Source organism: Staurois parvus, unplaced genomic scaffold (assembly GCF_062004578.1).
Source record: "Staurois parvus isolate SC_StPar_1 unplaced genomic scaffold, SC_StPar_1.0 ptg000077l, whole genome shotgun sequence".
In the NCBI taxonomy this organism is placed as follows: domain Eukaryota; kingdom Metazoa; phylum Chordata; class Amphibia; order Anura; family Ranidae; genus Staurois; species Staurois parvus.
Window position 1 is genome coordinate 3,214,163 of NW_028317873.1, and position 121,896 is coordinate 3,336,058.

The window sequence follows — 121,896 nt, forward strand, 5'->3', positions numbered from 1 at the left end:
TAAAGGGTTTAGATCAAGAAGGATGTAACAGGAGCAGACACGTAGGGGGAGATTTACTAAAACTGGTGTACTCAGCATCTGGTGCAGCTTTACATGGTAGCCACTCAGCTCCTAACTTCAGCTCGTTCAATTAAGCTTTGGCAATAAAACCTGGAAGCTAATTTCTATGCAGAGCTGCACCAGTTTTAGTAAATAACCCCCATAGTTATATCATATTCCTCCCATGTTCTCCCAAAACCTTAGCTCCGAACCACTGCAGCTGTATTCCTTAACCAAGGTCAGTACACTGTGCCTACCACCTCTCGAGACAATCTGCCTATTCATCCCTCTGTACACTAGGCTTGTGTACTGCAGCAAATTGTAGACAAGGGTATGCAGATAATGGGTAACACATCTTACCATGAGGCTAGTCAATGATTTCCCACCAAGTACACTTTTCCACAGCTACCACGCAACGCAGCAATCAACTCTGCCAGTGGCAGATGTCAACACCTTTGCACTGCCAAAACTCCCAAATTATTCAATATCAATGCATCAGCCAATATACTGTAACTAACATTGTTTTGCATGCAACTATGCATCCAAAGTCTAAATACACATACATGTCACAGTTTGTTAAGTACATGCTTTGCAAAGAGCTCACCAAGACAGGTTTCAAATGTTCCACTGTTTCATTGAGAAGACATCAGAAACGTCCTCAGGTTCTGATGGTATCCCAACAATGATGTCAGGAATGAAGTCATAGACTACCACGTGAAGGTGCATATTTTTGGTAACAGCCCTTTTCCTGCTGTAGCAATTTATGGGCTGAGAAGAACTGCTGAAGAAGGTGAAAAACAATTTAGATCTGATGCACGTGAATTTGTGAAAATAAATTTCTATGTAGACGACGGGTTCAAATCTCTGCCTACAGAAGAAGAAGCAATATGCTTGCCACTGCCAACCTTAGGCTTCACAAAAGTATCTTTAACATTGATAATGTAACTTTCCCTTTGGTGACTATGCTGTTAGTGTAAAGGGATTTGAGCTAGGAACAGATCTTCCCCTTACATAATGTACCCTTGGATTGCTTTGGGATGTCAAACAAGATATGTTCACATTTAAAGTATCAACTTGCCGGTCACAAAAAGATTTGTGTTTGCTGTGAACAGCATCTATGATCCTCTGGGTTTCCTAGCACCCTTTACCCTGCTGGGTAAGATACTTATAAGACAACTTACTTCTGAAAACACAGATTGGGACACCCCTTTACCCAGTGATAGAAACAACAAATATGGGAATCATGAAGAGTAGAACAATTTTAGATACCACTCTTTTACATTTTTAAGGACAAGCTGACCCCCAAACGAGCATATACCTTTCTAGGGCTTCAACTCTGTGCAGCCAAGTTAGTTGTTGAAATTGCTGACCTTAAAAAATGTGAAAGAGACTTTGAAATAGACTCTTTTCACTTTTATAGTCACAAAGATAGTGCTACAGGGCGGCACGGGTGTGCAAAATCACTTACTGTATATTCAGGTATATATACGTGATTCATGCTCCTGCGGTTTTTGCGGGCTGGTGGTATGATTTGATCTCCAAGGGATCAATCATCTGATTTAGACCAGTGATGCTCGGCCTAAATTGGATGAACGATACCTGTCCTATCAGGGATCTTCTTGTACCTGTGTTTACAATTACACAGGTACAGGAAGTGATGAAATCTCTCTCTGGGCACATCCCGTCACAGTGAGTACAAGCAGCACACTTACACAGTTAGAACATATTTTAGGACACATTTAAGCCCTTGATCGCCCCCAGTTAACCCCTTCACTGCCCTGTCACCAGTGTCAGAGATTTTTTTGCTGTTGACTGTATTAGTGTCGCCGGCGACTTCAGATAGTGTTAGCGCCCCTCCCAGATAGCATCAGATTGTCCATCAGTACACCAGTAATCACATTTAACCTTTTGATTGCCGGGAACACGCTCACATACACAATATACCTCCATTGCTAGTATAGTGTCTGAATGGATCAATATCCTTAATCAGATCAGCAGTATACCAGCGTTCACATTAGTATAGTGTCCCCAAAAATGCAGCGTTCGAGGGATCAGCCCCGGAACCTGCCAGCACCTGTGTTTAGCCCCTAGGCTTCCCGCCCCCTCCCCCAGCACGTGCAGTGTCAGTAGATCACTGTCACTTGATACATTACACACAAAACTGCAGTGTTCGCAGAATCAGGTCTGATCTCTTAGCAGTTGCTACTTTTTTTTTGTAACGGTTCAAGCAGTCCCTGACAGCCAGGTGCTCTTTTTCACATCCTACTAGGTACCTATAAATTTAGTGGCTAAAATGTCAATGGAAAGGTACTCTAGTGAAGAGGCCTACAGGATTCTGAGCATGTCAGATGAGAGTGAAGGGGTAGACTCACTGACATAATGAGCCTCAGAATATGAACCTGTAGACAGCAGCGGCACCCTGACAGATAGCTCAGATGATGGAGAAGAGGTCAGATCAGGCGTACCCGACCCCGTTCCCAGGTTGCTGAGATGTTACAAACGCATGATGATTCTCATATGCAGTGGTCCCTGTTAAGATCAGGTGTACCAGACTCCATGAAGCTGAAGTGCTAGGAAAGCATGACCATGTCTCATATGCAGCAGAGTGCCAGTACTAGTGCCGCACTACCTTTTGTTGGACTGGCGAGCACCAGCGTCCTAGTACATCTTGATCTTTCACATACCAGCACTGCAGTATCACTTGGTGACGTGTCGAGTCCCATAAGTGCAGTACAAGCTGGTGCAGTGGCGAGCACAAGTAGTGTCCCGCAGCGATGAAGAATTTGCACACAGGCCTGTAGAGCCCCCAGTATCCTTCCGGATGTGCTTGCAAATCCCAATTGGCAGCCCACAAATTCTGCAGCACCCGTACTTCCCCCATTCACTGCCCAACCCGGAATTCAGGTGGAAAAAGCATATTTAAATACTCTCCTTGATTTCTTGGAACTGTTTTTCACAGAAGATCTGTATGCATTGATTGTGGATCAAAGCAATTTATATGCACAACAGTTTGTCACTGCCAAACCAAATTCAAACCTTGCCAGACCATTCGCATGGAAACCCATTACGATTTCTGAATTTAAAATTTTTTTGGGCCTAACCCTCAACATTGAATTTCAGTTGTATTGATCCACAGACCCGATTCATCAAATGCCCGTGTTCTCTGCTGCCATGGCCAGGCATAGATATGAGAGTATAATGCGTTCTATGCATTTCAGTGACAACATACTCTGTTGTCCTTGGGGTGACCCTGAATTTTACCGGCTCCACAAAATTTCTCTGGCTGCTTTGCATTCAAACAATTTATCCCAAGCAAGCGTGCCAGATATGGGGTAAAGATGTAGAACACCTGTGAGAGGGCAACAGGCTATACATATAAGTTTCGAATTTACGAGGGAAAAGATAGTCACGTGGAGCCCCCCAGATGCCCAGACTACATGGGGAGCAGTGGCAAGATATTTTGGGACTTGGTGTCATCCTTTTTCCATATGGCGTACCACTTATACGTGGACAATTTTTATTCAAGCATGCCATTATTTAGACATTTGTACAATCTTGGAATTGGTGCATGTGGCAACATGCGACCTAATTGCCTGGGCTTTCCCCAATGGCTTGTAAATACCCGTCTTAGGGGGAAAAAGCCTGCTTGAGAAATGAGAAATTGCTTGCAGTGATGTGGAAGGACAAATGGGAAGTTTTCATCCTGTTTTCCATTCACTCAGACACGACTATCCAAATTGCAACGACAGCTGGTGTTGTTGAGAAGCCCCACTGTGTCCAAGACTATAACCTTAACATGGGAGGGGTGGACTTCAACCACCAGATGATGAAGCCGTACTTCGTTTCTCGAAAAGCCTAACGTCTGGTTGTTTATTTCAACTGGCTCTATATAATGCTTTTGTGCTTACAAAGCAACTGGACGAAGTGGATCCTTCCTAAAATTCCAAGAAGAGATCATCACAGCCTTTTTGTATCCAGAAGGTGCTGTGGCCCAAACCCCTAACAAAGATGCAGTTAGCCGGCTGCATGAGAGGCATTTTCCTGATGCCAGTCCTGGTACCCCAACCCAAAGGACACACCAAAAAAGACGTGTCTGTAGCAGACATGGTATTAGGTGTGACACCCGCTGTTTTTGTCCCTCCTGTCCTGGCCAACTTGGTCTCTGCCTCAAGGACTGCTTTCGTTGCTACCACACACTAGTGGAGTATTTGTATAGGGTACAGCACGGCACAGTTCAGAGCACATATTTACGCAGGGTCTTAAAAAAGTTTAGGTAGTCAGGAAACTGGCATTTTTGAGAGACCCTACAAACTGTTTTAAAAAGTTAAAGTTTAAAAAAAAAGTAAAAAAATAAAAAGTACAAGCCCCCCCCAAAAATAAAACATTTTAAAAAGCAAGTTGTCATTGTTGTTACTTGTTCTACTGTTATGATTTTACTGTTTTATTGTCAAACATTGTTGTTTTCTTTTCAGGAATGCCATTCAGCTGCAGCAACGAACTGTTTATTCTGACAGCAACAGAAACTTGCTTTCAGAATATACATATGTCAGTGTGGGTGGTGCTGTTGGATGAGATTTTTCATGCGCAGTTAAAAAGCATATATGCCAAAGCATGGGGGCCCTGGGTGGCCAGTGGGTGGATGGCCCCAACCTGGTCTCTGCATCAAGGACTGCTTCTGTCGCTACCATACATTTAGTGGAGTATTAGTATAAGGTACAGCACGGCACAGTTCAGAGTACATATTTACACAGGGTCTCGAAAGATGTTAGGTAGTCAGGCAACTGGCTATCGCATTTGGAGAGACCTTACAATCTGTTTTTAAAATGTTAAAGTTTAAAAAAAATTAAAGTACAAAACCCCCCAAAAAATTTAAAAAAATAAAGTTTTTTTTGTTGTCATTTTTTTGTTCTACTGTTACACTTTTACTGTTTTATTGTTACTGTTTGATTTTTAACCATTGCTGATTTCTTTGCAGGAATGCTTTCAGCTGCAGCACTGACCTGTTTATTCTGACAGCAACAGGAACTTGCTCTCAGAATATACATAAGTCAGTGTGGGCTGCGCTGTTGGATGAGATTTTTCGTCCGCAGTTAAAAAAGAGCATATATGCCAAAGCATGGGGGCCTGGGGTGGCCAGTGGGTGGATGGCCCCTATGCTACGACATACATATTTTATAATATTTTTTGGCACATTTCATGTGTGCCCACTATTACAAGTGGGTGGATGCAGGGCGGTATATTCTAATGGTGGGCATACCACACACTTCTTCTGGCAGAGATTTCTTCCCTTTTTTTCATTCAGCCCACAGGTTGCATAAAAAAAAAAATAACATAGCATATACTGCACACCCAACAAGGACCAGCGATGTACTGGAACATCACTGGACTTTGAGTGGTTATACCAGGATGATGCGTGCAGCTGCAGACATCATCATGGTATAGTTTTTTTCAGCCGGCGATCGACTTTCATGTAAAAGCAATTCTAGTGGCTAATTAGCTGCAGGATTGCTTTCACAATCAATGGGAGAAAATGCTTCCCCTCCCCCGCTGCCTTCCACGGCCTTCTCGGGCAGTCCCGTGCCATTGGGGGAACCTGATAATGCAGCCAGTGTTTCTGCCAGCTGACCATAGAGCTGACTGGGGACCGGAATGGTGTCAATCATCTCTATAGTCTAAGAAATCGGAAGTTACAAACATTTCATCACTTCAGTTTCGCAGGATATACAGTAAACAGTACCATTTGTACATTGGGAAAGCATCTGATAACTCCGATCTTGGTGAGATTAGATAATGTAAGGGCAGAGGAGATATCCAGAGTCTGATAGACCCCAGATTTAAAAAAAAGAATATATGATAATGCCCAGTGAGGTTATAGGGGATATTTGCATTCCCTGTGATGACATTAAATGTGACAAAAAAAAAAAAAGGAAAGGGACAGTGTAAAAATAATAAAAAAAAAAATAAAACTTAAAAAAAAAAAAAAAAAAAAGCACCCTCGCCCTCCTGCATGCACAAGTGTTGACCTCGTGCCAGTATGTAAACAAAGGTTGCACCATGCATGTGAGGTATCACCGCGAATGTCAGATCAAGTAATTTTAGCACTAAACCTCCTGTGTAAATCTAAAATGGTAACTTGTAAAGGCTTTTAAAGTGTTGCCTATGGATATTAAAAATGTGTGCAGTTTGTTGCCATTGCATGGGCATGCACAGTTTTAAAATAGGTCATGTTTGGTATCTATTTACTCGGCATACCATAATTTTTTATAACTTCTAAGTAATTGGCCAATATATTGTGTTTTTGTGCATTAAAAGTAAAAAAAGTGTATTTTTTTCAAAAAATTCGTGTTTGAAAAATCGCTGCACGAGTATTATGTGACATATAAAATTCCAGCACCCCCCTCTTTTTAAATTCCTAGGGGTGTCTACTTTCCAAAAAGAGGTCATTTGAGGGGGTTTGGTGCTATCCTGGCATTTCAGGGCCTCCGAAACTGTGATAAGAAATGAAATGAAGGAATTTACGCACCTTCAGGCTTTCAAGGTGGTCATTGGATTTCAGGCTCCTGTATGTGGCTACGCTCCCAAAAAGTCAAACATTGGTGGTATTCCCATACTCGGTAGAAGTAGCAGAATGTATTTTGGGGTGTAATTCCACATATACCCATGGCTTGTATAAAAACAAAATTGTTTGTCATTTTCCAAAAACGTTGAAAAAAATAAATCTTCCATGGACTCCGTATACCTCTCAGCAGATAGCTTAGGGTGTCTACTTTCCGAAAAGGGGTCATTTGGGGGTGATTGTACTGTCCTGGTATTTTAGCACCTCAAGAAATGTGATAGGCAGTCAGAAAGTAAAAGCTGTGTAAATTCCATTATCTATACCATAGTTTGTAGACGCTATAACTTTCACACAAGAAATCAATATACAGTACACTTATTGGGATTTTTTACCAAAAACGTAGCAGAATACATTTTGGCCTAAATTTATGACTAACTTTGAGTTTACTATATATTTTTTATAGCCGAAAGTAAAAAATATTGTGTTTTTTTTTCTTCAAATTTTTCGGTCTTTTTTTGTTTATAGTGCGAAAAATAAAATGCTCACAGGTGATCAAATACCACCGAAAGAAAGCTCTACTTGTGTGAAAAAAGGACATAAATTTAGTTTGGGTACAGCATTGCAAGACTGCCCAATTACCAGTGGAAATAGTGCAGCGCCAAATAGCAAAAAGAAAAGGCTTGGTCGGAAGGGGGGAAAATCCTCAGGAGGGCAAGTGGTTACCAGAGCACAATACATCTGAAGGTTCTCCAAGTCTGATCAACTGCAATACCAGCCAATGCATTTCTAGACATTTTATGGTCATCTCCACCCAAATGTTTGAATAATGACCTCATCACAATCCTATTTGAACTGGTTGATCCTTAGTCTGACAAGGATATCAGAGCTAATACTGTTACAAGCAACACCTCTAAAGTCAAAGATAAGGCGAGTTCTCACTGTTTTGAACGCTTTTAGAAGTGGTTCTGCTGTTTGTGCCATCACACACCTTATCCATGTTGTCCCCTCTGAAGAACTTGAATCAAAGGGAGGTAAGAGGGACTGTTGCATGTTGCTGCCTTCCCCTCTGAAGATAAGATTCATGGACTGTCTTTTGTGCCATCTTACATGCACCAGTAATTAGTTTACATGTTTTACAGTATGTTAACATTTGTATTATTCTTTCATGTTCTCCTCCTTTATTCTTTTTCAGGTGTTCCTGGAGTATAGTTTTCACTGGATTAAATATTTCAAACATCTGCAAGATGTCATTTGCTTTGGGTCACTGTTTGCCAAACTACTGAGACTTAAAGTGGTTGTAAACACTAACATACAGTGGGGAAAATAATTATTTGATCCCCTGTAGATTTTGTAAGTTTGCCCACTTACAAAGAAATGAAGGGTCTATAATTTTTATCATAGGTGTATTTTAAATGATGGAGATAGAATATCAACCAAAAATCTAGAATAAACGCATGATACAAATGTAATAAATTGAGTTGCAGTTCAGTGAGTAAAATAAGTATTTGATCCCCTACCAACCAACAATAATTCTGGCTCTCGCAGACTGGCAATGTGCTCCTGTGGTACACAAATTAGTCCTGTCAATTTAAGAATGTGCTCCTAACGACAACTCCTTATGTGTATGAAAGATACCTGTCCGCAGAATCTCTTTGTTCCATTCAAACTTCATCACTATGGGTAAGAGCTGTCAAAGGATGTCAAGGACAAGACTGTAGACCTGCACAAGGCTGGAATAGGCTACAAGACCATCAGCAAGATGCTTGGTGAGAAGGAGACAACTGTTGGAGTGATTATTCACAAATGGAAGAAATACAAAATAACATCAATCACCCACGGTGTGGAGTTCCATGCAAGATTTCGCCTCATGGGGTAAGGATGATCATGAGAAAAGTGAGGGAGAAGCCCAGAACTACACAGGAGTGCCTGTGAATGATCTCAAGGCAGTTGGAACCACAGTCACCAAACAAACCATTGATAACAATACGCTACTATGGATTCAAATCCTGCAGCGCCTGCAAGGTCCCCCTCCTCAAAAAGGCACATGTACTGGCCCATCTGAAGTTTGCCAATGAACATCTAAATGATTCAGAGAAGGATTGGGAGAAAGTGGTGTGATCAGATGCGACCAAAATTGAGCTCTTTGGCATTAACTCGACTCTCAGTGTTTGGAGGAAGAAAAATGCTGACTATGACCCCAAGAACACCATCCCTACAGTCAAGCATGGAGGTGGAAACATTATGCTTTGGTGCTGTTTTTCTGCTAAAGGTATAAGCCAACTTTGCTGCATTGAGGGGCCATGTATTGTAAAATCTTGGATGAGAACCTTCTTCCCTCAGCCAGAACAATGAAGATGGGTTGTGGATTGGTCTTCCAGAATGACAATGACCCAAAACATACCACCAAAGTGGCTCGGAAAGAAGCACATTAAGGTCATAGAGTGGCCTAACCAGTCTCCAGACCTTAATCCTATAGAAATTTTATGGAGTGAGCTGAAATTTCGAATTGACAAGCGACAGCCAAGAAACCTTAAGGATTTAGAGAAGATCTGTAAGGAAGAGTTGACCAAAATCCCTCCTGAGATGTGTGCAAATCTGGTAACCAACTGCAAGAAACGTCTTACCTTTATGCTTGTTAACAAGAGTTTCTCCACCAAGTACTAAGTCATGTTTTGCTTGTGAATCAAATATTTATTTTACTCACTGAACTGCAACTCAATTTATAACATTTATTATCATGTGTTTTTCTGGAGTATTGGTTGATATTCTGTCTCTATCAATTAAAATACACTGATAAAAATTATAGACCTTTCATTTCTTTGTAAGTGGGGAAACTTACAAAATCTGCAGGGGATCAAATAATAATTTTCCCCAATGCATACCCAGTGAAATAACTGTGAAGTAACTGGCCCCAGGTAATACACAGAGATTAAGCAGATTCTCCTACATACGTACCTGTTTATCTGCAGTCTTTTCTCCTCTACATCCATTCAAAGTGCAGGATTTATACAGCTTGTCTGAGATTTTAGAAAGTGGGCGAGGGGTGAAGTTACACTTTTCAGAGTTCAGTGGGGAGAACTGAGAGCTAATTGGAGGGAAATGGCACACCTACCTTCACACACCACACAGGAACAGAGCTGAAGCGGTCAATCACATGCTGTGCACTGGAGCACCCTTTCCTGTCACCTTTCTACCTCTTGGTGTCAGAAGTGACTCACACAGATAGCAGAGGAATGAGGCAACAGACAGAAATTACACTGTGGGGTTGATTTACTAAAACGAGAGTGCAAAATCTGATGTAGCTGTGCATGGTAACCAATCAGCTTCTAACTTCAGCTTGTTCAATTAACCACGTGCCCTCTAGAGGATTTACCCCCTTCCTGACCAGGCCATTTTTTGCGATATGGCGCTGTGTTACTTTAACTGACAATTACGAGGTCATGCAATGCTGTAGATAAATTAAATTTATGTCCTTTTCCCACAAATAGTGCTTTCTTTCGGTGGTATTTGATCACCTATGTGGTTTTTATTTTTTGTGCTATAAACAAAAAAAGAATTTTGAAAAAAAAGATATTTTTGACTTCTTGCTATAAAACATCCAATAACAAATTTAAAATAAATCTAATTTCATCATAAATTTAGGCCAAAATGTGTTCTGCTACGTCTTTGGTAAAGAAGATATCCAAATACGTGTAAATTAATTGGTTTACGTGAAAGTTATAGCATCTAGAAATGTCAGTATATATACCAAATTTTTATTTTTTTTATGCAAGTAATGGCGGCGATCAGCAATTTATAGCGGGACTGCGGTGGGCATTCTGACACTGGCTGGGAACTGACTGCCACTTATATCCCCAGTGACACTAATACAGTGATCGGTGCTAATAAAAGGTACTGACAATGTACTGATGACACTGGGCAGGAAGGGGTTAACATCTGGGGTGATCAAATGGTTAACTGTGTGCTGTTTTACTACAGAGACATGCTGCTTTGTATTTCCCTGCTGTGCGCCCCCTACCCCAAAAGCGTGACAGCTCGAGAGGAGAGAAAATGCCAATAACCGGCATTTCCGTGTTTACATGTGATCAGCTGTGATTGGACACAGCTGATCACATGACCGAGCCGACATCTTCGGCTCTTTCTGTGATCCGCTGTGTCCGAGGGACACAGCGCATCGGCGATCGCCGCGCTGCGCGCTCCCTGAGCCGCGCATGTGCAGTGAGAATGGTAGGACGTCATATGACATCCTATCAGAACAAGAGAACCACCTTGCGTCCATCATTGTACTATAGGGCGAGCGGAAGGTGGTTAAAGGCTCAGGAAACCTTTACAGGTGTTTTGAATTAATTAGCAGATTAGAGTGTGACACCACGGGGTTTATTTACTAAAGCTGGAGAGTCCAAAATCAGACTTCCTTCTGCATAGAAACCAATCAGCTTCTAACCTCAGCTTGTTCAATGAAGCTTTGGCAATGAAACCTGGAAGCTGATTGGTTTCTATGCAGAAGTGAGTCTGATTTTGGACTCTCCAGCTTTAGTAAATAAACCCCCACGAGTCTACAATGAACTGAACTTATTCACAATATTCACATTTTCTGAGATACTGGACTTTGGGTTTTCACTAACTGTAAGCCATAATCATCAAAATTAAAAGAAAGAAATGCTTGAAATATATCCCTCTGTGTGTAATGAATTTATGCAATATATGACTTACACTTTTTTAATTGAATTACTGAAATAAATTAACTTTTTTAAGATGTTCTAATTTATTGAGATGCACCTGTAGATTTTCATGTGAAAATGTTTGTATTAAGAACATTTGTTCAATTTTCTAATTGTTAGTGGGTCAAATTGATGTTCGCTTTCAACCTCAGCGACAAGAAAATTCAAAGGTACAAGATGGAAAATTTTTGTACACTGTATGTGGGTTTCGTTCACAAAATACATTCATTCTGAAATCAAATGTTCAATTTTCGCACGACATTCATCCACTCACCGAATGTACAAAGAATTTTTAAAGGAATGTTTGTATGAATATTCTGATCTCAAAATCTACTAATGTGAGTGGGCAGCACAATCTGAGAGGTTAGCACTTCTGACAAGCAGCACTAGGGTTGTTGATTTGAATACCAACCAAGCCACTACCTGCATGGGGTTTGCTTGTTCTCCCTGTGTCTGCGTGGGTTTCCTCTGGGTACTCCGGTTTCCTTCCACATTCCAAAGGACATGCTAGTAGATTAATTGGCTCCTGTCTGAACTGGCCCTAGTATGTGTATGTACGAGTGTGAGTTAGCAACCTTGGATTGTGCTCTCCTTGAGGGCAGGGACTGATGTGAATGTACAATATATATGTACAGTGCTGAATAAATAGATGGCGCTGTATAAGTACCTGAAATAAATAAATATTATGGCAAGCATAAGTTGGACCTGATTATCACTAAAGGATTTAAAGGATGAGTTCACCTGTGATTATGTTACACCCGTATTTAGGGTGTATCATGTTACTAACTGAGCGGCCCTCCGCGAGTCCACGTTGTGACAGGGGGCTAAGGATCGTCTCCCTGCATCCAGTGTTATACTTTTTTAACCACCTCCCGCCCGCCATATAGTCCAATGATGGACGCAAGGTGGTTCTCTCATTCTGATAGTCCTGCCATTCTCACCGCGCATGCACGGCTCAGGGAGCGTGCAGCACGGCGATCTGCGGTGCGCTGTGTCCTTCGGACACGGGATCACCAATCATGGAAAGAGCCGAAGATGTCGGCTCGGTCATGTGATCAGCTGTGTCTAATCACAGCTGATCACATGTAAACAGGGAAATGCCGGTTATCGGCATTTCTCTCCTCTCGAGCTGTCACGCTGACAGCTTGAGAGGAGAGGAGAGCCGGTAATCGGCTTTCCGAGGAGGGGACATGTACACTGATCATCAGGGCACCCTGATGATCAGTGTGGCCCCAGAAGTGCCACCTGTCAGAGTCCATCAGTGCCAGCTGAACAGTGCCATATGCCAGTGCCCATCAATGTCACATATCAGTGCATACCAGTGCACATCAATGCCACAAATCAGTGCCCATCTGAGCTGTCCTTCAGTGTCACCCATCAGTGCCACTTATCAGTGCCAGTCAGTGCCGCCTATCAGTGCCATATATCAGTGCTGCCTTTCAGTGCCCATCAGTGATGCCTGTCAATGCCCACCAGTGCCACCTATCAGTGTCCATCAGTGCAGCCTATCAGTGCCCATCACTACAGCCTCATTAGCGTACATCAGTGAAGGAGAAAAATCACTTATTTACAAAATTTTATAACAAAAATTAAGAACAAACTTTTTTTTTTCAAAATTTTCAGTGGTTTTTGGTTTGTTGAAGAAAAAATAAAAAACCCAGAGGTGATTAAATACCACCAAAAGAAAGCTCTGTAAGAACAAATGATAAAAATTTCATATACGTATAGTGTTGCATGACCGCGCAATTGTCATTCAAAGTGTGACAGGGCTGAAAGCTGGAAATTGGCCTGGGCAGGAAGGGGGTATAAGTGCCCTGTAGGCTAGTGGTTAAGAATGTAACCGTGCGGGTTGCGTCATTTATTACGGTTCCGTTCACACTAATGCATTTTTTAGTGCTTTGGCAGACATGCACTACGGTCCATTTAACGTGGAAACATGTTCACTTCACATCTATGCTTTTTTGATCTGCTGTGTTTTTGGAAAGGGTCAGGGACTTTAAGTTTCCGGGTAGGCCTCGGCTGTCAATCACCGGGTCCAGGCCGGTGACTACTCACTGGCACCTGGTGATCGAGGAGCATTACCGTGGGAGGGAGAGAACTGTAAGTAAACAATACAGTTCTCTCCCCTGTAAGCTCCTGGACATTGCTATGCATGGCTTTGCATAGCAGAGCCATGCAAAGCAGTGTGCTTACAGTGAAGCAAACACAGCACACAGTTAACCCTCTGATTGACCCACATGTTAACCCCTTCCTGCCCTGTGCCATTAGTACAGAGTCAGTGCTTTTTATTAGCACTGATCACTGTATTGGTGTCACTGGGGATGTCAGTGAAACCAAGCCAGTTCCCCCCAGTGTCAGAATGCCCGCCGCAGTCCCACTATGTCGCTGATCACCGCCATTACTAGTAAAAATAAAATAAAAATCCCAGTATATATACCGCCATTTGTAAACGCTGCAACTTTCACGTAAACCAATTAATATACACGTACTGGGATTTATTTTTAGCAAAGACGTCGCAGAATGCATTTTGGCCTAAATTTATGACGAAATTTGATTTTGTAAATTTTTTTTACTGGACATGTTTAATAGCAAAAAGTCAAAAATATTGTTTTTTTCAAAATTCTTTTTTTTTTTTATAGCGCAAAAAAAAATAAAAATGCACAGGCGGTCAAATACCACTGAAACAAAACTCTATTTGTGGTAAAAAAAAGGCGTAAATTTCATTTCGGTGCAGCGTTGCACCACGATCCAGTGCCCGCTGTGTTCTCCGGACACAGTGAAACACCGATTGTCGGATGGGACCTCTGTACGAGGTCCTGATCATGTGATCACTGATTGGCCAATCAGTGATCACATGCAAAGTAGTAAGCAAGATGTCACTTGTGACATCATTGCTTACTACGTGTAAAATCTGTGAATGATCACAGAGGTCACATGGTACAAGGCTATTCACAACAGCCTTGTACCATGTGACCAATCACAGCTCACTCAGCAGTTCTCAATGGCTGCAAGAATGCAGACAGAGAGAAAGAGAAATGATTGCTTTTACATCCTATATGGGTGTAAAAGCAATCAGTGTTAAAAAAAAACTTCATCACTCCCCACAAGTAGTACAGTGTCACCATGGTGACACTGTACTGCTAGGGTGACAGTATGTAAAATAAAAAATAATAATATAAAAAAATAAAATAAAAATGTTAAAAAAATGTTTAAAAATTATAATTTTTGGTTATAAACTAATTTGGATTTTTTTTTTTTACTAAAAAGATAACAGAATAAATTTTGGCCAAGATTTATGATGAAATATTATTTATTTGCAAAATTTTATTTAAAAAAAAACACTTTTTTTCAAAATTTTTGGACTTTTTCATTTATATAGCAAAAAAAATTAAAATCCCAGTGGTGAATAAATACCACCAAAATAAAGCTTTATCTGTCTCAAAAAAATGGTAAAAAATTCATATGGGTACAGTGTTGCATGACCGCGCAATTGTCATTCAAAGTGTGATAGCGCTGGAAGCTGAAAATTGCCCTGGACAGGAAGGGGGTAAATCCTCTGGAGGGTGAGGGGTTAAAAGCAAAAAGCAGCATTGTTGCTACAATAGAGTTCAATGGAGAATCTGCTGAAATGCATGGTAGTGCGTTTTTGCGTTTTTATTCTGCCCAGCAAAAAAAATCCACTTTAAAAAAAAATTAAAAACTGAACAAAATGCGATTTAAACGCGTGTAGAAAAACGCAAAACGAACTGTGAAACGAAAAGGAAACGGCATAGGTGGGAACAGAGCCTTACGGAGTTCTGTGAATGCTTGTAGCTCCCAACAATCTACCAGGGCACTGATAAGCTCTCCACATAGTTCATCCATCCTTCCTGCCGTTCAGTATCTGCCTTCCCGTACGAGGTATGGGTAGACGGCTGCACTGACTGTCTGCAGGAGCCTGACATTGCACTTGCGATCTGCTGATTGCAGATGCTCTGCAGAAGCCTGACATTGCACTTGCGATCTGCTGATTGCAGATGCTCTGCAGGAGCCTGACATTGCACTTGCGATCTGCAGGAGCCTGACATTGCACTTGCGATCTGCTGATTGCAGATGCTCTGCAGGAGCCTGACATTGCACTAGCGATCTGCTGATTGAAGATGCTCTGCAGGAGCCTGACATTGCATTTGCGATCTGCTAATTGCAGATGCTCTGCAGGAGCCTGACGTTGCACTTGTGATCCGATTGCATATGCTCTGCAGGAGCCTGACATTGCACTTGCGATCTGCTGATTGCAGATGCTCTGCAGGAGCCTGACATTGCACTTGCGATCTGCTGATTGAAGATGCTCTGCAGGAGCCTGACATTGCACTTGCGATCTGCTAATTGCAGATGCTCTGCAGGAGCCTGACATTGCACTTGTGATCTGCTGATTGCAGATGTTTTGCAGGAGCCTGACATTGCACTTGCGATCTGCTAATTGCATATGCTCTGCAGGAGCCTGACATTGCACTTGTAATCTAATTGCAGATGCTCTGCAGGCTCCAAATATATAAAAACAAAATGTGCATTTGTTTTGTTTTTTTTTTAAAGTTGAACTTATTTTTTAATGGCTGGTAAAGCATGCTGGTTAGTTTTCACCTCTTTCAAATCACCTCAGAGCAGAGTCCTGGCCAGGGGCGGACTGACCATTTGGAAACTTGGGCACTGCCCGAGGTCAGTAGGGTGCCCCATGAGATGCCCCTGGTACCTTTTTCATAGGCCTTTTTGAGTTTGGGCAAGGACACAGGGGCCCCATGATCCCCTATTGCCCTGGGGGCCCCAGGAGTTGTCAGTCTGCCCCTGGCAGACTAGAAAGACATCCCACCGTACAGTTGAGTAATAAGTAATGCTTTCCTCTGATTTCAGACCTGTCCTCCCTCTCTGAGTGGATCTTCAAACTGGGCGGTCATAGTGGGCGGTGATGTCACCGGTGAGCCCAGTCATGTGACCCTGACGTCATCAAGCTCCTAGTGCTGGCTTAGGAAGTGTTAGCGAAGTGCTATCCTGGGGAGCTCTATGGTGTGAGGTGAGAGGAGCCGCAGCTGAGGCATGCCGACCATGAAACACGCGATCTTCCTCCCACTGACCGACCCGGCCTGTGTCCTCGTGCTGCTGGTGAGCGCTCCTCCTATACCGGCCCATTCTCTGTGGGCTCCGTGTAATGATTATATAACGGGCTGGCTGTGTACTGAGCGGCATGTCGTGTGATCTCATGGACTTTGCATAGCGGTCATCGGTAACATTGACCGACTGCAGTTTGAGGTGGAATTGATGACAGCACAGACCAGGGCTGATCTCTCCGGTGTGGCCGGGTACATGGCGGAGAACGCCGGGGGGTAGCCGCACATTACACATGAGGCAGCCAGGCCTGTGTGGGGCTCTATAACGCCCGGCTCGCTGGATTTGCATTACAGGCATTCCCCCCACAGCCTTCCAACCACGTTCCGGCTCGCTCGAGTGCTGTGTTGTGTCTGCAGGTGATTGGCTGATAACCCGGAAGTGAGAGCTGCAGCACCGGTTCTACACTCGGAAGTTTTCAGAGGAGTGTGCTGGATAGTCAGGAGGGGGGCGGGGAGAGTGACTGCAGAGGTGTCCCAGGGATGGCTGCCCCCCTTGTCCCAGGGATGGCTGCCCCCCTTGTCCCAGGGATGGCTGCCCCCCTTGTCCCAGGGATGGCTGCCCCCCTTGTCCCAGGGATGGCTGCCCCCCTTGTCCCAGGGATGGATGGCTGCCCCCCTTGTCCCAGGGATGGATGGCTGCCCCCCTTGTCCCAGGGATGGATGGCTGCCCCCCTTGTCCCAGGGATGGATGGCTGCCCCCCTTGTCCCAGGGATGGATGGCTGCCCCCCTTGTCCCAGGGATGGATGGCTGCCCCCCTTGTCCCAGGGTTGGCTGCCCCCCTTGTCCCAGGGATGGCTGCCCCCCTTGTCCCAGGGAACCTGTGTGATCTGTGCGCTTCACCTAGAATGCAGAGCTTCTTAGAAGTTTGAGCATGCCACTTGTGTTTGTGTGTACAATGGACGTTCACCTGTACAAATCCCTTTCATCCCTACAGTCCCCCACCCTCTGCAATCTGAGAGTTTATTTACCTGCTGGCCATACACATATAGATTTTCAGTGCAGCATAAAGTGATAATCTTGGCACTGTTTAGTGACCAATCAAGTGCAAAGTGCAGGTCAAGGGAATCAAACAGTAGTCCACAATGAAAAGTGCGCAGGAGATCCAGATGATCTTCAAAGTCCAGTGGTCTAGTCCGGTGCCATGGTGATAAGAATAAGATTGCGCACTCACCAGATACGCAATCAAAATGCGCATTAAGAAATATCCATTCCAGAGGACTGGGGATCCCTCAATGGTCTGGTCTTGGTCAGGTGCCCCTCACTGCCTGGTATCCACTGCCATATGTGATGCCGCCGCTCTGTGGGTATTAGTAGCTCACAAGGCGCTCCAAAAGAGGAGGCCGGAGAGTGTGATATCTTCTAAACAGGCGATGTTTATTCAAGTGAAGTACAAACAATGAGTATAGGTAAGCAAAAAAAAAACCACTGACCATCTGAAGATGGCTGCCGGGGCTCTCTTGGCGGCGTGACGTCACAAGTCAGTAGCTACAGAGTTGTGACATCCCGCCGCCGGCGCCAAGAGAGCTCCAGCTCTCCAGATCTGTAATTTAAAAACTTGTATATGCATGTTTTACGGCTGTGTGAATGAAGCCTAAGTCACCGGTCACACTGGTGCGAATTGAAATCGCATCTAATGAATGTCAGTATCTTAACCACTTCCTGTCCGGACACTTTTACCCCCTTCCTGTCCAGGGCAATTTTCAGCTTTCAGAACTGTCACACTTTGAATGACAATTGCGCGGTCATGCAACACTGTACCCATATGAATTTTTTACCATTTAAAGCTTTATTAGATAAAGCTTTGTTTTGGTGGTATTTATTCACCGCTGGGATTTTAATGTTTTTTGCTATGTAAATGAAAACGTCCAAAAATTTTGAAAAAAGTGTTTATTTTATAAAATTTTGCAAATAAATGATATTTCATCATAAATCTTGGCCAAAATTTATTCCGTTATCTTTTTAGTAAAAAAAAAAATCCAAATTAGTTTATAACCAAAAATGATAATTTTTAAACTTTTTTTACATTTTTATTTTATTTTTTTATATTGTTTTTTTTTTGTTTTTACATACTGTCACCCTTGCAGTACAGTGTCACCACTTGTGGGGGGTGATGAAGGTATTTTTTTTTTTTTTTTTTTTTACAGTGATTGCTTTTACACCCATATAGGATGTAAAAGCAATCATTTCTCTTTCTCTCTGTCTGCATTCTTGCAGCCATTGAGAACTACTGAGTGAGCTGTGATTGGTCACAGCTTGTCACATGGTACAAGCCTGTTGTGAATAGCCTTGTACCATGTGACCTCTGTGATCATTCACAGATTTCACACTTAGTAAGCAATGATGTCACAAGTGACATCTTGCTTACTACTTTGCATGTGATCACTGATTGGCCAATCAGTGATCACATGATCGGTACCTCGTACAGAGGTCCCATCCGACAATCGGTGTTTCACTGTGTCCGGAGGACACAGCGGGCACCGAATCGCAGTGCTGCGTGCTCCCAGGGAGCGCGCACAGCTAGAAATAGCGGGTGCCGTTTATGAACGGCAACCTGTCCCTGAACTGCCACCGTCCTGCCGTTTAAAAACAGTAGGCGGACGACAAGTGGTTAACATCTGTGATTTGCTGCAGCGCGATTTCTAAAGCAGTTCTTGCATTAATTTTTCTGCAGTTGTTGCGATTTCACATACATAGAATACATTGGAAATTGCACTGCAAATTGCAAGAAATCGTTGAAAATCTTCACAAGTAGCAAAGTCTTCTGAAATTGCACACAAATCTTGCCATTTTCAATCACAGCGTTGTGACCGGTGCCTAAGCTGCATTCATATGAATGTAAAAATTTTACTGATCATTGTCCAAGGATCTAAAGTTCCATAAATGATCCTTAAAACCATAAAAGTGTCATGTTCTTCTTCTCGATGGTATATGTGTATACACACTCCAACGCTTGTTGGTAGGTTATTCGGCTCCTGTCTAAATTGGCCCCATTGTGTGTATTTATGAATGTGAGTTGGGGACCTTTTACAGGGGGTGGGCGCTGTTTATATCAGGAGGGGATCTGTTCTCTGATCGGAACAGAGCAGGCTGAAGACAGCTCCATGTCCTCTGTTTATGCAAAGTGGACGCAACAGAGCAAACAGCTATATGTGAGCTCAGGTGTAAATGAACTCCATTCTCCAGATACACCCGACTGCCCTCCTATCTGATCCACTTTGACTGAGGGGAATGGATCCCCTTCTGTTTGTTTTTTTTTTTTCCCTGGAGGATCAGATTGGAGGTAGGTGGGTGTAAGCTGGCACAAGTCGTTGTACACCCGTCGCTCTATAGAGGAGAATGGTGGAATGATCGTGTGAAAGGGACCTTGGATTGTAAGCTGCTTGTGGGCAGGGATTGATGTGAATATACAGTATGTCACAGAAGTGAGTCCACCCCTCACATTTTTGTAAATATTTTATTATATCTTTTCATGTGACAACAGTGAAGAAAGTACATTTTGCTACTTCTGGATATGACGCTGAGCACTTGCACTCAACTTCTTTGGTCGACCATGGTGAGGCCTGTTCTGGAACCTGTCCTGTTAAGCCGCTGTATGGTCTTGGCCACCGTGCTGCAGCTCAGTTTCAGGGTCCTGGTAATCTTATAGCCTAGGCCAGTGGTCGGCAAGCCGCGGCTCGCGAGCCACATGCGGCTCTTTACAAGCTTAAATGCGGCTCTTCTGTGTGCCGGGCGCCCGCTCCCCTCCCTCCCCTCCTCTCCCTCACCTCCCTCCTCTCGGACGGGCGTGTGCCGGGCGGCCGCCCCCTCACCTCCCCTCCCCTCCCTCCTCTCGGACGGCCGCCCGCTCCCCTCCCTCCTCTCGGGCGGCCGCCCCAAAAGTCAGGACTCTGCAGCTGTCAGGATGTAGGCGGGGCAGCCAGGATGTAGGCGGGGCAGCGTGACGAACTCCTCTCCTCTCACAGTCCGCCCTGAAGACCAGAACGGCGCGGGAAGCACGACGAGAGGAACGCGCGGAGCAAAGGTAAGTGAATTGACACAGGGGGGACTTACTATATGGGGGATGAATTACTATATGGGGGGGACTTACTATATGAGGGGGACTTACTATATGGGGGGGGACTTACTATATGGGGGGGGACTTACTATATGGGGGATGAATTACTATATGGGGGGATGAATTACTATATGGGGGGATGAATTACTATATGGGGGATGAATTACTATATGGGAGATGAATTACTATATGGGGGATGAATTACTATATGGGGGATGAATTGCTATATGGGGGATGAATTGCTATATGGGGGATGAATTACTATATGGGGGATGAATTACTATATGGGGGATGAATTACTATATGGGAGATGTATTTTCAGTTTTAAAAATGTGGCTCTCAAAATAAATTTCAATCGTGGTTTTGGCGAGATTTGGCTCAGTTGAAAAAAAAGGTTGCCCACCACTGGCCTAGGCCATCTTTATGTAGAGCAACAATTTTTTTTTTTTTCTTTTTTCAGATCCTCAGAGAGTTCTTTGCCATGAGGTGCTATGTTGAACTTCCAGTGACCAGTATGAGAGAGTGAGAGTGATAACACCAAATTTACCACACCCGGTCCCCATTCACACCTGAGACCCTGTAACACTAACGAGTCACATGACACTGGGGAGGGAAAATGGCTAATTGGGCCCAGTTTGGACACTGTCACGTAGGGGTGTACTCACTTTTTTAGCCAGCGGTTTAGAAATTAATAGCTGTGTGTTGAGTTATTTTGAGGGGGCAGCAAATTTACACTGTTATACAAGCTGTACACTCACTACTTTACATTGTAGCAAAGCGTCATTTCTTCAGTGTTGTCATATGAAAAGATATCATAAAATATTTACAAAATGTGAGGGGTGTATTCACTGCTGTGACATACTGTATATTAAATATGTAAAGCACTGCATAAATAGACAGAGCTATATAATTACCTGTAATAAAATACATACACATGTCCTCATACATAGATTTTTGGTTATGGATCTGAATGCAGTGCATGTTTGAGTGTCTCCATTGAAAACAATACAGCTGTGTTCAGATCCGGAAGTAAAAATTGGATGTAAATTCACTTTTTAACCTTTTGAATGAGGCCTTGCTTCACTCTCTGCCTCCTTTCTTGCATAGGTGAGAATTATGTCTCCTGCTCTCCTGAAGCCTCCTGACATTTGCACATCACATATCCCAGAGTGCATCAGCTTCAACAGAGCAGGTAGAGGGGAGCAGACATGGTGGTACATCATCGGGGGGGCAAGACATGACAGCTGGCTCCCAGTAACACCAGAGAGGAAGTTATTTTGAATTTTATTTTGGGGTTTGGTGGGAGGTAATGGTATAAAAATATAAAGCTTTAGTTTACAAAGAAAAAAAAAAGTTTTTTTTTTTTATAGTTGTGGGACAGTTTTTCTTGATTTAAAAAGAAAAAAATGTGATCTCAGGAGATATCCATTACCAAATGAAGGCCCAAATTGTCCTGAAACAAGGTATTCACCTGAACATGCCAAATAGTTGCAAAGATATGTTCAGTTTTAACTTACACAAGCCAAAGTTGTAAAACTGGGTTCACTCATTAAAGTGGTTCTAAAGGCTCAAGGTTTTTTACCTTCATGCATTGTATGTATGAAGGTAAAAAAACCTTCAGTGTGTAGCAGGCCCTCCAGTCCCCCCCCCTCCAACACTTATCTGAGCCCCATCCTGATCCAGCGATGTCCATGAGAGCCTCGGTTCTCCAGGGACTCTCACTCCTGATTGGCCGAGGCAGCAATGGGAGCCATTGGATCCCACTGTTGTCAGTCACAGCCAGTGAACTAGTCAGGAGAGGGAAGGGGTGGGGCAGAGCAGCTGCGTTTCGGGAGCGTGCCTGCTGGGGTGCCCCCATAGCTTCTTGTTATGGGGTCACCCAGCAGAAGAGTGGGGCCAGGAGCACTGGAGTGGGACCTGAGAGGAGGAGGATCCGAGCTGCTCTGTGCAAAACTACTGCCAGAGCAGGTGAGCATGACTTGTTTGTTAATTTCTAAAAAAAAGACTTTCGTATCACTTCAAGGTTTGTGTTCGCTTTTGTCATTAAAGGGTTAAATTCTAACCTATGGTTTGCTTTTTACAAGCCACTGCAATGTGGTGCCTTTTGGTTGCACGCTGTATGCAGAGTGCAAAGTACTGTAGTTGGCACTATCGAGAAGAGTGATCTCCTTCCCAGTAGTGCCTGCGTAATCGGGCCCCTGATGTCATCCAGCATGAAGAGAAGCAGCATTGGATGCGACCACTGATCACTAATACTGGCGGCAGTGTTTCCTAAATCTCACTTGCATAAATGATGAGGAACTATTAATTTTAACAAAACATTTTTTTACTCCTACTGGCCACAGTCCACAAAATAGAAAAAAATTGCTGCATCTATAAAGTGCAGTTGCCTACACTCCCCTGCAGCAGCATTTATAGTCTGTTCTTGCAGGCAGTTTTAGCATTTCCTGATAGCATGATGTGTATCTCTTACTACTGTACATTCCTATTGGCCAGCAAGGCTCCCTGTCGTAGTGATGAATGATAGGAATGTGTCGTGATGGGGCTTGGTGTAAAGGTCCGGCACTACCCAGAAGTGTCAAAGCTTCACCTGTCAGGCTTGGGAGGTTGCTGCAGGTATGCGCAGATGCCTTAAGGTTCCTGAATTTCATACTTGCAACAGCAGCTCAACCCCTCCATAAATTTTTTCGGTATTAACAATATGATATTAGTTGACATTTGCTGGTAGGCTGCCTCTATTGTTTCAGTTGCATTAGCAAATAGAAGCTGGCTTGAAGTGGTTGTCAAGAATTTCTACATATATTAAAAGCAGTAGTCTTTGGATGGAACAATAGAAGATAGAGTAGTTGTACTTGTTTAGCTGCTTCAGTCTAAGCAAGTACAACTGGTTTGTTTGCAAGTGTAGCCAAGATTTAGTACAGTCAGCACTTACGTTTACTATAATTTTGTAATACAGTGGCATGTTTAAGTATGGGTATAACAGATTGTAGATAACTAGATTGTTAGCTCACAGGATCAGGGCCCTCCTTTCCCTCTTGTATTGAACTGTATTGTTGCTGTATTGTCTCCTGTTATATTGTAAAGCGCTGAGCAAACTGTTGGCGCTATATAAATCCTGTATAATAATATAATAAATGTAAAGTCATGAAAAAGTAAATACATCCCATAACAATTTTTGACTATTTAACTGACAAAAATTTGATCTTAATTCAAAAAGTACCTATTGTGGCGGTGCGGTGTCCTGCCACGGTCAAAATCAAGCTGATAACCCTGGATTCTCAACCAGGCAGGTTGAGGGGCTCCAGAGGGTTGATGTATTGCAGAGGAAACTGGCTTTTCAGTTTCCTCATTTATTCATTAAGTCTGTTTTGGGATCTGGAGCCTGGAGATTTCAAAGAGATCTGGGAGGGATGAAATCTTCAATCCTGGGACCAGGTTTTGGTAATGGCCAGGGCACTGATTGTACAGGTGGGTGCAGGGCTTTTTGTAGAGGCCTAACCTATGGTTCTGAGCTCCACCCGGGCAGACAGGAGTCAGGAGGGCTCCACCCGGGCAGACAGGAGTCAGGAGGGCTCCACCCGGGCAGACAGGAGTCAGGAGGGCTCCACCCGGGCAGACAGGAGTCAGGAGGGCTCCACCCGGGCAGACAGGAGTCAGGAGGGCTCCACCCGGGCAGACAGGAGTCAGGAGGGCTCCACCCCGGCAGGCAGGAGGTCACTGTCTTGAAGTCAGGTGGGCTTCACCTAGGAGAGGTGGAAGCCAAAAGCAGCAAGGGGCTGCTCGGGAGTATCTGTGTGCTAGTGGCTAGCTGTGTGCGAGAGCCATTTTTGAAGGAGTCTGCAGGAGACAGACGTAAGCCTGAGGAGAAAGACCAGAGGAAGATTGGTTATATCTGAGAGAGCCAGGAGGCTGAATCTTTTCATTTATATTGATGATAGATACCCCTGCGTCGGAAACCTCTTGTGTTATAGAACTGTCATTTAAAATAAAAGTGGGCTGAAACGGCCCTTAAAAAAAAAAAGCAAGCGAGTTGCTGTGTGCATTACAAAAACTCTACCATTTGAAGCGAGTTCCCACACTATAGATAAAGATCCTGCTCTATTTAGGTGCGAATGCGGTGCAATCTGAGCCATACAAAACGTATGGCTCAAATTGCACTGCACAGAAATCGCATGTGATTTGCACAGGAATGCGGTGCAGTTCCTGTACAAACCACATGCGATGTGCTGCATCATATCAGTTTGAACCCAGGCTGGTTGTAAAGGCTCAAGGGTTTTTGTTTTTTTTCATTACTTTAAATAAAAACCCCATACATTTATTTAAAAAGACATTTAATTAACAAAAATATCAACAGATGTAATAGTGGCCACGTACCACTCGTGGCCTCCAAAGCTGGTACGTCTTGTTTAGCAGAAAATGCTTTTTTCATAATGGACCACCAGTCACTGACATTAACTCTTTGATGTTTGATTCCTCTTCTATGCCAGAGTCCTTCAGTTGCAAGGTGTTTGGAAATTTCCTTGTATTTTTCTTTGCAGTTTTGAAATCCTACCACAATGTTGTAATGGAATTTACATTAGGGCTTTGAATCGGCTAGTTCCTAACTATGTTTCCTCTTTTTGGGACATTCCTTGTTGGATTTGTTTGTTTCTGATCAGTATGGTGTTAAAATAAATTTCCAGTTCATTTTAAACTATTAGATGGGTAGCTTCAATTACTTATCAAGCACATGCTGATATTATGCAAAATTCATCATAGTTGACTCTGCAAGCTAGCCAGACCCTAAGGCTCCATGTACATGAGCCTACCCTGACCGCCAGCTGCGGGAAAACGCAGATCGTGGCAAAACTGTGGTGCCGCGATTTTGCCGCATTTTGTGTTTTCCTGCGGTCAAAACGTTCTAATCCAGAATGCGATTCTTTCGTGTTCAGGAGAGGGAGGTTTTACCTCATCTAAACGCGGCAGCTCCTAAACTCTGCTAAAAGCCTATGTGTATATGGACACAGACTTTTATGGAGTTGAGTTTAGGAGCTTTGAAAAAAAATGCCAAAAGCTTCTAAACTCGAGTTTAGCAGCTGCTCGTGTACATGAAGCCTAAAGCAGCTAAGAAAACTCAAAACCATACTTTAGGTTCCATTCACATCCAGCGTTTTGGGATCTAAGGCAGCATTGCTGCGTTTCTGCCTGCAATCTCAAATCTCACTGCAATAGTGGCAAACCACACCACGTGTGTTCGGGTGACATTCACTTTGGCACCTAAACATGGTGTGATTCTGCTGCGATTGCCGCACAAAAATCACAGCAAACCACATTGCATGAAGCTTGTCGCCCAAAAGAGGCTCCTGCTTCTTTTTGGACAAAAAGCTTTTTGTGATGCGGATTGCCATGTGATTTATCCCGCGGCAATCGCAGCAGAACCACCACACGTTTAGATGCCATAAATGGCACCCGAACATGCGTAGTGTGTTTTGCCACTAATGCAGTGTGATTTGAGATCGAAGGCAGAATCTCAGTTTTTTTTTTTTGCCCGAGATCTCAAAATGCCAGACGTGAATGGGGCCCTAGGGTGTGGTGGGGCTGCGCTAGCAGATATGTTCAGTGCAGCCCCAATGCATAAACAAAGCAAAGCCTCCTGTTGACAGTTCAGGCCCAGCTACGCAGTTGTTTGTGCTAAAAAAAAAAGAAGAAAAAGTGCTGCGTACAGTACTTGTTTTACTGCAGTAAGTTGAACCATGAACTACTGCATCGCAACAACGTCACGGTGAATAGAACGCTATTGAAATGTAACATTTTAATAAAGTTCCTTTGAAAAGAAAAAGTAAATGGTCCAATGCAGTGGGATTGGCACAGTGCACCAGCAGCTGCTTGTGCAGAGCTTTTATAGTCTATATCACATTGAAATGCTGTGTCAGGAAACGAGAAGATCGCCTCGACGCACGAATCTGCACATGCGTAGGATCCCGACAAGACAGGCAGGCGGGCACTAGGACCCAGGCGCGTCTGTCACCAATGATGGCACCGGCAGGCACTAGGACCCAGGCGCGCCTGTCACCAATGATGGCATCGGCAGGCACTAGCACCCAGGTGCGCCTGTCGGCGCCGGGCAGGCTATTTAAACCAGCTCTTGCAATGCTCACATTGCCGTATGGTCTTATTCCTGTGTTCCTGTTCCTAGTACATGAGATTGCCTTTGTTGCCAAACCTGCCCGACCCGGATTATCGTGACTCTCTCCTGCCCTGATCTCTGGCTTGTCTGACCATTCTTCTGCTTTCTCCTATTTACCTGACCTCCTGTTGCTGAACCTGGCCTGTGACCTGTTTATCCTTTTGTCTGCCGATCTGTACCGTCTGCCTCCGCTGTTACCGACCTGGCCTGTCTGACTACGTTACACACTACCTCTTCACATCTGGCTCTCACTTGTTACCTACCATTGGCAAATCCACCTCTACCACAGCTGGTTGAACTCGGGGGTTGTGACCTGGTCTCAGGCTGCTTCAAGTCCATCCCCACCATCAGGGGCTCTGGTGAAACAGCAGACTGGGGCTTAGACTCCGCGCCCTGAGGGATTACGGCCTGTTGGTCGCTAGAGGCTACTGCCAGTCGGTCCTTAACATGCTGTTTTCATTTTGGGCAAAAAAGGTCTACTCTTGCTGTCGCCAAACAAGTCTGTTTGATGAATCAGTCTACAGCAGCCTTTTTCAACCAGGGTGCTGGTTTCTTTAGCGGTGCTTTGGCAAAATGTCTAAAAATTGCCCAAAACATGTCAAGCCAGTGGGTAGAACAATCCTGCCTTTAAGTTACACAAAGCCAGAGGGCACCATTACGACCTTCTACCCGCTAGTGTCCTATCAACCAATAATCTCATCAGTTGTTAAGGAGGATGTTGGTTGCCTGCACAGCATCCTTGTTTGCCCCTCCTCTGCCTCTTTCCATCAGCAGGGTTTCATTAGCTGAGTGATAGAGAAATACTGAGGGAGAAAAAGAAACGCTGGAATCAGGGGCGGACTGACAATGCATGGGGCACCCCGGGCAATAGGGGATCATGGGGCCCCTGTGTCCTTGCCCAAACTCAAAAAAGCCTATGAAAAAGGTACCAGGGGCATCTCATGGGGCCCCCTACTGACCTCATGCAGTGCCCGAGTTTCCAAATGGTCAGTCCGCCCCTGGCTGGAATACTTTGTCAGTACCAGTGTGCAAAGGTGTATTTGCTTTGGAAGAATAAATCACCTTAAACGTTGGGTCTCCTACATGTGTGGATTTTGCTACGTTCTATAAAACTATTAGAATAGTTTTTTACATTTTTAGAATGGGGTGCCTCAGGACTGTCCATAATTTTAAAGGGTGTCGTGACTGAAAAAAAAGGTTGAGAAACACTTGTCTACATACTGGTGAACTGTTATTCAAAAAACATTAACCACTTGCCGCCCTGCCACTGTAGAAATACGGTGGCACTGGCAGGCAAAACCACATTTTAAAACGTGTGTTTTGTAAACAGGGGGCGCGTGCAAGGCGCGCCGCCGCCCTATCTGTCCCGACGATCACCGCCGCGGATGTCAGTCACCGGGTCACAGATGGTCCTTAGCGGCTGTAAACAGTGACAGACAGCACAGCTGCAGCTGCAGTAGCTGTGCTGTCTGTCACTTCCTTGTCAGCTCGAGGAAGAGCTGATCGAGACAGAAGAGTTTCTCTTTCTCAATCAGCCTTGTCCCGCCCAGTGCACACCCCCGCCCCCTAGTAAAACACTCCCCTCACTCCTATAACCCTTCCCTGCAAAATAAAGTTAACCCCTTCCTCCCCAGTGCCATTAGTACAGTGTCAGTGTTTTTCTTTTTGCACTGATCACTGTATTAGTGTTTTTGGGGATGTCAGTGACCCCAGGTCAGTACCCCCCAATGTCAGAATGTCCGCCGCAGTCCCGCCATAAGTCGCTGGTCGCTGCCATAAGTCACTGATCGCCGCCATTGTTAGTATAAAAAAACCCCTAAAAATCCCATTATCTTTCCCGCCATTTGTAAACGCTATAACTTTCACGTAAACCAATTAATTTACACGTATTGGGGTTTTTTTTTAGCAAAGACATGTCGCAGAATGCATTTTGGCAGAAATTTATGACTAAATTTGATTTTTGCATTTTTTTTTACTGGACATGTTTTATAGCAAAAAGTCCAAAATATTGTGTTTTTTTTTTCCTCAAAATTGTCAGCCTTTTTTTTTCATAGCGCAAAAAATAAAAACCGCACAGGCGATCAAATACCACCAAAAGAAAGCTCAATTTGTGGGGAAAAAAAGGATGTAAATTTCATTTATGTACCATATTGCATGACCGCGCAATTGTCCGTTAAACTAGCACAGCGCTGTATAGCAGAAAAATGGCGTAAATTGCAGTATCTATACCATAGTTTGTAGACGCTATAACTTCCACACAAAGCAATCAATATACACTTATTGGGATTTTTTTTACCAAAAACATGGAGCAGAATACATTTTGGCCTAAATTTATAACCAACTTTGAGTTTACTATATATTTTTTATAGCCGAAAGTAAAAAATATTGTTTTTCTTCAAAATTTTTGGCCTTTTTTTTGTTTATAGCGTGAAAAATAAAAAGCGCACAGATGATCAAATACCACCGAAAGAAAGCTCTATTTGTGTGAAAAAAAGGACGTAAATTTCGTTTTGGGTGCAGCATTGCATGACCGCGCAATTATCAGTTGAATTAGTGCAGCGCTGAGTAGCAAAAAGAGGCGTGGTCATTAAGGGGGGTAAATCCTCTGGAGCTCAAGTGGTTAAAGAAAGATTACGAAGGCTTTTTCTTACTTACTATGCAGATTAAATTGGCGCGCTCTCTAACTGTAGATAAATGTACTTTGACACGAACTGTTTCAAGAGTTACCTGCAGATACCATGATGATATTTTAAGCTGCATGCACACTTTTTTAAGCTCAAAAACTGCTGGCAATAGCGTTTTTTAGTAGAGTTTAGAAGCGTATGAGTGTTGGCATTTTTATTAGCATTTTTATAGTACATGTAAGAAAAAAAAAAAAAGCTGTTAGGAGCGTTTTTAGCATTTTTTTTTCTGCTGGGAAAACACTCTCAAAAACTCAGCAAAAACAGAATTTAGAAGCGGAAAAAAAATTGAAGTTTGAAAAATGCTACTAGCCTAAAATAGTGTGCATGGACACGTGGAATATCACTATTCTGTCCCTCAGCAAAACTGCGTCGGCTCTGCAGCGTTCACACGCTCTTGTCCCAATGTTTTTGGTTTACAGAGAAGGCGAGAAAATGTAAGCATTGGTTCTCTGGACTTTCATCCACTAACTAGCTGATAGGGGTGTGAATGGGAAATGGGCATAACTTGCACTTGCTGCACAGGGGGAGCTCCTGCCAACCATTAGATCAAATCGGGTAATTAAATATAGTGATTAATTTGTGTTACATGTACATGAGGTGCTGAAGTCCTGGAGTTTGGTTATCATCAAAGCACCGTATGAATGCATCCTGATTGGTAATCCATTGGTTTGTGTTCCTATTGGCTAAGATAATGCTAATCAACTAAAAGCCACTCATAGTACAAGTCTACTGGTGTTTAATATATGAGTCCCAATAAGCCACAAAAAACTCTAGTGGTCTTTTAACCTCCCTAGCGGTCTGATTATGTCCATATTTCTGTGCTCAAAGCGGTACACTTTTTTTGCATGGAAATATGTATTTTTTTTTTTATTGTAGGCCTGTAATTTTTAGGAATAATTCACTGAAATCTGTCCGAACAAGAGTCTAGTAAACATCCCGGGTATGTTAAAATTTGAAACACGAAATCATAAATTATAATTTAATAAATAATCATAAAAAAAATATATAATAATACATTTAATTCAATAATATAATCAAACCAAAAACACTGAAATTTGAAATATAGCGCCAAGTTCGCACATCGCTGAGCAAAGTCGCAGAATCGTTTTCAGTGTCTGATGACGAATTTCCCCCACGAATCATTATCACTCAATTCTGCAAGTGGTTCTGATTTACTATCGCTGTTCTCTAGCTGATCTAAAACCAATTTTGACCTAAAGGGACGCTTTTTGGATGTCATGGACATTTCTCAGTTTCCAGGCAGAAAGAACAGTAAAAATGCAGGCAGGGGACAGGACAAAGCAGTAGGGACAAAATGTAAGTGAAATGGTTTGATACAGTAATGTTATACTATGTGATTTTAGTGTATTTCGTGAATGTTACTTTTTGTCATTTTCAAATTTTCCACCGTTCCGTCCCCCGTACGTCCCAACGCTCACAGGGGACGGAACCCAGATGACAGATGCCGGCATCCGCCGGATTACATTACAGGGGACACTGCAGGAGGGACATCGCGGGAGCGCAGGACAAGGTAAGAGAAGAACAGATGCCGGAGCAGTGCCGCATGGTAAGCCCGAGTGTAGCTCGGGGTTACCGCTTGTGGTACTGAAACTTTACCCCGAGATACACTCGGGAATACCGCCAGGGGGGTTAAAATAACACTCAGTGTTATGCTGGGACTTCCAGCTATCCTTGACATCATAGTTACATAGTTAGTCTGGCTGAAAAAAAACAAAAGTCCATCCAGTTCAACCATTTAAAAAAAAAAAAAAAAAAAGTTCCTACACCCACAGTTCTACAGTAGCACTAAGCCAAAGTGCTAAATCTATTATATATATTTGTTGTCCTGCTTGCAGAATCCTCTGTAAAATTGCTTCATAGCAGCACAGTGCAACACATTGTCAAGTTCTATGACCTCATCTGCTCTTACTGTGAATCCAGCAGCCATGTTTAAAAAGAATCGTGCTAATCCAGCTCGAAATTGTGCCGACTCATTCTACAACCAGCCCCCTGTGGCACCAACACCTGCAATAGTGTTTTTTTTGTTTTTTTTTCCCCCACAAAAGCTAGAAATAGGGGGAACGTTGGAATCTCTTAATGATATCTGGGTGTACTACTTGAACAAGCCTAGGAAATAAAAATATACCGTATTTAACCATTTCAATACCGGGCAATTTTACCCCTTCCTGCCCAGGCCATTTTTCAGGTTTCAGCGCTCACACTTTGAATGACAATTGCGCGGTCATACAACATTGTACCCAAACTAAAATGTTATCATTTTCTTCACACAACTAGAGCTTTCTTTTGGTGGTATTTAATCATCACTGGGGTTTTTATTTTTTGCTAAATTAACAAAGACCAAAATTTTTGAGAAAAAAAACACGTTTTTCTTTGTTTCTGTTATAAAAGTTTGCAAATAAATAATTGTTCTTCATAAATTTAGGCCGAGATGTATTCTGCTACATGTCTTTGGTGAAAATAACCCAAATTAGGATGTATTTTTTTAGTTTGTAGGAAGGTTATAGAGTTCACAAACTATGGTATAGATCTGAAAATTGATCAATCCTGAAGTACTGACAGCCAATCTAAGTTCTTGAGGTCCAAGAATGTCAGAATAGTACAGATATCCCCCAAATGACCCCTTTTTGCAAAGTAGACAGTCCGACGTACTTCATAAGAGGCATGGCGAGTTTTTTGAAGTCGTATTTTTGTTTATCATTTTTCGGAAAATGAAAAAATAAAAAAAAAAATATATATTTTTTTTTTACATACTGTCACCAGTGCAGTACAGCGTCATCATATAACTGGCATGGTGGTGATCAGGGACACTGACTGGTGACAGTGTGAAAAAAAAAATATATATTTTTTTTTTATTTTAAATTTTTTTATTACATTTTTTTTAATTTTTTTTAAGATTTTTTTTTGTCATATTTCACTATGTCCAAAGTGGTACAATGTTAACATAGTAACATTGTACTACTTTGGGGAAGTGTTCGGTATTTTTTTTTTTTTTTGTTTACACAATTTGCTTATAGCAAAGAATTACTTTGCTATAAGCAAGCATTTACCTGAATGACATCGATTCATTCAGGTTTTTTTTTTTGTGCTTAGCTGTGATTTGGCCACAGCTAATCACATGACATGTGCATGTGACCTGCTGTGACCATTCAGAGCTAGGCACTAGTATACAATGGATGGCATGAATGAAGCCATCCATTGTATACAACTGTCATGTGACCTGCTGTGATTGGTCACAGCAGGTCACATGGTACCGGCAACGGGGGTCGGTACTCAGATCTGTCATCGGCCGTGTCCGAGGTACACGGCCGGTGACAGATCGCGGCTCTGCAAGCGTGCGAACTGCGCATGTGCGGGAGGATGCCATATGGCGGCCTCCCGGATAGGTAATGCACTTTTGCGGACGCCATTCGGCCATAGGCCGGGCGTCAAGTGGTTAAACATAAATCTAAATAAAGCCTACTTTGTCCTTCCAGAAATGCACGATATGTTAGGGTATATTGCAAATGCTAACAATTGTGAGGTGGGAAACAGACATCACAGAAACAAAAAATAATGCTCTAGGTTTAAGGGTAGAAAGAGGGAATAAAGGTTCTGATAGTCAAGGAGTTTGTAATTTGGATAGAAGATGGACATTTTTGCTCTTCCATATGTGTCGTATTCGATAGAAGTGCTTTAAAGTTTTTGACCTCTTTTGCGTTTTCATTATTTCTGCATATATGATCAAACACGCGATTTTGTTTTTCTTTAGTTAATAACTCGATTAAACAATTTTATGCTTGTTTACTAATGAAAATTACCCAAAGTTACAGGTTTGTATGTAACAAAAATATGTGAACGTCTTGTATTCTCAGTTTGTTTAAATGCAAAAATTTTCAGTTCACTATTTCAGTTAATAGGATGATTTGAGTGTGTGAGAGCCCTGCCTTACTAAAGAACAGAAATCCAGATCTTTACCTTTTTATTATCCAAGTCTGTTCTTAACAACTCAGGTTAGTGGAAGTGTAGGGAGATTTCTGAGGACCATCAAAAAAAAAGTTATTGATGCTAACTGGGCTGGATAAAGTTTCAAAACTATTTAAAGATCATACCAGGTGCAAGGCATGTGATCTGGAGATCTCAAAGAAAAAACAAATCTAATGTTAGTGTTTGTGCCCACCATCAAAAGAACACAGAACTGCAATTGTGTGAATGGCAGGGTTGCAAGGAGAAAGCAACTGCTGTCCAAAAAGAACATTTCTCCATGCATACAATTTGCTTATGACCTCATAGATCAGTCAAATGGAACTTCTTTCCTTAAATGGAGAAGTGATATGCAGAGTTCGCTCTTCTCCAACACATAAGAACTTCATCTCGCCTGCAAAATATGGATGTGGCAGTATAATGCTTTGGGCCTGTTTTTGCTCTCCCATGGACAAGCTTTCATTGCTATTAACCACTTGCAGTCCGCCTGCTATTTATAAACGGCAGGGCGTTGGCAGTCCAGGGGCGGGTTGCCGTTCATAAACGGCACCCGCCCCTTTTCTAGCTGTGCGCGCTCCCTGGGAGCGCACAGCACCGCGATCCAGTGCCCGCTGTGTCCACCAGACACAGTGAAACACCGATCGTCGGACGGGACCTCTGTACGAGGTCCCGATCATGTGATCACTGATTGGCCAATCAGTGATCACATGCAAAGTAGTAAGCAAGATGTCACTTGTGACATCATTGCTTACTACGTGTGAAATCTGTGAATGATCACAGAGGTCACATGGTACAAGGCTATTCACAACAGCCTTGTACCGTGTGACAAGCTGTGACCAATCACAGCTCACTCAGTACTTCTCAATGACTGCAAGAATGCAGACAGAGAGAAATGATTGCTTTTACATCCTATATGGGTGTAAAAGCAATCCAGTGTAAAAAAAAAAAAAAAAAAAAAAAATCCTCATCACCCCCCACAAGTAGTACACTGTCACCATGGTGACACTGTACTGCTAGGGTGACAGTATGTAAAAAGGAAAATAAAAATGTAAAAAAAATTTTTTAAAAATGTATAATTTTTGGTTATAAACTAATTTGGATTTTTTTTTTTTTACTAAAAAAATAACGGAATACATTTTGGCCAAGATTTATGATGAAATATTATTTATTTGCAAAAATTTATAAAATTTTTATAAAAAAAACACTTTTTTTCAAAATTTTTGGACATTTTCGTTTACATAGTAAAAAAAAAAAAAATCCGGGGTCAGTAGGGGGCCCCATGAGATGCCCCTAGTACCTTTTTCATAGGTTTTTTTGAGTTTGGGCAACAACACGGGCCCCATGATCCCCTATTGCCCGGGGGCCCCATGAGTTGTCAGTCCGCCCCTGCTATCAACATCCATGCTTGAAGCTGTAAACTGGAATGGGCTAAATTCCAGTGTGCAGGACTGATCAACAATTACCAGAAATGTTTTGTTGCCATTATTTCTGCCCAAGGTGGGCACACCATGTATTAAAACCAAACGTTCATATATTATTACCACACAAAGATATGTACAATAACTTTGTATTTTCCTCAAATACAGAAAAGCAGCAAGCATGATTTTCATTTGCGTATTTGGGTTCTCAAGATCTAGTTTTGGAACCCGGAAAACATATCCTATAGGCCATGTATCAAACAACCATGCAGCGCTAATAAATACAATGATGCATGCAGATAGTCATACGATGAAGGCCAGGTGACCTCTCTGTGATCCAGTTCCAGTTTGCAGTAGCCGGGTGACCAGGAGTTGGTTAACACTCAAATGCACATTATCATTGCACTTTCTGGTTAGTGCAATCTACACTGATCTCTGTGGGAGGAATATGGTCACAGAAGTCACTTATTGTGTCACCGTTTTGCCTTGAAATTCTTTTATGCACCGCAAGAACACTCTTGTTGAAGATTTTTTTATTCACCATCATTATAATTCCTGGACTTTTAAGATAATTTCTAAGATCTATTTCATTTTTTTTTTTTTTTTACCAAAACAAGTCAAACATTTATTTAACAAAATGTTATTCACCTTTAAGTGTTTTAGCAAAGCAGGTTTTAATTGGCTTTTGCATTAGTAAAATATGCCTTTAGTTTTTTTTTTTCCAAGAAATTTTTATTGAGATATGAAAGGCATAACAAGTCATAAACAAATACGGATCGCAGTCCGCGCAAGTCTTTAAGCATGTTCTCCTGTAACGCAGACGGGTTCAGGACATATAAGTAAATCGTAGCTCAACCTGAAATACAGTCCTAAGGGGAAGGCATAGTATATACCCATAGCAATGATGTTAGCAGTATGTAATTTATAGAAATACGGGGTACAATAGTCCTTGTGTAGGAAGATCTAAAGAAACAGGACAGTGAGGTATATAACAATAGTCGTGTCAACTCAAGGCATATATGTCTTAGGATTCCGTACCTGAACATTATAGATTAGATTTGAGGAGTATTGTTACACCTGTGTGTCCGTAAGTACTCTGTACCTTATGAAAAATATAGTTACCGTATTTGCCGGCGTATAAGACGACTTTTTGACCCTTGAAAATCTTCTCAAAAGTCGGGGGTCGTCTTATACGCCGGTACACATGTTAGGGGGGCTGCGGCATTAAGTACAGGGGTTTGCAGGGGCTGACGTCTCTTACCTGGATCCAGTCCCACGACGATCCGGTCCAGGAAGCGCGGCGTCTCCTTCAGTTCGGCCACTGGATGTTCGTGCGGCTGCGCGGCTCCGCCTCCTCACCGGTGATTGGCCGCCAGAACTGTAGCTTAGGAAAGGCACACAGGCGGCCAATCACCGGCGAGGGGGCGGAGCCGAGCGGCCCCGCGAAAATTGAGTGCCGGAGCAGCAGGTAAGTGCTGTGTGTAGAGGTGCTGCTGCAACCACATATGCTGGCTGCAGCAGCACCGTACTAGAACAGGGTCAGCAAGTGTCAGTGGGAGGAATAGTGCCCCATCATTGGTGTCACTGATACCAATGATGGGGCACTATTCCTCCCACTGATACCAACGATGGGGCACTATTCCTCCCACTGACACCAACGATGGGGCACTATTCCTCCCCCCCACTGACACCAACGATGGGGCACTATTCCCCCCCCCCACTGACACCAACGATGGGGCACTATTCCTCCCCCCACTGACACCAATGATGGGGCACTATTCCACCCCTCACTGACACCAATGATGGGACACCATTCCTCCCACTGACACCAATGATGGGGCACCATTCCTGCCACTGATACCAATGATGGGGCACCTATTCCCCCCACTGATACCAATGATGGGGCACTATTCCTCCCACTGATACCAATGATGGGGCACCATTCCTGCCACTGATACCAATGATGGGGCACCTATTCCCCCCACTGATACCAATGATGGGGCACTATTCCTCCCACTGATACCAATGATGGGGCACTATTCCTCCCACTGATACCAATGATGGGGCACTATTCCTCCCACTGACATCAATGATGGGGCACTATTCCTCCCACTGACATCAATGATGGGGCACTATTCCTCCCACTGACATCAATGATGGGGCACTATTCCTCCCACTGGTGTGCATTGGAAGAGGGGTAGTCTTATACGGCGAGTATAGCCCAAACACTACATTTTAGCAGGAAAAGTAGGGGGGTCGTCTTATACGCCCAGTCGTCTTATACGCCGGCAAATACGGTAGTTAGAATATGGTAAAGAGGTGAAACAGAGAGAAAGAAGAGATGGGAATGAGACGAGCAAGGGAATGGAGGAAGAGTATGAGGAAAAATATCATAGTGGGGCGAGGAGGGACGTAGGGGATGAATACAGAGGGGGAGAGAGAGAGAGAGAGAAAGAAAAAAGGGGAGGGGGGGGGGAGGTGAATGGGGGAAGGATGAGGTATATAACTAAATAGGCATAACCAAACCAGTCATATCAGTTAGCAGCTTCCAGGCTGAGACAGATTCAATCTTTACTTAGAAATACAATTCTATTTCATAATTAAGTGGTGTTCACTTTACCAGTTATTACATGCACCGTATGACTATTTGCATGCATCATTGTATTTATTAGCGCTGCATGGTTGTTTGATACATTTCCTTTTGAGGCTCCTGGTGTTTGCCTTTCATGCTAGTCGCTCTTTGGTTGTTTATCCAGCGCTCGTATCTTTTCTGTTTTCTGTTTTTATATCCTATAGGCCATTCCTATACAGAAATCTTGAACATTTAAAAGGATTCACACACTTTAGCAGATAACTGTAAACAGCTGTGATGTCGGCTGATTCCGGGTCACAGAAAATATAGTAAGCGCACTGCTGTGATCCGCAACAGAAGCATGGCCAAAAAAGCTTTGGCCATACTTTCTTTTAATTAATGTGTGGACATGGCAACATGTCAGAACTTTAACCCCTCGCCTACAGGGCACTTATACTCCCTTCCTTCCCCGGCCAATTTCCAGCTTTCAGCGCTGTCACACTTTGAATGACAATTGCGCAGTCATGCAACACTGTACCCATATGACATTTTTATCATTTTTTTGAGACAGAGCTTTCTTTTGGTGCTATTTAATCACCCCTGGGATTTTTTATTCTTAAACCAAAAACCACTGAATTTTGAAAAAAAAAAAAGTTTTTTCTTAGTTTTTTTTTTATACAATTTTGTAAATAAGTGATTTTTCTCCTTCACTGATGTGCGCTAATGAGGCTGCAGTGATGGGCACTGATAGGCTGCACTGATGAGGTGGCATTGACAGGCATCACTGATGGGCACTGAAAGGCAGCACTGATATATGGCACTGACTGGCACTGATAGGTGGCACTGATTGGCATTGATAGGTGGCAATGACTGACACTGATGGGTGACATTGAAAGGCAGCTCAGATGGGCACTGATATGTGGCATTGATGTGCACTGGTATGCACGGATATGTGGCATTGATGTGGCACTGATGGGCACTGGCACGTGGCACTTCTGGGGCCACACTGATCATAAGGGCACTCTGATCATCAGTGCCCTGATGATCAGTGTACATGTCCCCTCCGCGGAAAGCCGATTACACTGTTCAACAAATTTTAATTTTTTGCCAGTTTTGGAAACAAAAGGATCCATTTCTTAATGAATTTCACATTCTGAGTTCAAATATAACAATGAAATTTGTCAATTGGCTCTAGTGTTTCTGTAAACGGAAAGTTTTCTACTATAGGCGTAGTGACTACATAATGCACAATAATTATATAGATAGATGTCTTTCCACAAATATAAAGCAAGTGATATTGACTACATAACAAAGCCTAAATGGCATAATATATTGCATAGGATTACCAAGAAAAATTATAGCCATAAGCTAAGTTGAATCATTTTAATACTTAGGATTCTCACTAGTTTTGTCTTCAGTTTGTGTCGGTTTTGCTTCTCTTGGCTTTTCTCTTGTATTCGAGGAAAGGGCTATCTCTTACAACTGCACGTGACTACACACTTCAGGTTCTTCCTCACTTGACTCAACCACGAAGGATTCTGGTGCTTTAGTAATTGGTAGCCCCTCTCCATGAGGAACTGGACGTATTGCCGATGGAATATTTGGATAGTGCACAGATAACTTTTTCTTCTTATTTAGCCCTTTTACAATTGGAGGCACCATACAAAAGTAACAATTACTAACATGATCTGTTGGCTCTCTCCAAATCATTGGCACAGCGAAAGGCATAGATGCCTTTTTTCCATTCAACCATTGCTCCAGTGCCGTCCCACAAGAATTGCAGCATATATGTGGTGCCCAGCTCTTGTCCTGGTCTCCTATCTTGCAGCCAAAATACAAGTTGTAGGCTTTCTTAATCATTCCTGTTATCCTCCTTTTTTGTGAGATAAAAGTTATTTCACCGCAGATATAGCAGAAATTATCTGCTTTATTCACACAAGTTCGAGGCATTACTGAGTAGCCTATATAAGCATAAAACGAAATGTAAAGACGCTGCGAACTACAATCGGCTACAGATACTGCAGCTTTTATGCAGTGAAGTGATGCAATTAAAGGCTAATATTGCATCATCTCAGTATACATGCAATTTTCTATTGGTCACCAGTATCAATTGCGCAATATGCAGCTGAAGTTGCATCATAATTTTGAATGGCTTACGTCATTAGATGGGTGAATATATCATGGAAACTAGAGCCAATCAACATTTTTTAGGGTCATTTTCGTTTTCAGCACCCCAAAATTATGTAAGATTAGCTAATTTTATGCCCAAAACTTTTTACCTGTTGAACAGTGTTACCGGCTCTGACACTGACAGCTCGAGAGGAGAGAAATGCAGATAACCGGCATTTCCATGTTTACATGTGATCAGCTGTGATTGGATACAGCTGATCACATGACCGAGCCGACATCTTCGGCTCTTTCCGTGATCCGCTGTGTCCAAGGGACACAGCTCTCTGGCGATTGCTTCGCTTCCTGAGCCGCGCATGCACAGTGAGAATGGTCCATCAGAACGAGAGAACCACCTTGCGCCCCTCATTGTACTATAGGGCGAGCGGAAGGTGGTTAAAATATGGTAGCCCTCACAGGGACAGACATTCTTAATTCCAGATGAAATCATTCAGAGTCATCTTAATGCAATATTAAACCCAAAGCAAACATTTATTCTATATCCGCTTACCAATTCTTAGATGTGATGGCTGTACTAGATTTATTATTTTTTTTGTAGGCTTTATTTTCACTGATCCAGCCAGTAAGTCTGTTTTTGTAAAGAACATTGTCCTGCAGATGTATCAGGTACAGGGATTAGAACAACCATTTACCACTGACGGGGTGCTTATAATAATCCACTTTTATTCAATTAAACCCTTTATCCCAAAAGGAAACTAAACTTTGCTGTAACTGCCTATAAAGTGAAAGCTGGAGTTTGGCTTCAATCTGTTAGTTTATCTAAAGCTGCTAGTACATTACATCTAACACTCCCCTCCCCTCCAGACTGGCAATGATACTGTCCAAAGGTGCCCCTGTGATCATTCATCCAGATTAGGGGCACTCTACTACAGGAGGTGCGTTACTGGTAGGTTCACCAGGTGAAAACAGAGGGAGGAAAAGCCTAAAAAGAAGACTAATGCAGCCACCACATCTAATGATTGGTAAGCTGCAATATATTACATATTTGGTTTTAGGTTTATTACCTCTTTAATTAACAATTTTAAAATATTTTAATGAAAGGAAATGGTGCAAAAAAAGTTTACAAAAATGACAATTAAAATAAAAATAAAAAAAAGTGAAAAGTACTTAGCAGAGTTTGCCTTGTTGTTGGTTTTCTGCAAGTCCAATTTCATTGCAGAGTTGTCCAATCTGATTTACCAGAGTCAGTGACTCTCATAAATGACGTGGCCTTACTTTCTAGTTCTAATGGCAAGGAAGAGTTGCATAGCTGCAAATGAAGCCATCTTTTCTGGTCCCTGGAGAAGGCATTTACAGAAATAACACATCCAATCAAAGGGGTGTTGAAGTTTTAATATGCTCCTGCAGACCATTCCTTAATGCCAGTTATTCTGACTGTATCTATATTTCCAAATGACAGGAGTTCACAGTCCAACAACCAATATATTATTGAATGGAGTGAAATTTGAATTTATGGACACCAAATACAGTTCCTTGAAAAAGTGTTAAAATTTTTCACATTTTGTCATGTTGCAACCAAAAATGTGTATTTAATTGGGATTTTATGTGAGACCAACACAAAGTGGCTGATAATTGTAAAGTAGAAGGAACAGGATAAATGGTTTTCAAAATTTTTTACAAATAAATATCTGAAAAGTGTGGCATGCATTTGAATTCAGCCCCCTTTACTGTGATACCTCTAACTAAAATCTAGTGGAACCAATTGCCTGCAGAAGTCACCTAATTAGTAAATGGAGTCCACCTATGTGTAATTTCATCTCAGTATAAATACAGTTGTTCTATGAAGCTCTCAGAAGTTTTTTAGAGAATATTAGTGAACAAACCGTATCATGAAGTCCAAGGAACACACCAAGAAGGTCAGGGATAAAGTTTTGGAGACATTTAAATCAGGATTACAGAATAAAAAATATCCCAAGCTTGGAACATCTGACGGAGCACTGATCAATCCATCATCCAAAAATTGAAAAAGTATGGCACAAATGCAAACCTACCAAGACTTGGTCGTCCACCTAAACTGACAGGCCGGGCAAGGAGAGCATTAATCAGGGAAGCAGCCAGGGGGCCATGGTAACTCTGGAGGAGTTGCACAGATCCACAGCTCAGGTGGGAGAATCTGTCCACAGGACAACTATTAGTTGTGCACTCCACAAATCTGGCCTTTATGTAAGAGTGGCAAGAAGAAAGCCATTGTTGAAAGAAAGCCATAAGAAGTCCCCTTTGCAGTTTGTGAGAAGCCATGTGGGGGACACAGCAAACATGTGGAAGAAGGTGCTCTGGTCAGATGAGACCAAAAGTGAACTTTTTTGGCCTAAAAGCAAAATGCTATGTGTGGCAGAAAACTAACACTACACATCACCCTGAACACACCATCCCCACCGTGAAACATGGTGGTCGCAGCATCCTGTTGTGGAGAGATTTTTCTTCAGCAGGGACAGGCAAGCTGGTCAGAGTTGATGGGAAGATGAAAGGAGCTAAATACAGGGCAATCATAGAAGAAAACCTGTTAGTGTCTGCAAAGGACTTAAGATTGGGGCGGAGGTTTACTTTCCAGTAGGACAACGACCCTAAACATACAGCCAGAGCTACAATGGAATGGTTTAGATCAAAGCCTATTCAGGTGTTAGAATGGCCCAGTCAAAGTCCAGACCTAAATCCAATTGAGAATCTGTGGCAAGACTTGAAAATTGCTGTTCACAGACGCTCTCCATCCAATCTCACAGAGCTTGAGCTATTTTACAAAGAAGAATGGGCAAACACTTCACTCTGTAGATGTGCAAAGCTTGTAGAGACATCCCCAAAAACAGTTACAACTGTAATTGCAGCAAAAGGTGGTTCTACAAAATATTGATGCAGGAGGGCTGCATACAAATGCACGCCACACTTTTCACTTTTTTTTTTTTTTTTTTGTAAAAAATTTTGAAAACCATTTATCATTTTCCTTCCACTTCAGTTATGTGGCGCTTTGTGTTGGTCTATCACATAAAACCCCAATAAAATACATTTTTGGTTGTGACAAAATTTGGAAAATTTTGAGGGGTATGAATACTTTTTCAAGGCACTGTAGAATAGGGTTCATATGTATTTCTCCCTTAGGTGGAGTAATGTGTGCCATTAGCCTTGTAATATAGGTGTAATAAAGATGCTGATGTCTAATTGGCATCTTTCTTTACATCAGAGTAACCGCTTTTAATGAATGTAACTCCACAACAGTAAGATTTATGGATTGAGTTGAAAGTTTGAGATGTCCTACCCCAGAACAGAGGGTAGTTGGATGCTCCCTGAAAAGGAGAGGGTTTGACATACGTGGATGGAGGGGACTGTTCCAGGGAAATTACTCTTCTGAAGTAGTCAAATTTGCCAGCAAGTCCAGAAGCACATTGAAAAAATGCTGCAAGTAAAAAGTTAAATTATTTGGCAATTCTGTGAGATATATATTTATATATATTTTTTTTTGTTTTTTGTACCTGCATTTCTGGTGAAAGGAACCCTTTAAGCCACTCTTCCACCAATTTAGGGGCCAAATAATGTCCTAAGCCTATTGTCCTTAACTTGCACATTAGCTATCTGAAGGATTGTCAAGTATTCTAGCATACTATATCTTTAGCCATCTGTTTTCTTAAGTTTCTATTTACTTCCTGCTAAAAAAGATAGATTTGTTGGACAGCTTCAGCTTTTAATAGATCTGTGTGTGCTATCGCTTATCCTATTGCTAATAATAGACACTCTGGTAAGCACTTCTGTAGAAAAACCCTCAAATCTCTCGCCTACATTGGTAGTTATACTTGCAAGTCTTTAGTTACTAGTAGAGTGAATAGTTTGATCCCTTTTTACATTTAGGCACTAATATTCATGTAATTTATTTTTCATTTTTGTTTTGCTGCATTAAATTAAAAAAAAAAAAGACACAAAATAATAAACACCTTATTTTCATTTGTCAATAAATTCAACTTTCCTTTTACTAGTAACTCTATTATTGTGTTGTCATTGAGGGGAAAATAAATCACAGAACAAAATAAATTTTAGTTTAACACAGGAAAACTACTTGTTTTTAAAACCTCAAACTAAAATAATTTGTCAGTGGAGAAATTGCGGCTGAAAATTGGGTTTTAACATAATTTGTAAATTATGTATCAATAATTTCAAACTATATTATCCATTTTCAACATTGGTCATTATTGGTCATATTTTGGCTATATTGTGAAATCATATTTATAATATTGGATAAAGAAAATCGTAATACTTTCAAAAAGCAGACATTTAGTGACTCCAAACTTTTGAATGGCATTTTGTTCAAACTGTACTTGTACTTTTACCATACTCTGACTTTTTATAAGGAATTTTACTTATCTTGAATTTATTTTTGCAGCATTCTTCTGGGACTACTTACAATTACTGCTTTTGCCTGTTTGACGAATAATAACTTTAAATTTTAATTTTTGTAGCCTGCCAGACATATGCAAATCCAGCAGTAGTGACAGGTTGCAAATCTTTAAATGCCTGAAGTACCCAGGGGATGAAAGCAAGCCTTCAATACCATAGGGTTTGAGCCCTTAGGTGAAAGAGATAATATGTCAATCTGGATTAAAGAAAGGCTATAGACGTTTGCCAGGCTAAAAACTGTTTCCCTACACAAAAAAAAAAAAGTAGAAGTTTGCCCTTGGCCAAATGTGAGGGTAAGAGTGGTAAATAAGAGCCTGAACAGAGTTTTACAGAATCTTCTAGTATGATGGCTTCTAATTAGCAGGGACATTTGCAAAGTGCTACTTTAATCATATACTGTATGCTCATTTGTTCATTTAAATTTTGTCCTGTATAAAATTGATTGGAAATTTACAGTATTCAGACAAATAACTGCGGTACGATACATTTTTTTTTTTTTTTGTTTACAAACGATTTTATTGTTTAACCTCCTCGGCGGTATGATTATTTCCGTTTTTTTGGGCTGAAAGCGGTACCATTTTTTTGCATGGAAATATGTAGTTTTTTATTGTAGGCTGTAATTTTTAGGAATAACTCACTGAAATCTGTCCGAACAAGAGTCTAGTAAACATTCCGGGTATGCTAAAACTTGAAACACGAAATCATAAATTATAATTTAATAAATAATCATAAAAAATAATATAATAATACATTTAATTCAATAATATAATCAAACCAAAAACACTGAAATTTGAAATACAGAGGCAAATTCGCACATCGCTGAGCAAAGTCGCAAAATCGTTTTCAGTGTCTGATGATGAATTTCCCCCACGAATCATTATCACTCAATTCTGCAAGTGGTTCTGATTTACTATCGCTGTTCTCTAGCTGGTCTAACACCGCTTTTGATGTAAAGGGACGCTTTTTGGACGCCATGGACTTTTCTAAGTTTCCAGGCAGAACAGGTAAAAACGCTTCCCAATTGCCTCTGCCAATTCTGCACATTACAGCACATGGTGCTGTTCTAACGGGAGCGTTTGCGTCGCGTTGCATTGCGTCGCGGCAAAACGGACGCCTCTGGTCGAGTCAGGAGGCGTTGAAGCCTCCTATTCTAGTCTATGGTGCCGTTCTGCAAACGCCTGGCCGGCGTGTGTGGTTGCGGGGCGTTTGCAGAGCGGTAACACCATTCAAACGCCTAGCAACCGCTGCCAAACCGCGCATGCGGTGTTTGCAGAGCATTTGCTGAGCGTTAAAAAACACTCCGCAAACGCCGGACCAATGCTTGACAAAAGCTATAGGGGCGTTTGGCAAGCGTTGGTAAAACAGCCAAGTGTGAACGAGCCCTTACAGTGAAGTTGCACGATTTCAAAATTACGTTACCTGCCAATTTCAGTTGCGATTTACAAGACATCTGACACAGATGTGTATGCAAATTGCAAGAAAAGTAGTGCATGCACTACTTGTAGAAATCGGTGCGGCGCCGACTAAGTCCGAACTGCACCAATATGACCGCTCTAGTAGCGGAAAACGGTGCAACCTGGGTGCAATTCAATATAGATATTTTACTGATGGACTCTTTCCTGTGATCTGATTGTGAAGTTTCTTTATTTCATGTAACATTGGAAGATATTTGGAATTTTTTGTTTTATTTCTGCTTGCTAATGTGTCTCCCTTACTTTGATGTGTTCGGCAAGTCATGATTTTTAGGGTTTCCGACATACAAGGCTTCAACCAGCTTACAAGATGCAATAGTGTAATTGTTATGACATTGGTTCTCTAAAGGTGGGTTCACACTGCCCCACTGCACTTGGCCAAAGTGCAGCTAACCTGCGATTTTTATTTATATATTTATTTATATATATATATATATATATATATATATATATATGTATGTATGTGTGTGTGTATATATATGTATGTATGTATGTGTGTGTGTGTATATATATATATATATATATATATATATATATATATATATATATATATATATATACACAGTTGCAAGAAAAAGTATGTGAACCCCTTGGGATTACGTGGAGTTTTGCATGAATTGGGCATAAAATGTGCTCTGAACATCATCTAAGTCACAACAATAGAAGAACACAGTCTGCTGAACATAATACTACACAAACATTAGATGTTGCCATGGTTTAATTGCACATAACATGTAAACATTCACAGTGCAGGGAGGAAAAAGTATGTGAACCTTTGGACTTAATAACTGGTTGACCCTCCTTTGGCAGCAATAACCTCAACCAAATGTTTCCTGTAGTTGCAGATCAGACCTGCACAACGATCTGGAGTAATTTTGGACCACTCCTCTTCACAAAACTGTTTCAGTGTAGCAATATTCTTGGGATGTCTGGTGTGAATCGCTCTCTTAACGTGATGCCACAGCATTTCAATCGGGTTGAGGTCAGGACTCTGACTGGGCCACTCCAGAAGGCGTATTCTGTGCTGTTGCAGCCATTGTTTTTTTGAATTACTTGTATGCTTTGGGTCATTGTCCTGTTGCATCACCCATCCTCTGCGGAGCTTCAGTTGGCGGACAGATGGTCGTACGTTTTCCTGCAAAATGTCTTGATAAAGTCTGGAATTCATTTTCCCATCAATGACAACAATCCGTCCAGGCCCTGAGGCAGCAAAGCAGCCCCAAACCATGATGCTCCCTCCGCCATGTTTTACAGTGGGGATGAGGTTTTGATGTTGGTGTGCTGTGCCTTTTTTTCTCCACACATAGTGTTGTGTGTTCTTCCCAAACAACTCAATCTTGGTTTCATCTGTCCACAGTATATTCTGCCAGTAGTGCTGTGGAACATCCAGGTGCTCTTTTGCAAACTTCAAACATGCTGCAATATTCTTTTTGGACAGCAATGGCTTCCTCCGTGGTGTCCTCCCATGTACTCCATTCTTGTTTAATGTTTTCCTTACTGTAGATGTGTCAACAAAAATGTTAGCCTGTGCCAGAGATTTCTGTAGGTCTTTAACTGACACTCTGGGATTCTTCTTTACCTCATGCAGCATTCTGCGCTGTGCTCTTGCAGTCATTTTTACAGGATGACCACGCCTAGGGAGAGTAGCAACAGTGCTAAACTTTCTCCATTTGTAGACAGTCTGTCTTACCGTGGACACATGAACATCAAGGCTTTTGGAGATACTTTTGTAACCCTTTCCAGCTTCATGCAAGTCAACAATTCTTGACCGTAGGTCTTCTGAGAGCTCTTTTCTGCGAGGCATGGTTCACATCAGTCAGTGCCTCTTGAAACTAGTAAACCCAAAACAGGTGTGTGTTTTTTAAGGGCACGACAGCTGTCAGCAACACATTTAATATCATCACACTGATTGGAGTCAAGGTTGGCTCACTCCTGGCTCCAATTAGCTCTGGGAGAAGTCATTAAGCTAGGGCCTCACATACTTTTTCCTCCCTGCACTGTGAATGTTTACATGTTATGTGCAATTAACCCATGGCAACATCTAATGTTTGTGTAGTATTATGTTCAGCAGACTGTGTTCTTCTATTTTTGTGACTTAGATGACGTTCAGAGCACATTGTATGCCCAATTCATGCAAAACTCCACGTAATCCCAAGGGGTTCACATACTTTTTCTTGTAACTGTATATATATATACACACGCACGTGTGTGTATAATCTATATATATATATATATATATATATATATATATATATATATAAAATTTTCATGTGGGTTTGCTGCGTTTTCCCATAGGCTTTAATTATGTCCCACAGTTTTGGTGCGCTTTCAGAAAGCACATCAAAACCGTGGGACATAATAGAAGAAGATGGGAAAGCGCAGCTAACCAGCATGAAAACCATGGATTAGCTGTGCTTTAGCCAAAGCCCGGTGGAGCAGTGTGAAGCTGCCCTTAATCTTTAAAGTACTGTACTCTTATGCCCAGACTATGGACATTAAAGTATTAAAATCTTACCAAGTTGTATAAGAGCTTTAAATGGACACCTCCATCACCCCTCTGGTTGCATCCTTGCAGTATAGTAACACCTGAGAAACCTTTATCAAGTAAATTAGCAATTGGATGCAAAACAGGCTGCCTCTCATTAAGCAAAGTCTCTGCCATGCGTTTACAGTGTATTTTCTTCTTCTGCATCTGTATTCCTCGATAGCTAACTGCAACAGTTTTCCGAAGTTCTGCAACAGATTTATCACTGAATTTGAGACAAATTTTAATTCTAAACAGACACACAATAAAGATGCGGATAGGTTTCATTCTGTTGCGGTGCTGCTTTAGACATATTATGAGAATGTAGTAGTTTGCTGTAACCTTATAGTAAATCTGTAACTCTGGCTCACCACTCCTGCTACCATTACCTTGCTGTGTGACCATTGCCAATTCCCCTTGGTGCTTTAGAAAGTCGACAGGCTGCAAAGATTCTGCATACATTGAACATAGCTGTGATTTCAGCTCCTCTGTAATCAACTTTTAAAGATGAATTTCTCCACAATGCTTTCACTGTACTAGAAGTTCAGAATATGTCTTCCTTTTTTTTTTTTTTAACTTTTTTTTTCAGTATATGTGCTGCGGAAGCAAGCACCAGAATATGTACCTTAGCATGCATAGTCTGGGCACACTTTAAAGTGAAACTCAAGGCAAACTGTAAAATACATTATTGAAATATGTACTGAAACTGTTTTACCTTGTACATGATTTGTATTTCTGTCCAACCGGTCATGAGATGTCACACAGCATAGCCAGTTTGCCAACCTTACCTTTTATCTATTGCAGTTAAACAACACAGCCAAGTCACCTCCCTGCCCTCCAGCCTACGATTGGACAGTGAGGCTCCGTTCACACCTGTGCAGTTTACTTTTTGTCCGTTTTGCAGCTCTTTTCACAGTTCGTTTTGCGTTTTTCTACATTCGTTTTTATCGTGTTTTGTGGTTTTGTTGCTTTTTTTTTTTTTTTTCTGGAATTTTTTTCTTTTTTGCTGTGCAGAATAAAAATGCAAAAACGCACTACCGTGCATTTCAGCAGATTTTCCATTGAATTCTATTGTAGCAAAAACGCTGCTTTTTGGCTTTTAAAAAAGTCCCTGACCCTTTCCAAAAACGCAGCAGCTCAAAAAAGCATAGATGTGAACATGTTTCATAGGAAACCATGTTAAATGGATTGTAGCACGGTTCTGCAAAAACCACAAAACGCATTGGTGTGCACGGAGCCTTAGGGTGGTGAATGCACACTGTAATGCAGAGTTGTGGGAGCGATTCACTGCTCAGGCAGCTCTCTGTTGCCAGTTGCAATAAGGGGCCACATGGTGTACGATTCAGCGCATCACACGCCTCCCTTTTTTTTTTTTTTTTACCTTTCCTTTTACCTTTCCCTCTTGTATTTAACTGTATTATTGCTGTATTGTCTCCCGTTATATTGTAAAGCGCTGAGCAAACGGTTGGCGCTATATAAATCCTGTATAATAATAATTTCCGGGTAGGGGGCGTGCCCTACCTGCACTGCCATTCGCGGCTGTCAATCACCGGGTCCTGATAGACATTGTACATTGCAGTAAATAGTCTCTCACTGCACATAATGTGAATTGGCCTTAACCTCCCTAGCGGTCTGATTATGTCCATATTTCTGTGCTTAAAGCGGTACATTTTTTTTGCATGGAAATATTTTTTTTTTTTTATTGTAGGCTGTAATTTTTAGGAATAACTCACTGAAATCTGTCCGAACAAGAGTCTAGTAACCATCCCGGGTAAAACTTGAAACACAAAATCATAATTTATAATTTAATAAATAATCATAAAAAATAATATAAATTTAACCTCCCTGGCGGTATTCCCGAGTGTAGCTCGGGGTAACATTTCAGTACCAAAAGCGGTAACCCCGAGCTACACTCGGGAATACCATGCGGCGCTGCTCCGGCATGTGTTCTTCACTTACCTTACCCTGCGCTCCCGCGATGTGTCCCTTGCAGCGTCCCCGGCCATCTCCTCCGGCCGATGCCGGCATCCGGCTTCTGTGTCCTGTCCCTGCGACGTCGGGACGTACGGGCGCCGCCGCCGCCGGCGGCGGGAAATTTAAAAATTTTAAAAAATGTCATTTTTTTTTTTTTTTCATTTTACACAGTAAAACATTGCTGTTTCAACCTATTTCACATACATATTGTCCCTAGTGCTTTGTCCGGCGCCCTGCCTGCATTTTGTCTGTTCTTTCTGCCTGGAAACTGAGAAATGTCCATGGCGTCCAAAAAGTGTCCCTTTAGGTCAAAAGCGGTTTAGATCAGCTAGAGAACAGCGATAGTAAATCAGAACCACTTACAGAATTGAGTGATAATGATTCGTGGGGGAAATTCGTCATCAGAAACTGAAAACGATTTTGCGACTGAGCTCAGCAATGTGCGAACTTGGCGCTATATTTCACATTTCAGTGTTTTTGGTTTGATTATATTATTGAATTAAATTTTTTATTTTTATATTTTTATGATTATTTATTAAATTATAATTTATGATTTTGTGTTTCAAATTTTATCATACCCGGGATGTTTACTAGACTCTTGTTCGGACAGATTTCAGTGAGTTTTTCCTAAAAATTACAGCCTACAATAAAAAAAATACATATTTCCATGCAAAAAAATGGTACCGCTTTCGGCACCAAAAATCTGAAATAATCATACCGCCAGGGAGGTTAATTCAATAATATAATCAAACCAAAAACACTGAAATTTGAAATATAGCGCCAAGTTCGCACATCGCTGAGCAAAGTCGCAAAATCGTTTTCAGTGTCTGATGACGAATTTCCCCCACGAATCATTATCACTCAATTCTGCAAGTGGTTCTGATTTACTATCGCTGTTCTCTAGCCGGTCTAAAACCGCTTTTGACCTAAAGGGACGCTTTTTGGACGCCATGGACGTTTCTCAGTTTCCAGGCAGAAAGAACAGTAAAAATGCAGGCAGGGCGCCGGACAAAGCACTCGGGACAAAATGTATGTGAAATGGTTTGATACAGGAATGTTATACTATGTGATTTTAGTGATTGTCACTTTTTGTCATTTTCAAATTTTCCACCGTTCCGTCCCCCGTACATCGCGACACTCGCAGGGGACGGAACCCAGAAGACAGATGCCGGCATCCGCCGGAGGACATTGCAGGGCACACTGCAGGAGGGACATCGCAGGAGCGCAGGACAAGGTAAGTGATTGAGGTATCGTGGAGCAGAGCCGCATGGTAAGTCTGAGTGTAGCTCGGGATTACTGCTTGTGGTACTGAAACTTTACCCCGAGCTACACTCAGGAATACCGCCAGGGAGGCTACAAAGCAGTGGTCTGATGTGTTGGCTTTCCATGTCCAACCATATGTATACAGCAGACACAAGTGGCCACAAGGCCTGCCCCTGCATCTTCCAATCTGAGTGCTGTTGTACAGGGGGTTACAGGAGGCTGAAATTAAAGTCAAATTTAAATTCAGTAGCTGCGCTAGTTGTAATAAAAGGTATATTTAAATATTTTGAATATGTAGCTGCATTAAAAGATCAAGGGCATCCGATACTAATAGAAAAATGTGTTGAAATAGATTTAAAGAGAAGTTTTTTGGTTTAATTACTTCTGAGGGAAACTGCTGTGTGGGAGTGGATTGGGAACATCTGCTTGTAATGCCATTGTAGCTTTTATAGGTTTCTTGGCCCAGCGACCTCTCCGCTGACTATTCATGTGAATGTGCATAGGGCTTTATTGTGGGTGGAATTTTAAACATTACATGTCTCTTTGGGTTAGTGTGGGAGATGGGTCTTAATTGGTGAGAAAACCAGGTTGTAAATCAATTGAGCATAGGTAGCTTAGAGACAGCAAGGCCCAGTCTGGTCCATCAGCTGACAAAGGAATAAAAGAGCAGTTCCAGCACTGTTCCAAAAACCCTGCTGACTAATGGAGAAAAAAAAATAAAATCTCTGGCTTGCATGTGATCTGTCATACCTGACATAGAAATAACATGATCAGGAACCCATGTGATTGGCTGGTTCCTGAATGTTTGGAAGGTTTATGGACAGCTGGTTTTGACAGCTAGAAGCCATGAAAGTATTTGCTGCTTGCTAACGAAGAAATGATATTGATTGATGTACCCACAGCATGGGCATCATGTAATGGTATGTTAATCTACAGACTGAGGATGGGAGGCTGTTAGTCACTATTGTTATCTGAAATTAAAGCTTAAAAACCTACCATACTCCTTAGTAAATTAATAAAAGCGTCTTTGGGCCTTGGCAATGCCCAGCAGTCAATCTTTAGATTTACAGTATTTTTCGCTCCATAAGACGCACCTGATCATAAGACGCAGCTAGGTTTTAGAGGCGAAAAACAAGAAAAAAAAATATTCTGAACCAATGGACTGCGGACACAGTACAGGAGATGACCAGAGACTGCGGACACAGTACAGGAGATGACCAGAGACTGCGGACACAGTACAGGAGATGACCAGAGACTGCGGACACAGTACAGGAGATGACCAGAGACTGCGGACACAGTACAGGAGATGACCAGAGACTGCGGACACAGTACAGGAGATGACCAGAGACTGCGGACACAGTACAGGAGATGACCAGAGACTGCGGACACAGTACAGGAGATGACCAGAGACTGCGGACACAGTACAGGAGATGACCAGAGACTGCGGACACAGTACAGGAGATGACCAGAGACTGCGGACACAGTACAGGAGATGACCAGAGACTGCGGACACAGTACAGGAGATGACCAGAGACTGCGGACACAGTACAGGAGATGACCAGAGACTGCGGACACAGTACAGGAGATGACCAGAGACTGCGGACAGCACAGGAGATGACCAGAGACTGCGGACAGCACAGGAGATGACCAGAGACTGCGGACAGCACAGGAGATGACCAGAGACTGCGGACACAGTGCAGGAGATGACCAGAGACTGCGGGGACAGTGCAGGAGACGACCAGAGACTGCGGGGACAGTGCAGGAGACGACCAGAGACTGCGGGGACAGTGCAGGAGACGACCAGAGACTGCGGGGACAGTGCAGGAGACGACCAGAGACTGCGGGGACAGTGCAGGAGACGACCAGAGACTGCGGGGACAGTACAGGAGACGACCAGAGACTGCGGGGACAGTACAGGAGACGACCAGAGACTGCGGGGACAGTACAGGAGACGACCAGAGACTGCGGGGACAGCTGATCACATGACCAAGCCGACATCTTCGGCTCTTTCCGTGGATCGGTGATCCGCTGTGTCCGATCTCCAGGAGCCACGCATGCGTGAGGTGAGAATGGGAGGACGTCATATGATGTCCTCCCAGAACGAGAGAGCCACCTTGCGTCTGTCATATTACTATATGGAGACTGTTAAAGATGTAGGAGATAAACAAAAAAAATACAAAATGTTCACTACAGGTTTAAAGCTGTAAAACTTGATATTTTGATTGCACCCTATTGCTATTAAGCTATTGCTGTTATGTTTAAATTGAAATAATAAAGCTACGTTATATTTGCAGTTTTTTATATTTTGGACTCTTTTTATTCTAAAGAAAAATGTAATTTCATAAACTTTAAGGGGGCGGGGTTGGGGGATGGGCCAGGGGTGGGGTTGGAGGCGGACCTGGGCAAGGTTGGGTGGGGCAACTGGTGGAGAGTAAGGTTTGTACCTGGCTAGTAGGTCTAGACTTGAAATTTTAAGCCCTGAATTTCAAAGTATATAAAAACAAAATACGATCTATATTCTGTTAGTGGATTCTGGTTGGCTATAGGTTACCGCACATTGCATTTAGGCACTTTTTACTTCTTGCATATTTATGGAATATCTACATGGGTTTTAGGAACCAAATTGTCTCATTTTAAGTATCATCGTAAACTTCCCCTCAGCCAGGAAAAATTACTATATACAACTGAATAGAATGTATATATGATTTTTCTTTTTGATGGTAATTTTTTTTTTCTACTGTCCACAGGCAACATGGGCTTGCACTCCACTAAAAGGTGATATTGTAAATCTAGAAAGTAACAACATAGATGACATTTTAGGTAAGTGATTCTCTGCATACATTGTTTTCTTCACAAATTCAAAAGTGTAGTGGTTGGGGTGATTGGAGGCAGGTTAGAATAATGTATATATGGCTTCTGTTGACATATACTGTATAGCTGATATTTCTGTTGTATGCATGGCTGCTTTAGAAGGCAAAATCTTAGATTTTAGAAACATTTATGCAGGCATGTGTATATATTTTTAATCATATATTTGTTAAAATTTAGAATTTTTCTACGAACAGATACAGTTAGATCCATATATATTTGGACACAGGCACAATTTTAGTTTTTTTCAGTTATTTACCAAAACATATTTAAACTATAGTTATATAATTGATATGGGCTGAAAGTTCACACTCTGAGGGTATGTACATCCAAATTGGAGGAAGGGTTTAGGAATTACAGCTCTTAAGAATAGCCATCCCCCCATTTTCAAGTGACCAAAAGTAATTGCACAATTTAATCAAAAGCTGTTTTATGGCCAGGTGTGGGCTACTCCTTTGTTATTTCTTTATCAGTTAAACAGGTAAAAGGTCTGGAGTTGATTCTAAGTGTGATATTTGCATTTGGAATCTATTGCTGTGGACCTACATCATGTGCTCAAAGGAGCTGTCCGTGCAAGTGAAACAAACCATTGTAAGGCTTCAAAAATGAAACCAATCCATCAGAGAGATGGCAGCAACATTAGAAGTGGACAAATCAACAGTTTGGTACATTCGGAGGGAAGAAGAACGCACTGGTGAGCTCAGCAACATAAAAAGGCATGGAAGACTACAGTGGTGGATGATCGCAGGATTCGCTCTATGGTAAAGAAAAACCCATTCACAACATCCAGACAAGTGAAGGACACTCTCCAGGAGGTGGGCGTATCATTGCCAAAGTCTACAATCAAGAGAAGACTTCACGGGAAAACATACAGAAATGTGTGGAGAAGGCTTGGAACAGCGCATGATCCAAAGCACACAATGTCATCTGTAAAACATGGTGGAGGCAGTGTGATGACATGGGCATGCATGGCTTCCAGTGGCACTGGGTCATTGGTGTTTATTGTTGATGTGACAGAAGCAGACAGATGAATTCTGCAGTGTTTAGAGATATACTGTCAGCACAGATTCAGCCAAATGCAGCAAAGTTGATTGGACGGCGCTTCACAGTACAGATGGACAATGATCCAAAACTCACTGCAAAAGCAACCCAGGAGCTTTTGAAGGAAAAGAAGTGGAATATTCTGCAATGGCCGAGTCAGTCACCTGATCTCAACCCAATTGAGCATGCATTTCACTTGCTGAAGGCAAAACTAAAGGCAGAAAGAACCACAAACAAAGAACAACTGAAGACGGCAGCAGTTAGAGCCTGGCAAAACATCAGAAAGGAGGAAACCCAGTCATTGGTAATGTCCATGGGTTCCAGACTTCAGGCAGTCATAGCCAGTAAAGTGTTCTCAACAAAATATTAAAAATGAACATTTTATTTAGATTATATTCATTTGTCCAATTACATTTGAGCCCCTGAAAATGTAGGGACTGTGTATAAAAATGGTTGCATTTCCTAAAATTTGTACTTGATATGTATGTTCAACTTGAAAAAGTCTGCACTTCATATTGATTTGGATTGTTTCATTTTAATTTATTCTGGTGGTATACGGAGCCAAAGGTATGAAAATTGTGCCGGTGTCCAAATATATATGGACCTAACTGTATGCCAGAAGTAGGCAGCCTTAAAGAGGTGGAGATTTATCTGAACAACATGGAAGAAGTCAAATATCACCGGGCACAATATCGTCCAGTGTCCCCTCATATCTGATTTAAATCTCTAATTGCCATACTACCGTGTCACAATTGCGTGCATTGCACAACAATAATGGGTTTAAATCGGGTGGTGAGGAGGCAACATATCGCCTCCTCAACACCTGTCAAACACACTCTGATTGCTTTGCAGAGGAGCAGCAGGGTCTGCTACACTTGTGAATGAGTCCTTAGTGGCATCTGCTAGCGGCACTCATAGGCCTTGTTCACATGTAAAGTAGGGGGTGGTAAAACTGTGGTTGAGCCATGGTTTTACCACTCTGAATCCCTACCCCCTTTAGCTGCTAAGGCAGCAACCAAAGGTGTACACATGCTGCATCCAGAATTACACCCCCTGTTGCTTTTGATGGGTGCTACTGCCTGTCAATTGAGAGCCATTCAAGTAAATGGGGCCACTCTGCAAGTGCCCCACAACTGCATGCTTCTACGGAGTCCAAAGGGGTTAAAGCAGGTGGTGAGAGAGCAACATACTGCTGCCTTTTTAACTCCTTGTTTGCTGTACTGCACAAGTTTGCAGGGCACTTACAGAACGGCCTCATTCACTTGAATGGGTCACAGTTGATTCTCTGGGATGGTGAGTCAGCAAGCCCTGACTGTGATCTATCAGCCACCTGGGCGAGATCTACTGGTAGATCACAATCTACTGGTTGCTGACCCCCAATAAATGCCAATACTGCAGTTTCATTGTGATATACGTATAACAGATTATAGTTTTCAGGTTAATTTACAGCGGAGTTCCAGCTTAAAAAAATAAAAATCAGCAGCTACAAAAACTGTAGCTGCTGACTTTTAAAATACAGTCCCTTACTTGTCCCTTGGTTCAGCGGTGTCCTTACCAAGGCTGGTTTCACCGGCCGTCTTCTCTCCCCAGCGCGGACATCTTTCGTGTGGGCACCCTGCTGTGAAAACTTGCAGCTTCACAGAGGGGTGCCCACTGTGCATGCGCGAGAAGCGCTGCACTTTATCAATGGCCCCATAGTCTTCTGGGACCTGTCGCGTGTCCCAGAAGACTACGGGGAGGGAGGGGAAGACAACTTTATCTTAGGTGATCGCAGCGAAAGTGGGAGTGGGTACCTATCCAATTCTGGTACTCGCTGCTCAAAGGTGCCAATCCTTAATGTGTGCAGAGGACAAAGACTTAAAGTGGAACTTCCCCTTTTGGGTGGAGCTCCGCATTGAAAAAAATGAAAAATTTACTTGACCAAAATTCGATTTGAAAGTTAAGTTCTGAAAAAGTATCTTAAAACTGAGAGAATTTTCATGACTTCCTAAACCAAAACAAAAACCACACACATACTTTTTTCACAAATCTAATTTCTAAAAAATGTGTTTTGTTTTTTTTTTGTTTTGTTTTTTTTTCCTATGGTACAATAATAGTGTGTTGTGATGGAACTGTTTGCACCTCCACTTTGGGGTGATGAAACATACCCACCCACAAAAATGTTAATTTGCTAATATAATAAAAAGCATGTATTTTGAGTCCTGTTCCACTGAGCAGTTATAGTGACATTAAAGCGTATGTCAAGGAAAAATGGGGAAAAAAATTCTCATCCATTGAGGGAAACAGGAAAGCTTAAACCTTTTGGGTTCTGTTTCTGCCTACAGAAGGATTAGACACTGGTAAGCATAAAAACTGTGGGCCAGCCAAGGATAACCCCTCCGATTATTTCCATGCTTCAGTTTTGCTAGTTCTATATAATAATAATATTATACAGTATTTATAAAGCGCCAACAGTTCGCTCAGCGCTGTACATTACAAAGGGGGACAGAACATGCGACAGAACAATAACAATACAATGTGATACACGAGGGGTTAGAGGGCCCTGCTCCTTCGAGCTTACAATCTAGGAGGGAGGGGATAGTGGTACAGGAGGGGAGTGGTAGGAAGAGTGGAGGAGGTCAGCAATTAGCAGGGGGTGGGGTAGGCTTCCCTGAAGAGGTGGGTTTTCAGGGTGCGCCTAAAGGAGAGGAGAGTGATAGTCTGATGGATTGGGGTAGGGAGTTCCAGAGGATGGGTAACACCCTGGAGAAATCCTGGAGGCGGGCATGGGAGGAGGAGACCAGGGAACTAGAGAGAAGGAGGTCCTGTGAGGAGCGGAGAGTGCGTGTTTGGTGGTACTTGGATATTAGGTCGGTGATGTAGTTTGGGGCAGTATGATGGACAGCTTTGTACGTCAGTGTTAAGATTTTGAATTTGATCTGTTGTGCAATTGGAAGCCAGTGGAGGGTTTTGGAGAGGTTCAGTTTAAGGAAGTGGAGCGACATCCAGTCTGATATGTCGTTTAGTAGGTTTGTAATTCAGGCAGAGACTGAGGGGGTGAGGCGAGGGGTTGAGAGATAGATTTGTGTGTCGTCGGCATAGAGGTGGTAGTTGAAGCCGGTAGAGTGTATGAGTTGGCCAAGGGAGGAGGTGTATATGGAGAAGAGAAGGGGCCCGAGGCCAGAGCCTTGGGGGACCCCAACAGAGGGGGAGTGAGGGGGAGGTGGTAACGTTATAGGTAACACTGAAGGAGTGTAGTGATAGGTAGGACGAGAGCCAGGAGAGAGCGGAATCTCTGAGGAGGAGGGGGTGGTCGACTGTGTCGAAGGTCGAGGAGTAGGAGCACTGAATAGTGGCCATTAGCTTTGGCGGTTAGAAGGTCGTTGGAGAGTTTGAGTAAGGCAGTTTCGGTGGAGTGCAGGGGACGGAAACCGGACTGTAGGGGATCGAGGAGGTTGTTGTCGTTGAGGTGGGAGCTTAGGCGATTGTAGGATAGATGGGATAGTAAAGACTGACCTATTTTGCTAGCACTTTTTTTTTTTCTTCACTCAAGACACTTTTCTACACCTCTACTGGAGGCCCCCCCCCTTTAATTCGCAGTGATCCAGTGCGGCCCTCATGGGTGCAGCCCTGGACTGTACTGCGTCTGGACCCTGCTGGCTGAAAATTGCAGGGCTATCCTTGAAGTGACCTTCAGGAACAGGATATTGCACGAAGCACTTTTCATACTTGGTTCTGGTTATGGTAGCTGTTAAGTGCTTTCTAGAGCCTTGGGTATTGCCCTTCCACTTGCCCCTGTTTCTGAAGACTCACTTTGTAAGAAGTCCAAGCATCAGAAGCATTTTCAACAATACAGACAAGAGAAAGAGAGGAAAAAAAACCCAACAAACTTTTCCTTCTCTTGTTACACCCAAAATCCCCCGACCCAATCCCAGTGCTATCCACCCACCTATTTCTTTTCCCTTATTTTCCCCAGTTCCTTCTCTTCCTTTATTTTTTTTTTCAAGATCGCCCTTTCCTCATCCCTTTTGTCCTACCTCCCGATCCCCCATCTTTTTTTTTATATATCATCTCTCTTTTCCTCATTCTCTAATCCTACCATTCAGCATATTTACTTGATCTGTTAATCTGACTTTTCCCATCTTTTTTTGAAATCTCTCCATTTTATCTTCCTCGATATGATCCAGTTCCTCCATCCTATAAATATAATTTACCCTTTTTATCCAGTCTTTTATTTTTGGTGCCTCCTGTTCCAGCCAGTATTTGGGTATCAATCCCTTGCTGCGTTTATTAGATGGAATACCATCAAATTTTTATATTTTTCTGCTGTAATCTCAGTTATATGACCTAAGCATATGCCCGGATCTTTCAAGATAATAATCCCCCAAATCTCTTGTATTAAGTGAATTATATCCTTCCAATATTCTTGTATTTTGGGACATTCCCACCAGATATGTGCCGTTGTGCCCTTAATCCCACATCCCCTCCAACACATTGGTGACTTCTCTATGTACTGCATGTGTGCCATACTCGGCGTATTATACCACCTCATTATGCATTTATAATTAATTTCCACCACCTTCATATCTGTAGCACCGTGTGTTAATGAAAATAGTTTCTTTTTTTGTTGCTCATTAAGTGATATTCCAAGTTCCTTTTCCCATTTCTCCAAATACAGTGGAGAAATAGACCCTGCCATTGCAGTAAGAATTTTATAAATACGGGAAGTTCCATGTTTCTGTATCCACTATACCATTTCACAAGTCTTATTTTTAATTTTCTCTATAAAATGTTTTAATTTTTTTTTTTCTCAGTGCTCTCATTAGATAATTACCAGGTCTATTCCCCCACTGATATCTTTCTCTTGCCATCCTATTAAATATTCTTCGCAATTGTTCCATTAGGCTACTTAGTTCTTCCCTTTTTTTATCACTTTCCGTTGATCTTTTGTTGTTCTCTTTTTATGTAGCTGTTCTAGTTCGTATAATTCACTTAGTAATGTATTTATTTTCTATCACCGTTCTTTCGTTTTTTCTGCACCCACTGCTATCAAAATTCTACTGATGTATGCCTTATGTGCTTCCCATACCGTAGCAATTGAGACTCCTTCAGTCTCATTTATTTCGAAGTATTCTATTTTTTTCTTTACTCTCAGTTCCGTCTCCTGATCCTGAAGGAGTGACTCATTTTATTTCCACATATTTAACATATCCTGTTCTCTTCCCCAAACTAACTTTATTGTGACCGGTGCATTGTCAGGTATTGTTACTTCTATGTTTACTTTAACCAACGACTCCAAGAGTCTATGTTCTATCAATATATAATCCAATCTCTAATACATTGCGTGGCCAGAAGAGTAAAACGTATAATCCTTTTCCTTAGGGTGTTAGTTCTCCATGCCTCTACCAGCTGACGCTGGTTTAGCGTACTTTGCATCGCTTTCAAACCTCTACTTCTATCTCTCTGCACACGTGACGTCTTATCAATCTGAGGGTCCATGCAACAATTAAAATCTCCTGCCACAATTAATTTACCTTAGAATATTCTTCAGATAGGCCATTGGATTTCTATTGGGGTTTGCCATTGTACATTCTTTTTCCTGTAACCTTTCCCTTAGGAACAGAAATCGATCTTCGTGGTCTATCAACTTATCCTCCAGTTTAAATCTTAGGTTTTTGGCTATACCAATTGCGACCTCTTTCGCACGCTTACTTGGTGAATTCTCTAAGGATCTTGTGCCTCTTCCCCGGGGTATTCAAACCCTTTACGTTATATGTCATAAAATTAATTTCCTCCATATTCCTTATGCTTTTCCTTGTTTCTTCCTCTTTCTTCTTTCCGCCATTAAATTCGGCCCAACAAGAGAATATTTGTCCATCAAAAGGAACTTGGGAATATTTCCCCCCCCCCCCCCCCCCATAACCCTTAGGCTCATAACTTGCCTTTGAATAGTTTGTGGTCCTAGTTCCACTGTCGATTCCAGACTAGGGTGGAGCTCTGACCACACCCACCCACCCTGGCCGCGGACTCAATCCCTGGACCGCGTGTCTGGATGCAAATATGACCTCCTGCTTCCCGCCTCTCTTCTAAAATTCTCAAACTAAAAGAGAAGGGGGGAAGGAGAGAGTGGGGAAAAAAAAACACACCGTAGTCGGTCCTCTCACGATCCTCCAACATCTCACTCTCTCTCCTTCTCCCCTCCGCCCATCTCAACTCTAATGTCCTCTCCTTCTAGAAACTAACTGCCAGTTCTGATTTTCTATTCCTTTATTCTCCTCCACACCTACTTCCCACCCTGGAATGTCTATTTTCTGTATTTCTAGTCTCTCACAAAAGTCTGCTAATTCTTATGGGAAAGTCAGTCTTGCGGAGCGGCCCTCTCTCCATCCAATTAAACATGCAAGAAATCCCCAGCTGTAGCGTACATTTTGTTTTCTCATTTGTTCTAGTAGTGGTTTCAACAATCTCCTTCTGGCCAGTGTTTCTGATGTTATATCCATGAAAATCTGTAAACCTGTATCTTCCTATTTTATTACTGGTCTCTCCTCTTATCTTCTTCCGTAGGTTCACTCTATCTTTATAATAATTAAATCGTACGATCACGTCTCTGGGCTTTTCACTCACAGTTCCTTCGGATCTTCCTATTCTATGTACTCTATTTTCAGATGCTCCGTTACTGGTCTGTCCATTATTGTATTAAACATTTTCCTCGTTATTTCCACCAGGTCTCCTTCTTGCGGAGTCTCGGGCAAGAGACTCCGCAAGAAGTGGAGACCTTTATATCTCTGTTCTCTTGATCTTCCAATTTGTATAGCAATCTTTTTGCTCCTTTCGCATCTCCTCCATCTGTTTTTTTTAGATTGAGGGAAAACTGGATAAACATGCCCAGGTAATAACCAGTTTCTTCTACCAGTGACAGCACTTGCCCCAGGTCTTTAAGTATTACTGACAGCTCTTGTTTTATGGACTGTTCCAATCTCAAAAACATTTCTGCAATCTCAATTTTGGTAAGCGTTTGTTCATCCTTCGGTTGTTCAACTTTTTCTGTAGCCAGCTCTCTTTCTACATCTTCAGTTTCTACACTTTGACTCCCATATTCCCATAGACAACTTGGAGCAATCCTTGATGCTTTTTTCAATTTCTCCTCTTCCTTTTACACCCTGTTGTCTCTCAGGGGTTTGACCCTCTGCACTTTTCTCTTGTGAGGGCATGTATTTTTTAATTGTACTTGCTTGAGATGTTTTAGAGCCCCCTCCTTTCCCAGCTTTAACCTTCATTGTAATAATGTATTTTCTCTATCTTTAATTCCAAGACAGGAAGCTTACTTTTGCGCAATCTATTAAGGTTATAACATGCCTAGACTAGTGTCCCAAAGATAGTCCTGTATCCACCAGTTTTTCTTTATGACTCACCATCCACAGAAGCCTGTCATATATCTCCTCTGTTTCATCTTCCTCTGTCCTTTCTGCTCCTGCTCTGGACACTGCTGTCGTCTCTCCTTCCTCCTCCCCGGAGCACTCAAGGGCATCCAAAGGTGGGCTGGTCTGATCTGTGGCTGTCACTGTTTGGGGGATCACCTTCTGTGGGTCACTGGGTCCTGATTATTTCCAGGATGGGTGAGCAGGCTCTCCTCCACTACATGATGTCCGGGCCTCCTGGTCACTTTCCACAGCCGCCAAGCATCCCACACTCTGCTTCCCAGCGTAGTCCGCCTCCTCACTCCATCCTCCGTCCACACTGCCGCCTCAAGCTGACGGCTTGCACCTCTCCCAGGTCAGACACTTCTGGGTGGGGCAGTAAGGCAGTCAAAAGCGCCCCGGGAGCTCACATCCTCCCGGGCATAGTTGTCACTGGCGGGTCACAGGGCCTCAGATGTTCCAGGGCTCTCACCACTAGCACCCTGTCGGCACCATGCTTGATCTCAGGTTTTGTTGCAGAAGGGGGTAATGCTGTGAAAATTGACCAAAGGCATCATGTGTGTGTTACACACTCCATTCTCTTTCTCACTGTACAATGTTGGGGAAGCATCTCCCCACTGCTGCTCCTGTCTGTTAAGAGCTCCCCCAAGCTTTTCCTGGCTATGTATACATTTTTTTGAGGATTTTCTTCAGAAATAGTCCATTCCCACTGTGGATCTGGCTGTGTCTCACCTTAGAGTGGAACTTCACTCTCTCAGTCAACATGGACTATTTTTAATCCTTTTGCTGCTAGCATTAGTAAATAGATTGGAAAGTATATCATATTTACTTGTTTTACATTTCTTCAGTTACTTCCTGGTGTTCACGCCTAGGCAAATGATTTCATACATCCCAGCAGTCTTCAGGAGGGGAGGGAGGGTTTTCAGCTTGGCTAATGCCTGAGCTAAAGGCAGATGGATTCCAGGAAGTAAATGCTACATGAATCATCTGCCCTTACTCAAGATGGCTACTGCCAGAAATGCTAGGCGGTGTTTTTCAAAATGATTTTTCAGTCATCTAAAGCATGGATACATGGGTGTATGTGTAAGTTTGGTTTGGATATTAACAAAGAATTAAATAGAATGTGACATTCCTCTCTACACTCACACACAGGGTGTTTTCTCATGTAAGACTGGTTGGCCTGAAGAGCTGCCCTACTTGTGCACTTTAATTTTTCCTGCCATTGCCAGCTGGCATGGTGATGGTTAAAGACTCCATAGGGCAGAGTATTACGCAGACATGTTCTGCATTCTCTTTCATCTTACAGCCTGAAAGCAGCACTATATAATTATGGCTGCTGCTTCTTTGATACCTTGAGAATTATCCAGTCTATGGTCTGGTTCCACTGCCTATCTACAACCCTTGTCAATGTCAGCTGTTTTAATTTGTGGGTATACAAGGCATTGTTTCACTTTGGATCTAATTGTTCTCTGCTCGTCTAGTCCCGTTACAATAGGTGGCCTCCGCCTATACTCGTACAACTAACAGCAATTTCCAAGTTTTCCCAGCAGGGACTGACGCCTGTATCATAGATCCTTGTATCCCCTATTACTATAGGGTAATTCTTAACCACCACAGAATTTGTATCGGTCTGTGTGCAGTTAATGCAAAAATCAAGCAAGGGTTCTAAACCCACCTGGATTCATTCTACCACTAACCCAGCTACTGTACTTTCATCCTTAAGTGGGCCTGAAGTTCCTACTACTATCTCTGATTCAAAGCCTTCACAGCTTCCTCCTGAAGAGTTTGTTTTTCAGCAAGTCCCATATGGCTCATAATTTCAAGAAATTGATCCTCCGATTCATGCAGTGCGTTCTACCCTGCAACTAGGGGATCAGCCTGTTGTTCCAGGCTTTGGGTCTTATAGAGTTGTAGCTACAAAGATCTTTCCATTACATTTGGTTTGTAATCCCAACCTTTTCTCATAAACATACCAGTCCTGACTTTCCTGTGCAAAAAGTTAGGGGTTTGGTTGACAGGCTTTGTCAGGGAATGGGAAGATCGCCGCGGCGATTGAATCTGCACATGCATAGAATCCTGACAAAACGTACAGGCTGGCGGGCACTAGGACCCAGGCGCGCCTGTCACCAATGATGGCGCCGGGCAAGCACTAGGACCCAGGAGCGCCTGTCAGGAGTCGGGCGGGCTATTTAAACCCGGCTCTTGCAATGCTCAAGTGCCGTATGGTCTTATCTGTGTTCCTGAGTTCCTGTGAGTAGATTTTGTTGCCAACCCTGCCTGACCCTGATTTGCTGTTCGTCTCCTGCTCTGATCCCTGGCTTTGTCTGACCATTCTCCTGTTTAACCCCATACGTTCTGACCTGTTGATGAACCCGGCTTGTGACCGGTTTATCCCTCTGCCTGCTGATTCTGTACTACACCGCCACCACTGTTACCGACCCGGCCTGCCCGACGCTGCTTCAGTTACCTCTTCACATCAGACTCTTAACCGCTATACACCTTCAACGGTGCCTCTACCACAGCTGGGTGAACCCAGGGGCCGCAACCTGGTCTCGGCCTGCTCCAAGTCCATCCCCACCATCAGGGGCCCTGGTGAACAAGCAGGTCGGAGCTTAGATTCCGCACCTTGGGGGATTCCGGTCTGTGGAGTGCTAGAGGCTACCGCGGTTGGATTCCTGACAGGCTTAGTCTTACCTGGTGACTTCTTTAGCAGTTTTCCTGCTCAGCCATCTTTTTCTCTAAAGGTGGAGGATTGTTTATCTTCCACTATTCTAGTTCGGGCTCCTTGTTCATTCAGTTCCCCCTTTTGGGATTTTTTTGCCGTGATCTGGAATACCTGGTTGGTTGTTGGTGTCAGTGTAATCCCCACGCCACATATCCAAGACTTACTACAGTCCCTCAATGTATGATAAAGAAATTATAATTTTTGTACTTTAAAATGTTTATTGAAGCCCACTGAGGGACACAAGTCCCACCCTTCTGTGTTATTGGCCTTATATACTGCTTGCTCACAAAATAGCATGGTAGTTGAAGGGGGGGGTTATACAGGGGCTGAACTAATATTTTTGTTCTGCCAGTCTAAATTTTCTGTAGGCATCAGCATAGCCCACATGTCAGAGACTTGTACAGTCTTTTTGTCCCCCAATGAACTTGAAACAGATATTACAAGAAGTGAAAAAAAACAAACGTATAAAGCTTCTATAACCCAATTCTTTCAAGGATGTACAGTATGTATCGGACAAAACCAGAACAAATAAAGAGTTTGACAGGGTTTGCCCATGCAGTGAAAAGACGCTGTGTATTTCTGGTCTCCCAGATGTCCTAGAGCTGCATACAGCCACCCATAGACATGAATGGGGGAAGACTGTACACTGCTTTGTGCAGCTATTTGCTCACTGTGTGTGTGTGTTTGCGCTACTTACCGTATTTTTCGCCGTATAAGACGCACCTGATCATAAGACGCACCTAGGTTTTAGAGGCAGAAAACAGGAAAGAAAAAATTCGGAACTAATGGACTGCAGACATAGTACAGGAGATGACCAGAGACTGCGGACAGCACAGGGATGACCAGAGACTGCGGACAGCACAGGGATGACCAGAGACTGCGGACAGCACAGGGATGACCAGAGACTGCGGACAGCACAGGGATGACCAGAGACTGCGGACAGCACAGGGATGACCAGAGACTGCGGACAGCACAGGAGATGACCAGAGACTGCGGACAGCACAGGAGATGACCAGAGACTGCGGACAGCACAGGGATGACCAGAGACTGCGGACAGCACAGGGATGACCAGAGACTGCGGACAGCACAGGGATGACCAGAGACTGCGGACAGCACAGGGGATGACCAGAGACTGCGGACAGCACAGGAGATGACCAGAGACTGCGGACAGCACAGGAGATGACCAGAGACTGCGGACAGCACAGGAGATGACCAGAGACTGCGGACAGCACAGGGATGACCAGAGACTGCGGACAGCACAGGGATGACCAGAGACTGCGGACAGCACAGATGACTGCTGACCTTTGGGGAGGTGGGGAGCGGGTACCTGAATTTGACAGGTACCCGCTCTTACTTACAAAAGTTTTTGTTTGATCTTACCTGTTCCTCGATCCAGCCGCGCGCTGTCTTCCCGGCTTCTGTAATGGCGCTCGGCATGACAACCGGGTGCCCAGTGCTCATGAGCGAGAAGCACTTGGCGGCTTCTGGGATCTGTCATGTGTCCCAGGTACCGCCTTACCATTCACAAAAAGCACCGCTTCTTGCGCATGCGCACTTGGCACCCGGCTGTCATGCCCACACTACAGAAGCCAGGAAGACAGCACGCCGCTGGATAGAGGAACAGGTAAGGTCCCGCTGCACAGCTGAGCGGCCGGCCCGGTATTCTGACACGGCCGCGGTGGAAATACCGGACCGGCCGCTCCATATTCGCCTTATAAGACGCACTGACATTTCTTCCCCAGTTTTGGGGAAGAAAAAGTGCGTCTTATACGGCGAAAAATACGGTAATGCAAATAGCTGCTTACAGCCACCTTCACCCATTCATGTCTATGGTTTGCTATACGCAGCTTTAGCACATCTGGGACACCAGTAATATGCAGTGTCTTTTAAGCTGTATGGGCAAATGCACTCATGTGCGTGTTGCCTTATGGAATGCACTACTGTTTGACTCCCTATTCTGTAAAATAAGGTGTGTGTCTATACCTCTAGATCAGTGGTTCTCAACCTGTGGGTCGCGACCCCTTTGGGGGTCGAACGACCCTTTCACAGGGGTCCCCTAAGACCATCAGAAAACACATATTTCCGATGTGTAAAGAGCAGCTACTGTGTAGAAGGCAGCTGCTGTGTTGAAAGCAGCTACTCTGTTAAATGCAGCTACTGTGTTGAAAGCAGCAGTATTGGAGGTAAAACGACACTCATGAATTATAATTACTGGGTAAATAATTTTATGGTTGGGGGTCACCACAACATGAGGAACTGTATTAAAGGGTCACGGCATTAGGAAGGTTGAGAACCACTGCTCTAGATGATGGTTGTTTAAAAGAAACTAGAAGATGAGAAATATAAGCTCTTGCATATTTAATAAAATAAAAAGCTATTTGTTTTTCCCTTTTTTGTTCCAGGTAATGCAGATGTCGCTTTAGTTAATTTTTATGCTGACTGGTATGTGTTTAATTTATATCTCAAACATTTTTACATCTGTGTATTTCTGTAGTGTTTTAAGTATTTAATTTCTGATCCTGAAAAATGTACGTAAAATCATTTGAAGAAATGAGTCCCCTTTATCAGTGTCTTCTAAAATTATGATTCCTGCTTCCAGCTTTCCCAGTATAGACATTCTTTCCTGAAAAGAAGTGTTACATTAGTCTTTTGAAGGCTATTATTTATCAAGATCATGGTTTAGTTAGCAATAGTAAGTCCCATTCTATTGAACTTGTTCTGTAATGTTAAAAATGTGTTGCTGCCTATACAAACAACTTTTTTGGTTACAGCGAGTCCCTCATACTGAGCATACATCATCATTTATAATGATACCGGTAACTATTGCCTTAAAGCAGGGGTGTCAAACTCCATTTTCATCACGGGCCTTATCAGCATTATGGTTGCCCTCAAAGGGCCAGTTGTATCTGTAAGACTAGATGTCCAAAACACCCCCCCCCCCCCCATTACATCAGATATCAAGAAACCCACACCCTCCCAAACATCACCGTGCACCCCCTTTGGGGGCAGAGCTGGAAAGCAGAAAGTGCAGGGTCTGGAGGAGGACCAGAGGAGGAGTGGAGTCCGTTACCAGAATCTGCTGAATGCTGAGACCAGGGGAGGCAGAGATGAGGGGGTGCTGCAGCTGCACTGAGAGGTGCAGGATTTGGCAGAGGAGTTCTGTTCTCCTCTCTGCTACCGACTGCTGAGACAAGGTGGGGGCGGAGACCAGGGGTTACCTGCAGGAGAGGTGCAAGAGACACATGAATTGGCTTGGAGGGCTGGATTTGGCCCACGGACCTTGTGCTTGACACCTGTGCCTTAAAGGATAAGTTCACCTTTTGTAACATGTTGCACCCTTATTTTGGGTGTACCATGTTACTTTGGAGCACTTCCCTGCAACCCCCTCAAGTGACAGGTTTACAAAGAATATTCTGCTGCGAATGAAAACATCGGTCTGAGACTTTGTTTTGCTAGTTTTTATATGTGTGATTCAAACTGTGCCTTAATTTTAGAGAGAACGCCCAGTTTAGGACCAAATTTAGATGTGCTGCAGACTCTACAACCCCTCTAAAAAAAACAATCAGTGATGAACAGTTTTTCAGAGATATGACAGACAGGGAGAAGGCGATATATCGCCTCCTCACCGCATGATTCACTCCTATAAATGCCTCACAACTGTGTGCACTATACATGTTTGCAGCTCTATCTTATTCATTTGAATGGGTTGCGTTTTTGGCAGCTGTATAAAGAGGTTAAATTGGTGCTGTGGCATGTATACACCCCTAATCACCTTTTAAGGGGGATTGGGGAAGAGCGCATATGTCACACTTTTTTTTTTTTTTTTTTTTTTTCTTTCTTTAAATCTCTTGCAGTAGTATGTTATGATTTTTAATAGGGATACACTGATACCGGTTTTATCTGTGAGTACAAGTACCGATAATTTTGGTCAAATCCAACACAACAAACACTTTACTACTGTGCTAGGAAAGGACTCAGTAGACCCAATAGGAATGTTCTGGAATTTTCTGGAATATGCACTGCTTGCTGCCCTCAACAGACCGGGGTGGTCCAAATACACTGGATACAAATGGAGAAACAGAAAAAGGACGCACCGACCTAGTGCATTATCGTTTAAAATAATTTATTGAAGAAACAAAATAGGTATCATACTCACAATGGACATATTAACACAGGCATGTCAAACTGAACAAGATGTATGATCCAAACAACATCTGAGTCCATACGTTGGAACCCTGGATGACCAACTGTCTAACTCGTTTCGAAAACACAACCTCTTCCTCAGAGCCAACACTGAGGAAGAGGTTGTGTCCTCGAAACGCGTTAGCCAGTTGGTCATCCAGGGTTCCAACGTATGGACTCAGATGTTGTTTGGATCATACATCTTGTTCAGTTTGACATGCCTGTGTTAATATGTCCATTGTGAGTATGATACCTATTTTGTTTCTTCAATAAATTATTTTAAACGATAATGCACTAGGTCTGTGCGCCCTTTTTGTGTTTCTCCATTTGTATCCAATTTTGGTCAGATACTTGGCGATCCGAATTACTGATAGTTTGCAGTGCAATTTGTGTCAATACAAAATGTACGGATGCAAATTACAGTGCAAAGAATAGCATGCGATTCCTGTCCAAATCACATGCGGTTTCCCCACAGCTCCTGTGTGAACCCAGGCTGTCATAGCCTGAGTTCACACAGGAACGGTGCAGGGAGGTTTCCCGCAGTGGAGAGTGGGGATATATACTGTGGAGGCAGATGCCTTATATTCTCAGTGGTAGGAGAGGAGAGAAAGCGGCGGGGATTTGAAATCTCCGCCGCTTTCTTTCCTCTCTTTGCAGGGATGACTGTCCGGGCTAGAGGCCTTTTGATTGGTCAGCACCATCACATGGACGGTGCTGACCAATAAGATGCTGTCTAGACCATACTGTCATCGCTGCAAGGAGTGGCGAGAAAGCCGCTTCACAGGTCTGGGCATTTGAAATCCCCATGGCTTTCTCTCCTCTCCTTGCAGCGATGACAGCCCATGTGACGGTGCTGACCAATCAAAAGCCCTCTAGACCGAACTGTCATTTTTGCAAGGAGAAGAAAGAAAGTGGTGAGGATTTCAAATCCCCACCACTTTCTTTCCTCTCCTACCGCTAAGAATATGGAGCATCTGCCTCCATAGTATACATCCCCACTATCCCACTCTCTGCGCAGCATGGGATTCCTGCAGGGAGGTTTCCCACACCACTCCTTTGTGAACTCAGGCTATGACAAGCCTGGGTTCACACAGAAGCAATGGGGGAAACCACATGCGATTTGGACAGGAATCGCATTCCTGTTAAAATCGCATGCTAATCTTTGCAGTGCAATTTTTATTGATGCAAATTGCACAGCAAAGTATTGGTTTCTGGTATAGGGAGTATTTTCACGAGTACTTGTGAAAATACTCGGTTTCGGCATCTGTGTCGGTGCATCCTTCATTTTTAATAGATGTTCACTAGAAACAGAACAGTGTTTCTGACCAGGTCATTTAGAGTACCCCAGGACAGTCTGGAGTGTTCAGACCTTGTTGCCCGTTAGATTGCAGTGTCCTAGTTAGGCACTCTGTACAAATAATTTTACAGGGAAGGTAGAAGTCTGACATCAAAAGGAAGTTGTCTGAATATCTGTCTTGCTGAATACACAGCGGGTAAAGTAAGTATTGAACACATCACCATTTTTCATGCCATCAGTATGTTTTTCAACAATAAGTTTGCAAAGGTCTTGAGAGATCCCTTTTGCTTTTACCCATCATGAGATGTTTCTTGTGTGACACCTTGGTAATGAAACACCTTTTTATAGGCCTTCAGTTCAGACTGAACCAGTAGATATTAATTTGCACTGACAAAGGTCAGGATTGCTTTCTAATCGCTGATAGATTTCAGCTTGGCTTTCCATGCCTTTTTTGCACCTCCTTTTCTTCATGTGTTCAATATTTTTTTCCCTGTGTCATTCCATTTTATTACACAAAACTTAATTTGTGAACTTATTTGTTTTGGTGTCTTTGTATGGATTGCATGGGTTGTTACTGACGTGGTGATAATTTCATATTGTTAGCACCTTTTAGAAATATATTTACCAAGTAAAATTGTGACGTGTTCAATACTTATTTTACCTGCTGTATCTGTCTTTGTCACTTTACTTGAGCTTAAAGTACCGTATTTTTTGCTCCATAAGACGCACCTGACCAGAAGATGCACCTAGGTTTTAGAGGAGAAAAACAAGAAAAAAAATATTCTGAACCAATGGACTGCAGACACAGTACAGGGGATGACCAGAGACTGCGGACACAGTACAGGGGATGACCAGAGACTGCGGACACAGTACAGGGGATGACCAGAGACTGCGGACACAGTACAGGGGATGACCAGAGACTGCGGACACAGTACAGGGGATGACCAGAGACTGCGGACACAGTACAGGGGATGACCAGAGACTGCGGACACAGTACAGGGGATGACCAGAGAGTGCGGACACGGTACAGGGGATGACCAGAGAGTGCGGACACGGTACAGGGGATGACCAGAGAGTGCGGACACGGTACAGGGGATGGCCAGAGACTGCGGGCACGGTACAGGGAATGACCAGAGACTGCGGACACGGTACAGGGGATGACCAGGGACTGCGGACACGGTACAGGGGATGGCCAGGGACTGCGGACACGGTACAGGGGATGGCCAGGGACTGCGGACACGGTACAGGGGATGGCCAGGGACTGCGGACACGGTACAGGGGATGGCCAGGGACTGCGGACACGGTACAGGGGATGGCCAGGGACTGCGGACACAGTACAGGGGATGGCCAGGGACTGCGGACACAGTACAGGGGATGGCCAGGGACTGCGGACACAGTACAGGGGATGGCCAGGGACTGCGGACACAGTACAGGGGATGGCCAGGGACTGCGGACACAGTACAGGGGATGGCCAGAGACTGCGGACACAGTACAGGGAATGACCAGAGACTGCGGACATAGTACAGAAGACCAGAGACTGCAGACAGTGCAGGGGATTATCAGACTGCGGACCTTTGGGGAGGGAGGGGGAACGGGTACCTGAATTTGACAGGTACCCGCTCCCACTTCTGCGGAGTTGTCCTTCCTCCTTCTTCCCGCGGTGGCTTCTGTGACAGCCGGGTGCCCACTGCGCATGTGCGAGAAGCACCGCGCTTTGTGAATGTCCCGGAGCCTTCTGGGACCTGCCATGTGTCCCAGAAGACACCGGACTATTCACAAAGCGCGGTGCTTCTCGCACATGCGCAGTGGGCACCCGGCTGTCACAGAAGCCGCCGCGGGAAGACTGCAGCGCTGGAGCGAGGAACAGGTAAGGTCCTGCAGGAGAGAAGAGCTGAGCGGCCGGCCCGGTATTCTGACATGGTGGCGGCAGAAATACCGGACCGGCCGCTTTACATTCGCTCCATAAGACGCACTGACATTTTCCCCGCTTTTTTGGGGGGAAAAAAGTGCGTCTTATGGAGCAAAAAATACGGTATTTGATAGTTTTGTTGACACTTGTTTTTTGCAGTTATTTTCAAGTTTGTGTTTCTCGTATTATATCGGCAAATTTGAAGCATAGTGTTTGGTGTGAGATTAAAAAATATCTTACAACATGGCATTGTTTTAAAGCCTATAAATATACAGTAGTTTTCAGATAACTGCCTAATAATGTCTAGCTTCTTTACACATTTCATGTACAACCAAGTCTAACTAGTCATTTTTATTTTTTTTGTTTATATGTTGACTATACGCCACATTTAAACTTGACGGAAACTTTTTTTTCGGCAGGTGCAGATTCAGTCAAATGCTACACCCTATATTTGAAGAAGCTTCCAACATAATTAAAGATGAATTTCCTGATAGAAGTAAAGTTGTCTTTGCAAGAGTGGATTGTGATCAGCATTGTAAGTGTGTTCTGTTAATTTAAAGCTGGCAAAACCATCTTGTTTATGCTTTATATGCAAATGCTGTAAGTCCTTCTATTGGGACAGTTCAAGTACCCAACACATGAAACACTCACCAATCCTCCTACCCTAGCACATGAAGAGATCATCAGTTGTACATACTTTCTTCAAAGGCCTGTTCACATCCCAGCAGTTTACTGCAGTGGCACACTATATCATAACCACATATAAGAATTTGACCATTGTTATTCTATGGTTTCCATTCAGATTTCTGTAACGAAATGTGGTATGCTGTGACTATGGCCCTCTAAACTGCCTACCACAGCTTGGGTGTGCTCTAAGATCAGTGTAGAGGCTCTCCTAGGACACCTTTTATTACTGAAATTAAACTGCTTTTTGAATAGCAATAAATGCAAATGGGTCATAAGTCCCAAACTCCAGAAGGTTCTACAGCAGTTCAAAACCCAGCTCTTTTCATTACACCCAAAGGTATACAAAAATAAAGTTTAGAAGTATCAGGCCTCCAGAAAACTTGGTTAAACATTGGGACAAAATCGACATTTAAAATAAGCAATGCATATAACCACATGGGTGTAGTCAGGGGAAACTAACATAAACATGGGATTTGTATGTAGACATCTAGGTTTGTAGTCTACAGAAAATCATAGATTGCACCCTGCTTTAAACAGAATACCTTCACCCATTTTCTGCTGACTGCTGTGAATTGGTCACCTCCAGCCAAAATTAGTGAGTACCTGAGCTATGCAGCTTCACCGCCACATGGTTGCAACATGTGTGATTTTATACGCTGAGGAGTCCGGCTGTTCAGGTTGCCCCAAAGTTTGAACGAATGTTCTTAAAATGAAAAATTTCTGATTTATATTTTACTAGTGTATTGCCAAGTTTAGAGTCGTCCCTAGCTCTGTTGGACATGGTCACCTCTACCAGATCTTCCCGTTGCTTCCCAGCCGTCAGTCGCTGAGACTGTCTGTCTGATTCTGAGTCACTCCAATCCCTTCCGGACAACTTGCACCTGAGGAGTCGGTCATCTGTCACAATATCCACCACTTAAGCTAGAGGCTTAAACTGATTCTCCTAGTACTCGGTCCGATAACCATATCCCGCCTGCCCACAATGTATTGTGGCCGGGCGGCAGCTACAGGCAAAGTGATGTACCCGTAAGTCAGGCTGGCTGTACGAACACAAGGGAGCTCTGATCACCCCCCCCCCCCCGGCAAAGCAACGTAATCATGTGTCGCTTCCTATTTTGGGGTGTGAACGCACCTGCGGCCCCCCCCCCCCCCCACTCTTCGGTCCCGGGAGAGGAGAGAGAACACGGCACCGAGTAAAAGCACCCCACTGCATTTTACACGCATGCATTAGATTAGCAGATTTAACCCTTTGATCGCCCCTATTAACCCTTTGATCAACCGTCACCCAGCCAGTGCTATTTAGTACAGTGTCAGTATATCGAATTTTTCGCTGATCACTGTATTCCTGCCACTAGCAACATCAGATAGCGTCAGGGTCAGCTAGCGTTAGATTGCCCGCACACTATCTCACTCACGCTATAGGTCACTGATCACCGCCATTACTAGTTTAGTGTTTGTACGGATCAATAAATTGAATTTTTTTTCTTTCTTTTTTTTTACCCCAAGAGAAGACCGAAATGGTAGTAAGGACGGTCTACACATTGGTAGCGGTTTCAGATTGCTCCCAGAGGCACATCATGAGAGTTCTAGGTCTCATGACAGCCTGCATTTTGGCCATGGAGTGGGCACAATTACATTCCAGGGAGGTTCAATTCTTCCTTCTATCCTCCTGGAACAGGAAAGAGGAGTCGCTGGACGAGAGGGTTTCCCTCCCGGAGAGTGTAAAGACCTCGCTAGGATGGTGGCTCAGGCCCCAGAATCTGGGGGAAGGGAGACCGTGGGTGCAGTGGGACCTAGTTCAGATAACCATGGACGCAAGCAAATGGGGCTGCGGGGCTTATCTAGAGGACCAAAAAGCCTAAGTCCCATGGGATCCACGGCAAAAGGGGACCTCCTCCAATTGCAGAGAGCTGTTGGCAGTAGGTCAGGCCTTGAAGGCCTTTGCAGACTGGATTGAAGGAAAAAGAAGTCCAAATTCTGTCAGACAATATGTCAACAGTGGCATACCTGAATCATCATGGAGAGTTGGCAGACAGACTTCCTCAGCTGGTAGAGTCTTGACCCAGAGAACTGGTTCCTACACCGGGAAATGTTCCAGGACCTGTGTCGCAGGTGTTAGATATGGAACTCCTAGCCTCAGTGTTTAACAAAGAATTGGACAGGGTTGTCTCCAGATACAGGTATCATCTAGCGACAGCAGTAGTTGTTCTGATGGCTCCGTGGGATCAGTATACACTTGCCTAGTTTATGACTCTCCTGAAACACTTTCTCCTCTTACTTTGCAAGACCAAGATGGAGGGCGTTCTGATGATTCTGGAGACTCCATGCAGGTGCTCTGTGGGTTCTTCCAAGATAGTCATGGCTCTTCTTTCTGAAGGACCAAGTTACCATTCTGCTTCATGATCACTGGCTTTAATGGTGGCTGTTTAAACCCAGGTACTAGGGGATGGACATGTATGAATCAGTTCTCATAATTTTAAAAGCTAGGAGATCTATCACTGTATATGAAATTTTATATTTTGGTGCTAGGCTTTTACCCCAGAACTGCAGCCTATAGGTTTGGGAGCCACAGTGCCACCAGCAGGTGAACCCCTTCCTGACACCCCGTGACTGTTGGGTCAAGACTATGTCCCTGTAGAGGACATCATAGTGTGGATATATGACTAGAAGCACTTTCTAAGGCCAGTTCCATTGCATCTGGTGTGAAAGAAGCCGTAAGCTAAATGTATGTGTAAATTGCTAATGCAAAATCCTGTGTATATGTGCTTTTTTGTTACAAAATGTCTTCTATTTTTCCTAATTGAATTTTCTTCCTCTTTTAGCGGATATTGCGCAAAGATATAGAATAAGCAAATACCCCACATTAAAGCTATTCAGAAATGGAATGATGATGAAGAGAGAGTATAGAGGTCAGCGTTCTGTGACAGCAATCGCAGACTACATCAGGCAACAAAAAAGTGATCCAATCCGAACAGTTGAAAGCTTAGAGGAGTTAAAAACAATTGATGTGAGTATGTTGTCATTAATTTGATAAGAAACCTTATTTACAATATTTTGTCAGCCGCAGAAAATTTTTCAAATTCTCAGCTCATTAACAGTCTTATTTACCTGTAGAACTGGCAGATATGGCAAATATAAGCTAATAATTCAGGTTTCATTTGCTTGACAAACCACAGATGGCTATTAGGTGCAAAACCTTAGCATAAATTGCTTATCCTGATAGGAATTTCACATTCCAAGAATACTTGTCTATTGGCAAAGCTTTAACGCCCAATAAAGACTGCGTAAATTCTTTAGCACAAAAATTAGTCACATCCTGTTTTTTTTTTTTTTTTTTTTAACTGGCCATTCTTGTATAGTTGATCAGTAAAAGTCCATAATGACCTGATCCTAAAAGTGTAAACCTGTGATTGTAAGCATCCGTAGTGGTTCAATGCCACACACAGATCAGCTGCTAGGTATAGGTTCACTTCCTATACCTTGGAGCTGATCAGTGTGTGGAGTTGAACCATTACAGATTCATAGAGCTATCTGGATGAGCGCACTTACGCCAGCACCCTCTGATTATTCTGTACTACATGGTAGTTGTGTAAATTATTATTTTAAATATAAGTGTAACGCAACCCAGTCACATCCCTGCTTCACATATAGTGCATAATACACCTACATCAAAACATTACATGCAAACACCAGCAATTATAATAAAAGTCCATACATGAAAAAAGTCTAATGGAAACTGTGACGGAAGCGTAGGCAGGACAGAACGCACACGGAGGATGATAAACACACAAAGTTTTATTGAAATAGGAGAGACACTCAATCAGGGTAACAAGGGTAGCGTCCGGGTACCCAAAAGGGGGGGGGGAAGAGGGGGAGGAGTCCAAATAGTGATAATCCGGCTCAGGATAGGGCGATTCAGGTAGCGATGGCCCAAGCACTCAGCGGGGCAGTCCAGGTAGCTATGATGACCCGGGCACACAATAGGGGCAGTCCAGGCAAGGGAGAATATGGGCGTACAACGGGGCAGTCCAGGCAGGGGCAATATGGGCATTCAATGGGGCAGTCCAGGCAGGGGTGATATGGGCACCCGTTCAGGCAGTCCGGGCAAGGGGCACACAATAAGGACAGTTCCACACGCCGCCACATGCGGCTTGTAGGGTCACTCACGGCAGATAGTTTCCAGGGGCAACCAGCGGTCCATGTGCAGGAACACTCACGATTTCAGGGGCGGCAGCAGCCAGGAGACAGGGACTTGTGCAGCACTCGGCTTTCCAGGGACAACCAGCGATCAGCAGACAAGAAACCTCATGGTACTAAGCTTTCCCGGGACAACCAGCAGAGAGGGACCCTCACGGTACTCAGCTTTCCCGGAACAACCAGCGATCAGCAGACAGGGACCCTCACGGTACTCAGCCTTCCAGGGACAACCAGCGATCAGCAGACAGGGACTCTCGCGGTACTCAGCCTTCCAGGGACGATCAGCAGACAGGGACCCTCACGGTACTCAGCCTTCCAGGGACAACCAGCGATCAGCAGACAGGCTCACTGGGACTCAACGGGGTCCTGGCTGTGGGGTCTGGCCTCAGCTCAGACCCCACACAACGCTTCCCTCAAGCAGGGGACCAACAGGCTTGCAGGGTCTTGGCTGTGGGGTCTGGCCTCAGCTCAGACCTCACACAGCACCCTGTCCTGAGCGGGGGTCGAACTCCCTACCCGGGTCCTGCTCCGGTCTTTTATCGCTGGAGCAAGACGCTTCCGGGTTGCCGCGGCAACGGCCAGCCCGGCGTCGGGTTTCCGAGGCAACAAGCCCCGCCTCCTCATTCCGGCCGCGCACAGGGAGAGTGGCCTTTGCGCGGGGAACTCGGGGCCGCGCTGTGCCCGCCGAGGCAAGGGGAGGGGGGGCGCGCAGAGACACCCAGGTGGCCAGCACATGGAAAATCCATGTGCATGCACAGTGGGGTGTCAGACTCTTCAGAGTCTGGCCTAGGAGAGGTGCGAACCACACCGCAGGGGGCAGATCTCTGAAATCTGGCACAGCCTTTGATGTAGGCTTGTACCGGACCTGGGGGACCTGTAAGGGGAAGGAAGGGGGGAGGATGAAGGAGAGCAAGGGGGGAGGATAAAGGAGAGCGGAGACAGAGGGGGAGACCGTGACAGAAACCCTGTGGATTATCTAATAAAACAAATAGCTTGTGAATGTATATATCTTCACTTCAAAAATGCACCTCCACCGCACCAGGTGAAAAACCTGCTCACCTCAGATATTTTTACAAGCTCACCTAGACTGTCTGAACCATACAACTCCTCTGGTCCCGGACCCCGCTTCTCCTCCTGGCAACTTCCAACTTCCTCTGTAGCTTGCACTCAGAGACCAATAGGCATAGAAAGGCCAAGACATAGTGCTCTCCATATAAAATATATTGAATCCCCACCATAAAAATTGCACTTACAAGACAATATACAGTGCTCAGCATAAATGAGTACACCCCAACAGATTTGTCAGAAAACCTTTCCTTTCAGTAACAACATTCTCTTTGGGACACTGTGCTACAAATTACTCCCACAAATATGGACATTGATTGCAAACAAGATTTGTTAACTTGCGCACCCACAAAGTATTTTTCCTAACAAATTTAAAATTTTACTTTTCAAAAGGGGTGTACTCATTTATGCTGAGCACTGTATATAGCACTTATAAATAAAACCAATCCTTCACCTGCTCACCACTCAGCTAGCTAGGGGGCTCGTCACGTCACAGGCTCGGCTCCTCCTCCTCCCTTGACACATTGCACCCTCCGATAGGGCCTTCCTCAGTAGGCCTACAGAGGAAGGTTGAAGTTGCCAGGAGATAAAGCGGGGTCAAGGACCAGAGGAGTTGTATGGTTCAGATAGTCCAGATGAGCTTGTATTAATATAGCTGAGGAGAGCAGGTTTTTCACTTGGTGTGGTGGACTTTTCATTGAAGGAAGAAGTGAAGATATATACACTATATTAACAAAGGTATCAGGACACCCCTCCAAATCATTGGATTCAGGTGTTCGAATCACCTCCATGGGCACAGATGTATAAAATCAACACATAGGCATGCAGACTGCGTCTACAAATATTTGTAAAAGAATGGGTCACTCTCAGGAGCTCAGTGATATCAAGCGTGGTATTGTGATAGGTTGCCACCTGTGCAATAAGTCCATCCGTGACATTTCCTGGCTACTAAATATTCCACAGTCAACTGTTGTTGGTATTATAACAAAGTGGAAGCAACTGGGAACAACAGCAACTCCGCCAAGAAGTGGTAGGCCATGTAAAATGACAGAGCGGGGTCAGCGCATGCTGGATCACTTAGTGTGCAGAAGTCGCCAACTGCCAGCAGAGTCAATAGCTAAAAACCTCCAAACTTGGTGTGGCTTTCATATTAATACAACAACAATGCGTAGAGAGCTTCATGGAATGGGTTTCCATGGCCGAGCAGCTGTATCCAAGCCTTACATCACCAAGTGCAATGCGTCAGTGCAGTAGTGTAAGCACGCCACCACAGAACTCTAGAGCAGTGGAGATATGTTCTCAGGAGTGACACGCTTTTCTGTCTGGCAATCCGATGGACGTGTATGAGTTTGGTGGTTGCCAGAAAAGCGGTACTTGCATGACTGCATTGTGCCAAGTGTAATGTTTGGTGGAGTGGGATTATGGTGTGGGGTTGTTTTTCAGGGGTTGGCCTTCGTTTCTGTGAAGGGAACTCCTAAGGCGTCGGCATACCAAAACATTTTGGACCATTTCATGTTCCCAACTTTGTGGGAACAGTTTGGGGATGCCTCCTTCCTGTTCCAACATGACTGCACACCAGTGCACAAAGCAAGTTCCATGAAGACATGGATGAATGAGTTTGGGGTGGAGAAACTTGACTGGCCTGCACAGAATCCTGACCTCAACCTGATAGAACACCCTTGGGATGAATTAGAGCGGAGACTGTGGGCCAGGCCTTCTCGTTCAACATCAGTGCCTGACCTCACAAATGCGCTTCTGGAAGAATGATCAAACATTCTTGTAGACTCACTCCTAAACCTTGTGGGCCGCCTTCCCAAGAAGAAATGAAGCTGTTAGAGCTGCAAAGGGTGGGCCAACTCAAAACTGAAGACCACTAAGACTGGGAGTTTTGGCCACTTTCACATTCACATTAAAACTCATGTGTTTATAAAGGCAGGCATCCCAATACTTTTGGCAATATAGTGTACATTCACAAGCTATTTGTTTTATTAGATAATCCACAGAGTTTTCTTTGAATTTTTTTTTTTTCCGTTTATGGACTTTTGTTATAATTGCTGGTGTTTGTATGTAATATTTTGATGTATGTGTTTTATGCACTGTACGTGAAGTAGAGGTGTGACTGGGTTGCACTGCACTTATATATAAAATAATAATTTATTCAGATCGTGATGCGAAACTCACTCTTGGTGTTCAGCTTGCAACAATGTTTTTTTTTTTTTTTTTTGTTTTTTTTTATATTTAAATTTATTAATAGACTTGGATATTTAGTATAGGGTTGCGCTGATTAATATTTGAGTTTTATTTGGTACTTGTGTAACTTAAAAAAATGGAATGGAGTTTTGGCCACTTTCACATTCACTCTCAGTTTTGTGAAAAGTCACATTTGTGAAAAGACCAAGGCTGGGTTCTCACTGTTGTGCTGCTTTAGCTGGCTAATGCACCAAAATGCAGCATTTGTATAGTAACGTATGTGAGTGCATTGCCATTCTTTGTGGCACACTGCAAGTGCATTGAGAAGGTTTGCTGGGTGCCGTTCATTCTGAATCTCCGCAATGCATACTGCAGTACATTGTGTGCATTACTACAATGTGGCGGTGTGAACTGGACCTCAGAGTATGAATACATATGGGTCACCTAGTTTTGATTCAAGAATAAATCTTCTCTCTTTTTGTTTGCATTTGTTGGAGTAGCTTTCTCTCATCTGTTGAGGAGAGATTTGTAGCAATTTGCTACAAAAAATGTTCATTAGAGTGTGTTTGTGTGTTTTTAGCATTCTCTTTAATAAATATTGTTAATTTTAGACTTTAACAATTCTGCAGTTTCTGATGCAGAAATACAAATATATATAGATTTTCCGGTAGTGCACATCAATTGATACAGTTTTATATACAGTGGGGATCGAAAGTTTGGGCACCCCAGCTAAAAATTTGTATTAATGTGCGTAAAGAAGCCAAGGAAAGATGGAAAAATCTCCAAAAGGCATCAAATTACAGATTAGACATTCTTATAATATGTCAACAAAAGTTAGATTTTATTTCCATCATTTACACTTTCAAAATAACAGAAAACAAAAAAATGGCGTCAGCAAAAGTTTGGGCACCCTGCAGAATTTATAGCATGCACTGCCCCCTTTGCAAAGCTGAGACCTGCCAGTGTTATGGATTGTTCTCAATCATCGTCTGGGAAGACCAGGTGATGTCAATCTGAAAAGGTTTTAAATGCCCAGACTCATCTGACCTTGCCCCAACAATCGGCACCATGGGTTCTTCTAAGCAGTTGTCTAGAAAACTGAAACTGAAAATAGTTGACGCTCACAAAGCTGGAGAAGGCTATAAGAAGATAGCAAAGCGTTTTCAGATGTCCATATCCTCTGTTCGGAATGTAAAAAAAAATCATGTGGCAGGTTTTTAATCACAGTTCAATGAATGGCATCAGCTCTATTTGTAATGGTCATGTTGTTATGACCATTGGCTGAAGCAGCCATTGAGGTAGGTGTGGCTTACCGTGACAAATGAACAGATCCCAAAAAATTGCCCTCTGGTTCCATATAGCCTATAGGTACAGGTTTTGCTGTTAGGAAGGGCAGCTCTCTTCCAGTCACTGTGTTAATTTACAATTTTCACACTGTCATCAGGCATGTAAATATGAATAAAAACACTACTAGTTACGTTTTTCATGCTGTTAAACACATCATGCTTCATTATTGTGCACTTAGGATGAGTTAAGCTGACTCTCATCTAGGTTTTTTTAAAGATGTGTTTGAAGTGTTACAAATCCACAGCAGTAAAATCAGTCTGTATACGCAGCAAAGCATGCTTGTTATACTCCCTATAGAACCTAAGGGGTTAATTATCTGCATTATTTAAGAAAGGCTGTTGGATCCTATCTTCTCTGATCCTCCCCTTCTTCAACACTCCCTAGTCCATCTGCTGATAGTACAAAGCCCCTGGAGGCACTCTGCACATGCTCAGTTTGTTGTGTAGTGCTATAAAGTTTTGGGTTTTCTTCTTTTGGGGGGTTTGTGTGCATGTGATCAGCACAAAGCCAATCGGCACTGTCCGGACAGAGGGTCAGGGGTCATGTGGCCTCATAGGACAATCAGAGGAGATTGAAGACTCCTCCTATAAGCTTTAACCAGTGCTCGGCTGGATACTGATAAAAGTCACTGCTATATATTGCAGATGAGAAAAGGTATTTAGTAGTTTATATAAAATAGTTGCATTTTCATGTTCTGTGTACTGTGGGAGACCAGATACAGTGAATGTAGAGTCCTGGGTTTAGTATCACTTTAATGTTTAAAAAACAGAGCAAACACATTAAAGAAATAGCTATTCACTAACACATTTTTTTCATATTTTGCCATTGTAGCGCAGTAAAAGAACAATAATTGGATTTTTTGAATCAAAAGAGTCTGACAACTTCCGAACATTTGCAAAAGTGGCAAACATTTTACATGATGACTGTGTCTTTCTTTCTGCATTTGGGTAAGCATCGTCTCTCATTTGTTTAGTTGACCGCATAGAATGATTCATCTATTTCTAGTCTGTTAAGATTGTCCTTTTAATTCTGTAGCTAGCCCTGTATAACTTTTTTTTTTTTTTTTTTTTTTGTAGGGAAATTTCAAAACCTGAGCGATTTAGTGGAGATAATGTAATTTACAGGCCTAATGGGGTAAGTTTGTTCTGAGCAATTATATTTGCTGGTTTTAAGAATGTTATTCAGAAGTCGACACTGTTGATTACTTGATACATTTTCTAAGATGTATATAAATCTTGTACATTTAGATGGTAAAAGGTGACTTGGTTAAACATTAAGCCATTGAAGTTGGCCATAGACAGGCAGGATCATTCATCAAACAGAAGATGTGAAAGCTGTCTGTTGTCTTCAGTCAATTTTTGCAAACTGATGTTTTGGATGTATTCTTACGAGGTACTCTTGAAGCACTATAGGCTTTCTAAAAAGAAAATATAGCTGACATTGATTTCCTTGACCACAAGGTCAGATTGAAAGCTTGGCTCTGATTGAAAATTTGACAAGCAGAGCAAGAATTAATAATAAAGAGTCGCTGTTTTGATTCATTCACTTGTGTAAATTTCATCTTGAGCTACTGCATTCATACCCCCAAGGAAGGTAAGGATTAAAGCAGAATTAACCACATGCCGCCCAGCCACTGTACAAATACGGCGGCAGGGCTGGGCAAAACCACGTTTTAAAATGTGTGTTTTTAAAACCGGTAGAAGGCGTGCCGCCGCCCTGCCTGTCCTGCCGATCACGGCCGCGGATGTCAGTCGCCGGGTCACAATCCGGTCGTTACCGGCTATGTCCCAACGATTAGCGGCAATCAGTGACAGAGAGCACAGCTGCAGTAGCTGTGCTTTCTGTCCGTTCCCTGACAGCTCCTGACACGCTGATCGGGCAGAAGAGTTTATCTGTCCCGATCAGTGTGTTCCCTGCAGTACACACCCCCGCCCCCTAGTAAAACACTCCCCTCACACAGTTAACCCTTTCACTGAATAATAAAGTTAACCCCTTCCTCCCCAGTGCCATTAGTACAGTGTCAGTGTTTTTTTTTTTTTTTTGCACTGATCACTGTATTGGTGTCACTGGGGATGTCAGTGACCCCAAGTCAGTTCCCCCCCAGTGTCAATGTCTGCCGCAGTCCCGCCATAAGTCACTGATCACCGCCATTATTAGTATAAAAATTTTTTAAAAATCCCAGTATCTTTCCCGCCATTTGTAAACGCTATGACTTTCACGTAAACCAATTAATTTACATGTATTGGGATTTTTTGTAGCAAAGACATGTCGCAGAATGCATTTTGGCAGAAATTTATGACTAAATTTGATTTTTAAATTTTTTTTTACTGGACATGTTTTATAGCAAAAAGTCCAAAATATTGTTTTTTTTTCCTCAAAATTGTCAGCCTTTTTTTTATAGTGCAAAAAATAAAAACCGCACAGGCGATCAAATACCACCAAAAGAAAGCTCAATTTGTGGGAAAAAAAGGATGTAAATTTCATTTATGTACCGTATTGCATGACCGCGCAATTGTCCATTAAACTAGCGCAGCGCTGTATAGCAAAAAATGGCGTAAATTGCAGTATCTATACCATAGTTTGTAGACGCTATAACTTTCACACAAAGCAATCAATATACACTTATTGGGATTTTTTTTACCAAAAACATGGAGCAGAATACATTTTGGTCTAAATTTAGAACTAACTTTGAGTTTACTATATATTTTTTATAGCTGAAAGTAAAAAATATCATTTTTCTTCAAAATTTTTGGTCTTTTTTTGTTTATAGCGTGAAAAATAAAAAGCGCACAGGTGATCAAATACCACCGAAAGAAAGCTCTATTTGTGTGAAAAAAAGGACGTAAATTTTGTTTGGAAGCAGCATTGCATGACTGTGCAATTATTAGTTGAATTAGTGCAGCGCTGAGTAGCAAAAAGAGGCGTGGTCATTAAGGGGGGTAAATCCTCAGGAGGGCAAGTGGTTAAAGGTCATTTTGGATAGAGTAGGATGGGTTTATAACTCCTGTATGGCTTATTTTTGCCATCTGTGTCCCATTTTAGGAGGTTTACTTTCACTTTTTTGTTCCAAAGCCAAAATAGGAAGCGAGAGACCATCTGAATTGAGGGAATCCCTGGTTTTCACCAGAACTAGTGCCCCCATTTGAAGATATACCTACGATTCCTGTTCTGGAGACAGCCCAAAATTCCAGATTATTTTGCACTTTTGTTGATAATTTGATAAGTTGATAATTTTTGTTGGTAAACAAGCCAACTAGAGAGGGTGAATCTCCCTAACCGGGGGCACAGACAGCAATAAGAACCTGACAGGTGTTCGAATTGTTCTCTAGTCTGTCCCAAACTAAAAATGGTTTGCCTATAGTTATACTTTAGTACAATAGGGTGCTGTCACACCACCTGTAAATGCACCTTGTCTCCGATTCGCTATGAGAACCCCAGCCAGGGGTCTTGCAATTATCTGTGAGAGGCAACCCCATTGAACGCTCTCGCAGCCAGTTGCAGACACTTTCATGTAACCTATCATGCAGAGATCACATGTGAGTGATCGGATCTGGACACAGACTGCCTGCATCCAGGGCCAATCTCTGCATGAGAGGTTACATGAGTTTCTACATCTGATTGTAAGATCCAGCAGCCTCCCATTGCTATCGTAACTAATCACATGAATCCATGCTGGGGTTCTCTTATCTAATAGGGGGCAGGGTGAATTTTGTAGGTGTGAATTTTTTTATGTTGTTAGCCTTCAATAATAAACACGAGCAGAGTTATTTATTGCAACATTATACCAAATAAAGCCTTATATGTCCTTTAGGCAATGTTATATATCAATTTTTCTTTCTTTCTTTTTTTTTTACTGAAATCTCTGAACCAAAAACATAGTTTCTCTCACTGGATCTTGAAAATGCAGTGTTTTTATTTGTTTGTTAACAAGCCACCAGGGATTACTTTTCAATAAAATATAAAACAAGAATGCACTTTCCCACACCACCATTGAACTCCTTATTCCAAGCTGCTCTTTCAAATGCTGCAAATTTTATATATATTGTCTATCACCATAATCCTGAAGAAGAGTTTGAGCAACATTGTTCCAGTTGTTGCCTCAAACCTAAAAAATAGGATATTCTTATCCTTTTTCTAGGAATGTTTAAATCTTTTAATAGAACAACTTACTGTATGGAAATAATTCCTTGTTGCAGGAAAATGCTCCTGATATGGTTTATTTGGGTTCACTTGCCAACTCTGACCTTGCCTATGCTTGGACTCAAGATAAATGTGTACCACTTGTGCGAGAAATAACATTTGAAAATGGAGAAGTAAGTGTCTGTTTTCTCATTCCTTTTAAATCAATTTGTAAAACTGTTGTAGCTGAACTCCAGGCAGGTATTTAATGTGATTTTAAAGTTTTTTTTTTTAATTTTTTTTTTTTTTTGTATCCTAAAATAAAAAACATGTTCTTACCTGCTCTGTGCAATTATTATTATTATACAGTATTTATAAAGCGCCAATAGTTCGCTCAGCACTGTACATTACAGAGGAGGACAGAACAATATCAATACAATGCAAAACATGAGGGGATCGAGGGCCCTGCTCTTTGGAGCTTACAATCTAGGAGGGAGGAGATAGTGGTACAGGAGGAGAATGATATTACACCGAGTAGCCTCAAACCTCCTCTATTTGGGTCCCCTGCTGGTGCTCTAGGTTCTTCCTCTTCTGTGTGCGCCAACATAGGAAGGCGCTTCCTATTGGTAGCACACATGCAGGGCTCCAGAGCCAGGTTGTGTGTGTCAATTGACACACAAAGTGTGACTCCATTCCAGGACCCCACTCCCTCCCTCTCCCAGTGGTTCCCACTTCTCTCATCCTGTGAGGGAGAGAAGTGCAGTCGAGCAACAGTGCTGGATCCATACATGACTCGGGTAAGTATAAAGGGGGTGAGGAGGAGAAACAGCTGCTGAAAGGTGTTTTTTTTTTTTTTTTTTTCCCCCCTACTTTAATGCAAAGAATTTGTTAAGGTAAAAAAAACCCTTATAACTGTAGAAGCACTTCAATCACTAAAACTCTTAAATACATAATTATCATTTTCAAAAAATCAGCTAATGCAAGTACCTGAATTTGACTTGATATTAGCTGCTTGCAATTACATATGCAGTGATGCATGGGAGAGGGAGCAGCTGCACTATCCTAGCCAATCCGGTATGCCGCTTGCAGTTATTCTTAACAGTAATCTGACAGAAGAAGAGAGCAGAAGGATGACCCTATTAGTCTGCTACTTGGGGCATGAAAGTGTCAACAGTGATTTTTTTTTTTTTTCTTTAATTGTGGCGTCATCCACCTGACTTTGCAGTGTGGCAAAGCTGTGTAAATCTCAGGGTTGGATAGCATGGATAGAAATGCAAAATTCTTCTGCAGGTAAATCGGCTCTGAGCTATATATTCCATGTGGGTGTTTTTTTACTTTGCTGTTTGCATAAAGTTCAGCTTAAAACCTTCCCGCCCGGCCTATAACAGATTGACAGCCGGACAGGACACTTGCCGTTGTGACTGGGCATCATATGACGTCCTGTCAAAAGTAGCCATTCACGCGGCTGCGGGGCCACGCAGCTGCACGATCTGTCACCGGCTGTGTCCACGGGACACAGTCGATGACATATCACTACACCGGCCTGTTGCCAGTGTCATGTGACCACTGTGACCAATTACAGCAGATCACGTCGATTGTATACAATGGATGACTTCCTGTTATGCCATTCATTGTATACAATTGTGGCGTTAGCTGTGATTGATCAAAGCAGTCACATGGTACAGACAGGGCCAATCAGCCCATTTGTATCATGTGATGAGCTTTGCCCAATCACAGCTAATCGCAACAACAGACTGACTGAATCGGTTTCATTCAGTAACAATGATTGCAAAGATCAATGGAATGCATTGGTATTTGCAATCATAATGTGTAAAAAAAAAAAAAAAATCCTGATCACTTGCTCAGAGTAGTTCAATGTTACTGTGGTGAGATTGTATTGCTTTGGTCACAGTGTGTTGAAAAAAAAAATGGTAAAAAAGGATAAAATAATTAAATAAAATATTACTTTAATTTTGTTTTACATACTGTCACCAGTCAGTGTCCCTGATCACTGCCACACCAGTTATATAATCATGCTGTACTGGACTGGTGTATGGATATGTGTAAAAGAAAAAACAATTTCTACATTTTCCAAAAAATTACAACCTCCAAAAAACTCACTATGCCTCTTACTAAATATCATGGACTTTCTATTTTCCAAAAATGGGTAATTTAGGAGGTATTTGTACTATGCTGGTGTTTTCGGGCCTCAAAAAACGAGATTGGTCGTCAGTACATTGATCGATTGTCAGAGAGAGATATATATATATTATGGTTTGTGGACTCCTATAACGTTCCTACAGACTAAATAATATACACTATTTTAATTTGGGTTAATTTCACCAAAGAAATGTAGCAGAATACATTTTGACCTAAATTTATGAAGACATGTTATTTATTTGCAAAATTTTATAACAAAAAGGAAGGAGTTGTTTTTTGTTTTTTGTTTTTTTTTTATAAAAGTTTCTGGTTTTTTTTATTTAGCAAAAAATAAAAACATCAGTGATGATTAAATATCACCAAAAGAAAGCTCTATTTGTGTGAAAAAAATAACATTTTTTTATGGGTACAGTGCTGCATGACCGCACAATTGTCATTCAAAGTGTGACCACGATGAAAGCTAAAAATTGGCCTGGGCAGGAAGGTGGCCGGTATTGAAGCGGTTAAACTAAAAATGGGTTTTATGGACATTTAAATGTGAAGTCTTAAGTACTGGTTGCACCTCCCAGACACTGCACATTTTGGTTCTGGGAACAGTTAAGCAGGTGTAATTTAAATATAGGTATAATATACATTTAGCAGGTATAATGAATAAAGAATTCTCCCCCCATAGTTAAGGTCAGTTCAATATTTTCTGTCACTATATAGTCTGGTTACACTGCAGGCTGCAACCTTCAAAGGGTTACAATCCTTGCACACATTTCTGCACGCCTGCCCCTGCAACGCATATTGGGCAATGACTGTGTTTGACCTTTGATTCATGTTAAAAATTCTAAAACTACCAGTTTTGAAAAAAAAAAAAAAATGAATGTGCCTTCTGTACATGCATACTTTTTCAGGGACATTGATAGGATTGATTGAGAAGGTGGTAAATCCATGAATGCTTTTGAAATGTTTTCACTTATGTTGTTACTCATGTTGAACATTTTTTTATTTACACTATTTTGTACAGGAGCTGACAGAGGAAGGACTTCCCTTTCTCATACTTTTCCATATGAAAGACGACACTGAAAGTCTAGAAAAATTCCAACAAGAAGTTGCACGACAGCTGATAAGTGAAAAAGGTGCGTTTTTTTCCCCCTCTACGTTTTTTTTTTTTTTTTTTTTTTTTTTTTTTTTTACTGTTGTCTTGCTTCTCTTTAAATTGTGTTCCTTTTTAAATGACGTGTTCATAAATGAACTGAAAAGTTAATAAAGACATTAAAAAACAGTGGAATATCACTTCAAATAGAGAACTGATACAGCACTAAATATGGCAGTTCTCTTTTCATTCTTGTAGCTGAACATTTATGTTTTTAACAGTCTTTTGTTTGAAAGTCATGCAGAAGAAGCTAAAAGTGTGTGTGATGTGGTTTATGTAATGAAAGTATACATAGTCTATATCGGCCTTTTTTCACTAGGGTGGCACCCTAGGGTGCAATCTGGGTTCTTCAGGGGGGCCTTGGCAAAATGCCCAGATATTGTGAACAAGCTAGCGGGGTGGATCAAGCCTGCCATTTTGTTACACGCAGCCACAGGTTTTTTAATGCAGCATTAAAACCGGGGGCACTTTGCTGGCCAGCCAGTGGCATCCTAACAACCAGTGACACCATTGTTTAAGAGGTCTTCGAGCACCTGCACAGAATACTTGTTTGCACCTCTCTATCAGCAGTGGGGTCACGTTAGCACAGTGAGGGAGAAGAAAAACGCTGGAACACTAGTTAGCACCAATTTGCAAAGGTGAAGGAGTTCGCACCAGTTTGCAAAGGTGAAGGAGTTCCCACCAGTTTGCAAAGGTGAAGGAGTTCCCACCAGTTTGCAAAGGTGAAGGAGTTCGCACCAGTTTGCAAAGGTGAAGGAGTTCCCACCAGTTTGCAAAGGTGAAGGAGTTCCCACCAGTTTGCAAAGGTGAAGGAGTTCGCACCAGTTTGCAAAGGTGAAGGAGTTCGCACCAGTTTGCAAAGGTGAAGGAGTTCGCACCAGTTTGCAAAGGTGGAGGAATGAATCACCTCATGGTGGAGGGTGACTCGAGTGTGTGGATGCTGCTGTGATATGTAAAACTATTAGTTTTAGTTTTTACATTTTAGAATGGGGTGCCTTGAGACTGTACATTTTAAAAAGGTGCCTTGACTGAGAGAAGGCTGAGAAGCCCTTCCCTATATAATCAGACGAGTTGATTGTTGAACAAAAGAGTAAAAGTCCCAGAAAAAAAACACATGGAGTCCAAGGAATGTGCATGATATGAACTTTAGAACAAGGGCATACAACACTAGGTGTAGCCAGGAGAGTACGTCAGTGCCACCAGAGAACAAATGTAATTGCTATGATAATGCATTCTTTGAATTGGGAAGAAACAACTACCCTGTCTCACCTGGACCTATGAGTTCACGAGGGAAAGTCCCAATGAAAACCGTTACAAAAAGTCAAATGATACATTTGAACCTCCCATTTTATTGATAAAACATTACTAAAACCACATGTCAATGTCCATAAAAGTGTATTCTTATGTGCTGTCCTGGTGGCCCCTGTGATGTTGAGTTTTTTTTTGTATTTAAATATTTATTAATTTTTCAAAAATAACAAACACTTTCATCATATTCATAATAAATACACATAACTATTTTTTTTTTTCCCCTCTTAAAACTTCTCCCCCTTCCCCCCTCAACACCCCCCACTCTGCATTCTTTCCCAACATCTCATCCAAAGCAAGAAGAATATCCTACCCATCCACCCACTCTATATCGTCCTACATTTCACTTTTCTGGGATGTTGAGTTGAGCCACTACGACCTGCCCTTGTCCTTGACATGTTTTTGTATCGATTTACTTGACGCTATATCGTCTTTTATATTTTACAAAAAAATTGTTATTCTATTATGTTTGCACTAAAATTCATTGAAGCATATTTTTCCCTGAAGCTGTGTATTTGATAAATGGCTGCGCAAATACTGTGTAACACGACAGATTGCAACAACTGCCATTTTATTCTCCAGGGCCTTTGCTTTCACAAAATTGTTTTAGGGGTTCTAATAATTTTCAAGCAAAAAAAGTGACTAAGTGGTTAGCACTTCCATCTAGCAGCACTAGGGTCATGAGTTCGAATCCCAACCTTGACACTACCTGCCTGGAAGTTTGCAGGTTCCCCCGATGCCTGCGTGGTGTTCCTCTGGGAACATCAGTTTCCTATCACATTCCAAAGACATGCTGGTAGGTTAATTGGCTCCTGTCTAAATTGGCCCTAGTATGTGTATGTATGAATATGAGTTAGGGACCTTAGATTGTACACCCCTTGAGGGTTAGGGACCTTAGATCGTACGCCCCTTGAGGGTTAGGGACCTTGGATTGTACGCCCCTTGAGGGTTAGGGACCTTGGATTGTACGCCCCTTGAGGGTTAGGGACCTTGGATTGTACGCCCCTTGAGGGTTAGGGACCTTGGATTGTACGCCCCTTGAGGGTTAGGGACCTTGGATTGTACGCCCCTTGAGGGTTAGGGACCTTGGATTGTATGCCCCTTGAGGGTTAGGGACCTTGGATTGTATGCCCCTTGAGGGTTAGGGACCTTGGATTGTGTGCCCCTTGAGGGTTAGGGACCTTGGATTGTACGCCCCTTGAGGGTTAGGGACCTTGGATTGTATGCCCCTTGAGGGTTAGGGACCTTGGATTGTATGCCCCTTGAGGGTTAGGGACCTTGGATTGTACGCCCCTTGAAGGTTAGGGACCTTGGATTGTACGCCCCTTGAGGGTTAGGGACCTTGGATTGTGTGCCCCTTGAGGGTTAGGGACCTTGGATTGTACGCCCCTTGAGGGTTAGGGACTGCTGTGATTGTACAATATATATGTATAAAGCGCTGCGTAAATTGACGGCACTATATAAGTACCTGTAATAAATTTATATGAGAAATGTCAGAATTGCCCCAGACAGCAAGTGGTTAATGCACACTATGATGCTGACCACTTTATCATATATTGCAAATTCCTTTTATCAGGACCTCTGTCCACCTCCATGGGGCAAGTCCTTACCGGGATAATCCTAAGCAAGCATAAACTGCATCCCTGTGTCCACTGAGGTGAATCCAATGCTAGCTTGATGTTTGTGTTTTATGAGAGATGTTTGCCTGCACCACTGATGGCTGTCAAAGCAGAACACGTGTACCGGGTGTCGTGCTGCGTGGGTTTGATGCCTGTGTGCAAGGAGCCTTAAAGCTTCTTGAGATTAAATTGGTTTGTAAAGCAACATTTTCAAGTGCAAGAAAGGGTTTTTAATTCCGGTTTAATAAACCTGTCATAACTTGGTATTTACTTGGTACAAGTATTGGTATTTACTGTCCTGTGGTCGTTGGGGAATGTACTGTTTCTGTGATCAGCTTGGATAGACTGCTTAAGTAAGAAAGGTGTTTGTCAATTGTTACTGATTTCCAAATACATTGTCATTAGCATACCTTTCCTACCTTATCTAATCCTAACTTCCTAAGCAATTCTTCTATAAATATGTTCTTTTCAGCATTATAAATTTAATCAGTATCAACTATTAATCTTTTGGCTCCATTTTTAAGTTTAGAACAGTATTTTATTTTGTAATTTAATAAACTGATTTGGAGGATAATTGCATCCAAGAACAACCAGCTTACTGCTGTGGTGGCTGCATTAGTTTGTTTTTTTTCTCGATTATCTGTTGGATCTTACCAGAAATGCAGTGTCTGTCACCTCCTGTGAGCTGCCTGAAACATTTAACCGATCTTATCTTCTTTATGCAAGTTACCATTCTCCCTATCTCTCATCTTAATGGAGATGAACAAAGCCAGACATGTTTGAAATCCATTTTTATTGGGAACCGTAGCTCCCTCCATTGATACTGTTAGAAGAGTGAGCATAGTTACTCAGGTGCATTGTTCACAGGACTACCAGATGAAATTAAAGAAGGCAGCATAAAAAAATAAAACTAATACAGCCACCTCTGTTAAAAAGAAAAAAAAAGGTAAGCTGCAGTATATAAAATTTTTTTGGGTTTAGATATGCTTTAAAGCAGGGGTAGGCAACCTATGAGAGGTGGCAATCTACCTGGACAACATGGAATAGATCAGAGATTACTGGGGTTAAGGAGATAACTAGCAAGCCCACCCAAAAGTAAGGACAAGGATGGTCTGTGTTAGGGATCCGGGTATGACCAGAGGTGTGTGGACTGACACAGGGAAGTAGCAGGCTTCAGGAACACAGGCGTAGTCAGGGCTGGAGAGGTGGAATGGTCAAGCGGGCCGTAAGGTACTGTCAGGCACCGCCCGGCGGGATCTCTAGTGACCCAGAGAACAGGATTCCCCAGGGCGCGGAGTCTAAGCCCCAGTCTGCCTTTTCACCAGAGCCCCTGATGGTGGGGATGGACTTGGCGCAGGACTGAGACCAGGTCGCGGCCCCTGAGTGCACCCATCTGTGGTAGAGGGGTCCGCCGAGGGCATGTACCGGGGGAAAGCCTGATATGAAGAGGCAGAAAATGTGAGCAGGGATGGCTGGATCTGTGCAGGATGGATGGATCGTCTGGGTAGCGTAAGGCGTAGTCAGACAGGCCAGGTCAGCAACGTGCAGGCAGAGAATAGTCAGGGTCACAAGCCGGGTTCAGTAACGCACGGGCAGCGCGGTACAGAGGATCAGGCAGAAGGATGGTGAGGCAAGCCAGGGGTTCAACAGGAGACGGTCAGCAGAGGTCAGGATCAAAGCAGGGTCAGCAGATAGGCAGGAACACAGGATACCAGGTACAGGGGCTCATGGGAAACATTACACCAAGGCCCTGATCACAGGCCTGGTCATTCCTTAAATACACCTCCTGCAATCAGCCCCAGGTGTTGGCTGACTGCAGGAGTGAGCTTCTGGCTGCTGAGAGCACCCGCTGGTCAGCCCTGGTACTGCAGCCCACACGGCAGGTGAGTCCCACCACCAGTGCTGAGTCCATTCCTGACAGTCTGTAAAATAAATAAATAAATAAAAACTTGTCCTATTTTAAAAGTTAGCTTCAGTGAGAAACTCTGTATTCACTTTCAGTTTTTTTTCATGTCTAGAGAATAATTAGTCACCCCCACAAGTCTGATGCAGGAGTCCGTCATGAAGGCAGAACATCTGGTACTGCAGACAGACTTGCTCAACTAGTTTCAGGCCTAGCTAGGTACCGGCTGCCTGCTCTGAGCTCTGGTCAGTTATGTAGTATGTACGGCAGTGTCGAGGGGTCAGTAAATATCAGTAATAGGGCAGTGTATAGTGCTCGGCAGTGTGTAGGACAGTGTACAGCAGTCATAGGCAGCAGAGGCATTTCTCCCACAGCCACATGTAAGTAAAAGGCATGCTGCGGGGCCGGGAATACCTTTGCTGGCTATGATTTGACTCTGACGGCTTCCCGGCAGCTCACAGCTTTCCTGCACAGCACTGCCAGTCGGAGTCGGCAAGGTAGGGAAGAGATCACATCTACTTGTCACCTGTCCTCAGTCAACTGGAAGGTCATGATTGATGGGTTGTTGACCCCCCACCCCTTTAAAAGGGGCGCTTATCATTTCTGCTTCTCAGCAGCTTATACTCATTTTTCTATTGCTTAACCACTTCTTCTCCGTTCATCTGTTTAAAGTGAAATATCCTTCATTTACAGTTCTAGCGAAACCTAGAACTCACTCCCATGTGACTGTGCTGGTGCTGTCATATGTGGGGCAGGGAAAGAGTCTATAGCCCTGTGTATGGACGCACAAGTCAGTTTGGAACTTATAGAGGGCTTTATTTCCTTGCTCCCAGCTGCTGAACAGAGCAGTACATGGTGCATGAGTGAGAAAATGTGAGTATATGCTGCTGGGAGGAAGGGGCGGGGGTAAGTAACCCTTTAAACTTGCCTTGCATGATCACTTTAAAGCGGTATTAAACCCAAAAGCAAACATTTATTATATTGCAGCTTACCAATTCTTAGATGTGTTGGCTGCATTAGTTTTCTTTATTTAGGCTTTCTTTCCTTTTCCACCTGGTGATCTGAGCAGTAAGTCTGTTTTTCAATGGCCTGGTCAGGAAGTGGGGTACATCTTCTGGAGGACAAGTGGTTAAAGTGGTATTAAACTTAAACGCAAATCTATATTATATTGCAGTTTTGCAATATGCCAATTCTTAGATGTGATTTTGTTTTCTTTTTTAGTCCTCCTTACCCTTATTTTCACCTGGTGATGTGGCCAGTAAGCCTGTTGTTTTTCAAAAGAATAAGCACTCCTGCAGACGTAGCAGTTACGGGGTTGAGACTAACCATTTACCACGGACAAGGGTGCTTACAATGATCAGCTTCGTTTATTTATGTAAAACGTTTATCCCAAAAGAAAAAGAAAAAGGATTGCTGCAACTGCTTATAAAGTTTTAGCTGGAATTTAGCTTTAATTTTGTAGTTGTATCTAAATCTGCTAACACATCTAACATTCCCCCCAGACTGACATTGCTGCTGTCCAAAGATGCCCCGTTTTTTTTTTTTTTTTTTTTTTTTTTTTTTTTTTTTTTTTAATCCAGAGTGAGGGCACTCTCTAATGCAGGAGGTGCGTTTATTGGCAAGATCACCAAAAAAAGGCCTGAAACAAAAGAAAAACTAATGCAGCCACCACATCTAATGATTTGTAAGCTGCACTAGATTACATTTTTGGTTTATTACCACTTTAGGTACACAGGTTCAGCATCTGTGTCTCTCTGGAAATCATGTAAAATTGCCCTTGACAAAAACATTTTATGCGTTACCAATGTTGCAGACTGGAATGTAAGGACAATATATCTTTGATCACCTAGGCTCAGATACAGTGAGTATAGGAAAAAAAAATCGCCCTCTTTAAAATCACATTTTGTTGCTTTGCAGCCTGAAATGAAGACAGACACGGTTTTTGTTTTATCCAGCTGTATTTCCTTAGTGCAACCTATAACATCCAAGTGAAAGCTATAACACCAACATGTCAGAACAAGATAAGAAAATAAAATTAAATAAATAAATAAAAAAAGGATCACCCCCTCCTAAAATTGACTTGTAAACTCAGATGTAGCTAAATCACCTTCCCAATGGCACACAAAGCCATTTGACTTTCAACTGTGATCAGCCCTGGTCATTTTGATTAACTCGGCATGAAAAGAGCTTTCCTGGAGCATTTCAGTCCAAGGCACTGTCAAAAGATTTCTGGGATAAAATTGTGGACAGGTACAAGTAAGGAGATGCAAACGAAAACATTTCAAATGCTTTACCAATGCCTAGAAACATAGTGAAGTGGAAGGTGTTTGGTACAACACAGACCCTCCCTGGATCAAGATGTCTCTCCAAACTGGATGAAAGAGCTGGAAGGAAACTGGTCAGAGTGGCTACCAAGCAGTTGTAGGAATTTATGACAAATAGTGGTCATTGTGTGCATGAGACAACAATATCACAAATTCTCCACAAATGTGGCTTGTATGGGAGGGTAGTAAGAAAAAAAGCCAAGCCTTAAGAAAGGCCACATTCAGTAATGACTGAGCTTTGCCAAAATACACCTTAGCCACTTCCCGACCGGCCGTTGCATATAAACGGCCGGACGGTGGCACTGCAGGGTCGGGTGGCTGTTCATAAACGACCTCCCTGCACCCTGCTTGTGCGCGCTCCCTGGGAGCGCGAAGCACCGCAATCCGGTGCCCGATGTGTCCTCCGGACACAGTGAAACACCGATCGTTGGACGGGACCTCTGTACGAGGTCCCGATCATATGATCACTGATTGGCCAATCAGTGATCACATGCAAAGTAGTAAGCAAGATGTCACTTGTGACATCATTGCTTACTACGTGTGAAATCTGTGAATGATCACAGAGGTCACATGGTACAAGGCTATTCACAACAGGCTTGTACCATGTGACAAGCTGTGACCAATCACAGCTCACTCAGTACTTCTCAATGACTGCAAGAATGCAGACAGAGAGAAAGAGAAATGATTGCTTTTACATCCTATATGGGTGTAAAAGCAATCAGTGTAAAAAAAAAAAAATCTTCATTACCTCCCACAAGTAGTACAGTGTCACCATGGTGACACTGTACTGCTAGGGTGACAGTATGTAAAATAAATAAATAAATAATGATCTAAAAAAATAAAATAAAAATGTTTAAAAATTATAATTTTTGGTTATAAACTAATTTTTTTTTTTTTTTTTTTTACTACAAAGATAACGGAATACACTTTGGCAAAGATTTATGATGAAATATTATTTATTTGCAAAATTTTATAAAAAAAACACTTTTGTTCAAAATTTTTGGACTTTTTCATTTACATAGCAAAAAAAATAAAAATCCCAGCGGTGAATAAATACCACCAAAATAAAGCTTTATCTGTCTCAAAAAAATGGTAAAAAATTAATTTGGGTACAGTGTTGCATGACTGTGCAATTGTCAAAGTGTGATAGCGCTGAAAGCTGAAAATTGCCCTGGTCAGGAAGGGGGTAAAAGTGTCCGGTCTGGAAGTGGTTAAAGATTCTGAGGCCACATGGAAAAAGGTGTTCTGGTCAGATGAGACTAAAATTTAAATATATGGCCTCAATACCAAATAATATGTCTGGCAGAAATCCAATACAGCTCACTATCCAAATAACACCATTCCTACAGTAAAGCATGGATGTGGTAATATCCTGTTATGGGGGTTTTTATGGGACTGGAGCACTTGTCAGGATAGAAGTAAAAGTGGATGGGGCAAAATACCATCAAGTTCTTGAGGAAAATCTGCTGCCCTCTGCCAGAAAGTTGTCAATGGGAAGAAAGTTTACCTTCCAACATGACAATGATCCAAAGCACACAGCAAAAATGGCCACACAGTGGTTGAAGGAGAAAAAGTTGAATGTCCTTGCATGGCCTAGTCAGAGCCCAGACTTAAACCCCATGGAAAATCTGTGGAATGACTTGAAGACTGCAATCCACAAACGGTCACCATCAAATTTAACTGAACTTGAACAGTTCTCCAAAGAAGAGTTTGCAAATATTGCAAAGTCTAGATGTGCAAAGCTAGTAGCGACATATCCCAGCAGACTAAAGTCTGTACTTAAAGCAAAAGGTAGTTCAACAAAATACTGCCACAAGGAGGGGTGATCCTTTTTCCAACTCCATGGTTCTGGTTTTGAATTATTTTTTTTCTGACATGTTAATGTTTGATCTTTCACTTGGATGTTATAAGTTGAACTGAGAAAATACAGCTGGATAAAACAAAAATTGTGTTTTGTCTTCATTTCAGGCTGCAAAGCAACAAAATGTAATTATTTTGAAGGGGGTGATTCTTTTGTATACCCATTGTATGTATTTTTTTCACTTTTTTCTCGCCATTACCTGTTTTGCATCAATTTTCTATAGACCTTTTTCCTCTGCTTTTTTTCTTTACTTTTAAAGGAAACCTGTCATTAATGACAGGTGGGTGTCTAACATTGCTGATCTGAAATTGCTTGTTGTCTGGCTATGATGTTGACCCTATAGCTTTAGTTCTTTGAGACCCTGACCAGAAACAAGCAAGTTAACTAGGAAAATCAGCAAAAAGTACTGAGGCCAGAGTGTTGTCATAATAGCCATGCAAGTAGCACTTTTTGCAACCTCTTGCTGCTTTCGTGATTTTTTTTTTTTTTTTTTTGGAATGATTTTTTTTTTTTTTTTTGCTATGAAAGTTTTTACTTTTTCCAGTGTTTCCGTGTGTTAAAAACACTTATATGGACCTGAGAATATCTACTGTAGCAATATACTAGCATGTTAAATGGCCTCCATTTAGAAAGCATTTATTTTCCCAAGTGTGATGGTGGTTTCCATGCAGTAGAAAGATGCACTATACCACATACAGTTTACGTTGCTGACGTGAGGATAGGATCTTTGTTGTATAGCTAATTTCCATTACAGGAGATGGAGAAGGTAAGAAAACACTCGCGACTAGCAGCACATGCAAATTAAATACGTGCTATATTGACTTTAATGCTGTAGTTCTCTTTAAAAGCAAAGGTAGCAAATGTTTCTATCTGCTGGCCAGTGCTTTACAGATTTGAAAGCATTAAACTGTAATAAGCTCACACTATGTCTGATATTCTGTTTCTTTTTTTTTGTTTTTTTTTTTGTTTTTTTTGTTACAAATTTACATTTATCTTTAAAGCAACAGTTGTGTCTTGCTGTAGCAAAATACATAAGTCATGGTTTGCTGTGCAGGAAACCACATCTGCATTTGGGCAAGGCAGTATATGACTCATAAGTGTGTAGAGAATTCTGTCAACAGTACTCGCCTTATGCACACAGCTACAGCTTTTAATTAAAAGTGCTTATCTTATGTTTTTTGGGATTTTTTTTTATTTTTTTATTGCATTTTAATTCATGCATAAAAGAAACACCGTTTTAAAATACATTGCACCTCTTGTGGCATATAGTGTGTGTGTGTTTGTATATATGTGTGTATATATACGTGTATATATGTATATGTGTGTGTGTATATATATATATATATATGTGTGTGTGTGTGTGTGTGTGTGTGTGTGTGTGTGTGTATATATATATATATATATATGTGTGTGTGTGTGTGTGTGTGTGTGTGTGTGTGTGTGTGTGTATATATATATATATATATATATATATATATATATATATATGTGTGTGTGTGTGTGTGTATATATATATATATATATATATATATGTGTGTGTGTGTGTGTGTGTGTGTGTGTGTGTGTGTGTGTGTGTGTGTGTATATATATATATATATATATATATATATATATATATGTGTGTGTGTGTGTGTGTGTGTGTATATATATAATGTGTGTGTGTGTGTTTATATATAATGTGTACATGTGTGTGTGTGTGTGTGTGTGTGTGTATATATATATATATATATAATATATACATATATATACACACACGATAAATTAATAAGTCTTTAAAAAACTGATTTACTTAAGAAACTTATATCTTCTATTATGCAGGAACAATAAACTTCCTACATGCGGACTGTGACAAGTTCAGACATCCTCTTTTACATATTCAGAAGACTCCTTCCGATTGCCCTGTAATAGCTATTGATAGCTTTAGGCACATGTATGTTTTTTCAGATTTTAAAGATTTATCGTAAGTATACGTTATTTTTAATTTTTACCCTCGCCATTGAATATCTTAAGATTTTCAAATTGGTATTTGTCCAAGAGCACTGTATTTTGGTCTTCAATAGTAAAGCAGGTGCACATCAGCTCTTTTAGCCTAGGGTTACACTGCCAGTTAAATATCTTTTGCTATTGAGAGGTTTAGGCCTCTTGCTGATGGCTGCCCTGCGCACGATCAGCTGGGGATCCAAGAACAGAACCCCAGCTGAGCTGGATTAACGGTTTAAACTGAACGGTTTATTAAAATTGTGACAGCGGGTGCAGGGAGAGGATCCCTGGCCCACTGTCAAAATGAGGAATTTGTGGGGGCTGCTGCAGCAGTATTATGTTGCATGTTACAAAATAATGAAACTGCGCAAATACCCCACCTTAATCGTGTACAAAGCAGCAAACACACCAAGAGGATATCCCCTCCAAATCACAAATTAAATAAAAAAATGTGCTGCACTAAATGAAATATAGATACCTCAAAGCATTCATGAATAATATACAAATATATGTCCAATAGAGGATAAACAAGAAAGTGCTCAAGAGTGAACCATTGCAACAAAACAAATACATTGAATAAGCATAAATAAAACATTCTTTATAGAGTGTATAGAACACTCCCCTTTTTTTCTGTGATGAATGATGAAGAATCTTCATTCCAATATAACCACCAACGTGAATTTGCACCACTGTGAGATCAGATTGGAGGCTTACCAGATCCTTTTGAACCCTTAATTATAGGGGGTCAGTACACGCCCAATATATATAATCCCGTCCAGGCTCATGTGTCTTAGATCGGATCACGTGCACCACCCAAGGCTCCTCAGGCCATCCCAATGTTATGGAGTCAACATATACTCATGAAAATAGAGGTGCCTCTCATAGTTCAGTAAGTTATTTAGAAGAACGAAAATGAACTTGCAAGCTTAAAAACATCAATCAGCAGAAACAAACTAAAATGGCGATCCTTACGTGATGACGTCAGAAGGGAGGCTCTTCCTAATGCGTTTCATCATAACCAGATATCTTCCAGAGGCTTTGCCATCTTTTATCCACTTGGGGACTTTTGTATTTACTTTGTGTCCTGTAAATATTACAGGAAGGGAGAGAAAATCTCGCCAAAGTGAGTTGGGGGGAAGAATCCTTCTTGGACATATTTCACCGGAGCACTAGGAGTAGAAATCTGACATTTGGTCAGGAAATAACCCCTTACCAAATGAAACAAAGCTTAAAAAAAAAAAAAAAAAAAACCCTGTTTGGGCTTTACATTCACTTTAGCTGCTAGTTGACAGAATCACACTGATTTCAGTGTGCTGCAGATGAGGTTACTATTATCATTTGGTTAACGGATACGTTCACCTTTTTTAATAAATAAAATAATAAATGCACATATTTTTGCAGGAAAAAAGTGTACATTTTATTATTTTTTCCTGCAGACAAGCCCTGCAGCTTTCCGCCCGTACCTATATATGTGATGTATATTAAAAGCTGCAGGGCTTGTGACTGAACGAGAATGCTCATCAGCACCCTCACAGTTCTATCAGAACTACAAGTTGTCAGCTGTGGTGGATGACAGTAGTTGTAGTTCATTCATTCACAGGAAACTAATTGAATGATGTACAGTGAAGGAAATAAATATTTGATCTCCTACTGATTTTGAATGTTTTCCCACTCACAAAGAAATGATCAGTCTAAAAATCGAATGGTAGGTGTATTGTAACAGAGACAGAAAAGCAACAAAAAATTCAAAAGAAATGCATGTCTAATAAATTATGCACTGATTTGCATGTTCATGAGGGAAAGAAGGATTTGATCCCCTTCACAAAACATGACTTAGTACTTGGTGGCAAATCCCTTGTTGGCAATCACAGAGGTCAGATGTTTCCTGGAGTTGGCCCCCAGGTTTGCACACATCTCAGGAGGGATTTTGGCCCACTCCTCTCCAAGTCATTAAGGTTTGGTGGCTGACCTTTGGTAACTCGAACTTTCAGCTCCCTCTACAGATTTTCAATCAAATTAAGGTCTGGAGACTGGCTAGGTCACTCCAGGACCTTAATGTGCTTCTTCTTGTGCCACTCCTTTGTTGCCATGTGTTTTGGGTCATTGTCATGCTGGAACACCCATCCACAACCCATTTTCAATGCCCTGGCTGAAGGAAGAAGGTTCTCACCCAAGATTTGACGGTACATTGTTCCTTCCATCGTCCCTTTTGATGCGGTGCAGTTGTCCTGTCCCCTTAACAGAAAAACACCCCCAAAGCAGAATGTTTCCACCACCATGTTTGACAGTTGGAATGGTGTTCTTAGGGGTCATAAGCAGCATTCCTCCTCCTCCAAACACGGCGAGTTGAGTTGATGCCAAAGAGCTCGATTTTGGTCTCATCTGACCACAACACTTACAACCAGTCCTCCTCTGCATCATTCAGATGTTCAGTGGCAAACTTCAGGCGGACCTGGACATGTGCTTTCTTGAGCAGAGGGGCCTTGCGGGCACTGCAGGATTTCAATCCTTGTCAGCATAGTGTGTTCCCAATTGTTTTCTTTGTGACTGTGGTCCCAGCTGCCTGGAGATCTTTGACAAGATCCTCACGTGTAGTTCTGGGATGATTCCTCACTGTTCTCATGACCATTGACACTCCACAAGGTGAGATCTTGCATGGTGAACCAGACCTAGGGAGACTGACAGTTGCTTTGTGTTTCTTCCATTTGCAAATGATTGCACCAACTGTTGTCACCTTCTCACCAAGCTTGGCAATAGTTTGGTAGCCCAGTCCAGCCTTGTGTAGGTCTACAGTCTTGTCCCTGACATCCTTGGACAACTCTTTGTTCTTTGCCATGGTGGAGCGTTTGGAATCTGATTGTTTGATTGCTCCTGTGGACAGGTGTCTTTTATACTGGTAACAAAATGAGATTAGCAGCTGTAAGGGAATCCCGGTGAGACGATTGGCGAATAGAAGTGCGCATGTGCACAGAAATGCGCGATCGTGCACACGCACGGTGAAGATTGGTGCCAGACAGACTATTTTAAAAGGTGCCTCTGCCTGTGCTGACTGATATCACTGTTCAACAAATTTTTATTTTTTGCCAGTTTTGGAAACAAAACGATCCATTTCTTAATGAATTTCACATTCTGAGTTCAAATATAACAATGAAATTTGTCAATTGGCTCTAGTTTTTCTGTAAACGGAAAGTTTTCTACTATAGGCGTAATGACTACATAATGCACAATAATTATATAGATAGATGTCTTTCCACAAATATAAAGCAAGTGATATTGACTACATAACAAAGCCTAAATGGCATAATATATTGCATAGGATTACCAAGAAAAATTATAGCCATAAGCTAAGTTGAATCATTTTAATACTTAGGATTCTCACTAGTTTTGTCTTCAGTTTGTGTCGGTTTAGCTTCTCTTGGCTTTTCTCTTGTATTCGAGGAAAGGGCTATGTCTTACAACTGTACGTGACTACACGCTTCAGGTTCTTCCTCACTTGACTCAACCATGAAGGATTCTGGTGCTTTAGGAATTGGTAGCCCCTCTCCATGAGGAACTGGACGTATTGCCGATGGAATATTTGGATAGTGCACAGATAACTTTTTCTTCTTATTTAGCCCTTTTACAATTGGAGGCACCATACAAAAGTAACAATTACTAACATGATCTGTTGGCTCTCTCCAAATCATTGGCACAGCGAAAGGCGTAGATGCCTTTTTTCCATTCAACCATTGCTCCAGTGCCGTCCCACAAGAATTGCAGCATATATGTGGTGCCCAGCTCTTGTCCTGGTCTCCTATCTTGCACCCAAAATACAAGTTGTAGGCTTTCTTAATCATTCCTGTTATCCTCCTTTTTTGTGAGATAAAAGTTATTTCACCGCAGATATAGCAGAAATTATCTGCTTTATTCACACAAGTTCGAGGCATTACTGAGTAGCCTATATAAGCATAAAACGAAATGTAAAGACGCTGTCGAACTACAATCAGCTACAGATACTGCAGCTTTTATGCAGTGAAGTGATGCAATTAAAGGCTAATATTGCATCATCTCAGTATACATGCAATTTTCTATTGGTCACCAGTATCAATTGCGCAATATGCAGCTGAAGTTGCATCATAATTTTGAATGGCTTACGTCATTAGATGGGTGAATATATCATGGAAACTAGAGCCAATCAACATTTTTTAGGGTCATTTTCGTTTTCAGCACCCCAAAATTATGTAAGATTAGCTAATTTTATGCCCAAAACTTTTTACCTGTTGAACAGTGTATTCAGCTGTTCCCCGTTTCCTGCTCGTTCCTGTGTGATTTCCTTGTGCTGACCCGGCTTGTTCCTGACCTGACTCTTGATTACTCTCCTGCTTGATACTTGTTCCTAACTTCGGCTCTGCTCCTGACTTTGGCTTGCTTATGATTTGGTGGCTTGCTTATGATTTGGTACCTTGCTGTCCGCCCGTTGATGACCCTGGCTGTTCCTATGACATTGCTCCTGTGTCCCATCCCAACTTCCTGGCTTGTTCTGGTGCACACCTGGCGACCTACCATACCAGCTCTGCATATCACTACTATTCCTGAATCTGAGGTTCATCAGTCTTCCAAAGTCTCCAGCTGCAAGAGCTGCAAACATCAGCTGGCACTCTTGTCATCCTGGTCCCTAAACACCCTCTGTTCCACTTCCAGTGGGGTCAGGGCTAGTGACACCAGTGAGGCCGACCTCGTCATATCAGTCTCCAATCAGGTACGTGACAGCAGCACTCTCTTTAAGAGACTGCTTCTAATCTCAGCTTGTTTCCTGTATGACAGACACCTGGTAGCCAGAAATCCTGCTCAATGATAGGGGATCAAATACTTATTTCCCTCATGAACATGCAGATCAGTCATCATTTGTTTGAATAGCAACAAAAAAATTCAAAAGAAATGCATGTCTGTCTCTCAGTGTTACAATACACCAACCATTCGATTTGTAAACTGATCATTTCTTCGTGAGTGGGCAAACATTCAAAATCCGCAGGGGATCAAATAATTATTTCCTTCGCTGTAGCTGTATGGGTGGAGCCCCAAACAGCTACACTGTTTTTAAGATGTGACAGTGGGTATGGGGAGAAGTCACACCAATGGGGAGGCAGGGCAGCAGGAGATGGAACATGTTACATGTTCCACCCTAAATAACGTAAACCTTGTCTATAATCTATGATAGATTTTAATAGCTTTATCCGTTGGGTCACCTGTGGAATTAGGCGACACTAAACCTTTGACAAGCCACCCAGTTATTTTATGAAGAATACAATATCACAATAAATTGTACACTGGGACGAAGTCTCTTGTGATTCTTTATAAATGTAGTGTTTTTCACAAGCATACTGGTTTTGGGAAGGTGATGTCACTGAAATTGAAACTGAATACCTTGCCCCCATGCAAGCACAAGTCTGGCCCTCAGTGAAAATTACTAATTGTACATAGCATATGTAAGGGTACTACACACAGGCATGCACATTCTCCACCTATAGAGGGAGATACAAAGGGAATTAAAGGTGACCTTACACCTGTAGACAAAGCGCTTTTTGTCAAATCTGGTAAGAACTAATGAAGTTCTAACTTTTGATATTGCTCTCATCCAAGAAAAATCATTGCTAGTGTTATGTGCATTTGTCAAAATTTAATCCAGAAATGGAATATTCTACTAAAATCACAACATTCACATGGTACTTGAACAAAAAGTCATTTGAAATCACTCAAATCTGCGAAGGCACCATCTAATGGTTGGATAAGTGATTTTTAACGCTTTCTCTTCTGAACATTTGAATGAAATTCTACAAGTGTAAGGTCAGCATTAGACTTCATCTGAGTATGTGTTGCAGTGGATCCTGTGCTTTCATGAGTTAGTATGGAACTGATTTGAATTTGATTTGTAATTACATAGCAACGTATCAGGTTTTATATATGGAATTTTTTTTTCACTTCTGTTCTTCTGTTTACACATTCTGTGAATACATAAGGGGAAAGAAAAGCGTAAGTAAACAAGGTTCCTTTTCTGTATGAGAGCTGCAGCTCTCATACTGACATCGCTGGAAATACAGCACTGGCTGCAGGGGTGTGGAAATGTTTTAAAAATCTACTTGTCCAAAGGACTAAATCGGGGTTCCAATCTACAGTGGGGCAAAAAAGTATTTAGTCAGCCACCAATTGTGCAAGTTCTCCCACTTAAGATGAAAGAGGCCTGTAATTGGCATCATAGGTAGACCTCAACTATGAGAGACAAAATGAGAAAAAAAATCCAGACAATCACATTGGCTGATTTGGAAATAATTTATTTGCAAATTATGGTGGAAAATAAGTATTTGGTCACCTACAAACAAGCAAGATTTCTGGCTCTCACAGACCTGTACCTTCTTCTTTAAGAGGCTCCTCTGTCCTGCACTCATTACCTGTATCAATGGCACCTGTTTGAACTTGTTATCAGTATAAAAGACACCTGTCCACAACCTCAAACAGTCACACTCCAAACTCCACTATGGTGAAGACCAAAGAGCCGTCGAAGGACACCAGAAAGAAAATTGTAGACCTGCACCAGGCTGGGAAGAATGAATCTGCAATAGGCAAGCAGCTTGGTGTGAAAAATCAACTGTGGGAGCAATAATTAGAAAATGGAAGACATACAAGACCACTGATAATCTCCCTCGATCTGGGGCTCCACGCAGGATCTCACCCCGTGGGGTCAAAATGATCACAAGAACGGTGAGCAAAAATACCAGGACCACACGGGGGGACCTAGTGACTGACCTGCAGAGAGCTGGGACCAACGTAACAAAGGCTACCATCAGTAAGACACTACGCCGCCAGGGACTCAGATCCAGCAGTGCCAGACGTGTCCCCCTGCTTAAGCCAGTACATGTCCGGGCCCATCTAAAGTTTTATAGAGAGCATTTGGAGGTTCCAGAAGAGGATTGGGAGAATGTCATATGGTCAGATGAAACCAAAATAGAACTGTTTGGTAGAAACACAACTCGTCGTGTTTGAAGGAGAGAGAATACTGAGTTGCATCCAAAGAACACCATACCAACTGTGAAGCATGGGGGTGGTAACATCAAGCTTTGGGGCTGTTTCTCCGCAAAGGGACCAGGACGACTGATCCATGTACAGGACAGAATGAATGGGGCCATGTATCGTGAGATTTTGAGTGCAAACCTCCTTCCATCAGCAAGGGCATTGAAGATGAAACGTGGCTGGGTCTTCCAACATGACAATGATCCCAAACATACCTTCCGGGCAACAAAGGAGTGGCTTCGTAAGAAGCTTTTCAAGGTCCTGGAGTGGCCTAGCCAGTCTCCAGATCTCAACCCCATAGAAAACCTTTGGAGGGAGTTGAAAGTCCGTGTTGCCCAGCGACAGCCCCAAAACATCACTGCTCTAGAGGAGATCTGCATGGAGGAATGGGCCAACATACCAGCAAACAGTGTGTGCCAACCTTGTGAAGACTTACAGGAAACGTTTGACCTCTCATTGCCAACAAAGGATATATAACAAAGTATTGAGATGAACTTTTCATATTGACCAAATACTTATTTTCCACCATAATTTGCAAATAAAGTCTTTCCAAATCAGCCAATGTGATTGTCTGGATTTTTTTTGTCATTTTGTCTCTCATAGTTGAGGTCTACCTATGATGCCAATAACAGGCCTCTCTCATCTTTTTGAGTGGGAGAACTTGTACAATTGGTGGCTGACTAAATACTTTTTTGCCCCACTGTATTTGTCCCTCGTGAAAATCTACTTGTCCTGAAAAGGGGACTTTATGGCGACTTTGCATTTTTTATTTCCTAATCACCACCCACTCCCGTCCCTGCCTGTCTTCAGCCCCACACCTAGTAATAGTTTAATGTAATCAGGTTAAAATGATATTGCTTTGACTTTGTGACTAAGCCCCCAAATGCCCTTTCAACAGCCATTGAGGCATGCTTATGTACAGGAGAATGGGGCAGATGGTGGACTTGGCTCTAAAGTCATGTCCCCAAAAAAGTGAAAATGGTTTCAGAGAAACACATAGTAGATACTTTTAAAGGATCCTACTCCCTTCTGGTTCATTGAGGGGCACAGGAATTCAGATAGTCATGATATACAGCTGTCTACAGCAGGTTTGGACCCTGGTGAAAAGGGAAAAAAATTGTAAACCATTCCCTGTGTAATTCCCTCCTTTACCCAGGATGCCTTAGTTTTTGCTAGAGTTCTTTGAGTTTAGACACCTTTTCCTCAGCCTTGGTGAGGTCTCATCTTTGTGTGTGTATATGTATATGTATATATATATATATATATATATATATATATATATATATAATTTTTTTTTTTTTTTTTTTTTTTTGCCTCAGTGATTTTAATCAAGATTCCCTGCTACACCACTGCTTGAGTAGGTCTTTATGTAGCAGCTATCTGGATTTGCTCAGCCTAGCTTTGGAGGCCATATCTTGACCTACTGGATGTAAAGGACTAGCCTGGAATGTGACCTTTGGGAGACAGCAGCAGTTTTTCATTCCATTAGGTGGCCCTGCCTCCACCCTTCCATCTGATATTTTTCAAGTGAAAAATCAAACTAGCTGGGCAGAAAATTACTGGTCGAACAATGGCTGCATCCAATTAGATTCAGCCACTGTTCAATACAATAGCACAAGCAGAAGTTTTATTCATCCACAGTATATAGTGTGGAAAGAGGAATTGGTTAGATTTATATGTGAATGGCCAGCTTTAGTTGCCTTTCCATGTCTGGAGCTGTGGCATGAATTTGACACTGTCTCTGAAGACTTGTAAATAAGGCTGCTTGGGCTAAAACATTGACCTGTTTGTTAACATTTCTGAGAATCTTTCAAATATCCTTAAGGATTTAGGCTGAGGGACAGAGTTGAGTTCTAGCAGCGCCAAGCTCTTCCTACCATTCAAGCAAAAGAAGCATTGTTTCACTTCTCTCCTTCATCTACTTCGGCAGTAGGTACTCATAGACCTTCGGGACCTGATAATCGCTCAGTCTGAAGGACTCGGAGCTAGGGGTCAGCTAACCCTACTGAAAAATCTTTTGAATGTAGGCTAACTGTATCCAGACAGGTCCTTGGATAGTTTACCAAACCCTTGAGTGCAGAGAGCACTCCTTTAGCCCACAAACTAACTCCTTGTATGTCTGTCTTATGCTACAACACAAAAACATCACAACTTCTGTTTCCCTAGCTTTCCCACATCTTGGAACCCCTTTCTCCCATCCAAATGGGGAATTGCACCCTGTTTGGACACCCGATCCCCTCCTCAGAAGGTCCATGGGTTTTGCTAACTGCATCATGGTACTGTATACCTATCCAAAGGGACCTCCTGACCTACGTGATGAACCAGGACTAATTCTGGCTGGCCTTGCCTAAACAAGGACATTGCCCCCTGCATCCTTCAGAGGATGCCAGTTCAGGCATCCTATTGTGGGATGATCAGACCTTTTTTTGAAGAGTCAGCTTTTTGTACCGTTGAATTAAACATGCTTCTGAAGGGCATACCCTCTGCAAGATTTGATTGAATAGGGATTTGCAGGTGGTCTACTGTGTGCCATTGAATCTTTGTTGGGACGTTCACCTCTTTCCCCCAGTCAGGGGTGTTTGGGGCATTGGGGGAACCCGGTCTCCGGATACTCTCCCTTTCTTCTGTTGCACTTGGTTCTTTCCAGCTCCTCTATCTTTTTCTAAGAGTCTGGACTCTGAGATGTCCACATGGTCTTTATGATCATGTAGTTCCTTAATTAAACAAGCTGAGGTTAGAAGCTGATTGGTTTCTGTGCAGAAGTGAGCCTGATTTTGTACTTTCCAGCTTTAATAAATAAAACCCGGTGTCTCCTGAACTGGTAGCAGGTGTAATACGCTGGGTTCCCTGTTACAGATTCCCCTGTTGGTGTTGGGGTACATATGTAGAACCTTCTAATGGCATAGGTTCTTGTTCCCCAGTTTACTTTCCCTTAGTCTGCCATTAATGAGATAAATGTTCTGATCAGTGAGGTTAGGTTTACTGTTTCTTGCTCCACAGCGATGGATGCTTTCCTGAACTGTAGTGGGTTAGAAGATTCTTTCAACCATGTTCTGTGTTCAAGGGTTGACATCCGTACAGTTCTTTTGTCCGGCCCCAGAGACTCATTTTTTTTATTCACCTTCATTTTCTTCAGGAAGTCCTCTTTTTTGTGTGTCTGGGTTATAAGTGTAAGGCTTGGGCCTTCCTTTGTAGACAGCCTAGTCTTGTATTTGTCTCGGGGCTCTGTTCTCCTAGGGGCTTGCCCCAGTGTTTGTTTCTGTTGACCACATTATGTTGTGGGTCTGTTTTTTCCATTACGAAGTAGTTATCATGTTCCACCTGTTTGGTTCACAGCCTATTGCTGGTTCAGGCTCAGTGTTCACCAGAGGGGTGAACCAAAGAATGATCTCTTTTTCTGTTCTTCAACTTTAGGTTGAACCTTTTGTGGCCCTCTTTTGATCGTTGGCAGCTTCCCCTGTCCTGCAGGGAGCTTTACCTCATTTGGCTCAGTTTCGGGTGTTCATCCTTCAGGTGGTCCTGAGTTGCAGACAGTCCCATGTCCCTTCTTGTGGGCCTGTCACTGGCTGTTGCCCACTTATCGGTTTTAGACGCCCTGACTGTATCTGAATTCCTATGATGCAAGACAATGGACTAGAGAGAAAATGCATTTTTTGTTTACCTTAAAATCTATTTTCTTGGAGACCATTGAGGGGTACTGGTCCCACCCCTGTGTTTTTTTTTTTTTTCCTGTTTCCTTTGGTACAGCTTTTCCAATAGCTGAGGCATGTTGTATAGAGGGGAGGTTATATAGGGGCTGGCTTAGCAATTTTGCTGGTTTCCAGTCTCCAATCCTCCTGGAGGTGGCAGTATAATCCAACTGTATCTGAATTCCTGAGTTGCTGTAAAATCTTAATTGGAGTTCATTGAGCAAGTCTAAAAATCTTGTATTTTTTGTGCCTGCTGCTGGGCAGGGATTCTAATTGTCATTGTTTTTTTTTATTTTTAAGGCTTGTAGCTTCTAAAGTACATTTATACATTAAGTTTATGCATAGGAGGTGGGGAGCAAAATCCCAAAAGGAAACTTGCAGAGTTTTTGAACTTTGAAATAGCGCTTGACTTCACCTGCTGGTGAATGTTTAGCCCACTTTTTTTTTTTTAAAGAGTAGAGGAGTAGAAGAATAAAGTAGGGAAGCATTAAAACCACAGCCAGGAATTTTTTGTTGTCTAGAAGAGGAAAGGAATAATCCCCAATGTACACAGAAACAGAACTGGAGGTTAATGGAAGTCTCACAAAGTGAGGGGGAAATCCGTTTTCCCTGGAACAAGTACCCCCATTCGATGGCCCCTAATCTCTTTTGTTATAGGGACAGCTCTAAAATTTTTAGATTTCCCTTGACTTTCATTTTTGGAGACGATAGTCTTCAGTACAAATAGAGTGGTCCCTAATGGGACAAAGTAACCAGTAAAAACTTGATAGCCCTTTTATACAAGAAAAAAAGTTTTGCCTAGAAATACACTTTTAGTGCAGTATGCTTGAATATATCAATTATAACCTTGTCTTCTCTTGCATTAAATCATTTTCAGGATCTCAGGTAGACTAAAGCAGTTTGTATTAGATCTACACTCTGGAAAGCTACATAGAGAATTTCACCATGGACCGGATCCAACTGATGTTGCTCCTGGACAGGTATAGTTCAAGAAACTGCTTATATGTGTGTTAATAGGACAAAAATACTTGTTCTCTTAAAGGGTTAATCCACCAAAAGAGGTAAGAGCGATAAAACACCTGACCGTTTCTTGCATCACTCACAGATTGTATAGGTGAGATACCTGCTTGAGTTTTTGGGGCACTGCTTAAAAACTATGAGGGATACCCACCTCACTTTCCAGTTTGCATTTATTTATTTTGCGTAGTAGAGCATGTAAAGGGAGTTGTTGAAACATGCAAAGGTAGACAAGAACACTGAAAACTTCAGATAGTGAGGAATTGTGTTAAAAAGTATAGCCATTAGGTATTGGCGTTAGTGTCCATGTCATAAGAACTTGGAGGAAAACTCAACCCACCATACTCCACCTATAAGAAAATGACACTTTTGGAATCGGTAAAAAGTGGAGACGGGGAGCTTCTTATGCTTCACATGCATTGGTCTCATCTTCACCTGCCACTACATTAAAATTGTAACAATGCCCTTAGAAAAACAATTTGTTGTTTCGTTTTAACCACTTCAAGACTGGACACTTTTCACCCCCTTCCTTCCCAGATTTTAGTGCTGTCACAATTTTGAATGACTCAGTCATGCCCAAATTAAATATATTTTATTTTTTGAGACAAAGCTTTAATTGGGTAGTATTTAATCACCGTTGAATTTATTTATTTTCAGTATAAAGGAAAAAAGGCCAACTTTTTTTTTTTTTTTTTTTTTTTTTTTGTTATAAAATCTTGCAAATCTTTCTTCATAAATTTAGGCCATAGTGTTTTCTGCTACATTTCTTTGGTAAAAGTAACCCAAGTCAGTGTATATATTTGGTCTGTGGGAAAGTCCACAACGTGTGTGTGTGTGTGTACAGCGGGTAACATAAGTATTGAACACGTCACCGTTTTTCTCCGTAAATATATTTCTAAAGGCGCTATTGATAGGAAATGTTTACCACATGTTGGTAACAACCCATGCAATCCATACCTAAAAAGAAACCAAAACAAATAAGTTCAGAAATTAAGTTGTGCAATAAAATGGAATGACAAGTAGGAAAAGTAATGAACATGCTAACTGAAATTAATTTAATACTTCGTACAAAATCCTTTGTTGGTGATAACCGCTTCAAGTCAACTTGAAGGTGTGAGGTGTGATTTTGGCCCACTCTTTCACACAAGGTCTTCATCATTTGTTCTTTCCATAGATTTTATATTGGATTCAAGTCAGGTGATCACAATAATGAATGAATGACTGTGAATGAATGGATGCCATATATACAGGTGAAACTCGAAAAATTAGAATATCGTGCAAAAGTTCATTTATTTCATTAATGCAACTTAAAAGGTGAAACTAATATATATGAGAGAGACTCATTACATGCAAAGCAAGATAGTTCAAGCCGTGATTTGGCATAATTGTGATTATTATGGTTTACAGCTCATGAAAACCCCAAATCCACAATCTCAGAAAATTAGAATAATACATGCAATCAATAAAACAAGGATTGTACATAGAACAATATCGGACCTCTGAAAAGTATAAGCATGCATATGTACTCAGTACTTGGTTTGGGCCCCTTTTGCAGCAATTACTGCCTCAATGCGGCATGGCATGGAAGCTATCAGCCTGTGGCACTGCTGAGGTGTTATAGAAGACCAGGATGCTTCAATAGCGGCCTTCAGTTCTTCTGCATTGTTCGGTCTCATGTCTCTCATCTTTCTCTTGGCAATGCCCCATAGATTCTCTATGGGGTTCAGGTCAGGCGAGTTTGCTGGCCAATCAAGCACAGTAATCCCATGGTCATTGAACCAGGTTTTAGTGCTTTTGGCAGTGTGGGCAGGTGCCAAGTCCTGCTGGAAAATGAGGTCCGCATCCCCATAAAGCTCGTCTGGGGAAGGAAGCATGAAGTGCTCCAAAATCTCCTGGTAGACGGCTGCGTTGACCCTGGACTTAATGAAGCACAGTGGACCAACACCAGCAGATGACCAAATCAACACAGACTGTGGAAACTTCACACTGGACTTCAAGCATCTTGCAGTGTGTGCCTCTCCATTCTTCCTCCATACGCGGGGTCCTTGTGCCTCTCCATTCTTCCTCCATACGCGGGGTCCTTGTGCCTCTTCATTCTTCCTCCATACTCGGGGTCCTTGTGCCTCTCCATTCTTCCTCCATACTCTGGGTCCTTGGTTTCCAAATGAGATGCAAAAGTTGCTCTCATCAGAAAAGAAGACTTTGGACCACTGAGCAACAGACGAGGTCTGTTTTTCTTTAGCCCAGGTAAGACGCTTCTGACGTTTTTTGTTGTTCAGGAGTGGCTTGACAAGAGGAATACGACATTTGAAGCCCATGTCCAGGATCTGTCTGTGTGTGGTGGCTCTTGATGCTCTGACTCCAGTCTCAGTCCACTCCTTGTGAAAGTTCCCAACACTTTTGAATGGCCTTTTCCTGACAATCCTCTCCAGGCTGCGTTCATCCCTGCTGCTTGTGCACCTTTTTCTTCCACACTTTTCCCTTCCACATAACTTTCTATTAATGTGCTTTGATACAGCACTTTGGGAACATCCAACTTCTTTTGCAATTACCTTTTGAGGCTTTCCCTCCCTATGGAGGGTGTCAATGATGGTTTTCTGCACAACTGTCAGGTCAGCAGTCTTTCCCATGATTGTGATTCCTACTGAACCAGACTGAGAGACCATTTAAAGGCTCAGGAACCCTTTGCAGGTGTTATGGCTTAATTAGCTGATTAGAGTGGGACACTTTGAGCCGAGAATATTGCACCTTTTCACAATATTCTAATTTTCTGAGATTGTGGATTTGGGGTTTTCATGAGCTGTAAGCCATAATCATCACAATTATGACAAATCATGGCTTGAACTATCTTGCTTTGCATGTAATGAGTCTATCTCCTATATTAATTTCACCCTTTAAGTTGCATTACTGAAATAAATGAACTTTTGCACGATATTCAAATTTTTCGAGTTTCACCTGTACATTTTTTTTTTTTTTTTTAATTCTATATTGCCACCAGTTAGTATCTCTGATCACTGCCACACTAGTCATGATGTTGCACTGCTCTGGAGACAGTATGTGTTTATAAAAAAAAAAAAGTGTGGGGAAAAAAAAAACTATTTAATTTCAGAATTTTCACAAAAATTACAACTTCAAAAACTCACCATGCTTCTTACTAAATATCTTGGCCTGTCCACTTTCCAAAAAGGGGATATTTGGGTGGTAGTATTTGGACTGTCTTAGCATTTTAGGGCCTCAAGAAATGAGATAGGCAGTCAGCACATCAGGATTGATCAATTTTCAAATATATATACCAGTTTGTAGACTGGTATTACTTTCACACAGATTAAATATTATACACTGATTTTGGTTATTTTTACTAATATTTATTTGCAAAAGTATCTAATTTTTTTTTCAGTATTTTTTGCTATTATAGCAAAAAAATAAAAAAACAGCAGTGATTAAATACCACCAAAAGTAAGCTATATCTGTTTAAAAAAAATATTCAAAAATTCAGTTGGGTACCATGTTGCATGATTAATTCTCAACGTGTGATAGCCCTGAAAGCTGAAAATTGGCCTGGGCAGGAAGAGGGTGAAAGTGTCTGCTATTGAAGTGCTTAAACACTTTAATCCTCAGTGAACCCAACTCATTCCTCTTGAATATTTTTGTTTTGCTGATTATGTTTGTTACCATTCATATATACATTTATTGATCATTCCGTTTGAAGCATTTACTTTTTTTTACAAGGTCAGGTAGACCAAGAAAGATTGCAGCCACAACTGCCAGAGGAATTGTTTGGGATACAAAGGGAAACCCATAGGTAACCACAAGAAAAATCCAGGCTGCTCTGGAAAAAGACAGTGTAGTTGTTTTGAAGGAGCACAATATGATGACACGTCAACAACAATGAGCTGGATGGTGGAGGTGCCAGAAAGAAGCCTTTACTGCATCAATGACACAAAAAGGCCCGTTTAGGCATGTCAAGGTGTTGTCAGGCATATTGTAACCCTGTTTCTTTGTGGCATTGGAGCAGTAAGAGCTTCTTTCTGGCACCTCGGCCAAACAGCTAATTTTTGTTCAAGTATCACCGTACTGTACTCCTTAACCACTTCCCGACCGGCCGTTGCATATAAATGGCCGGATGGTGGCACTGCAGGGTCGGGTGGCCGTTTATAAACGGCCTCCCCGCACCCTGCTTGTGCGCGCTCACTGGGAGCGCGCAGCACCACGATCCGGTGCCCGCTGTGTCCTCCGGACACAGTGAAACACCGATCGTCGGATGGGACCTCTGTACGAGGTCCCGATCATATGATCACTGATTGGCCAATCAGTGATCACATGCAAAGTAGTAAGCAAGATGTCACTTGTGACATCATTGCTTACTACGTGTGAAATCTGTGAATGATCACAGAGGTCACATGGTACAAGGCTATTCACAACAGCCTTGTACCATGTGACAAGCTGTGACCAATCACATCTCACTCAGTACTTCTCAATGAGTGCAAGAATGCAGACAGAGAGAAAGAGGAGAAATGATTGCTTTTACATCCTATATGGGTGTAAAAGCAATCAGTGCAAAAACAAAAAAAAAATCTTCATCACTTCCCACAAGTAGTACAGTGTCACTATGGTGACACTGTACTGCTAGGGTGACAGTATGCATAAAAAAATAGTTTAGAACCAAAAATTATAATTTAAAAAAAATTTTTTTTTACATTTTTATTTTTGATATTTTTTATTTTTAATTTGGATTTTTTTTTTTTTTTTACTAAAAAGATAACGGAATACATTTTGGCCAAGATTTATGATGAAATATTATTTGCAAAATTGTATAAAAAAAAAACTTTTTTTCAAAATTTTTGGACATTTTCATTTACATAGCAAAAAAAATAAAAATCCCAGCGGTGAATAAATACCACCAAAATAAAGCTTTATCTGTCTCAAAAAAATGGTAAAAAATTCATATGGGTACAGTGTTGCATGACCGCGCAATTGTCATTCAGTGTGATAGCGCTGAAAGCTGAAAATTGCCCTGGTCAGGAAGGGGGTAAAAGTGTCCGGACTGGAAGTGGTTAAAAACAACCACACCATCTTTTTCCAGAGCAGCCTGTTTTTCTTTTGAGGTTGTCTGTGGGTTTTTCTTTGAATCCCAGATAATTCTTCTGTCAGTTATGCCTGCAATCTTTCTTGGTCTACCTGTCCTTTAGGGCTTTAGACATCTTTTATGTCCTTTTCCATCTTTATAAAGTTCAATTACCTTGTTATGCAGGACTTTTGACAGTTCTTTTCTGATCCCCATGGCTCAGTATCTAGCCTAGTCAGTTCTTCCACATAAGAGCTAACAAACTCATTGACTATTTATACACTGACACTAATTGTAATTTAAAAAGCCACAGATGTGGGACATTAACCTCTAATTGGCATTTTAACCTGTGTGTGTCACCTTGTGTGTCTGTACCAAGGCCAAACATTCCAGGGTATGTAAATTTTTGATTATGGCCATTTGGGTGATTTCTGTTATTATTTAAAAAGGAGCCAAACGACTATTTGATAATAAATGGCTTTATATGATCATCATCCTTCAATAAAAGAGCATTTTTTGGCATGATCAGTCATATTTTCAATATCAATGCCAAAATTTCACAAGTTTCTGCCAGGGTATGTAAACTTTTGAGCACAACTGTACTTGGGATCAAAAGTGTTCCACAGCTACCTTGAAGATTCTGAGGACGTAATAAAAGAATGAATGCAGTTTTTTAGTATTTTCTTTACATTATTCCATATGGGGGTCTTTCTCCATCATGTGCATGGTTGGTGTTGATGGATTCCATACAAGTAATTTTAGGGAAAACTGTGAAACCGACCTTTAGTCACTGGTCACACTGCTGCAATTTAAAATTGTGTGATTTCTGAAGACTTTTTATTGCTACTTGTGAAGATTTTCAACTATTTCAGTGCCTATGTATGTGAAATCACAACAAAACTGAAAAAAAAAGTAATGCAACAACTACTTTAGAAATCGCGCTGGAGCAAATCTCAAATGATAAGACACTGACATTCACATTCATTAGATGCGATTTCAATTGCCAAATTGCATCCCTATGACCGGACACTTAACCACTTCCTGTCCGGACACTTTTACCCCCTTCCTGTCCAGGGCAATTTTCAGCTTTCAGCGCTATCACACTTTGAATGACAATTGCGCGGTCATGCAATACTGTACCCATATGAATTTTTTACCATTTTTTTGAGACAGATAAAGCTTTATTTTGGTGGTATTTATTCACCGCTGGGATTTTTATTTTTTTTACTATGTAAATGAAAAAGTCCAAAAATTTTGAAAAAAAGTGTTTTTTTTAATAAAATTTTGCAAATAAATAATATTTCATCCTAAATCTTGGCCAAAATTTATTCCGTTATTTTTTTAGTAAAAAAAAAAAAATCAAAATTAGTTTATAACCAAACATTATAATTTTTAAACATTTTTTTTTACATTTTTATTTTATTTTTTTTTATATTATTTTTTATTTTTATTTTTTATTTTTACATACTGTCACCCTAGCAGTACAGTGTCACCATGGTGACACTGTACTACTTGTGGGGGGTGATGAAGATTTTTTTTTTTTTTTTTACACTGATTGCTTTTACATCCTATATGGGTGTAAAAGCAATCATTTCTCTTTCTCTCTGTCTGCATTCTTGCAGTCATTGAGAAATACTGAGTGAGCTGTGATTGGTCACAGCTTGTCACATGGTACAAGGCTGTTGTGAATAGCCTTGTACCATGTGACCTCTGTGATCATTCACAGATTTCACACGTAGTAAGCAATGATGTCACAAGTGACATCTTGTTTACTACTTTGCATGTGATCACTGATTCGCCAATCAGTGATCACATGACCGGGACCTCGTACAGAGGTCCCGTCCGACGATCGGTGTTTCACTGTGTCCGGAGGACACAGCGGACACCGGATCGCGGTGGTGCGCGCTCCTAGGGAGCGCGCACAGCTAGAAAAGGCGGGTGCCGTTTAGGAACGGCAACCCGACCTTGGACTGCCACCGCCCTGCCGTTTATAAACAGCAGGCGGACGGCAAGAGGTTAAGCAATCATCCTAAGGTCAGGTGCACTATATGTCCTTTTGAATTTAGAGTTGACCTAGTGATAAAAATTGAGTTCAATAAACCCAAAGGAAAGAAATTCAACTATTAGACACACATGTCAGTGTAGGTAGCAAATCTGTATGACATACTCTAATTGACTTACAACCAGGTATAAATAAATGAAAGTGTCACATAAATTATTACATATAAATATACGAACAAAAACGTGACTGATAGTCCCAAAAGGTGATAAAACATAATAAATGCAATTCTTAAAATAAAATCCAAATAAGTGGCAAATCTTCCTGCTGGTGATTGCACCCAAAATCCCAGTGCTGTAAATCTTCAGTACATGTGAATCACCACAGTGAACGTAGACTTTCAGCTGAACTCTCACCTTCTCGCATGGACTTGTATGTGGACACAGGTCAAATAAAGCATCTCCCCTATAAGTGGGGGTAACACATAACTTGCTTCTCTGTGCACTCTTCCCCTCGTGAATCATTGGACCATCACAAATGGCACCTGATTTCAGGACAGTCAACTCTGTGGATAAAGCTCGACAACCACAAAGTAGACCATATTGCAGTAGGCTTCTTTAAAAGGCATTTATTTATTAACCACTAGCCTACAGGACACTTATACCCCCTTCATGTCCAGGCAAATTTTCAGCTTTCAGCGCTGTCGCACTTTGAGTGACAATTGTGCGGCCATGCAACACTGCACCCATATAAAATTTTTAGCATTTTTTTCACAGTAATAGAGCTTTGTTTTGTTGGTATTTACTCGCCGCTGGGTGTTTTTATTTTTTGCGCTATAAACAAAAAAGCAAAAATTTTCTTTGTTTCTATTATAAAATTTTGCAAACAGGCAATTTTTCTCCTTCACTCATGTGCGTTTGAGGCGGCACTGATGAGCTGGCACTGCTCTTCAACAATGATGGGCACTGATACTTTGGGCGGCACTGATATGCAACAGTGATGGGCACTGACTGGCAGCATTGGTGGACACTCCTGGGCGGCACTGATCATCAGTGCCGATCTGTCCACTGACAATTGCTGGTTATCAGCAGTACTTTTCTCACTCCGTGGCAGCGTGAGGTCCAATGATTCATAAGGGGAAGAGTGCACAGAGGAGCAAGTTATGTGTTACCCCCACTAATAGGGGAGATGCTTAGTTTGACCTGCGTCCACATACAGGTCCAAGGTGAGAGTCCACCTGGAAGTCTTTTCACTGTGATGATTCACATGTATTGAAGATTTACAGCACTAGGATTTTGGGTGCAACCACCATCAGGAAGATCTGTCACTTATTTGGATTTTTTTGAAGAATTGCATTTATTTTTATGTTTTATCATCTTTTGGTACTATCAGTCACGTTTTTGTTCGTATATTTATATGTATTGATTTATGCTAGCAGCGTGACACTTTCATTTGTTTTAGTCTGTTTTTTATGTTTGTAGCAGCTCATCTATTATTATTCTCATTATTTGGCAGGCGCACAATTTTCTTTTGCCTTTATTACAACCAGGTATCCCTTTACACTTCAGATGTGCATTCTGTATGTTTAGTAGATTGTTTGCACATGAAGCATGCTGAGCTAGGGATAGTAAAGAGTCACAAGCCTTGAAAACAGAATAGTTTCATAGAGAAACGTGTATATTTTTTTATAGCTAATGTTTATTCTGGATGTGCATATTGTTATGGCTAATGTTTATTCTGGATGTGAATAAGCTTTTCTCATGTAAAAAAAAAAAAATCTAAAAGTGATTACCATATATTTTTTTTTTTTAATAGCAAACTCAAGATATAGCAAGTAGTCCCCCTGAAAGTTCCTTCCAGAAGTTGGCACCAAGTGAATATAGGTATACTATACTGAAAAGGGATCGTGATGAGCTTTAAACACTTGGAACTACCTTGAAGCCTTAACATACCATGATCAAGTTTCAGTACGGTCAAATAAAGTTAGCCTATATTTTGATAATTGTATTTTTTATTTGGGATAAACAAACAGTAATGAATGGTTTATTTTTATTTGTTCCCACTGTTTGTAAATATGTTTGTGTTAGTGGTTTCTCTCTGTACAGACTTTTAAATGGATAGAATTCAAATTCAGACCCTGTAAACGAGCTGTCCCGTTTTATAACTCCTAAAAATGTGTCATGACAATATCCATGAGCTGATAAATTGCACTCCCCACCACATTAAATTGGATTTTTTGGATGTTTTCTGTGAGCTTGTTATCTTTATTTCGGTGTGTGCTGGCCCTAATTTCAGGAGAGCCAACATAAAATGCATATCTACACTGTCTTGCATTATACCTGTGTTTTCAGGGGCTGCTGTCTGCATCCACTTCTGCATGCAGCTCAGGGCGCATAACAAACACGGCCTCCACACAACATGGGTGCCAATTCCAGTCTGAATGATGCCCTAATGAACAACTGAACCTTTATTTTAAAGAAATAAATATTTTATTGAGCCTAGAGCACTTAATAAATCTACAACATAAATGGTTTTGGCTGCAGAATTTTGTACATATTGAAGTCAATTTAACAGTGGATTTAGGTACACCAGTGAGTAGAGCAGTGGTTCTCAACCTTCCTAATGCCGC

General features: G+C 42.1%; 1 protein-coding gene across 1 annotated transcript; it reads left to right on the top strand.

Moving 5' to 3' along the window:
* Positions 1-16,279: 16,279 nt before the first annotated feature.
* ERP44 (endoplasmic reticulum protein 44) lies at positions 16,280-121,508 on the top strand. The gene is made up of 12 exons (XM_089669456.1): positions 16,280-16,452; positions 53,881-53,953; positions 67,567-67,606; positions 72,972-73,087; positions 76,062-76,246; positions 82,870-82,985; positions 83,115-83,172; positions 86,235-86,351; positions 89,330-89,441; positions 100,292-100,433; positions 112,064-112,166; positions 121,083-121,508. The coding sequence occupies exons 1-12, from the start codon at positions 16,387-16,389 to the stop codon at positions 121,185-121,187; spliced, it is 1,233 nt and encodes a 410-aa protein (XP_089525582.1). The 5' UTR covers positions 16,280-16,386; the 3' UTR covers positions 121,188-121,508.
* The last annotated feature ends 388 nt before the right edge of the window (positions 121,509-121,896 follow it).

Excerpts from the sequence above, each read along its gene's own strand:
- ERP44 (XM_089669456.1), top strand. The coding sequence starts at position 16,387 with ATGCCGACCATGAAACACGCGATCTTCCTCCCACTGACCGACCCGGCC. Across the intron at positions 73,088-76,061 it reads AGTGGATTGTGATCAGCATT|CGGATATTGCGCAAAGATAT; the intron begins GTAAGTGTGTTC and ends TTCCTCTTTTAG. Across the intron at positions 82,986-83,114 it reads GTCTTTCTTTCTGCATTTGG|GGAAATTTCAAAACCTGAGC; the intron begins GTAAGCATCGTC and ends TTTTTTTTGTAG.